At 42.7% G+C, this 139,105-nt stretch overlaps 11 protein-coding genes and 2 non-coding genes across 32 annotated transcripts in view; 4 read left to right on the forward strand and 9 right to left on the reverse strand.

Annotated features, from left to right (window-relative positions):
* Nucleotides 1-4,105: 4,105 nt before the first annotated feature.
* Nucleotides 4,106-13,115, reverse strand: rbm14a (RNA binding motif protein 14a). 5 transcript variants are annotated; one of them, XM_069146081.1, is made up of 8 exons: nt 12,141-13,094; nt 11,223-11,407; nt 10,775-10,957; nt 10,555-10,664; nt 10,061-10,336; nt 9,745-9,968; nt 8,517-8,930; nt 4,106-5,019 (listed from the first exon to the last, which is right to left on the reverse strand). In XM_069146081.1, the coding sequence occupies exons 1-8, from the start codon at nt 12,374-12,376 to the stop codon at nt 5,016-5,018; spliced, it is 1,632 nt and encodes a 543-aa protein (XP_069002182.1). In that variant the 5' UTR covers nt 12,377-13,094; the 3' UTR covers nt 4,106-5,015. The 5 variants fall into 5 exon arrangements, with proteins under 5 accessions (XP_069002182.1, XP_069002179.1, XP_069002180.1 ...); XM_069146078.1 differs by having other exon boundaries at nt 8,396-8,930; XM_069146079.1 differs by lacking the exon at nt 4,106-5,019 and having other exon boundaries at nt 5,254-8,930; nt 12,141-12,320; nt 13,076-13,115.
* A 395-nt stretch (nt 13,116-13,510) lies between these two features.
* LOC138196237 (ras and Rab interactor 3-like) lies at nt 13,511-17,845 on the forward strand. Of its 2 annotated transcripts, none has more exons than XM_069146088.1 (6): nt 13,511-13,855; nt 14,237-14,440; nt 14,540-14,660; nt 15,087-15,159; nt 15,328-15,419; nt 15,882-17,845. In XM_069146088.1, exons 2-6 carry the CDS (start codon nt 14,237-14,239, stop codon nt 17,195-17,197), a joined length of 1,806 nt encoding a protein of 601 aa, XP_069002189.1. In that variant the 5' UTR covers nt 13,511-13,855; the 3' UTR covers nt 17,198-17,845. The 2 variants fall into 2 exon arrangements, with proteins under 2 accessions (XP_069002189.1, XP_069002188.1); XM_069146087.1 differs by having other exon boundaries at nt 13,511-13,711.
* A 35-nt stretch (nt 17,846-17,880) lies between these two features.
* Nucleotides 17,881-29,580, reverse strand: dpp3 (dipeptidyl-peptidase 3). 4 transcript variants are annotated; one of them, XM_069146084.1, is made up of 19 exons: nt 29,440-29,580; nt 28,058-28,189; nt 27,729-27,873; nt 27,536-27,625; nt 27,075-27,212; nt 26,684-26,758; nt 26,340-26,430; nt 26,034-26,164; nt 25,563-25,693; nt 24,919-24,977; nt 22,955-23,149; nt 22,727-22,839; nt 22,524-22,616; nt 22,304-22,366; nt 22,084-22,208; nt 21,501-21,621; nt 21,040-21,219; nt 20,254-20,416; nt 17,881-18,726 (listed from the first exon to the last, which is right to left on the reverse strand). In XM_069146084.1, the coding sequence occupies exons 1-19, from the start codon at nt 29,520-29,522 to the stop codon at nt 18,584-18,586; spliced, it is 2,271 nt and encodes a 756-aa protein (XP_069002185.1). In that variant the 5' UTR covers nt 29,523-29,580; the 3' UTR covers nt 17,881-18,583. The 4 variants fall into 4 exon arrangements, with proteins under 4 accessions (XP_069002185.1, XP_069002183.1, XP_069002186.1 ...); XM_069146082.1 differs by having other exon boundaries at nt 28,058-28,216; XM_069146085.1 differs by lacking the exon at nt 29,440-29,580 and adding an exon at nt 29,114-29,194 and having other exon boundaries at nt 28,058-28,216.
* On the forward strand, nt 29,449-29,530 carry trnas-gcu (transfer RNA serine (anticodon GCU)). Its single transcript has one exon. It is a non-coding gene; the product is annotated as a tRNA-Ser (tRNA).
* A 1,092-nt stretch (nt 29,581-30,672) lies between the features above and the next one.
* LOC138196238 (complement component C1q receptor-like) lies at nt 30,673-35,272 on the reverse strand. Its single transcript, XM_069146089.1, has 2 exons — nt 34,251-35,272; nt 30,673-32,595 (listed from the first exon to the last, which is right to left on the reverse strand). The coding sequence occupies exons 1-2, from the start codon at nt 34,684-34,686 to the stop codon at nt 30,848-30,850; spliced, it is 2,184 nt and encodes a 727-aa protein (XP_069002190.1). The 5' UTR covers nt 34,687-35,272; the 3' UTR covers nt 30,673-30,847.
* Nucleotides 35,273-42,570: 7,298 nt separating this feature from the next.
* On the reverse strand, nt 42,571-45,139 carry LOC138195985 (CAAX prenyl protease 2-like). Its single transcript, XM_069145641.1, has 9 exons — nt 45,003-45,139; nt 44,798-44,900; nt 44,501-44,584; nt 43,863-43,941; nt 43,619-43,786; nt 43,336-43,407; nt 43,142-43,204; nt 42,837-43,049; nt 42,571-42,632 (listed from the first exon to the last, which is right to left on the reverse strand). The coding sequence occupies exons 1-9, from the start codon at nt 45,137-45,139 to the stop codon at nt 42,571-42,573; spliced, it is 981 nt and encodes a 326-aa protein (XP_069001742.1).
* A 425-nt stretch (nt 45,140-45,564) lies between these two features.
* On the reverse strand, nt 45,565-45,636 carry trnae-cuc (transfer RNA glutamic acid (anticodon CUC)). Its single transcript has one exon. It is a non-coding gene; the product is annotated as a tRNA-Glu (tRNA).
* Nucleotides 45,637-46,158: 522 nt separating this feature from the next.
* LOC138196239 (plectin-like) lies at nt 46,159-74,801 on the reverse strand. Of its 10 annotated transcripts, none has more exons than XM_069146091.1 (31): nt 73,781-74,798; nt 70,615-70,672; nt 70,427-70,522; nt 69,968-70,021; nt 68,917-69,095; nt 68,390-68,508; nt 68,138-68,224; nt 66,138-66,902; nt 65,651-65,716; nt 65,407-65,541; nt 64,981-65,226; nt 64,619-64,826; nt 63,122-63,457; nt 61,369-62,979; nt 60,400-60,663; nt 59,742-60,230; nt 59,356-59,460; nt 55,603-58,359; nt 53,412-54,260; nt 52,048-52,255; nt 51,810-51,958; nt 51,613-51,661; nt 50,659-50,983; nt 49,623-49,693; nt 49,378-49,426; nt 49,224-49,276; nt 48,653-48,773; nt 48,414-48,513; nt 48,262-48,335; nt 47,765-47,879; nt 46,159-47,240 (listed from the first exon to the last, which is right to left on the reverse strand). In XM_069146091.1, the coding sequence occupies exons 1-31, from the start codon at nt 73,882-73,884 to the stop codon at nt 47,153-47,155; spliced, it is 9,930 nt and encodes a 3,309-aa protein (XP_069002192.1). In that variant the 5' UTR covers nt 73,885-74,798; the 3' UTR covers nt 46,159-47,152. The 10 variants fall into 10 exon arrangements, with proteins under 10 accessions (XP_069002192.1, XP_069002194.1, XP_069002193.1 ...); XM_069146093.1 differs by having other exon boundaries at nt 64,990-65,226; nt 68,138-68,227; XM_069146092.1 differs by having other exon boundaries at nt 48,653-48,764; nt 68,138-68,227.
* A 3,198-nt stretch (nt 74,802-77,999) lies between these two features.
* znrd2 (zinc ribbon domain containing 2) lies at nt 78,000-80,868 on the reverse strand. The gene is made up of 4 exons (XM_069146101.1): nt 80,814-80,868; nt 80,206-80,357; nt 80,012-80,096; nt 78,000-79,446 (listed from the first exon to the last, which is right to left on the reverse strand). Exons 1-4 carry the CDS (start codon nt 80,827-80,829, stop codon nt 78,980-78,982), a joined length of 720 nt encoding a protein of 239 aa, XP_069002202.1. The 5' UTR covers nt 80,830-80,868; the 3' UTR covers nt 78,000-78,979.
* A 1,133-nt stretch (nt 80,869-82,001) lies between these two features.
* arr3a (arrestin 3a, retinal (X-arrestin)) lies at nt 82,002-88,172 on the reverse strand. The gene is made up of 17 exons (XM_069145559.1): nt 88,158-88,172; nt 86,802-86,832; nt 85,886-85,916; nt 85,720-85,780; nt 85,587-85,631; nt 85,282-85,472; nt 84,742-84,801; nt 84,551-84,627; nt 84,295-84,430; nt 84,092-84,176; nt 83,925-83,997; nt 83,687-83,824; nt 83,407-83,490; nt 83,272-83,295; nt 83,118-83,167; nt 82,942-82,966; nt 82,002-82,120 (listed from the first exon to the last, which is right to left on the reverse strand). Exons 2-16 carry the CDS (start codon nt 86,807-86,809, stop codon nt 82,962-82,964), a joined length of 1,068 nt encoding a protein of 355 aa, XP_069001660.1. The 5' UTR covers nt 86,810-86,832; nt 88,158-88,172; the 3' UTR covers nt 82,002-82,120; nt 82,942-82,961.
* Nucleotides 88,173-91,849: 3,677 nt separating this feature from the next.
* LOC138196242 (proto-oncogene DBL) lies at nt 91,850-108,470 on the forward strand. Of its 2 annotated transcripts, none has more exons than XM_069146102.1 (26): nt 91,850-92,059; nt 94,125-94,259; nt 94,488-94,604; nt 94,900-95,049; nt 95,183-95,307; nt 95,497-95,611; nt 95,722-95,841; nt 96,526-96,717; nt 97,182-97,373; nt 97,454-97,634; nt 98,016-98,104; nt 98,367-98,467; nt 98,679-98,745; nt 98,908-99,023; nt 99,212-99,281; nt 99,368-99,460; nt 99,642-99,734; nt 100,654-100,779; nt 101,026-101,241; nt 101,498-101,590; nt 101,681-101,759; nt 102,054-102,093; nt 104,218-104,390; nt 104,909-105,021; nt 105,434-105,546; nt 105,663-108,470. In XM_069146102.1, exons 1-26 carry the CDS (start codon nt 92,009-92,011, stop codon nt 105,742-105,744), a joined length of 3,042 nt encoding a protein of 1,013 aa, XP_069002203.1. In that variant the 5' UTR covers nt 91,850-92,008; the 3' UTR covers nt 105,745-108,470. The 2 variants fall into 2 exon arrangements, with proteins under 2 accessions (XP_069002203.1, XP_069002204.1); XM_069146103.1 differs by having other exon boundaries at nt 104,293-104,390.
* An 824-nt stretch (nt 108,471-109,294) lies between these two features.
* On the reverse strand, nt 109,295-115,129 carry f9b (coagulation factor IXb). The gene is made up of 8 exons (XM_069146107.1): nt 115,007-115,129; nt 113,876-114,048; nt 113,743-113,767; nt 113,529-113,642; nt 113,204-113,335; nt 111,349-111,788; nt 110,295-110,433; nt 109,295-110,003 (listed from the first exon to the last, which is right to left on the reverse strand). Exons 1-8 carry the CDS (start codon nt 115,092-115,094, stop codon nt 109,444-109,446), a joined length of 1,671 nt encoding a protein of 556 aa, XP_069002208.1. The 5' UTR covers nt 115,095-115,129; the 3' UTR covers nt 109,295-109,443.
* An 8,828-nt stretch (nt 115,130-123,957) lies between these two features.
* Nucleotides 123,958-139,105, forward strand: part of fgf13b (fibroblast growth factor 13b) — an 18,356-nt gene continuing 3,208 nt past the window's right edge. Inside the window, exons 1-4 of one of the 2 annotated variants that reach the window (XM_069146109.1) lie at nt 123,958-124,205; nt 134,391-134,501; nt 136,899-137,002; nt 138,244-138,442. In XM_069146109.1, the coding sequence (XP_069002210.1) occupies nt 124,157-124,205; nt 134,391-134,501; nt 136,899-137,002; nt 138,244-138,442 (463 nt within the window). In that variant the 5' untranslated portion in view covers nt 123,958-124,156. Of the gene's footprint in view, nt 124,206-133,009; nt 133,848-134,390; nt 134,502-136,898; nt 137,003-138,243; nt 138,443-139,105 lie in introns of those variants that run through there. The other variant, XM_069146108.1, reaches the window with a different exon arrangement.

Raw genomic sequence — 139,105 nt, forward strand, 5'->3', positions numbered from 1 at the left:
CTCCATTTGTTCTTGATTGCCAACTTCACATCAAGAATCCGGCGTAAAGCGATGATTTGTGAGCACGCCTGTGTGCTCGTGGACGGACGTAGCTGTGTAGGGTATGCACTGTGTGTGTGTGTGTGTGTGTTTCTCTTCTGGTACCTGATGTCATTACTGTGTTGCCAGGTACCAATGTGTTATTGCACTGGAACTAACTGATGAAAGCACTGAGCCAGACCCAGGCATATCGCATTTGGATGTAAACAAACCTCTCACACTAACTTTGCTACTTGGGGACGTGCTGTACACACCGTGCATCTTCGTTCCCTTTTTTTTGTTTTGTTTGTTTGTTTGTTTTTTTGGTTCCTCCTTTACTGCTGTGCAATATCATGCAACCTCATTACTGTCTTTTTCCATTCATTTGTAGCCCATTTAGAAGCTTTTTCTGCTGTAGTGATGTACTTCTTTGTGTGTCCACACCAGGTTTCTGTACACAACGCTGTTTGTTTTCGTTGGTTTTATATAACCCGTTCTGTTACACCTGCTCTAAAAGGAGTGAAAAATGCACTGAGAGCCAGACAGAGAGGTGGGTGGATATTAGTAAGAAGGCGATTCTCAGTCTAGCCAATTAGAAATGGTCTAACTCCCAACTGTATGATACCCTCTCTCCCTGTCCTGGGCATTTTTGTCCCATCCTAAATTAGTCCCCTGTCGATTCCTTTTCACTTCAGGAAACCTAAATGGGGGCAATTACGGCAGCAGACGTCTCGCCTCCACCCGGAGGATTGGAGACACTGCTAACACGGAATAGTTTGCTAATGTAGTGTTAACATTTACGGACAGGACAGCTAAAGGTCGGTCAGAGGAGTCAAATGAGATCGCCACATCGTCAGAGAGCAACGGAGGGTAATGTCTGTTGATCACGACCCGAATAATGCCTGCAGCAAGGGCGTACTGATTGATTCGGACAGCCAGAGACGGGGAGGCTTTAATGAGACATTAAATGTTAATGTGGATTTTCTAGCAGATCCAAGGTCAAGTTAGACCCACAGTCAGATGATATATATATATAGCACAAACCTTCGAAGAGGGGACAATGCTCTGCTGCACAAAAACCTAAAATCAATGCTGGGATGTACAGTCGAAAGGGGCAATAATCGATTGGGGATGAAGTCGTTTTCTATTGATTGTGTTGTTCTATGTACATGTACTGTATGTGTGTTTGTGTGCACATGCCTTCCCATAGAGATAAACAGGGTCATGTTCCTCGGTTAGAGACGAAAGGTCTCTAGGGAGCCGGTAGCGTGTACTAACTTAGCAGTGAGTGTTCTTGTGACCGTGTCTCAGTCTGTACAACACAACATCAATTTAAGGTGGCTCTAGGACCACTCATCTGCTGAAAAACGCAAAAAAAAAAAAAAAAAACGCAAAAAAAAAAAAGAAGAAAAAAAAAAAGCCCCCGAGTCACCAGATCTGGAATCTCAAAAAAAGTGAGTCCGAGGGCAAACCTCTCCAGACAGCTGGAGCTGCACGGGCTGGTGATTTCTAACAAAAACCCATCAGGGAATCACAACTGTAGGTCGGCGTATTGTTGTGATTCCGGATTGAAGTGTGACCGCTGGCTACCGATCTCCCCCGCAGCTACGACTCGACGACCGGCAGGTCAGAGACCTGTGTTAGAAATCATCACCCAGCAGGCAGACATTCTCTGAGGTTTCACCTTCGGACCTCGAACATCTAAATAAGAGGTCAGCTGAACATTTGGGTATCTCCTTCGTTCCAATCTCCTCCATTATTCCTTGTTCCGGTGGTTTGTCTTTCTCCGTCAGCTGAATTTCATTGTGCACTTCACTCCCACAACACAGCTTGAACCATCCTGGGCCAACCTCTGACTGTTACTGTGTCCTCTGTATATAGGTAATGCCGTTCATGTGTTTTTAGACGTGCTCTCTCTGTAAAGTGATTGAAGCCCCATTGGATGACGTACTGTACGTGGGACAATTTATTGCTGTATCTGTGTTTGAATGGTTGTACTTTGAAGGTGTCATCATCCAGGGATGGGTGGGCGGGTTAGGGTTGATGTTCGTGATGTTTGTGTCCATCTCGAGGAGGAAGGGGCTGGGGACGTGAGGGTGGGGTGGGTCAAGGGTAAACTATCACAACTGGTCTATACCAAGAGTGTCTTCATCAAGGAAGTGGACAGGACAGGGTCTGTCCTCTTCATAACAGGAACATTTTTTTGCACCAAAGTCATCATCAAAGCGCAGCTTCTTCTTATTCAAGGTCACTACGGATGGATGATATCAGAGCTCAAAGGATCTTTTGTTCTTTTTATTTGAAGAGACAAAGAAACTGTCTTTTTTTTTGCATGATTAAGTGTCGTCTTTTTATTGGCTTGTGTGCCCGGTAAAAGCATGACCATTGTGTGAACTCTCACTTACCGGTGTGTTTGGAAAAACGTTAAGGAAATTTCTCCATGAGATTTTTTACTTACCTCTTGACATGAACGTTCATTGACATTCATAATCAACTGTTTTACAATGTAGGGTCCGTAACTGTTTGAAGGCTGCCTCGCATGCAGAAATGCAACTCTTGCAAGTACACCCATCAAACTTCAAACTCAGTTACCACAACTGCATCTCTGTAAAACAACATGGATGTCAATGCCAGTTATCACCTAGCTAGCTAGACATTGCAGTCTTGTAAAATCGCTCTTTATTAAAGCGTTGCTATTTTCAATACGTGTGTTTGAATGCTCGCTCCTTTTTCATACTATGCCAGCAGCATCATGGGAGGTTGTGATTAAAAGTTCTAAGTACTGTAATATGTGTTTGGTCTGGTCCACATTGTGTGGTGTTTTTAATGTGTTTGCGCAGTCTTGTCCCGTCTGTTGCCATCAACTACACTTTATGAGTTTCCCCGTCATCCTCTAAAGCGCAGACTGGTTTCCTGAAACCAGGCTTAAACATACCAGAAGGCTTCAACTCCGGTTTGAGTCCATTTTGGCCAACCAGGCCAGAAAGTGTACAGACCTGGACAAGGGGTGGGTGAGTGAGGGAGGGGGGGTGAAGTCAATGGCACCGTTTCCAACGCCACTGTGTAAGTGCAGATGGGTCAAATTAACCAATTCTTAGCACCCCCATGTTTTTTTTTTAAATTGTTTTTTTGTGGCAATAGTATAATTATCAAGAATATACTCTCCCTTACTTTCCCCTCTACCCTGCTGAGGCGAATTAAGGGACACGGCATAAACCCCATGAAGGGAACCAGAAGTTGGAGTATTTTATCTGGGGGTCGGATTTCCTAAAAGCGCCCCGAAACGAGTTTCTCGTACCGAAAAACGAGTCCGTTGCTTCTCAAGTTAACCAAAAAAAAAAAGAATCTGCAGCGTCAGCATATACAATATATCTACCTGCACCCTTTAACTTTACAAAGGGGACATAAGAGGTGGGACTTACATCAAGGTGTACTTTCAACAGCAGGTTGCTTGTAGTATTTTCCAGAATGGTAGACTTAATTATCTACTGACTGCAGATAACTCCACCGGGATTCTTAAAAAAACAAAACAACAACAACAACAAACCCTTCAATGACTAAACTGGCTGCTGGAAACCAGACTTATGTTAGAGTAGAAACTGCTGCATTTCCATGTCATTATGCCAGCGAATGGCGCATGTGTCTGCAGTTTTATGCTCTGCCCTTTGTCCATTTACGATCATAGGCCTACTCATCATATTACCTCAGTATATTTGTGTCTACTGCATTGACTACACTCATTCAGTACTCTAGTGTCCATCTGTAAACTGTTCATTGTTGTTGAGGGCATGAAACTCAGCAGTGTCCATGAAAACGTCTCATTAGCAGGGAGTGAGGTCCTTCACCTTCGATTTCTTCTCACTTTCTTTTTTTGTATATTAAAGCAACTGACTTATCATCAGGTTTGGATTGTTATCAATTTATTGGTTTTGATTTGAAAAGCATAGATCGATGTTTTTGGAAGAAAATTGAATAAAACGTCATCCGACGCGTTATTTTTGTGAGTCCTCCGTTATGTTTTTAACTTCCACGGTAATTAGAAAGCGCCTACGCGGTGCGTCTTCAAATATTCACACAGAGAAGGAAAAAGTTCAGGTTTTTTTTAATTTTTTTTTTATTGAATTTAAACATTTCAAAGAACATAGGACAAAATGTAATTTAAAACAACATGGTAGTATTTGTGTTCATTGTCATTCATACAAGTTGAATTGTGGCATCAAAAATCATTTTAGGGGGAGAAGGGGAGTCGAGCGTTGAACCAGCAACCGATCCTGAGCCAGGTTATTCAACTCTGAAATGGAGGGCCTACCAGTGTGCTCTTAAGCAAGGCACTTAACCCCCAAGTGGCCGCAGGGGCGCGTTTAAAACTAAAACAACCCACCCTACCTAAAATGTCCCAAATCCGGCTCTGGCTGTGATTGCCTGGTACTCTTCGGTGACAGGCTGTCAGATACAGGCGTACTAACAGCAACATGTCTGCTGCGGAAAGTGTTCAGATTTAGACTAACGGTGGCATATAGATGTCCTCAAAAGATTGCGTGTGAGCGGTCACGTTGGGAGCAGGAATGTATGAGCAGTGTACGTTTGGGGTGGGAAAATTGTAGGGCTAATGAACGGGGGAGGAGGGAAAAAAAAAAAAAAAAAAAATCAAAAGAAGGGAAAAAAAAAAAAAAAAAAAAAGGTGACCTCCCATTGAAAAGGATGGGAGACGCATTTCCAAAAATCTGAAATCCTGACAAAATCAAAATCCCTGACAACAGGTAAGGAATACGAAGTATGGACATGGGAGCATCTGTACTGTAAGTGTGTGTGTTTGTGAGTGTGTACGCGTGTCTCGGGGAGGGGCAGGAGTGTGTGGTCTGAGTGTTTACCTTAGCGGGGGGACACCCCATCGTCCACAGCAGTTTCAGGCCTAAAGCTGCTGTTTTCCCCATCCCACGCTACAGCTGCGTGTGGCGTACGTCCAGGGCAAGGGCTCAGTTTGGCTCCCTCCCACTCTAGCTGCAATAATCAGCAAGAGGAAGAAGGTGGCTGGAGCAGCAGCAACAACAAGGCATGCAACTAACAGTTCACATGGAGAAGGTGGAATAATGTGGAAATGTAGAGAGGCTATGTGTCACTTCAACCTAACACGGACACGGGTCAGTGCCGAATAAGAAATGAGATGAGTAACTAAAGTGTGGTACAATCACTTCAGAGCAACTACTGCAAGTTATGAGATTTATTTAAAAAAAAAAAAAGAAAAAGAAAAAAAAAAAAAAAAAAAAAAAGTGAAATCAGGTGTGTATTAGTATCATTTGCGCATGTGTTCTGCTTTTACATGAGGGAAATGTAATGAACCCAGTTGAAATACATCTGAATGCAAATGTGGAGTTCAACAGTTGTCTACGTGTGATGTGAATGTGGAGAAAGCCAGTAATCCTAGCCATGCGTCCGTAATCAGGCGCGCTTCTGGTGCGATCAGAAGAGAGGAAAGGTCATCGGCCTTTTCTCCCTGCAGCCCGGGGTCAAATCAGCAGCCTTTCAGAAATCCCAAACAACCTCCTTGTCACGCCGACACCGGCGTCTCACATCTCCTCGGTCAATAATCCTAACGCTGCACACATCAGCCACACACCACTGCACCGCGTTTACTTCTAAATTTAAAAAAAAAAGAAAAAAAAAAGCTTGAACTTTCTTTTTCGCACTTTTATATATAAACCGTACTTCAAATCATGTTCCAACGTCTGATTTATAAATGCCTGAAGCCACCGAACGCCGCTCGCAACGCCTCTCCAAGCACGATGGGAACTCATTTCCAGCCAGACAAAATGGTTGCCTCTTCTTCAAGAGTTTTGGTACAACAGCTCAACTGCGCTACTTCATCGGGTGTTCAACTGTTCAGGGGGGAAAAAAAAAATACAATCGCGTCGTATTATTAACAGTCAAAAAAGAAAAAAAAGAAAACTTTCCAAATGTCGGTTAGCATTTCTTTTTCGGTTGCAAATAAGATTTCAAGTATTTACTCGAGTACCAAATTGAAAATGTTCTGCTATGACAACTAGATCAACTTTCCCTCTAAATGCTTACCATGACAACAGCAGCGCACGAGACGCAAACAAACACACATGAAAGATGTCCAAAAAAAACCAACAAAAAAAATATTGGAAATTTATCTATGATGCTCAAATTCTATTAACATCATTGGCCACGCATCGTTTGCCGACATTCGTCCTGGCTCTTATAAATTCACATATGTACAAATCAGAAACATCCTCCTACCAAACAATCGGCTTCAACTGAGTATTGCTGCTTAAATTAAAAGAAAGATGTCGACGCATTCGGCTTTTCGGTCTCTTCTCGTAACAATTCAACGCGAACCTAAAAGAGAAAGAAAGAACTGCGAATGACTAAAAAAAAAAAAAAAAAAAAAAAATCCTAATAAAATTTAAAAAAAATTAAAAAAATGTACAGAAAGATTCCGTTCTGTCGTTTTAGCGGCAAACCGAACTCTTGACAGGATATATTAATCTCCTGAGATGGGACACTTTCTTTTTTTTTTTCTTCTCCATCTTAATCTGTTTGTGTTTACCTCTAAGATAAACAGAAAGCGAGGTCAATCGTGAGAAACCTCTCCGGGGTGGGGTGGAGGGGGGGGAACGGTGGGACGGTGGGACGGGACGGTCCGATCGTGTGCTTCCGTTTTCGTCGACGGAAAACGTCGGCCCCGCGTTTTTGCCGCGCCGTTCATCAAAGCGACGTCGGCGCGTGCTCCATCCCACGCCGGGAACATTCCGTCGCGAAGAACCGAGCGAACCGGAAATCCGACTCCGGGAGAACGACGGGTCGGCTCGAGGAGACGCTTCTTGCCGGCGGGGCCCGGAAGCAAAAAAAAAAAACCCAGCGGTTGCCGCCGAGTTGAGCGGGCTGCGCCGCGGACCCCGCCCCGAGCGGGGACGATCGGGTCGATTTGAGGGACGCGCTCTCGGTCGCCGTCGCGCGGCGGTTCCTCGGCGACGCGCCGTGCTCGAACCGTCTCTTCCCTCCGGCGCTGCTCTCTCTCCTCGTCGAAGCGCCGATGACGACGTGTTGAAATTCGAGCAGTTTAAATGTGTGGATGAACAGGCTGTTACACGCAACAACAACAAAACAAAAAAAAAGAGGGGGAGCGGGTGGGGGAGGTCGCTATGACTGAATTAAAACGTCATGACCGACATTAAATAAAGGCCCACATACTCCACAAAAGGCATTCCTAAGCCTCCGCAAAGCGCGTAACCTTGGATACGCATGCCTACGAGAGGCACCTGGCTAAAGCTGCAACCGCGCATTCAAGTCTTCTTCCTTCGAATTATAAAATGTTCAGTGTTTTGTTGTTGTTGTTGTTGTTTTTGAGCGGCGTCAAATCGAGTTTATGATCTTCCTGGAAGATATTGTTGTTGTTTTTTTTGTTATACTGTGAACCGTTACACGGAGGTTTCGGCTCCTGAGCCTACCCCCGATTCAAATATAAATTAGTGAACAAAATAGAAACATCTGTCAAGGTAATGCGTCGCGGCTCGAGAGTACCACAAACCGCAGCCCCTTAACGCGATCGTTACGTCGACACTTTGTATGGATTTGAAATTGGCCGTCATGAAATCATCAGGAATGTGACCAAAAAAAAAATTACAAAAATAAAAATAAAAAGGCGATCGCGTCATTTGCCAGGATGCCAGTTAATCTGTCCGCTTGCATAAAACGTGTGTATTTGCGGTTTACCGAGCCGTATTTGTCATTTTATGGCTGACCTGAAATGTGCGACGATGCAATTAAAGATTTACCGAGAGCAATATTGGATTGCACGTTTCACCGTGCAGCGGTAGGAAACGGGGCCGCTCGCGTATTTTTATGTGGAGGGTGGGAAGAGGCCTCGAGCCGACAAACAAAAAGCTCCTCTGGAGAGGTCCGGCCCTGCATCTTATTCTAACCTCGTCCCAGCCGACATATTCGGCTTCTTCTGTCGTTCGCTCGGCAACCGGCTGTACCCCCCCCCCGTGACGTCCGACGGGTGACGTGAACGCTCGACTGCGTTCCGGTGTCGGCCGCCTCCCTTATCTCCCGCGTGTCTGAAGAACTCGCCGACTCGTGCGGTCCCCCCCCCCCCCCCCGCTAAATGTCGGCAGCCGTCCGCTGACGGGCACACGAGTTCGAGACCGGCTCGGCCAAAGGTGAAGAAAAGGGAAGATGCTTCGGATTTAAAGCGCACTCGAATCACAACTTTGCTCCCTCACTGATTTTCCTCTTTAAACTGTCCCTTATGTAAATACACATGCGCGCGCGCACACACACACACACACACACACACACACACTCACTCACTCTCACACACACACACACAACACACAACACACACACACACCTGCAGTGTGTAAGGAAGGTGTAAGGGTGGGTGGGACTATCGATAAGGGGGTTCTGGCGTGTGGTAAGGGTAATCATGGCGCTGGGGCATGGGTTGCCCGTGTGCGGGTGTCTGCTCATACGGTGTGGATGCGGAGTAGCTTCCCGCTGCTGCGTAAGCGCCGGATGAATCATATGCTCCTGATGCCCCGTAGCCTCCAGACGTGTCATAGCGCGCCGAGGCGTCGTAGCTCCCCGCCGAGGCGTTGTAGTTCCCGGATGAGGCGCCGTAGCTCCCCGACGAGGCGTCGTAACTTCCCGGGGTGTCGTAGGTCCCCGGGGGTCCGTAGCCCTCCGAGCCGGCGTACGTCGGGGGCGCCGTGTATGTCCCCGGGGGCGGAGGGGCCGTGGTGGAGGCCTGTGCCTGTGCGGCGGCCGGCGGAGGCGGGGGAGGCGGCGGAGGATTGGTGTAGGCGTACTGGAGGTACTGGTACTGTTGTTGGTATTGTTGATACTGTTGGTATTGATGCATTTGCTGGTAGTACTCTGTGTAAGACCTGGAGCGCAGGTTACGGTCGGGAGGGAAGCGGAGGAAAGAGTAGAGACACCAGAATTAGCCTAAGAGGGACACCTCGTGTGAAATAATGGACAAGTGGACATCCACTCGTCCATTATTAATATTATTATTATTGTTTCTGCATCGCACTTTGTAATCACTGATTTCAGTAAGGCTATATAAATCGACTATCACTGGTGTTGTCTTGATTACTATAATTCAAGGATGTGCACAAAGGGAGGGCGAGAGACCTTTTCACGCTTCAGACAAAGCTGACGAGAAGCATCTCTTCCGCTTAATCGCCGCTGTTTGCGCTTTACGCTCGACATCAAACTTACTTTGCCGAGTGACGAAGCTGTACATTTAGTGTTTTATCTGTTGATCAGCCACTCGCGTGGCGCTTCGCTCAAAAATGGCTGCGTGTGCTTGTGGTAGACGGATGACGTATTCGCTTTTTCCCCGGCAGAGTTTATACCGCATCTGACCTCACAGGGGCGCACACGTTTTACCGAACCCTGGTAATAATCTCCGTTTGCTTCCCCTTTTAATGCCCAACGGCTTTTGGCAAACAGCTTTTAGGTGCACTGCCGCCACCTTTTAGAGGTGATAACCTGTTACTAGCAGGCGTCGGTACAAACGAGTGCAAATATCATTGTTGTTGTTTTTTTTTTTACAAAAATTCAGTGACTATTTGAAAAAATAAATTAAAAAAATGAACCATTTCCTCTACAAATATGTGTGTAAACGGCATTAACACCCCCCCCCCCATCCCCTCCCTTTTGGCTCCATCCTATATTACAATGTGATGTGTGTACCTAGCAACAGGATCTGACCCTTCAGGAGTTGCGGTGGCAGGGGCAGGTTCTTCAGGTACTCCAGGTGGTGTTGGCAGCAGGGCGCGTCGTTTGGGTCGTATCTGAGCGAAGGAACCTGGAACAGGGTCGGGGAGGAGCGGGGCTCGATTTCCTCTTATTGGGCTGCGGTCCCGCTCATTGTCTGAAGATGCCGCCTTTTTCCCGGCCTGCTGCTCTGCCAGAACCTTTAATCCAAAACATGTCCGTTAACATACAAAAGTGGCACAGAGGTACGCGGAGAAGTACGTTCTACAGTTTTACTGAAATGCTAGCCGACCTTCTGTCCCTCCTGAAAGAACTTGGCTCTCGCTGCCTCAAAAAGTGTTGTTGGATCTGGTGTTGGCTCGGCCTCTTCAACCGTGGCACTTGATACAGTGTTGTGATTGGCCATGTCGTGGTACACCTGGTCAGCAACGGATCCATAGACTTGGCTGGCAAGAGCCCCGTATATGACCCCATCTGCGCCTTTAGCGCTCGTGATGCCCTTGAGAGCGGCGTAAGTGGGGTCGAAGGATGTGGTGTTGTAGAAAGAGTTATGGACACTTTGTTGAACCTGCAGAAAAAGATGAGAGACGCAAACGCAGTGCATTCAAATCAAAATGATCTAAACGCTGTAAAACAACAATATGAGCTGGAAAGTGTGTAAGGAAGTTCGCAGAGGAACTGATTTGTCTCCCGGCTATTCTGACGTAACCTCGTGATCTGTCAAGTCATATCAACAACTGTCTTGAGTTTTCAAAGGTCGGGAGTAAGCGGCGGACATGAACTTACTTGTATGGGTAGTCCAGCAGCAGCAGCTGCAGCTGCAGCCAGCACAGCTGCCTGACTCTGGTGATGTTCTAGTGACGGAGGAGGTCGGGGGAGGAGGCCCTCTCTGCCGCCTGCGAGCAAAAGGGAGCCGAAAACACGATGAGAACATGGGACACGGGATGTGGTATCTTATTGTTCCCGAAACACAAATGGGAGTCTTCGTCATCTGCTGTTACATCACCTCCGGGGTTATTTGAATTTCCGGCTGAAACAATCTGGTTGATGAGTGGTTGGGCTTTGGACAGCTCTACAGCCAACTGACGCCCCTTGAACATGGTCCCGTTGAGCGCCTCAATAGCTACCAGGGCTTCCTCCTTCCTCTCCATATGCACAAACGCGTAGCCAACATTTGAGCATAACCTGGCTGTGTAGTTCACAAGCAGGGAGATCAGTGTTAGCATGAGACCGACTTCAAAATACAACACGTTTATCCCATAATTCCAATGTTGCTTTTTTGTATTTTTACATTATAATCTGACAATACTATTGTTACAGTGCAATGTTCTTATGCACACATTTCAATTACCAGTTCAGTACAGGTGCAAATTTCTACAAAAGCTAACAAATAACACCCCTGTATATATTTGTTTCGTGCCGATTCTGTTGGCGATAGGTTGTTGTTTTTTTACCTTTGACTTTATCGCAGTCTAAAACTCTTCCAAAGGTTGAGAACAGTCCGTGTAGATCGTCTGCTGAACACGTTGCACTGAGGTTACCCACGAACACTTTAGTGGAGTTGGGGGGGCGTGCGCGTGACTCCTCGACCACCAGGGGCCTGCCTCTGTACTCTTTGCCATCGAGATGTCGTATGGCCCTGTGGTCAAAGACGAAGGATTATCGTTTTAATCATCTGATGTTCAACCGATGACACGAATAACATTAGCTGAGGTTAGAAATAAAAAAAAATAAAAAAATAAAAATTCTGTAAATACCAGTCAAATGCTGCTTTAACTCATGACTTTCATATTTCACAACATCAAACTGTAAACAGACCAAAGAACCAACTCTTTTGAACTGATCAGACACAGCTGTGTTCGTGATAGCTCAGCGGTCCTCTTCCAGCAGCTTCATGCATGTAAAGTTTTTTTTTAAGACACTGCAGCATTAAACCAAGAAGCCCGTCAGATCTATTACGCAAGTTTGGACGTTTACGATCGTCTCTCCTTTTTATTGACGGTCAAACTTTTTCCAACGTCATTTGCCTCTCTCTCGTCGTGCAAGAGACAGCGGCGCTCGCAGCTCGGTTCAGTTTTTGTCTCTCGCAGTGTGCTGTAAAACTAATGCTGCAAACTGATATATATATATATATATACATATATATATATATACACACCCTCCAAAAAATATCAGGGAATCACTGTGTGCAATTCATTCGTGTGAGATTGATCTGACTCTATACGGACCTGGCCAAACGTCACCCGTCTAAACCCGGGACATAAATAGATGTTTGTGTACCCGATCTGGCTTTATCTGCCAGAATATTTCTGAAGCACAGGTCCATTCGTGGCACGTGATCTCCAGTGTAGGTCGGGTGGACTTTAATGTACCTGTCAGCTGCGCCCTCTCCCTTCAGGGTAACGAAGGCGTACTGTCTGAGCAGGGAGCAGGTGTTGATCTCTCCGTACGGAGAAAAGAGCTTCGTCAGTTCGTCATGAGTTGCATCTAAAGGCAGGTTCCCCACAAACAACTTCACGTTGTCACCGCTCATCTCTGTATCAGCCAGGCATCTGGAGAACAAAAACAAAAAGAAGAAAGAAAGAGTGAAGACGATGCAGGAGGACATTTGGTTTAAGTTTGATACTTGGGTGACGCTAGCTGGCTAATAAAAGTGCATCCAGACAGAAACCTCAAGAATTAACTAAAGCGCGTCGTCATTTGATTTCGTCTTTCGATGTTACCAGAAGGACGTACTCGTTTTAAAAAAAAAAAGCGGGGTTATTAAATGGTCATTTAACGATCAGCGTCCTGACGTTAGCAGGGTTTTTTTTTTTTTTTATTGGCTAAGCTAAGCTAAGCTAATAAAAAAAAAAAAAAACCTGCTAACTTTCGCGGCGGAAAAATTGATCCGATGAAGTTTGGAGGCAGTCCGCCAGAACAAAACCCACATAATAATAATAATACAAATAAAGGGACACGCGCTGTTTCCCGGCAAATACACAGTTAGCTATAAACTCCTGACGCTACTGGCCGTCTCGTTGAACCCGTAACGATGTAGCGTTAGCTAGCGTGTGCTAAGCTAACCGAGGCTAACGTAGAGGTTGTTTTTTTTTTTGTTTTTTTTGAAAACGCTTTCCTCCATCTGAAGCTTTCACCGCTACGAACTATTACAAAAGCACGTTACCTAATAAGATCACGGTTTTTTTTTTTTGTTTTTTAAAAAAAAAAAAATGTAGTACGAAAAGCAGCGGGAGCTTTTTTTTTTGTTGTTTGTTTTTTTTTTGTTTTAAATTATTGCCAGCATTTAGCGCACAAGACGCCTTACCCAACGCGGTCCTGGAGCTGTTGCATTTCAAACCTCACATCCGGTTTGGTGGCGGAAGTGAAGGGGGAGGGGGGGGAGAGGAGAGGGGAGGAGGTAGGGGGGGTGGGGGGGGTGGGTGGCGCGCTTTCACCACGTTCACAAAAATCACCCCCACCGCAGGCGGAGTTTATAGCTTGAATGTAACATTTATATTTAAAAAAATAAATAAATAATCCACAATAAACTTGGATTAAATTTGCTTCTGGTTCTCGTTAATGGCTGAACATATTAACAGCAATAATCTGCGGACACGTGATCGAGGCGCTCCGACGTGCGGGAACGATGACGCGTTTCCAGGTGAGATCAGGTGGGAGGGGAGGAGCTAAACTTGTCTCTAGGTTTTTTTTTTTTTTTTTTTTTTTTTTTTTTTTTTTTGGTGGGGGGGGGGCGGGGGGGGGAGCGCGCGTCATGACAGGTCCGAGAGAGGAAGACAAGTTGACTTTTTTATTTTTTTTCGTAGTAAAAAGTTGGTGGAAGAACAAGGAGCGTGCCATCATGAAGTGTATGCGGAGGGAATAATAGAAAGGAAAAAAGGACAAAAAAAAAAAAAAAAAAAAAAGGATCGGGGGCAAAGAGGAAGCCACGAAAACGAATCCGGTAATGTCGAAATGAAAATTGCGCCCGAACATACGATACGATGGGAAAAAGTTAGACCGGCAGGACTTTGTGCAACGTAGTTTGAGGAGGAAGTGTGCACGTTTTACAGGAATGCACGCTGCAGATCCAGACAAACTTTGACATGTAGGTTCAGTCTGTCATAAGTACAGAATAAGAAATGAAATAAAACTGTATCGGTGACATTTGTCTTTACTTTTAAGATTTAAGGTTGTTGTTCTCTCGGTGCGTCTGTCATTTAAAACTTTGTTTCCCAAAGGTTGCTTATTTCATTTAAGCTCCGTCTGAGCTGCTGCACTTTACCAAGTCTAGACTTGCTGTCCCAATCCGGGTAGATTTATTATCCAGGGGTGTGTCCTCTGTGTGTGTGTGTGTGTGTGTGTGTGTGTGTGTGTGTGTGTGTGTGTGTGTGTGTGTGTGTGTGTGCGTGCGCGCGCACGCGTGCGTGCGATACCCTCCAAGTACAGTGCAATTAATATCCATGTGATTATTTGTGTATGTGTTTAGATGGCACAGCAAGAAGAACCTCTGTATGATTTCCCAGAGCCCGTCCAGCCATCAGAGCGCAAATTGTTGGGGCATCAAAGGACCCGGGGATCCCTGAGAAGCATCAGCATATTGGACCGTCTCCTGCTTACGGTCCCTGTCTGGCTTCAGCTGTCAATCAATCCTGCCAACGCGCTGCACATACTGCAGAGGGAACCGCGGGGGGTCCGAGACACAAAAACACAGCACATTCTGCCCGAAACCGCGCGTATAATTTCACACCCTCCCCACTTGCACTCTGTAACCAGGTGTGTCGTCCTACAGACGTTCCTGGTGCGAAAGTCTCGCACATCCCAGAGAAATGTGCTCTGCATCCGGTTGGCGGACGACAGCGTGCCGTCCTTCGTTCAGCAGTTTGGTCTCAGAGAGGAACGTGCCAATAAAAGTAGGACCTGGACACTCATACGTTTTAATATGTGATCAATCTGCCTTTTTTAGTAAGAAATCAAAAGTTGATTGTGCACTGTATGTCTGTTAATCTGCTTAATCTACTAATTAGATGAAGTCATTACTATTAGATGAATCTATTAATCCATATTGGATTAAATTGTACACGGACAGTTCAGCAGCTTTGAAAAGACGTGAAACTTTACTGAAAAACGTATGGATCAAACTACAATAACTCTTGACTACACTGTTACATCTAACTGTCAGCTCGAAAGAAAATTGAACTTTCTTGGTTTAATGTATTATGATTCTCCTACACCCCCATATTCCAATAAATAAGACCTCAGAGGGAGGACAACCCCTCTTGTTGATACCGACTACCTCCCTCTCTTCAAACATCCCTATGAATTTTCTTCATCCCCAGCTCTGTCTCTGGAGACTTCAGCCATCAGCTTTCCAGACCTCCCACGACTGATTTCCTTTTACTGCGTCAGCAGGTAAAAAGTTTGTCGCCCTCATTCTCGCTTTCCTCAGTTTTGTTCCTTTGACTTCTTTCACTTCCTGCAACGTTATCATCAGTCTTTCATCTTTTCAATATTTATTGATCTGCAAGAACTAACGTTGGTGTTGTTATCGTATATTGTGTGTGTGTGTGTGTGTTTTAGAGATGTGTTACCGTTTCCTCTGGAGCTTCCTGAAGCCATTGCAAAGGCAGCGTCACACAAAGAGCTCGAGTCCATCTCGCATATGGGAATAGGTCGGTGAATTGCTCGTTTCCCCACAGCAGATTTGGCAACCTTAACTTCTAATACCTTGGCCTTAAGGGATTTATTTAAACAAGGCACGCACACACTGCACAGTAATTATCCCACGCAGCTGCTAGCTAACAAACATAAACACCGTAGGCATTTTTTTTTCTTCTTTCTTTTATCCACTGATTACTTATTTCGTTTACGTGTGAAATCATCCAAACCAATTACAACAAAATGTATAAAGAAACTCCTTTAAACTGTGGCAGCTGTATCAACAAGCAAAGTTTTTGCTAAGATGATAATTTGCATTTAAGGACAAAAAAAAAAAAAAAAATCAAAGTTTCACAGTGTTGGCAATATGATTCGTTTTGTACATTTTATACAGAATTATGGTGTCCCTAAAGCAACTTTTGATTATAATGAAGGGACAATATTATTATGTTAAGCATCTTTATGTTGTTTCACAGAATTCTGGAGTTCCCACCTGAATGTTCGTGGGCCGCGGGAGGCACCTAAGCCCCGGAAAGATGAGGAGAAGAAGCCGGACGCCGTGACGTCAGCCTCACCCGCTGCAGCTCAGCTGGACTCGGCGGCGCAGCCCGACCCAGACAACCAGCCCAACAAAGCACCCGAATCAGACGCGTCCACCAAACAACCGGGTCCCAACACCGCGTTGTTCCACGAGTTTTGTCCGATCACAACGCGCAGCCCCAGGGAGCTGGATTACGGCTCCGGCCTGGGCGCTCTCTGTTTCATCAACCCGCTTTTCCTGGAGTCTCAGAGCGCCATTTCCAGACGGCGCATGTTCAAACGCAGCCTCAAGGTTCGGATTTCCACCGAGACGTCCACTCTGCTGTCACCTCCGCTGGCTCCTCCGCCTCCGCCACCCATAATGCCAAAAACCAAGGGGAGATGTAAAGCCAAGAAAGAGGGGCAAGGAGCTGTCCAACAGAGTGGAAGTCCATTTCAAGCCACTCGGGTTGACCCGGCTGTTGAAGACACCCAGCCTCAATCTGTCGCACAAAACCCTCCCAGCGAGGCCCAAGTTCAGCCTCCATTAGAAACTCCTCACTTCCAGCCTGGGACGCAGGATCAGAGCCGAACACAGACCGAAGCAGGTCAAAGCAAAGCCGGAGTCAAAGCACTGCTGCCGACAGAAATGGAGCATCTTTCGAATGACACGGATTACATGGATCCATCTCCAGTGGTCCTTTTGCCATCACTCTCTCCTTACATGTCCCCACTTGCACCTCCCCTTTTCCCCAAAGTGTCCCCGTCCCTCTCTCCTCGCGACTCTCCCAGAGGCTCTCCCTCCCTCTCGCCTTATCAATCCCCATCTTTATCTCCCAAGGTTCCCTTTTCTCTCTCTCCACAGGATTGTCTCTGTATCTCCCCCTCTTGCTCTCCTTACCAGTCCCCGTCCCCTTCCCCGAAGGTGCCCTTCTCTCTGTCGCCCTTCATCTCTCCGTCCTTCTCTCCGCTCACAGAACAGACCTATTCGACACCGGCGACTCCTTCAAGGCCGGATCGGCAACAATCGGAGCGGGAGGATGGGGAGGAGGAAGAGGGAGCAGGTGCAGATCAAAATAAGGATGAAGATGGCGAGACAAAAGAAGACCTGCGCAAGAAAAGGGAAGAGGAGGAGAAGGCCTTGGTTTTACAGATGAATGCCGCATCACTAAAGGACACGGAGAGCTGCAGCTCCTGCAGCAGCAGTCTGGAGGAAGCAGCAGAGACTCCACCTCAGTTACCAGACAAACAAGCCAAAGGAACAAGCTTCTAGCGAACAAACGCCTCAGACTGTACCTGCATTACATTGTGTGATGTCAAGAAGCACCGCGTGGAATTACTTGGCGAAATATGTTGACAGCCATAAAAACCTGAATTGTTTTTAGATTTTCTTAAAATTTTGAATTAAATTGGTTTAAAAAAACAAAACAAAACAAAACAAAAAACGTTGAAGTGTATTCAATTTTTTTCGGGAAAGATTTCTTTCCTAACAGCAAGCCAGTGTTTTCTCAAAATGTAGTTGCAGAAACTTTAAACCTTTTTTTGTTAAGTAGTTGATTAGAATTAACCGTAAATTAAGATTATTTTTGGCATCAAAGGTACAAATGTATACAGTTACAAACAGGAATTGTTGCCGAGTTGACTACAAAAGGTTATTACAATCAAAACCTTACTTTTTTTTTTTTTTTGTTAAATCAAGAGCAGCATGGGAAACCACCATAGGTATACACACAATATACTGATATACATATTTTACCAGAGTAGAAGCTGAGGTTTCAGTTTGAATTTAACAAGTCTTATCTGTATGCTGACACACATACTTTGAACTAAACATGTGCCACTTTGATTCAAGATCCAAGGTGACTCATCAGGGTTGTGTAATGTTATCAAAATGGACTGAAAGCCATTATTACATTGAGTGAATTTCCTAAAAATGAAACAAGAGAAAAATAGCACTAAGATGTTATTACACAAACTTTTATTTGTGTAGATTCAACACATTTCATACGTAAAGAGTTTAATAGACCTTCCAGACACAGCAATAGAAGCAACTCCCATGATTTCTTTGTACCAAATCTGACAAAAAAAAAATAGCATAAGGTGTTATTTTGCCTCGCAGTCATTGCAGCTAGTTAACAGTCAAATCATCAACACAAACGCTGTATTTTAAAAGTTGTAAAGATGGACTCATTGTTGCCGTAGGTAACTGTAAAATTGATTCATCGACATCATTTTAAGTAGACAAACATCATTGATCATTTTGTGAAGCAATTTTTTTTTTTGTCGTTTAAACCCAGGAACCATTTCAATTGTCAGGTTGCATTGACAGTTCTCACTACTTCTTAATAGAAAAATACATTTCCTAAAGGCATCTACAAGAGTGTTGTATTCGTGAGCAGCTCATCTATTTGGATCTGAGCCAGTTTACACAAACAGACCCGACGCTGAAACGGTGTCTGTCACCTGTGACAGATCAGTTGTAATCTTATAGCTTCATTTGAAGTATGAAACTTAAATTTAGTCTCATAAGAAGTATTTGTACCACTTTTTGTGTTTATTAAGAATCAATTTGCTTTCACATACAGTCCAAAAAAAATAAAAAATAAAAAAATTCAGGTATCAGTTTGGTATTTTTAAAAGCCAGCAGCTCATCCATCCATCAGCACCAGCAGGGGGCGTCTCTTTTGCTCAGCTCCAGGAGGTCGGCCTCCAGCTGCTCAGCGTCGTCTTGGAAGCGCTCGGTGAAGGAGCGAATCAAGCCTGCCGCGCTGCCTTCATATTCCACCAGCTCTACGCTGTCCCCTGAAAACCACAGTCAGACAGACTTCATAACGAACTTGTACATATACACAGTACAAGATTTTTTTTAACAGTAGAATATTGTTAATGCTATTTCTTCGTCAGCTGACACTACTTTTCGAGTACTGATGAAATACTATGCCTGTGTTCTTTAAGCAACGTTTGTGAGACGTTATTCTTGAAATCTTTCAAGTCAAATGTTTAGAAAAACAGGGGTTATTCAGAGGTGAGCGTTCCTCCTCTTCATTCATGAGATGCTAATGAGACAAGGAATGTTTTGTACAAATAAAATCTGCTGAAGCAGAGTCTTTTAAAAGTCTCGCACCGTTGGCCACCCCCATCAAACAATAAACTAGAATTACTGTATCACGGTTGCATACGTCCACCACCCTGTCAAGTTGCAGGTTACATCCGTGTCTGTCCGGACTCGTAATAAACACAGTGAAGACTTTGAAAGGAATTCGGCCAATAAAGCCGATTCTGATAGAACATAAAGTTGTGAAAGTAGACAATGCTTGAAATGCGGATGTTGCCGCAAAGAAGCAACACATTTTAACGCGAATGCATCACATACATCTTCAACCCGACAGAACAGAAGATCTGTACGATCTCCAGTGTCAAGGCGGACACCAAAGATTAGTGTCATCAACTCAGAATCAGGGCAAATGTAAAATATGGTCTCGCGCTCCCCTCCTGTTCCTGTGTTATGGTGTTGAATAATGGCAAGAACCGTGTTCATGCATGGCGTTGTGACGTCACAGCTTTGACCTTTTGGATATAAAATGCCATCACTTCATCGTTTTATCCCATTAGATGTTTGTGTGAAATCTTGTCACAATTAGTCAATGAATTCTTGAGTTATGGCCACAAATGCGTTTTGTGAGGTCACAGTGACCTTTGACCTCCGAAATCGAATCAGTTCATGCCTCAAGGCTGAAATATTATGGTCGCGACAATCCCTCCGGCCGCTGCAGTCACCGCCACAGGGGCATAGAAATATATATAGATTGTGCAACATGAAACATTTCCTATTAATGTATTCATAATACTCCCATTATTATTATTATTATTATTATTATTCTCCTTACTTCCATTTGAAGGATTACTGCTCCAAGTAGGTAGAATTAACAGTGTGGTGAATTAGCCATCAGCATTTCCTGTCTGAACAGATGTGCACAACCAATTTCCGTGTGCTGAGATTTGACTCGGCACACTTCTTCTTCTTCTCCGAGTCCTAACGGTGTGACGGGACCAAATTGCCTCCGCGAGCTGCGTGTCACACTCACTGCTGTTGCCGCTGACTGTTGCCAAGTCAGCGGCTCCGACTACAGTTTCTCCTCCCGGTGCCTTGAGAACGCTCGGCGCTCTATTTCTGCCCGATATCTCCACTCCCTCACCTCTCCTGCGACTCCGGGTCAATTAGCGGCTGAGCGGCCGGCGGCGTGAACCACGGTTACGTTGGCGGAATAAGCGCTGACGGGACTGGCCGTCGCTGAACACCCCTTGTCGGGTGCAGGTGCAGCTACATACCGTTGACTTTGGTGTTGGCCTGAACAAACATCTTGCGGGCTTCCTTCCTCAGCAGCACCGTCTCCCGCAGACGCAGGAAGTTGTGAGCGCCGCTGCTGGTGACGGTGGAGTAGCCGTCGTAGAGAGCCCGGCCTCCTTCCACATCCGCTGTCGCCTTAAAGACCTACAAATGGGAGGCATCGGGTGAGCAACATGCTGGGTGTAGATGTGGGGCACATCAACAGGGTTTTTACACGAAAGCGAGGATTGACGGTAGCATTCCTGTAACATTAGTCCGAATGTTACTCGATGGCGGCTTCGATGAGTCAGCAGTGGCAGGTTCTGATTAAGTTCTCCAGATTGTTTTCCTCCGGAGTTATTCTTCAACTGTTCTAATGTGTTTATTATTTTTGACGACAGAGCAGTGCAGAAGCATCAAGTAATCATAACTGGAGCGTTTCCACACAAAACAGCAATGGCAGCGAAGACAACACGGCAACCTGGGAAGAAGCTGGGATGCAATTAATAATCATTTTTAGAATTGATCAAGTTGCCGCTGACTTCAGAAAATTGCAAACAATGTTCATCACAATTTACCAAAGCCAGAGTTGACTACTTTTAAATACTGTAAGATTTTAGTTCCAACAAAACAAGATAATGGTCAGGTGTTGAGATTTTTGAGGCTTGAACTGAAGTTTTCCTTAAAATTCACTAAAACGATTAACTGCCAATCAAAATTGTTGCAGATTCCTTTTCTATACATTGATTTATGGCTTAATCAGCTCATCTCCGTGGTGTATCCCGTACCTGCAGTTTACAGAGGAACCTATGGATGGCGTTCTTGCCCACAGTGTGGATCTTGCTTCTGTCCAGCGTGATTCGTGCGTCAGGCTTGCCATCCTGTCCCGTCACCTCCTCCAGGCCCACCAGGCCCTCCCCGGCCTCCAGCAGAACACGCAGGATCACGAAGCGGGCCTGCATGTGAGCCTGAGACCGAGCGGACATACACCAGACAAAACTGTACACATCTCCCGACACTCGTGTAAACACAGACGGACTTACTACAAGCTGCATTACGAAACGACACAGACACGTCGAACCGAGCCCGTCAGGTTGTACGGAACACATGCCTAATGGGCCGTATCTGGACTCGTCTTATAAACACTGTTCGCCCAACACCATGTACGTCTGGGGTGCTATATAAATGAAACGTTTCCAAGTAAAGGAGTGAAAGAGACCACATGGTCCTCAGTGAGCAGACAGATTACCTGTCTCCAGCTCTTGCTCTCAGGTGTGTAGAACTCCAGGCCGAGCAGTCCAGCTCTGACCATGCTCAGCCAGTTGACGTACACCACATCCTCGGCATCCTGTCCCTCGTGGCCAAAAATACTGGGACACGCGCACACGCACACACACACACACACACACACTTACAGTAAGCAGGCTGACATCCTTCGGTCACTGCACACGGACCGGAACAGAAACTGCATTCCATTCATTTTCTTTTTAAAAGAGCCTACATTCCATAGGACAACCTGTTTAACAGCGTAATGAAGAAATAATTGCCCCTTTGACTCCCAAAGAAACTAAATGAAACATGCAATATTTCTTTTGGCTTTTCTTTCCATTTTTTTTTTCTCAATAGTTGACATACTTCAAAAAGGATTTCAGTGCAACAATAACATTTCTGGATTATACCAAATCCTGGAGATGCATCCCCGAGTAAGATTTAGTATTCACATCTTTTCCTTTTCAGCTCCATCTAACTTCCTCCCCAATGACTGATGTTTAGGACGTTAAGTTAAATGCACCCAATGTACATTTAGGTAAAATTTTCAAAGCGTGTCGTACCTGAGCACTTCCTTCTTGAAACACAGATAAAGTCCGACACACTCAGCGCGGCATTCTTCATAAGAGGAGGCAATCGTGGAGAATTTACTGTCCCACGTCTCGCTGCCCCGATACCAACTGGACACCTGGAAGAGGCACTCGCGCCGTTAGTTTTTGTTTCACCACGCAGCTGAACGCAGAGCTAAGACCAGACAACAAGGCCACGACCAATCAAACTCACCGGTTCTCCAGTCTCTGGGTTGATCACTTTACTCTGGTCGAAGTTGAACTTGCCCTTGTCGTCCTATGAATGCAGATGGAGGGCACAAAGTAAATTCAAAAACAAAGCCAAAACAGACTAGATTAAGATTTAACAAGGAGAACTCAACTTGTGCCTTTCTATCATTAACACGCCAAAGGCAGAAAACGAGCTGATATGAGCAGCAGTATGTTTGACTGACCTGAACAAACAGCTTGCCACTTCCATGGCCCAGCAGCTCATGAAGCCCGACCTGCACCTCGAACGATGGGCCCTTCCACTTGATAAACGAATCCTGGAGCAAAGGTAAAAAAAAAAAAAAAAAAAAACACAGCAGAATGTATGAATATCGGAGCTTGAAAGAGGCAAGAGTGTGTAAGAGAATCAGGAAGCTGCATATGTTACCTTGTCCTCCTCCTCCAGGAAAGTAAGTTTTTCTTTTTGTGTAGCATAGGCTACAGCCAGCACGTTGCCTAGCGACACGTTTTTAAAGCCCTCTGACTGTCTGATGTCATCATCTAAGGAGAAAAAGAAAACACAAACAGTGTTTTTAAGGTGTAATGCTGTACACGCACAAAAAAACAACAACATCGAAACTTAAACCAGCTGAAGTGTTTAAACTTGTGGACATACAGTTGGGGATGTTGATGCCGGCTGGTATTCCACTCCCGCCAAAGGTGAGAACGTCCAGTGAGGTGAAGTCGGGTTTAAGGAACGTGTCCTTCTCAAACTCCTCGGGCCACGGCAACTCAGGAAGCAAGACTTCTGCTGAGCCCACCAGCTTGGTGAAACGCTCGCTCATCGCTTTGTTCACAACCGCAACGAAACCTACACAGAACAAAGACGGGAATTAAATTGATTAAATAAGAAAAAAAAACAAAAAAAACCACTCAAGACAATTTCTTACTACCGTAATTTCCGGACTATGAGCCGCTACTTTTTTCCCACGCTTTGAACCTCGCGGCTTAAACAACGACGCGGCTAATTTATGGATTTTTCCCGCTTTCACAAGCTTCGTGCCGCCAAAAAACTGAGCAAAAAAAACACATTCTGTGACGGTGCTCAGTTTTTTTGGCGGCATGAAGCTTTCATTAGACCAATGAAATTGCCGAACGGGTTAAGGTGAAACAATGTAACTTTTTACTTTACTGTTTAGATTAAATCGAGCGCGCTCAAACTTCCCATCATTCTGATTACGGTAGTCATTTTGTCACCCTCATCACGGCAAAGACACGAAGAAATGCATACGATGCAACGTTCAAGTTGAAGGCGATTAGATCTGGCTGTTGGAAAAGGAAATAGAGCCGACTCAACGCAGAGAGAGCAGACGGCCGAGGTGTTTCAACTGTGCGGGTCCGACTGAAAGCAAAAACAAATCGCCACCGCAATGAAGTTTGAGGATTTTAGAGGTGGACCGTCGTGGTGTCTCAGATTTATGAGACGTGAAGGCCTGTCTGTCCATCAGGGTACGGACGAGTCTGTGTCAGCAGCTCCCTCCCGACTACGAGGAAAAAGTTTCAAAATTCCGCAAATTCACTGATGCAAAGATAGCGGGGCATTCCATTGGCCCGCACGACATCCTAAACATGGGTGAGGTTCCTCTGACCTTTGACCTGCCTTCTCACTGTCAACAGGAAAGGCGAATCATCCGTCACGCTGAAATTTGTATGTTTGTTACAAGCCGTGTTTCGTTAAAGTCTGTGTAAAGTTAATTTGTTTCAATGTACCGGTAGGCACCTGCGGCTTATAGACATGTGCGGCTTATTTATGTTCAAAATTTAAAAAAAAAAAATTAAATTCAGTGGGTGCGGCTTATATTCAGGTGCGCTCAATAGTCCGGAAATTACAGTAATCATTAAAACAGTAATAAAAAACCTTCTTGTGACATGAATGCGTAATAAAGTATTGGGTTCAAGTTTAAACTCTAAAACTAAAGTGGGGATGCTTTTTTTTAAATGCCATGTTAAGTTGTAATTTATCAGGTAAATTCATTCAAACGGCAGTAAACGGAAAAGTGGATTCCCCGCATCACATTGCAGTTTACCTCCAAGACTGCCCAGAGTTATACAACATGTGTAGTGAAGTCTGAAGGAATTTAATAAAAGATATTGCATGTATACTTTTAGAGACAAAACGAAGAGACAAACAACCCAAAAACAGAATATACTAAGGACCGATTACTTTTTTGATGGTATTTTACAATGGATAAAAATCGAAACACCTGAAGTGGCAAAAACATTTGCACAACGCTGTATAAACCCATTAACATGAATCCCCTCTTTGGAGGTAAGCAAACTGTTCAAGGAAACGTGTTGACCTTTATTCTGGATTGATGGCCAAGTCCTAACTTAATAAGCGTAAGTGCAGTACGTGTCCCTTTAAGGCCAATATAATCATTGCTAGAATGAAACACTATTCCCAAAATTGTCTAATGGAGTAGAAGGCTGAAAATAGCAAATTAAGTAACCGTTGTAAAGAGCTCGGCCAAGTCTTGAGCTCTGAACTGCAGCTATAAAACTTGAAGAGGCCCGCGGCATCACAGCTTGCGGGCCAATAAACACGTTAGTATCGCTGTTCTTGATGAGCTCGGCAGTTACCTTCAAACTCTCCTCTGGAGCCAAACGGGTCTCTGTAGCTCTCTATGAAACCTATATAACTGAGAGAGAGAGAGGTTTCAGAGGTTAATAAAAGAGAAGAGCGTTCAACACCCTGTGCAAAGGTCAGAATGGATTTCATAAAGGAAGAGAACTGTATCAAAGAATTCAATCACATCTATGAGGAAGTGAAGGTTCCTCAATAATCTGGTCAAAATCCAAAGATAAGATAAAAGATGATTCAATACCTGTATATTTGTTAGTTAGTTATTCGTTTTGTGCAGAAAAACAGCAATAATAAACATTAATAAGCATGTTGGCTAAAAGGAGTCACTGTCTGAGTGATGTTTATGACCATAAATAGTTAGTGTCATTTTGCAAAAATAAAAACAGACATAAATGAATTACAGCTGAGGAGCTGTTGGAAATAATGATTTCGTTCCATTGCACGCACAGCAAAAGACATGTTCTGTGTGTCATAAATATCACATTCAATGAAGGCACAAATTGATACCACATGTAGGGAGATCACGTCAAGTCTTGAGTACAAATATGTTTGTACTTTAGCTGATACTGGATGATAGATCGACCTTCATTGTGGACAGACATCGTGTTCAGTAGATGCTGCTGCGCTGCAGCCGGCTCACCTCTCAACGATTGGTCCCTTGTCTTTGATCCAGAATCGAGAGCCCTCTTTGTGGGCTTCGACTGAGCCGAAGGTGAAGCTGCGTCTGTACTCTTCAAGCATCTTCTTCTGGTTCTCGTTGGCACCGTAGGCCTGTCAAAATGTTTGTCAACAAAACAAGAATTTCAAGAGTAGAACTGTGGCAGGAAAATGACTTGTCGTTGCCAGCCGAGTCATAGATGCAAAGACTCCTCTTAAAGACGGTGGGCTCTGGTTTTGTGTTCCGACCTCTGCATTAATTTCACAATGCAATTTTGACATTGTTTGTCCTTTATCTTGCCGATATTTTCTAAACTCTAAGATTTGCAGTAAAATTGTCACAGTTAAATTGCCGTCAGTTTACTATGTTACTATGATTTTGTTTCCATTTTTCTTCCAAACAACAGAGACTGAGCTCCGACTCTACACCTCTCCGTGTTCTTTGTTGTCTCACCTGTGCTTGTCGAAGGTTATCGCAGACTTTCTCCATGAGAGGACCATAGTCTCCCCTCTTCACAGTGAACTCTTTGTCTTCGAAGCTGAAGCTGCCGCAGCAGGACTCAGTCTCCCCGTCCACTGCACAGTCTGTGAAGAAAAAACAGTGTTTTTTTTGGTTTGTTTTTTTTGTTGCTCAAATCATCGTCAAAATCACTAGTTGCACACGCAAACAAATCCCTCTACGTCCATTTGTCAGTAATGATCACGTCTGCGTGAGTAGTGATGTTTTTTTGTCTGCGTTATCTGCCACTGTAGTTCTGACCTTTCTGCACAGCTGAAGCCAAGCGCACCTCGTAGCAGGCTTTTCCTCCATTGTCCCTCTTGAACAGACGGGTGTTGTAAGCAGACAGTTTCTGGAAACAAACCACAAGAACATGAGCTGATGGCTCACTCTGTCACCAAAACAGAGGGCAGAGGTAAAAGACTAATTCGATAAATGTATTATCCCGATGAAGAGACCAACATGTCCCAAAGAGAGGATGGTAGGTTTATAAAAAAAAAAAAAAAAAAAAAAAAAAAAAAAAAAAAAAGGGGTTAGCGATTACAGGAGAAAAGGACCTGGATAATAGAAATAAGAATATTTATTTTAGGTGTGAGTTTGCTTACTTTGGAGTCGAGGAACTTCTGAGCCATCTCAGCATCCTCCAGACAGCAGTTTCCTGAGAAATAGGTGGTAATTCCCTGAAGAAAACAAAAACACTTCATGAGTCATGCATCCTCCAATAAGGAGAACAGTGCACCAGTTGTGACTTCCTAAAAAAAAAAAAAAAAAAAAAAAAAAAAAAAAAGGATAGAGGAGCGGAGGAACAAATCAGAACGAAACTTGTCTAACAGACAGAATCACATTTCTCAGCCTCAGCCCCGAACCAGTGCTAATGATGCAGAATAAAACATACCAGAGTCCGTAAAACACATTTCCTTAAATATCACTGGAGAAAATAGTTTCATCAAAGCTGTTGGCTTGAACTCTGCATTAAAATGATACAAGATCCCCCACCTTGTCCCCCAGCCCCAACTGTTTCTGTCTGTCTTCCAGCGAGTAGAGGAGACACGAGCAGCTGTCCCACAGAGCCTCCATCTCAGTGGGCTGCTCCTGAAACGCCTGACTGGCCGTCACCAGAGCTTTCAGCTTGTCCTGGGTGAACACAGCACAGATACAGGCAGCTCGGTATACGTCACAGTAGCAGAATAATAGATGATATGCACCGTATAAAACAATATTAAGTTTATGTGGTACACTCGTTCTATTGATATCTAGATGTGCCAAGTTGATAATGTTACATTTTGTTGACAATGTCTCAGAAAAGCATCGATCCAGCTTCATGGTGCTGTTGTATCAGATTCGATTTTTTTTTTTATAGATGATGTCCTCGTCCTTGAAAAACTAACTTAAAAAAAAAAAAAAAAAAAAAAAAGCTGCTTAGCAGGATTCACACCTGAAAACAACTGTCATTTTACCTTAGGAAGGTTTGGGATGAACTTGGTGTCTCCAAACGACTTGTAGTTTCCCATGTTTGCATATAGACCTGCTGCATACACCAAGAAGGCCTAGATATCACACACAAGAGAGATAATGAACACCTTAACATGTGTTTGTGGAAGAAAACTTGTGTCGTCAACAGACACAGCAAAGGACTGCAAGACAGTGTACCTGGTACTCCTCAGAGCTGAGTCCAGCTGCCGTGGCGACCTGTTCCAGCTGTGCAGGCGTCTGCTTCCTGAAGATTTTCTGCAGCAAGACAAAGATGTTTGCAGACTCTGGCGATGTCTGCAGCAGCACTGCCAGGCCACCATACCTGAGACAGATATCGGTGCAAATGTGTTTTTGTTTAGCGGGGCTGCAGCTCTTCGATAAATGGAAGTAAAACAGGTAAAACGTCACATTTTCACAGTGGGGGTCCAATTTAAGAGCTCTACCGATTTCTCGAATTCAATCATGTCGGACTTGCACTCGCTACTTCCTGACGGTTGCAAACGTACCAAGCGGCGCGGGACAGATAGTGGGCATACATCTTCTCCTGAGGCGAGAGCAAACGAAAGGCCTCGCCGCAGTCGAGTGCAGAGATACCGATGTCATTGGGGAGGTAGTACTGGGAGTCCACCATCTTGAGTCTGAGATTTAACACGGGTGAAAAGGTACTGAATGAACAGAGGGGAAGTAAAGTGGGGAGAGATCAAAGAGAAACGTGGGATGAGAGATAGGTGGGAGACAAAGAAACAAAGGGAGAAGGGAGAGATAAAAAAAAAGAAAAAAACAAACATGAGATGAGTACAGTGCAGGACAAAGACATACAAAAAAGGGGAAACTGCAAGTTAGAACAAACATCACTGCACTTTTTTTTTTTTTTTAAACCGTGGGCTCTGGGAAGTATTTGCACACCTGTCTGTCTTCAGCAGGTTAAGCAGAAAGCAACAGCTTGTGCACTGTCCAAACACACAGATGCTCATTTATAGCAGTGATACAGACCCACAAAAGATCCACATCTTTAAATGATAAGACGACAAAGAAGAGGAGCAGATCTTCATCTCGTAAGATCAAAACTGTTGACAATTAAGTTTCTGTCAAACGAGTGACACTAATAAACCTCATAAGACGAATACTGACTCATTCATGGGTGCTGCTTTTTTGTTATATGTCGGATATCATTAAGATACTTGAGAAGCAAAGGGTTAACAGTGTAGTGACATGTTGCAGTACAACGATAGCCATTAAAAGTTCAAGCTGACCCTGAGGCACACACAAAAAAAAAAAAAGCAAGTAAAAGCAAGGTTTAGTCAAGAGTTCAGTGATCCGGTAGTTGATCCTCCCACGACACCAGAAGACTACCAGCAGCAGGGATGCACTCAAACTGCATGTTCAAGTGTCTGAAGGCTAAAGCTAACACTGTTAGCTTGTAGCGTGCACGCTAAGGCGGCTGCCACAACTTCTGGAAGCAAAACATTAAAGTTTGAAGTCCCATTAAGAGCATTATTAGCTAGTCTTTAATCGCCGATCGACAGGCGTAGAGGTGAAATTCAAACTTCACAGCTCGTTACCTTCAATTTCGTTAACAGCTCCGGCGAACGTCAAATTGCAGTCTCACGCTGTACACTTCCTGCATTCATTCAAGCGCAAGACCCGCCCCTTAACCAATCACAGGCCGTGTACTCCTCTTTGGCAGACATTTTAACCAATCACTAAGTAGCTGTAGTGGGGTTTTTTTTTTCGACACACTTCACCTTGTAATTTCTCGACCAGCTTAAGCACGAAGAACACTTCCTGCGGTTCAAACATGACCCCACAGTAGACTGCAAAAAAAAAAAAAAAACACAGGACATATACAGACACGTACATGTATATTTACTAAAATATATGGACATACGGAGCACATGACGAGGTGGCCGAGTGGTTAAGGCGATGGACTGCTAATCCATTGTGCTCTGCACGCGTGGGTTCGAATCCCATCCTCGTCGGTTTCCTTTTCCATTCTCGAATACAGGTTGACAGTAAACGACTTCGAAACATGTCTGAAGTGGGACATGACTTCCGGGTCTAAAAATTTAAGGCAATGCGGAAGTGCTATATACTGCAATAGCACCCAGGGGCCGCTAGGGGTCGGCGCCGAGGCCGAAACAGCTCCGAAAAGGGACCTAGCTCCATATACTCCCATTAAAAAAAAAAAAAAAAAAGCGTCAACTTCTATCGTGAAATACAAATTTAGCATATTTTTTCCACCAAACACCGAGTTTGCTATCCAATTCATGGACTTACTTGAGGACGAGCAGTTTCATAATAAGCAACAGGCTATTCGATATTTGCGCTCACCTCTAAATTAAACGGGTCAAGTTGGCTCCAAAAGCGGATAACTCACCTAAATCACAGGGAATGTACCGGATGTCCACCCTAATATGTTAGAATATAATATTTACACCTCGACCTGTGAAGGCAATATGTACCACTCTCCCAACATTTCATACATACGGTTTTGAATCATGCATATGATAGCTCAGCTTTTATTTGTCTTCGAAATGTTGCATAACTACATAATAACATTACTTCATCCGGTCACTTAGGCCTATTTGACTCGGTTACTTGCAACTCCAAAGTTATTATTAAAAAAAAAAAAAAAAAAAGACGAAGGCTTGTAGGAAAATGTAAAAAAAAAAAAAAAAAATTGGTGCAGTTACCTTATTCCTTCATTTGTCGTCTTGTCATGTGGTGGCGCCGCTTGGCACGAAGGGGGGAGGGGGAAGGCCTTACGAAAAATAGGTGGACCCGGGCCAATCACAATTATGTTACCATGCAGACCGGCAATCATGAAGACGTGAAACTCTTGTAAATGTGGTGGGCCCGTTGTGATCATTACTCTCTCTCTCTCTCTCTCCTGCCCAACCAGCCTCTCCTGTGTCCCCCTACTCATTCCCGTCCTCTTCACTCCACTTCCTGCATGTGAAAATCTGGTTTAGGAAACTCACTAAAGTCTCTAATTTGTTCTTACACAGCACGGAGTCATAAAATCATAACCGCACATTCTTTCCACACTGTCATTTGGTTGGGCATTATTTTCTGTTATAACCAATACAGGCTTACAAACCAACACGCTATTTGATCAGTTTAAAGGTTTTTATTGAATTTAAAAAAAAAAAAAAAAAACATGATGAGCGAGTGAATTATTTACAAAAGGCCGTGCAACAGAAAGTATTACGTTTTTCCTGTCAGTCCACAACAGAAACGTTTAACAGACGTCTGCGCGTTGAACACATCTGTTGTGTGTTTGTTCGTTTTAGGGTTCATGCTTGGGTTTTGCCGTCCCTCCTGTCGGGTGGCGTTGTAGGGAGCATCCAGTGATAGCAGTCCGAAAAGCTGAGGCTCTTGTCCACGGCGCAGCTGGTGCAGTAGACGATCCCCAGAGCCAGCATCACCACGAGGAACACGCACAGAGGCACCAGCAGGGCCACGAGCAGCCAGCTCTTGTCATGCTTCCGTTTACCTGCAGCGCCTGCCTCGGCCGTGTCCGCGCTGGTGTCCTCTGCACTGGGCGTCTCGGGGTCCTCTGCCTCCCCAGTTCCAGCGACTGAGCCTTTTGCCGTCTCGGCTCCTACCCCGCCGCCGGCGTCTCTACCTCCTGCCTTAGCCTCAGCCTCGTTATCGATTTCGTTGTCGGTGCTGTCTTTTTGCGTTGGAGATGGGGCTGTCTGGTATCGCCGAGGTGACAGGGCGTCCCATTGGTTTAGGTGATTATCTGACCCGTGAGCCATGTCAGGGGAAAGTCCTCCATTGGCCTTTGTGTGCCAGTCGACGTCAAAGTTAGTGTCAGCTTCAAAGTTCGGGTCAGGGGTGAAGGAGGTGGACCAGGGGATGTCGTGGTCGAGGTCCAAGTCAGGGACGTAAGCAGAGTCACTGTGGTCTGGGGTTAGAGTGGAATATTCTTCATCATCAGGTGAAGGATGGCAGGAAAGTCCATCTGACTGCAGGTCAAAGCCGTTGTCGCAGTAACACTGGTACCCTCCCATGTAGTTGAGACACTGCTGCTGGCAGGGGGAGTCCCACACACACTCATCTAGATCTTCACACTCTCCTTCACTGCCCAACAAATAGCCAGGGTTGCACTGGCAAGTGAAGGACCCCACCGTGTTCTCACAGGTGCCCTCACAGGTGCCCTCATCGAGGCACTCATTGATATCCGTGCACTCTCCCTCGTCGTCCGGCTGATACCCCTGATTGCAGGAGCAGTGGAAGGTACCTGGGATGTTGACACAGAGTTGTGGACACGGTTGCTGTTGACATTCGTCCACATCGGAACATCTGCGGCCATCCGGGCCCATCTGGTAGCCTGGCGGGCATGTGCAGCGGATGCCGCGAGCGGTTTCCACACAGTTGTACTCGCACCCCATCTTCACACAGACCTCTTTGATGTGGGTCTCGTCATTGGGACTGGCAGAGTCGGAGGCCAGCTCTGGAGGGTCGGTTTGGATCAGGGGGTCAGGCTTGCAGCTGTAGCCGTCCTCATCTATCGTGAAGCCCTCAGAGCAGTAGCAGTAGTAATCTGTGTCTGTGTTCTGGCAGTACTGCTCGCATCCGTGATCCCCGTTACACCAGTCCTGGTTCTGTGGTGCTGCACTGGAGGAACAGAGCGGGGCATCCCTGGACCAGCCCACCGTCTCGTCATCCCTCTCCATGCACAGGACAGTCTGCTCAGCAGGAGCATCTGGCTCTGAGCTGTCCACAGGGCACGGCAGAGCAGCGACAGACCCGTAGGGCACGTGAGTCAGCAGGGTGCTGACAAGGTGAAACGGCGTGGTGTAAACGGCCGGACCTCTACCCTCGTCCTCCAGCGGTGGACACATTCCTTTGTAGCTGTACTGGCAAACATATCCATCCAAAGGCAGCGCACAAGAGCCGTCAACCCACCGGAAATTGTCGCTGCTCTCACGTCCACTCTCAGAAGTGTGGACAGTCATGGCCACACAGCGAGGAGCAGCACAAGTCCCTGGAGTGTCCTCACGGAGCCAGTGGGTGAACTGGCCATCCTGGTCTCCTGTTAGAAAACAAAGACGACGGCAAAGTCAGGAGAAGTACAAATTCCATCTCTTTAGTTTCCTACTTTTATTTGAACTCTCATTTACTTTTGTACTGCCATGTGGACAATCCTTATTTACGTTTATTTTTCTGACGGTGAAAAAGTTTGTAGAAAAGCGCTGTAGTCAGCACATTCATTTGATTTGTGGGTGGTTGGGATTTTACCCGTGTGCGTTGCTGTTTGCCTCAGCGCCTTCTTTTAATATTGCCACTAGGAGTCACCAAAGTGGAAAATCTTAAAATCTGACACAGATGGGCTTTAAAATGCCACATTTATTTTTGTTGCAACAGTGTCCTGATGTCCCCGTGTTGTTTCCATTGGCTGGGTTGGGTCATTTCCCCTAAGAAAATAAGGGGGAGGTTTACCTCAGCAGCTTGTTAAAAAGCAAGCAGCCGCAATATGTTTAAAGGACCAGTGTGATCTTTTTGGAAGAAATTGGAAGATCATTCATTATTACGTTTTCGTAAGTGCATAATCACCTCAAACTAAAAACTCTGTGTTATGTTAGCTTAGAATGAGCCCTTCATATCTACATAGGACGCAGGTCCTCTTCCTTGGAGCTCACCATGTTGCACCACCATGTTTCTACAGTAGCCCAGAACAGACAAAATAAACACTGACTATCGAGAGGGTGTTTAGTGGTTTTACGTTACTTTAAGGCCATTGTAGCTTCTCCTAAATGACAAAACAAACAGATGTTCATTGACATCCACTATACTGCTGTCAAGGCAGAAATGTCAGTGTTACTTGTGAAACCATTGTAAATTAAACCAATTCTATCTGCATGGCTGGTTAGCCCTATGGGTAAAAGAGAAATCTGGTTTTGTTATTTGGTAAACAAATCCTTTAAATCAAGATAACTCTTTAAAATGTAAGGTCTTTTCTAACTGTGGAACAAGGCAGACGCTTTCAGTGATAAAAAAAAAAAAAAAAAAAAACATCTGTTTTTTAGTGGGTGAGGTTTGTGTAACGACTAAATCAGGCTGAGGGGTAGCAATGAGGTCAAAAAGGGACTGAACTTTCCCCGACGCACCAGCTCCGTCTCTGTGAGACAAATGTAGTTAATGTTATAACCATCCAGTCGGCGCAGCGCTCCAGAGTCTGGCCCGGCTACCGAAGTCTGACAGATACATTATGGATGGGGAGCAGAACAATGGTTTCATATATTATCTGGCAGTATACTGTGTGGGGCCTTTATTTTAATTTACTGAATACAAAGAAGTCTACTCTGTCATAGGTCCACATGTAACTAAAATGCACTGGTTAATTTAGTTTGGTATATTTTTGGCTAGAAATCTTACAAGAGTCAATTAATTAGAGTAGATAATTAACTGACTGATTCATTTTTGCACACATGAAGCACCAGTTATGCCGATTCGCAGATTTTCTATTGAAGAAAAGCGGCACTTTTCTCTTTAGCTTTGAATCCACTGAGCTTTAAAACTTTATTGGGAGGTTAATTTCAGTGCTTCATTGTAATTGTACGACTTTATCTGTTTCAGGGCCGTTTTATCTGAGCTCACTCACTAAAATACAATAAAATGGCTGATAAGATGATGGAGGTCAATATTGCTAACAGTGAAAGGTCAAATGTCAAAAAGAGGAGACTTTGCCTGTGACCCAGACGAATCCTCTGAGCGGTCGGGTGGACGAACACTGGCGTGGAGGTCTGTGCAGCCCGATCCAGAGGCGAAGCCTCAACCTGGAGCCTTGTGTCTCAATGGCTGACAGCAGCTCGTGGACCACACCCGCTGCTTCATGGGTGTGCATTGTTGCCAGGGTCCCACCTCGCTCCCGGCAGCTCCGCCCAGCCTCCCTGAAGGTTCTCTTCTGGAGGAAGACAGCGTAGCATCCTTGCTGGTGGCAGAGTGAGTCTTTCTCCGCCAGCTGAGCCCTGCCTGCTGCCTGCTCCCCATCCGTCTCCCTCGGCTTTTGGCCTTGACTTCCAGGAGCCAGGCAAACTGTCAGCAGCCACAGGACGCACAGGAGCCCCATGCTGCTGCAGCTGCTGCTGCTCCTGGTGATCTTTTGCATCCTCCACCAAGACATCAGGTTTAATCTAAGCCAACATTCAAATGAATATCCCAACCTGTCTAAATAAATAACCTAGTTATAGAAAATAACTTTTCTGATGTCTTATCCAAACAAATCTGACCAAAGTGAGTCTCTTTTGTTAGTTTTACAAACAGAAACTTGCCTTTCCAGATTGGTTTGACTTTTAGTGTTTTCAATTAAATAACCTGATCAAACCACCTATTATATAAAGTAATCTGATGCAGAGCTAACATCTGTTTACCTTAATTTACCTTGGACTGCCCAAGCCCTTAGAGAAATAGCCCAACAGTGCAGAGTAGATGCAACTCCATTCAAACTGCCATTACTGCTGCCACAGTAAACCAGATTGCAACAGAGCCTGCAAAATATAGAAATGAATACAAAGGAGTCAAATGGAATAACCCCCAGAAAGTCCAGGTGAGTCCAGCACAGTCCAAAATACAGTCTAGTAAGGTACCAGCAGAGCCCAGACTCAAAACATTTTGCCCTTCAGCTCAGTCAAAAAAAAAAGTTAAGCCGAATCCTGATATGAACTTGATAAATGTCAGAGACAGAAACCCAGTGCTGTATGTGATCCTGCCACGGCTCTCTTGCCTCTGCAAAGTTGGCTTTCTGACTGAACCTCAGAAAGAGAGAAAGATGGGGGAGGAGGGGAGAGGGGGGGAGTCTACGTAGAGGAAAAAAGAATTGTGTGTTTTTGGAAGAGGGGGCTGGTAAAGAGAGTCAGTGTGGGGAAGACTGGAGGGGCTGATGGGTCGTGTGGTGTGTGTGTGTGTGTGTGTGTGTGTGTGTGTGTGGGGAGGGGGGGGGGGGTTGGGGAGGGGGGGGGTTTGTAGGAGAATAGAAAACCCTCAGACACTTATGAAAACCATACGGCACCGTTCTGTCCCCCATCTTGCCCGTGGCTTTAGACCCACGTGCACTCTCACACTCACACACACACACACACACACACACACACACACACACACACACACACACACACACACACACACACAGCCTTAAAGCAATGCATGCTGCACAGCATCCACAGGAGTGGAAAGTGTTTGTCAGCTCTGAGATGCAGAGATGCTCACCCCCTCCCCCCCCCTCTCCCCCTCCCTCCGTCTTCCTTCTTTTTCTCCTCCACTGTCTGTCTCTGAGACTGTCGCTCCTGTTCTCTGTCAGCCTCTCATTGTTTTTCTATCTCTTTATTTCTATCTCTTACTCTCATTCTTTCTTCATCTCTGTCCTCACCTACATTCTTCACACTATCTTCTCTTTTTTTGGGCCACCCTCCTCCCACTCCCTCTTCTATTTTTCTGTCCTTCTACCAAGTCCATACCAGCTGGAAGTTTTTACGGTCCAATGGAAACATTTGAGTATGGAACAGGAATACCTGTTGGGCTGCACATATTGTGGGTGTGTGTGAGTTCACTCTGGTTATTAAATACCTTCACATGGGCACAGATGTCTAAGTGCATGAGTGAGTGTTCTTTATTGTGTGTGTGTGTGTGTGTGTGTGTGTGTGTGTGTGTGTGTGTGTGTGTGTGTGTGTGTGTGTTTGTGTGTGTGTGTGTGTGTGTGGCTACCACTCGGGGGCATATGGAGGAGAGGAAACAGGAAATGCCAGATGTGCATCAGCTTGACCTCTCAGTAGCTGGGGAGCAGGAGTGACTTGGGGTACCTCCACTGCTGTCACATGATCCGTCCACCATGAATGGCACTTCTGGTGCAAAGTCAAAGGCTGAGTTTGGATTTTTCCGAAGAAAAATACGATCTTTTCCTGTCTCCGTGTCTCTATGTATTGGGCAAAGCCAAAGAATATTAAATGAAGCCAACTGCTGTGATTTGAGGACTGAAGTCTTGAAGGCAAAGTTTATAGCTGTCTGCAAACAACTGGCTGAGAGACTGCAATTTAAGGTCTACCAGACGCAAGCAAGCTAAATTGTTGAACAATAGAACTCCATATAAATACTCATTGTGTTCTCTGTGGGAAGTGTGACCTGCCACAACTCAATTTAGGCAGCTTAATGTCATTATATTGTACACTTTTCCACTGGGTCTGATGTGGAACGGCTGTTTAATGAAAATTTTAGAAGGACAGCCAGATTTCAGCCGCTGTAGCCTCTTAACAAAGAATGATGAGATGGAAAAGTCACGCAGCATGAGCAGTTGAATCACTTATTAACCATATTTAAACTGCATCCAAGCCTATGTTCTCTCTGTGTAGATGAGTTGGCTGGCTGTGGCCTGTTGGTTTTGGCAGACAGAATATATACAGTCTTACTATTCAGCAATCTTTTCCAGTTATGTAACAACCATTGAAACTAGAGGGAGAACAAACATAAAACCTCAGGATCCTGGAGAACCTAAAGAGCCTTTTGGTCTTGTTCCCACCTCCTTCTCCTCCTTCTCCACATCCCTCATCCTCCTCCTATCTTCCCCTGCTTTTCTTGGACTACCCCCATCCTCAGCTCTCTCCCTTACTTATTATTCTTTCATCCCCCATGTCCCTCCTCTTTTTTCCTGCATCCTCTTGCTCTCTTCCCTCTCCTTATCTTCTCCTTGCTTTTTCTCTCCCCTGCTTCTCTTTAAGTCTTGTTATTTAGGCCACCAAATCAGCAATCTCTCCCCTAAAACCTCCCACTCTTGGTCTGTTTATTCTATCATTCGGCCTTGGTTGGCCCCTCCTCCTGCCCAGACAGCCCCTGAGACACATTCCAGAAATGTAATTGATAGAACAGACAAAACTTCTCCTTTCCATAGTCCTGTGCTCCCAATTCCCTTCTCTCACATTAATCTACAGTGCACCCAGACTGCTCTATCTTCCAACCCAAAGACCTCTAATGGAACACACAGAACCCTCGATTTTATATCTGACACCTCCTAGGTCACAGCCTACTTTCCACCTCCTTGATTCCTAGCCACTTGCCACATATCATTACTGGCTCTGATACTTTCTCAGCTTTGAGCTTCCAAGCTGCTGAACTGTACCTCTGAAGTCTCTCCATTTTACTTCAGCCACAAATTCTCTTTCTGAAAAACCCCATCGCTGTTCTTTATTTGATGTTCTTTGGTGGCCATGTCTGGATACACTTCTTCACGGAGGAGAATATGACATATATTTTACCAAACTTTTTTTTAGCAGTCCTTTTTCTTGCTACTTTCCATAACAAATTTAGTCTCCTTGCTGTGCCAAAAGCCACATAGGCTAGTAAGAAACAATAAAAGCATCTTCTCAATATCCTCCATTTTTTTTATGTTTGTGTTGAAGATATCATCATGACATTTTAAGTTGGGGTCGCCACAGCACTATCAGTAGTGGAAAACTAAATTCAGACAAGTATAGGCTGGTACCAAAAGTGAGTCAAGTCGAGTCGAGTCTACAGCATGCTAGGAGCTCTTTAAAAAGGTATTCAAAACCAAACTTTTAGTCACTTCGACTTATTGAGGATGTTATTCTGATAAAGGGTAATGTACAACAACCTTTATTTTCAAATGAGTGGGCCTACATGTGCCGAGCCGTACGTTCAGAAAGTTGTTGGTTTGATCACTAAACCAAGAGGATAAATCTGTAAATATGTAAAGTGAAAGAGGAGCACTCAACCCTCTATGACCCTGACCTCAATGCCATTACTGAGGTGCCCTTGACCACTTGGGCTATTAACTCCCAGCTGCTTCACTGGAGTTGCTCAGTGGCCACCAGGTCAACATGTGGCTGTACATATAAACTGTGTGAAAGTGAGCAAGACATTCCTGAAAAACACAGCCCTGCTTTGAATACAAACAAAAGTGTAAAGAAAATGTGAACATATATCAGGTGTAGTTTTAGCATGTTCTCATGGGTGCATATTGTTATTTTAGTGCAGGACATTGTTACTAAATGCAACACTGTACTTTAAATCTCTGTCTAAAATGTTTAAATGTGTTAAATAGATGGAAAATATGTTTTAAAAAGCAAGCACTGACATATCGCTCACTTACAAAATTTACTAACTGAACATACCACAGTTGCTTATATGAATAAATGGATGTAACTCACTGAGGAACTAAGTTGGGAAAGGAATTAATTTACAAACGATATATTTTCGCTGCTTTGATAAACTACAGGCATTTTTTTTCTGGACTGATGAAGTCAGACGGCCTTTTTTCCTGAGGTCATCAAACTTCCCCACTGATGTCAAGGAAACTGCATTTGTATTTCCTTGTGGTCTTGGGTCAGTGGAGTACAGAGATAGTTTAAGCCTATTGAAGCATTTGTGCCATATCAAATACAGAAGGACACGTCAGTTGATCATTTTTTCCCAACTGCTGGTCTCTTATGTCACACACACATACGCACAAATGCCCATGCACATACACACAAACTCAAGCACACACTGAAGCAATTAGCAGCAGCCTTGTGGTTAAGTAATGGGCTGCAGGCATTTCTGGTGATTTCTGTGGAGGAAAAAGACGATACTTTTATCCACTTCTTCTACAAGGTCCATATGTTTATGTTTCATCTTTCATAGCAGACATGAATACCCTCCTTCCACACCCAGACTGTCAACAAATTTTTACCACAAACATCTGAGCAGACTGGGGTCGCTATCCAATTGTTAAATCCAGAGGGGATAAATCCCAGCCAGCTGAACTCTACAGTTACCGAATCCATCAGGTTAAATATGTTCAGACATTTTTAGTGATGGCTGTAAGCTAGCTGGTAACCCTGCATTAAAGCTATGTCTAAGTAGCTGTCTGATTGCAAGATAGTTTTTGTTAACCTTTATTTAACAAGAGAATAGATTACTGAGCGTGCTTTCAGCCTCCTTCCTTCATGCTGAGTTCTGCTCATGTTCACACATGGCAACAGCCCCTTACCAATTATCTACTAAGTAGCTCCAGTGAAATAACTTCAGGTTTTCAAATTCTCTGGGCACAAAGCATGGTTTGGAAAATCTAGAAATCTGAAAAACAAGATAAGGTATTCACTGTAAAGCTCTGTCTCTTCTCAGCTCGGAGAAATAATTTAAAAAAAACACGACTAGCAAAAGGCTCAAGTGGCAATGAAGTATGTATTATTATCTGGACTGCAACGGGAAGCAACTGCACAAAGAATTACACATATATAAACAAACCTCAGACAAACAGAAAGTCAAGGTATAAAACTGCTGAGAGGCGGAAAGGGAGAGAGGACAGAAAACTGGGAGAGTATAATTCTTGACAGATTATTCCTTTACCAGATGACGAGCTCAGCTTTTCCATAGACACAGCCATGCACATACACACACAGACGCGCGCAGACATCTACACTTCTTTGTAGTGTCTTTCACGATACAGTGATATTTCTCCAGAGAGGGAGAATTATGCGTGTGTGTGTGTGTGTGTGTGTGTTTGTAATGGTAAATGCATTAACAGCGAAAAGAAAGGATGACGGTTTCACAAGAAAGGGACGAGACACAATTGATCGACTGAGCAGCAGATAGACAGACCGGCGTCTGATGTGTCGGACCTTTGAGACAAACCACCGTGTGTCGAACTTATTTCTGCACCATTTCCTCCTATTCTCTCTGGTCTTGTTTAACTGAAACTTCACATTTTGTACCACACATCCACATCCCTCATGTGACCTGGACTCAGTTTTCAACATGTGCCTCTCAAAAACTAACTTCTCTGAAAAAGCAACAACACAGAAACCATAAACTGCCTGACTCAGCATAAGCAAAAGAAGGGAAATTACTCCCTCAACGCAACGCTAAAATATCCTGCAGACTTGTTATGTGCAGGGAAGTCCAATAACAACCTCTTCTTTTCTCCTCTATTATTTTGCTGTCTTTGTTTCACACTCCCAACTGTGAGTTAGGAGCCACCTTGTTGTCTTAGAAGGTGGCTGCCAAATCAGGAAGTTGTTGGGATTTTATCCTTCTTGGAGAAAACAGTGGGGAGTTAAATAGGTAATACAGTTACTTCTTACAAAAGCTGCTGTCAAGCTTGATCCAGTACAGTAACGTCCCCGAAACTCTGATCAGCCTGCAGCTGAGGACTTTGTTGTACTGGAAAGATGTATGACTCACTTGAAATGCATGAAAGCAAAAGTAGGGAGGGAGCATGATGAGAAATCAGCAGTCTCTCCTTGAATAAATAAAGATGGCAAAAAAAGTGTCCTTGATCCTTTTAAACCGAAACCTTTCCAACATTTCACATCACTTAACAGGAAATAAATTCTAGTTTGACACCACGAGTTAGTTGGTATTGAAAGTACTCGGGGATTGGTGCAGCTCCAAATTCACTGCTCAGAACAGTCAATACCTCAAGATAAATCAAAGTGGCTACAAACCATATTTTAATAACAATGTGTAAAACAACGACATGACAGCGTGAAAAAGATTGCAAGTATAATCTCCTTTTCAGCTGCAGCAGGGTGAAAAAAAAATGTACTGCCTGCTCAGCACCAAACAACAGACAGAGAACAAGCTGGTGAAAGTTGGATATTTCAATCTGCAGTTGGGAGAGACCAAAAGAGAGCAAAGTTTTAGACTTTTTGGACCCTATCCTAAACCACAGGTCCGCTGAGATGGTTACCTGACATAACCACAACAGGTGCAACATCAAGAAAATGGAGGCGCCAAAGTGAATTTTGGCTTTTCCAATAAAATAAAATGAGAAAGAAGTAGTTCAGGTTAGTGTCTGAAGCCATCAAAAAAAAAAAAGCACAAGAGAGTGGACCAGAATCAATAGCTGGCAGCAGGAGCAACGGAAAATCAACTACCTCGGTGAACTCTTCACCAGAAAGAGAGCAGGGTGCTAATGTTTGTCAAGCTGGAGGAGAGGAGGCAGCTAACAGTTAATTACACCCAAGTGAAACGGGGAGCAGAAGAAGATATAACGAAAAAGGCGAGGCAAGGCAAGGTGAATTTGTTTTTATTACACATTTCATACACAACTACATTTCCAGGTGCTTTAAATAAGTCCTGAAAAGACATTTAACCCTCAGAGACCAGCCAACATTAGGCCTATTTTCTTTCAGAGGCTAGAGCGGCTCAGTTTTAAAGCTAGAGTGAAGGGGCTGGTTGTTAGCCATCAGATCGTCGCCCACTTTGTGAGTAAATGACAATATCAGTGGTCGCTTTTTCATCCTGTTTTGTGCAAATCTGTTGTTCAGCCCCTCTTGTATGTGTATTTTGTGGATGTTTTCTACAAGATTACTATTCCTTTCATAGATGGATATTATGTTTTCATCGAAGTATACAACTTATTTTTAAGGGTCATAATTATGTAAAAGAAAACATGCAAAACCAATGAACATTTTACAGCGTAAATTTTTTTCACATGGGTATTGAGGGTGACACCCTCGCACATATATTGCGTTATCTCCACAGCACCCCCCTCACTGTCTTGAGCTGAGTACATGTACACAACAAGTATGTGAATTATTTTGTCTTCCCTAATTAAGTGAGCAGACACATTTTTTATAAGCAACTCATCAGTCTGTCTCATAAATTGTAACCGTCCGAGACAACCTTTCTCTCCCTGTCATTTCTATGTACCCTGAATGACCTGAAGTTCTGCTAGTCCACATTTTTAATTTCTCCGGGGAGATAATGACCTCCCCCCCCCCCATCCTTCCCTTCATTCTTTCTTTCTTTTTCCTTCTTTTCTCATCTCACCACCTGGCATCGCTGTTGTTGCTTCTGGCGGTAAATTTTTCCCCCACTTCTTTCTGTTCAAGTCAGACAGTCGCAACCTTATTTGTCCTAACAACATGACTTCACATAGTTTCGTCTCTCTGCTTCGGTTGATTTTGTATATTTTTTGGCAGTGTCTGTGTTTCTCTCCATTTCTCTGTCTGTACAAGTGTCTTTCTCTACTGCCTTCCCTTTTCACTCCTTCACTTTCACAGTTCATCTGTTTTTCTCAGCTCTCGCTCTCACACATGCACACCATGTCTTTCTCCCTCTTAGCCAGGGAACGTTGTACTGGTGTTAAGTTTCAATACAGTAGGACATATTTTCAACCATGCAGGAAATGTCTAAACTGCTAGAATCGTTCTATTTCATGCTCATGCACGCACGCGCACACACACACACTGCATTTCATTTCAAATGAATAAGTATTTTTACAGAGTAATAACAGGTTTTTCTTTTAAGATTTGGAAGGGCATGTAATTTGATTTAACATACAGACGCTGGGGGCGGGGGCCAGGCTGCAGACAGGAATGGCACCATAGAAGAAGGGGTCCGTCAGCGGGACAAGCAGCACCAGAAACAGCAGAGCTCCCATCAGATATGTGACAAGCAGAACTGAACGTTGAGGGTGTTGTAGGGCAGAGCTGATGTCTGGCAGGCCCTGACTGTTACAGAACGAATGGCACAAAACTGGACCCACAACATGACCTTCACAAAAACAAATCACAGATTTGACCGAGTGGTGTGTACTGTAGGTTAGTATGTTAGCAACCAAACGTGTAGTGCTTGCCACATCTCACCTGTTCTCATGAACATAAAGGCAGTAAAGGCACCGAACACGGTTGTGTACAAGAACTGCATCCCTGCAACAGAACAGCACAGAGAAAAAGCTATTAAAAGTCAGTATCAACGACAGAAATCATAGGCTTTTACAGAATTTTAACTTTTTTCTTGCATTATCACAATGTGGTGCATGTTTGTAAGGCCAACTGACCTGCCACCAGGAGGATAACATTCATACAATCCTTACAGAGGCGCCTTTGTTCTATGATATGATGGAAATGAGCTAGAATAACAGTAAAATATGAATAGTGTTGAAAACAAATATAATGTAGCTCTTAATAACATAATAAAAATGATTACAACAAGTTTAAAATGTAGTAAGATAGCTGATGTATTTTAGTCTGCTACTAAGTCAATGTAACCCCAATATTTAATGTGCAATACTTAAAATTGTAAATATGAGTTGTTTCAGTCCAAAAATTGTGTCGCTGTACCAACACCAAAGAAGAGCGGAGCTGTGAAGATGGCAGCTGTGGGTCCAGTGCAGGGCACCAGCATGGGCAGCATGGCCGCTCTGAACACCAGCTCCTCTGTCAGTGGTGCCACCACCTGGTTCCTGAGCCACACTACGTCTTCCACACACAGCCTCCATGACTGAACATCTGGGCAAATAAAGCAAAGACTTTATGATGACATGGATCTAAATATAGCATTAATGTATTGTGAAGACACACGCACCCATTGCAGACTTCAGTTCCGCTGTGAAGCCATCAGGGTTGTCCATAGCAGTGTGAACCAGGGGACCAAGATAAAAAACCTGATGTGTAGAGTAAAATCAGCTGTTTAGAACATCTGGAAGAAGTAAATAAATTTCCAAAAACAGACGAGGATCTGGAAACCAAAGTTGTCAGGTTTAAAGACGCCCATGGGATATCACTACAAAATGCAGAAATTTGATGGAAGTTGTAAAGCCAAACTGCATCACAGTTGGAATGGAAATCAAAGCTCTGAAATGTCAAAAGGGCCTTACAGCAGCATAAATAACATGTTGTAAGAGGTAAACATGATGTACAGATCTACAGTTTGAAGCTACTAAAAAAAACTCCATGGCTGTGGTTGGCCTCATTTATGCAAAAAACATTCTTCTTGGTGTAAGAAACAACAGGTAAGACAAAATAGACGGAAAAAAAATGTTTTGCCCACTTTCTTACTTAGAAGACATAAGTGCAACTATGCACTGATCATTTTCTAATTTGTTTTCAATTTTAATACAAAAATCCTTCTCTAAAGGTTATGTTTTTCTAAAAGTGATTTTTTAACAACTTAAAAGCAAAAGCATTATTTTTCTTCAAGCGGTAGAAAGGGTTGGGGCTCACCATGGTTAGTAACAGTGGCAGTATGGCTGCAGGAATGAAACCTTCAACACGAACTCCCATCAACTCCCACACAGACACGTCGACCTGGAAGGGCAGAATACAGGTTTACAAACGTTGTCTCTGTCTCTCCATCCATGTTTTTTTTTTTTTTTTTTTTACTAGAGCTACAGATTCAGGTTCATCCCTAATGTGTGACATCAGATTATTGTTTAAATGATTAATGTTGAAACATGAAGAAATATCAGTAGTTTGTTACAATATTGTAACAGATTGCAGACTTTTGACTCGTGTACTCACTCTGACATCAGCCCAGTGTATCCATGTCTTTACCACTGCAGGTGACAGTGCAGAGACCAGCAGCACACTGGCACAGCGACGCTTTATCACACTGGGATGGTCCCTACACACACACACACACACACACACACACGCACACGCAGCTCCAGGTTAGTGGCCCAGTTTAACAACGCTGTCACCACAGCACTGCAGGTGAGTTGCGTACCTTGGTAAGCTGCTTCTCCAGACGTACAAACTGCCAACGTAGAGACAGGCCAGCAGCAGGCAGCTCAGCACCCCCACCCAGCACCTTGTATGGGTGTGCTCCTCTTGCCTTATAAGGCCATGCTCTGGTTCCAGCATGACAGAACTGAGAGATTGCAATTTGCAATCAGAGCTTCAGGAGATTCCCCAGGTGAGAGATGGCAAACAAAGCAGCAGAGGTTCATCGTACATTGGACTGGCTCGATCCTGTCTGTCAATTCAGATAAGTAGATGTAAATGAATACAACAAAACAGAAAAAGAGTAAATATTGTTGGGAGCTCAAAATTTTTAATCTTGGTCATGATTGTATCAGAGATTTGATGTTTTACCAGTGATGGATGATCAAACAAATGAGTTTCACTTCATGCTACCATTGAATTAAATGTTTCCAAATATTCTTTGAACAGTTAGGAAAGACTTGGACACACTGAAGTAAATCTGTTGCCTAATTAACTACACAACAGGAAACCACTCGAGCCTCCCGTTCGATCACTGAAAGTCAATATCAATGAGAAAATTGTTGTTCCCTAACCGGGAATCGAACCCGGGCCGCGGCGGTGAGAGCGCCGAATCCTAACCACTAGACCACCAGGGAGTGATTAGCACCAATGAGTCGACATTTCAAATCGACCTGATTGATGGTTCAATCCCTTCTGAGTAGTGATGCAAAACATAATTAAAGAAAACGGTCTTAAACTATTAAAAACATAGCTGTATTCATTGCGAAAAAGAATAATTCTGACGGTATTACCTTCATTCCACCTTGTAGGAAATCTCTAGTCTTTTGATTTTCCTCTGTGGCGATTCTTAACTATTTATATACTCATTTTTGTTCAGCATTGACATTGCATTTTTATCACCGATTTGCCCATCAATAGCTCTCACTTATACTTTTATTTAGTAAGCTGGTCTCTGGCTTAATAAAATCATACATATCTATGAATTATACAGTTTAAAAAAACTAAAAAAACTTAAACCCTTAAATGTTATCTAATCGTTTAGAACAAAAATTTTGTTCACAAACGGCAGCCTCCTAATTTATGGAGTTTGATTACATTATGTCATTAAATGTAAAGTGTAGTTATGTAATTAAAACACAGAATTGACTCATGAGAAATGTAAGCAACAAACTAATATTTATTTATTTTTATCATCATTCATCAACATTTAACCTCATAAATATAAACTGCAACATGAGGTACGCAGCACGGATGGGAAGCAGAGTACCACTTTATCTGCACACTTCAAAAAGCATGCATACAGTAGTCAAACAACACAGAAATGAGGAAACACTCACTTCTATGACTAAAGCAGGCATGACCATCACATCCACACAGACTGTGGTGGATTCAAGTCACCGGGTTTAACCTAAATGAAATGCTTGAAGCTGAAAACCCCCGTGAGCATTCATGATCCTGCTTTTAGGCCTTATCACGATCTGATACTGCCGTTCTCTTGAATTTGAAAATGTATATCCTGACCTGCACTGACAACATTAGGGGTTTGAGTCCAGCTCATGACTTACCACACACTATTTTTATATCTGACATGTCTGGGCATGTTAATGGACTATTTTCAAAGGTGGATACAGACATGCAAGATGAACACCCCCAGAAACAGAACAAATTCCTTGACCATGTGCAGATCAGGAGCAACTGTAAACTATTTTCCCATCATAAATGTTGCAAGGCACATTTTGACTTGTCATGATAAAGGGGGACACATCCATTTCATCCCCCAATTAAAAAAAGGAGGATCAGCCAGTGTTAAAATACTGAATAAAGAAAATACACACAAACACACAAAACACCATATGTGCAAAAGATTTACAACAATCTGACATCATTTAAATAAATAAAAACCGGCAAACAAAATCAAAATAATACTAATACATTAAGACAGACTAAAAAATAATGAAACTTTGACATGTTACTTTAAAAAAAGACTCAGACTCAGAGTACTTTTCTGCCAAAATAAAGGCACTTTAAAAACTGGAAAATAAGGAGCCCCAAAATCCTGAAAGTTTTTTTTAATCTAACAAACAAGATAAAAATACAAATAAAAAAATCTCTCAGGATATGGTAAAAGTTGCTTGTGCTTGTCTTGTCCTCTCACTGTAGCACACATTTCTCTTTGTTGCTGTATTTTCTCCTCCTCATCTCAAGACCTCGTTCAAGACGCTCATCTTCCTCCAGTGCACTGTAAACACACAGAAACACATCTTACAATATGAGCCATAAAGTATATTGGTCTAGATATGACAATATGTACGCAGTCCAGTAGTGATTTATTGTTTATAAATAAGGAATAAGAATATATTATATTTTTTAATTCAATTTTAACACGGTCAACAAATCATTTAAAATATGCGGTGCATATGTGCTTTTTATGCACAGCGACAGGAAGCATGGCTGAAATCGACTCCCCGGTCAAGGAGTTAGTTCCAAAAGGGTAGCTCCTTCAGTAGTGTGGCAGCGTTTTGGTTACAAAAGATCAGATGAAAAGCAAACCACAGTGATATGTTAGTTTTTACTGAATATTTGAAGGCAAACTGTGGCATTTATGCTGTCACGCAATTGTTATCAAATGCTTCATGACATTTTTTAAGTATTCTGTCATATCGTCAAGAATATCGTTATCACAGAAATACCCTGAAATATTGTGATACTATTTTTGTGCCATGTCGCTGTGACTACACTGTTCATAACTGCACACCCACTCACCCTCTCTCTTTGGCGTCGATGTCTCTGATAATCTCGTCCCGTTGGTTGACTAAAGACACGAGCTCTTGGAGGAGCAGCTGCTCCCTCTGCTGCTGAGTGGACGACTTCTGCCAGTCTGCAGGACAAACAGCAGAACTTTTATATAATATAATTCATCAGTTCCATTTCTGCTGTGCATTAGTCTCAAACTGGTTTAAAGTTACATTTCTGTTGCATTATTATTAGCTTGTCAGTCACCTGAAAATCAATTTGGTGAATTTTGTCATTTTTAAGCTACATTTATTTGACAGTTAGAGTCAATACTAACTGCGCAAATTAAGAGTTTTCACACAAAACATGGAATCAATGTGATGCGTTTTTTATAGCACTACCCAGCACATCTGAAACAGTTGGCAATAACTCCACCTCAACCAGCTACAACATTAGCATTTTAAATGGTGGTATTTCTACTTTTACTTAAATTATCTGAATGCTTATTCTACCCGTTACATACTGACCTTCTATCGCCATCATGACCCGCAATTCTCTAGTCAGAAGCTCAAATCGTCGCTCCAGATCCTGCTCCTCTTGTCTGTTAGATACAGTCAATAATCAGTGTGACGTATACGTGTCTGTTATGTGTGTAATGTTTATGCATGAGAGTTCTTACAGTAGCTCCAGGTTGTCCTGTCTGCGTATTAGAGCGTTCTTCTTGTTCACCAGAGTGAACCACTCCTGTATCAGCCTCTCCTCTTCGTCACGGTCACTTCCTGTACAAGCAGGAAAAGAAAGAACAGTCTAGCCTTGCTGTCCTAGATGCTAAGCGTCATCAGAACCACAGCCGATGGGCTCAGACATCAAGATCTGTTAAAGTGCATTAACTCGCTCACACATCTGTGTGCGACTCACCTGTTTCCATGAGGCTCCGCAGTCGTCTCTCCACCACTGCAGCTCTGCTGTCGATGTGTTTCTGCTCCGTCTCTAAAGCTGCCAGCTCGCTCAGCACATACTGGCTGGTGTCCTGCAGACACTGACCACAAGCCCCATCACACACACAGACACACACACACACACACACACACACACACACACACACACACACACACACACACACACACACACACACACACACACACACACACACACACACACACAGATGCAAGCACACAACCACACGTGAACATACACAAGACAACAGCAGACAGTGACAAAGAGAGGTAAAGATGGAAAGGAGATTGAAGGCAAGAGAGAGGCATAAAGTAGTGAGGGGAGGGGAAACAAGAAAAGAAGGGTCAAAAGATTAGAAAGAGGCCAAAAGTAGAATATTTAAATTCTTGGAGGTGATTTATTTGAAATGAATTAAGCAGCGTTTGGAGAAGACGATAGGAGATATGATTCGGTCCCACTTGCAGCTTTAAGTCACGTTGTTGTGAGAATCAAAAAGATACAGAGATGAAGTAGAGAAGAACAAGTAACTGACCATTGTTTCCTCTTCTTGTTTGGGAGGCTGGGTCTCAGCTACACTCTGCAAAGCTGCAGACACGGACACATAACAGAAGAAGAGACAAAATCAAGTTGAAAGAAAATCAAAAGATGGTAAGATTCTCTGAGAGTCTTGGGCTTCAGGTACCCACCTGTATTATTAGAGTTTTCTGTTGCAGAGTTAGTCACTGTGTCGTCATCCTGGAGAGGAAAAAACATGACGTTCATGTAGCTATTGCAAAGCTGACACACAAATATTATACTACTGTGTGTGAGTTTATTCTCTCGGTGGAAATATAATTAATGTTTTTTAACATTATTTTGGACAATGACATAAACAGTTACAATAGCTGTAGTTGTTTGTCAGTTGTAATAATGAGGAAAGAAAAAGTCTCACCTGAGCAGCTCCAGATTTGAGTGCCTTGGTACCCGACCGTGGACGTGGGACTGGAGTTATTGACTCATCCACTGAAAACAAATAATAGCAACAATCACATGTTGAATTTCACTTTATTATTGAGCCGTCTTTGCCTCAAATCTCATTTAAAGATACTGAAAACTTGGTTCGAAATATTACTCATTACAGTTTAAGTCTATGAAAACTATTAAAGGCTAATAGCAAGTTAAAGTTTGGGAAAAACATATCCAATCTCTTCTTCAGAACTGTGTGGGTGTAGTTTGAGCAGATTTGATCAACAGTGGTCTGGCAACACCAAAACTGGCATTACATTTTAATTCAAATGTTTTCACATCCTGATTGTGTTAATGTACAAAACTGATTTTTTTTTATACCGTATGAAAATGATATTAATAACTATTAAATATTCATAAATTCAATGTTTATTGATGCACCATTACATTTATTGAAAAACCTTAGATATGCATAATTTTGAACACATTTCCACTGAGTTCAGAAAACTGGAAACATTGGTAACCTTGGTAACCTTGAGAAACCTACCAGAATCTTAACCGAGGTGTTGTAAACTTGATTTAATGATTTGTTTGTTCGTGCTTCTTGTCTCCTCAGGAGCTCAAACTATGCTTCTTCACATTCCTAAATTCCCCAGAGAAACGGTGTCGTTCCCCCTTCCCTCTTTTCATTCCTGCTCTCCTTCATTCTGTTTTGCTCCGGTGTAAAAAAAAAAAAATGTTCCTCTCCTTTTTTCCCATTTACATGAAATCCAGCATCTCTAACACAGGAATGCTGTATACAGTTGAATAGCACAGAGTGCTGTAACTCTGATAAACTGATTGAAAGGTCCATGAAGTGGAAGAAAGATGGGATTAATCAGGTTAAAAATAATCATTACTACAACAGCCTACAAGAGACTGGGAAACACAGATGGATGACCTGGAAACATAGTCCGCCAGCGTGGAGGCATAAATTTAGTAAAAGTAGCTTAAATGTTTACAGAGGGAAATGAGGCTCATACCTTTAACCAGTCGTTTGGTTCTTGGTGGCGGAACAACCAGGGTGCTGCTTCCTCCTTCCTCCAGACTCACTCCTTCGTTCAGCCTGGCCATGCAGAATGCGGCAGCATCGACGTTGGTGGGAGCAGGACCGGAGAGGGTGAGGCCGTAACTGGACTGACTGCTGTTGTGCTCTATTTGCAGCACGCTCAGCTCCTGGTTGGTGAAGTGCGAGCGGATCTGGCTGAGGTAGGTCATGACGATGAGCCGGTCGGGGACGGACAGAAGAACCATGTCGGACGGCTCCAACAGACGAGAGATCCCCAGCGCCTCAAACCCATCAAACGCCTGATGTTGTCAGAAAAGAATGACGTCATCGGCATAAAGCAGAGCGGACAGCCACGATAAAAACAAACCTCAGAGCATATTCTTTTGACCTGGACTGAAACTGGAGGCCTTTTAGAGAGACATGTCTGTTGTTGTCCATTTAAGTTTTTGTTTCAGTTTGATGTCTTCACAAAAAACATCAGAAAATACAGTTCGCTCACAGAAATAAGTTTAATTAGCACAGCTAATACTTTGTAGCCTTTTTTTGACCTGGGTTTTACCTCTCAGGATACACGGAGTTTGCTCTATCTTATTGTTGGAGATCTCCCTCTTCTCTGCACTGTATTATTTAAAAAAAAAAAAAAAATCATTCTATTTAGAGTTAATATTGTCCTAAAAAGATACTGGAATTCAACCAATAGCCTTTATTCTGGCCCAATTAGAAAATAAACATTAGCTGGGTGAAGTTATTCACAGCCCTCATCAAATAATAACAGAAACGGAGGAGCAGCATAGGAGAGGTCATAAAACACAATGATTGAAAGGGATTTCTACTAAATAGTAAACTGTTAACACTATTAAAGTCATGGTGCACTAAACAGCAATGACGAGCTGAACATAAAATTCATTCAAATAAGCCTCGTCCTCACCTTCTTATTGTTGAGCTTGATGTCATGAGGGTTCAACTGGTCAAAATTTCTAATGGGACAAAATCAGAGAACATAAAACATGTTAACTTAAAAGGTTTAGATCGGACATTCTTAATGTGACAATCTTTAAATGCAATGTGGAAAAATGCAACAAAAACATATATTCAGTTCCAGAAGGTAGCAAATAACTGGCGTACACTTTGTCTGGATGGAAGTGGTGCAGGATGGCGCAGAAGGCCAGGCCGTTCCTCCAGGACGTGCTAAAGTTGGTGACCTTTACCCCCTGGTACCCGTTGGTGATGTTCTGACACCACTGAAGCAGTGACTGGCTGGAGTTCACCAGGTCCTGGAAGAGGGAGGAAAAGAAGTTCAAATTTGGTTGTGTGTGTTCAATTTAAAAAGCCGGCAAGAGTTCATGCTAATGTCAGTTTTGACCTCAGCTTTGTCGTCCTTCCCATCGACCTCCTCTCTGACCACTGGAACAGGATTGGGGATCTTAAGGTCAGAGGTTTCTTCTTCTGGTAATGAAGGAAGTCGAGTTGTCTTAATCTCATGATGATGGGGAGAAGCAATGTGCATGTCTGGTTGGGATGGTGGTTTCTTCTCTCCACCATCGGTGAGGCTAGTCGGTGGGTGTTTCCGCCTAAGAGGAGACAAGGTGTAGGACATTGAGATTGGCTGATTGGTCAAATAAAGATCATCCATGCGAGATGGTGTCAGCATTGCCACCAGCAAATCCTTAGATTTAAGCAAGAGACATGCAAGCTTGCCAATGCGAGCAGATCTCAGCACTGACTTGATGTTAAAGAGCATGATAGGAAACATACAGCATTCAAGAGATCTGTACTTGGACTTGCGGCACAGTTTCCTCAACACAGGTCTATGCTGTTTGGCTCTTTATTTTTTGCACGTTTTCCACCAAACAGTTATGTATGTATTTCATTCTTTGAGCACTTAGTTGAAAAAACACAATTTACAGAGCAGCAAAACAACACAACACCTGCCATGCACTCGTGTGGCAACATCTTCACAAAGATAATACCAGAGTTGCTTTTTTTGGAGCAAGTTCAAATCAGGCCTCAAGTCACCCAAGAGAAGTCAAAATTAGAGTCTCACCACATGAAACAGTATTGAACATTGTGCTTTCCAAGGCAAGTCTTAAGCCAATAAACCTTATGATGAAATACTCAAGCTGTCTCATGTGTTTTCTTGTATTCTTCTGAAGTTTACCAGTCAAAATTTTAGACTTGGCTGTTTATGCTTTCCTTTTTTTTAGTCAACTTAAATCTAAATGGAGAAAAGTGTTGAGTAAGTGAAGTCTCATGTTCTCATTTTCCCAACTTCAAGGTTCGGTGCGGAGGATCTAGAAGTAGAAATGGAGTATAATATTCATAATTATGTTTTTATTAGTATATAATCACCTAAAACTAAGAATGATTGTGTATTTGTTACCGAAGAACGAGCCCCTTCATACATACACGTATGAGTGGGCCCAATCCATGGAGCTCGCCATTTTGTCCTGCCATGTTTCTACAGCACCTGCCTGGTAAATGAACGTGTTTCTCAAACTCCACACACCAGGTTTGTAAATCAGGCTTGGGTCATTTCCTAATTCTCGACAGCCACAGAAAACATGATCCATCTGTTAAATGCTGAGTAGTAAAATTGGTAGAATTCCCTTTTAAGGCTGACACAAGTCTCAAGTCTTAAGTCTGCATATCGCACACGCAAACAAATACAAGGCTTCAGTGGCATGTCATTTCAGAGAGCAGCACAGGATTACAGCCTATCTAACTTACACATCCTTCTCTCCCAGTAGCTCTTCTATCCCAGTTAGTGATATTTCCTGCAGGCCATCGAGGCAGGAAGGAACCGAGTGCTGATTGTGATCAGTAAGGTCAGTGGGGATGTTTGATTGGCTTTGAGGCTCCATGGTATCGCAGTCAATATCACCAGGGGCGGGAATGAGTCGCTTCATATCGCGAGGGCCGGAGACAGGGGATGCATCGCCTGACATGAGGTGGATTTTAGCCAATAATAATCTTTCCTCCTCTTGGAGCTGCTGGTCTCTGGACAGACTGTTGTGAAGGTTGTTCATTTCACTCTTTGTGGTGTTTTTATCCTGGTTTAAACTGGAGGTCTTGGAGTGGTTTGTGTCTTTCTCTGCCCTCATTTCATGACTCGTGTGTGAATGTGTGGCTACTTTTGTGCCACCGTGTATCCTACTGATGCTTGTGTCAGTGTGTATCTTAGTGTGTTTTGGGTCAGGGTGCATGTTGGCGATTTTAGTGCTTGGAGGAAGGGGCCAAGGCACAACCGAAGACTGGACAAATTCTCCCTCCTCATTGGCTGCTACCTCCAGGCTGTGACTAGTTTTTGTGACAACATCATCTCTCTGTCCTTTCATTGTCTGTTTTAGTGCCTCTCTATGTTGGGGAGCAGGTTTGTCCCTCATCATCGGACTGATTGCTTCTTCCTGCTGAGACTCTGAGGGAGGGTCAGGATGTGGACTGTCAGTCTGACTGGTTAAGGACTCAGAAGGTTCAGGTTTATTTGGCTGACTGGCAGCAGAGCTCTGGTAAAGCATCTGTTCACTGCAGGGGGGTGAGGAGGGCTTCTGGGTGACAGCAGGGGATAAGTGGCCTTGGCTGAAGACAGAAAGGGAGATTTCAAAGGTGAACGTGCAGGCTGAAGTGCTGTTGATAAAAGAGACCAACCAAAGACCCAACCAGTATACTCGTCATGCCCCATTCTCATCTGCCAACATACCACCATTCATCTCACGCAGCCAGAGCTCCATCTTGAAATGGTCACAAAGGTTGAAGGACAATCAAACACAGAAGTTGCTTTTGAACTGAGGATAGAGTATGGCACTGGCACTCTGCTAATGTCATAGCTGTCTCAAGGCCTTGACATCACAGTTGTTTGGACAAGACTTTCACCAAGACTTCCAGAACGTTTGTGGAACAGAGGTCTGGCTATGTGAGATTATTCTAGACTCTTAAAAAAAAAAAAAATACATGACCTACTCAAGTAAAGCCAAACACCAGTTTTAAGCATGCTCTGGCCTCGACTGAATTGCCACATCCAATGATCAACCAAATCCATTAATCCATGCTACTTGATGTGCTACTTAACTGCATTGACTACTGAACACATGCTTGTTTACACAGAAACACAGTAAGACACATCCACTGCATTCCTTCCCGTTTTCCATGCTTGCAGCACTGCTGCTACACATTTACACAAACAACTAAAGCTGTTTTTTTAGCCTGTATATTTACATTTTGGAAAATTTGGCATCATTAAAAGTAGACTGAAATAAGGTTGAGCAGTTCCTGTTTGCAATATATCTATGGATATACAGACAACTATTACTATATTATCTAGACCCTAAGGAAACCTTAAAAATGTGACAATTTCAGGCAGGTTCTGGAGTTAAAAGAGCATTTATTGATGTTAACTTGGGCATTGGGGATTATATTGAAAATGTGGAAATGAGCTATTGAAGGGTTTAGAGTACCTTGGTTGAAAACTAGATGCTGTGAGTCAGGCAGTGCTGCAGCTTTAAGTTGAATGTGTTGATATGTCGTCAAAATGTGGAGCCAAACTAACAGAACTAACTTCCCCGTCTTCTCTCCTACACTTTAAACGGCTACAGAAAAAGTCACAACCAAGATAAAACATAAAGTGTCCTTCAAAAACAACATGCTGATGATGTTCTTTGAGAGATGGCAGACACGATTCGCATGCCAACACCCAACTCTTTCTTGAGAAAGACTTGCAGGACAAGACCAAACCCCTCAGTAAGCGAAGGACAGTAAGGTTTAGTAAATATTATTTCCCTGTGGACAAAGTGAGAACAACCCACAGACACAGTCCTCCGATCCACAAGAAGCAACAGGCAGATCTCTCTCATATAGCCAACTCTTTCCCGGTTACTCACCTCTCTCCCTGCTGTTATTTATCTCTCCCACATCCTTTACTCACCCTGCTTCCCCTTCCATGTACAGCTCAGCCAGCCAGATGAAGCCAAGATCCTCCTGTCCTCTCTCATACTCTATTTCCTCGTCCTCCTCCTCTCTCAGCCACACTGGGATGGCACCACATTTAAGACTGGATGTGCCCTTTTTAACCGATCTCAGATGGTCCGGGGTTTTCTTAACAGCAGTGACGGAGTCCTCGCGTTTGTTGTTTATTTGTTTGGCTGCAGGGACAGAATCACTTGGTCTGGTTGGAACCAGATCGGCCTCAGCTCTGGGTACAACTATGTTTGATGGTTTGGGATCAGATTTGCATCCAGATTCATCATTACTCTGCAGCCTCTCATCATCTGCAATATCACCCAACTCTACTTCCATCAGTGGCGGCCAGTTGTTTGATTGGCTGTTGTTCACTTTCTGCTTGTTTTGCACAGATGAAATGTCAGGAATAGTTGCACCTTCTCCTTTTCTGTTCTGCTCTTTTTCCGTCTTCCTTCTCCTCTCCTCCTTTTCTCTCTGATATTTTTTCTTTTCTTTCTCCTTAATGTTCTCCATCTGCTGCTTTGTTTTTGTCACTGCCTTTTCCCTCTCCTCCCGTTGCTTGTCCTCCTGCTCTTCTCTCTCCCTTTCCACCCTCTCCTTCTCCTTCTTTTCCATCTCTTCTCTCTCCTTTTCCTTCTCCTTCCTCTCCATCTCTTCTTTCACCTTTTCCAACCTCTCCATCTCCTGTTTTTCCTTCTCTTTCCTCTCCATCTCGTTTCTCACCTTTTCTAACCTCTCCCTCTTTTCCTTTTCCTTCTCCTTCCTCTCCATCTCTTCTCTCACCTTTTCCAACCTCTCCATCTCCTGTTTTTCCCTCTGCCTCCTCTCCATCTCTTTTCTCACTTTTTCCAACCTCTCCCTATCTTCCTTTTCTTTCTCCTTCCTCTCCATCTCTACTCTCATCTTTTCCATCTCTTCTCTCTCCTTTTCCTTCTCCTTCCTCTCCATCTCTTTTCTCATCTTTTCCAACCTCTCCCTCTCTTTCCTCTCCATCTCTTTTCTCACCTTTTCCAACCTCTCCATCTCCTGTTTTTCCTTCTCTTTCCTCTCCATCTCTTTTCTCACCTTTTCCAACCTCTCCATCTCCTGTTTTTCCTTCTCTTTCTTCTCCATCTCTTTTCTCACCTTTTCTAACCTCTCCCTCTCTTCCTTTTCCCTCTCTTTCCTCTCCATCTCTTTTCTCACCTTTTCCAACCTCTCCATCTCCTGTTTTTCCTTCTCTTTCCTCTCCATCTCTTTTCTCACCTTTTCCAACCTCTCCCTCTCTTCCTTTTCCTTCTCCTTCCTCTCTATCTCTTTTCTCACCTTTTCCAACCTCTCCCTGTCTTCCTTTTCTTTCTCCTTCCTCTCCATCTCTTCTCTCATCTTTTCCTTCTCCTTCCTCTCCATCTCTTTTCTCACCTTTTCCAACCTTTCAATCTCTTGTTTTTCCTTCTCTTTCCTCTCCATCTCTTTTCTCACCTTTTCCAACCTCTCCCTCTCTTCCCTTTCCTTCTCCTTCCTCTCCATCTCTTCTCTCACCTTTTCCAACCTCTCTATCTCCTGTTTTTCCTTCTCCTTCTTCTCCATCTCTTTTCTCACCTTTTCTAACCTCTCCCTCTCTTCCTTTTCCCTCTCTTTCCTCTCCATCTCTTTTCTCACCTTTTCCAACCTCTCCCTCTCTTCCTTTTCCTTCTCCTTCCTCTCCATCTCTTCTCCCACCTTTTCCAACCTCTCTATCTCCTGTTTTTCCTTCTCCTTCTTCTCCATCTCTTTTCTCACCTTTTCCAACCTCTCCATCTCCTGTTTTTCCCTCTCCTTCCTCTCTATCTCTTTTCTCACCTTTTCCAACCTCTCCCTGTCTTCCTTTTCTTTCTCCTTCCTCTCCATCTCTTCTCTCATCTTTTCCTTCTCCTTCCTCTCCATCTCTTTTCTCACCTTTTCCAACCTCTCTATCTCCTGTTTTTCCTTCTCCTTCTTCTCCATCTCTTTTCTCACCTTTTCTAACCTCTCCCTCTCTTCCTTTTCCCTCTCTTTCCTCTCCATCTCTTTTCTCACCTTCTCCAACCTCTCCCTCTCTTCCTTTCTCTTCTCCTTCCTCTCCATCTCTTCTCTCACCTTTTCCACCCTCTCTATCTCCTGTTTTTCCTTCTCCTTCCTCTCCATCTCTTTTCTCACCTTTTCCAACCTCTCCATCTCCTGTTTTTCCTTCTCCTTCCTCTCCATCTCTTTTCTCACAATTTCCAACCTCTGCCTCTCCTTTCTCTCCATCTCTTCTCTTTCCCTTTCTAACCTCTTTCTTTCCCCTTCCTTTTCTCTCTCCAAACTTTCTTTCGCTTTCTTCTCCGCCTCCTCTCTCTCCTTCCTGTCACTCTCCTCCCTCTCTGCCCTCTTAATGTTTTCCATCTTTTCTTCCTCCCTTCTCTCCCTCTCCTGCTCGCTGGCTGCTTGTCGCAGACTTGCCACCAGACTCAGCCCGCAGGTGTCATCTGAAGGTAAGCGCTGAGCTACGTCAGTCTTGGAAACCTTTTCCTCAGGAACGGTCTGACTTTCTGCTATATCAAAAAAGGCTGCGGGTGGCAAGATATCCACATCAGTCATCGGGTCATCATCTGACTCTACTTCATGTGAACATGGCTGGTCTTCATTATTTAGAAGTAGGCATAGTTGCTCTGCAGAGGGGTGTGGATGACCTGCATCGGTTGATCCGGGTGTGTGCAGGATGGAGGTCACAGTCTCGTAGCTATGGTGCAGACATGAGGGACAGGAAAACTGTGAGACAGAGCTCACCCTATCATGACCCGCATCATGACACTGTGGCAGAGAGTCAGACAACATGCTTGATTAAACAGTTCCTTCTCAGACTTTGTTTTGGTGCTTGTCCAAAGTGCCTTGCAAAAGCACCTAAAGGAAACACTGATTGTTTGTTATGCTGAGACCCTGTTTTTCTATCCAGAGCACAACATAGTGCTATTTACATCACCTCTGGCATGATTAAGAGCATGTAAAACACTGCCTGGTGCCATGCGGTCCACAGCTCAGCTCAGAGGAAGACACAAAGCTAGCAGAAACAACAATGTCAGCTCACTGAGTGAATTTTAACCAAATAATCCAAAACCATGTGCGATCGAGCCCTGGCACCAACAGGACGGGGCATCTATGATACGGATAAATGAAGGATGGACAGTTTTTATACGCAAAAAGTGAAGCTAATAAACACCAGTTTACAGTTTCCCACAGCAGCTAAAAGCATTACTTCTGTAGAGATAAAGTAATAACTCATCAAAATGTATTAAAATGTCTATCTGAATGTGTTAATGTAATAAAATATCTGACAAATATTTTGAATATTGTGAAAACCTATGAGAAAATTGCCTGATCATCATTATTGTTTTGAAAAACATTTGAATAATTTCTAATATAACAGTTTTTCCATAATGATAAGTTCAAAACTATAATATTTTTTACCCAGTATTTGTTTGTATGTATATGTATACCATGTTATCATTTATTAAATTCATCTTTGGAAGTATTAAAGCCTTGTTTTGTTGTATTAACTGCACTTGTTTTATGCAATATTTACAGAGATATTGGATCTCATTTGACTTAATTATTAAATTATTCCACAGTGATCTATTGGCTACAACTACTACTGCGTCTGAGCGTAGTTAACAGAAACTTTTTTGCATTCTGCATCACACCTTAGCAAATAACCACACAGGCAGGCAGAGAGACTCACCCTCTATACAACACCCCAACTACTGCTGACATGAAGCCAGCAGACGCCTCCTTCTGCTGCTCTGCAACACACACATCTGCCTCTGTGTGTGCACATATCTGCGCACTACCACACACAAACACACACACACACACACACAGACACACATACACATTTTACTATTTACTCTCATCAAATCACTTCTATTTAAATAGCCAGTGTAACAGCGTAGACAGAGGTTGAGATAAAGAGAATAGCTTCAGATGAGGTTAATTGCGACTACTGAGTAAGCACTGGTTAGGCTGCAGCACCACAGAAGATCGTTAGACAGCACGTGAGCAGGTTTGTTTTTTGTCGGTGGACTCACGCCATGCTGCAAAGACTGCAAGGAACCATCACTGACTCACCCCCCTATTACACCCTCCTCCTCCCGCTGCTTCTCCTCCTCTTCTGGGCTCTGGCTATTTTCCATCCCTCTTTCCACTCCCGTCTCCGCTGAGGTCTCCTCCACAGCTGCCCAGAGCTGCTTTTCTGCCTCGCACACTGGCTCCTCATTGTCGACAAAACTCTCCTGACCACCCGCCACGACATCCTTTGGTTTCTCCTCATTTGCGCCCTCCTGTTGTGGTTTGCCTGACGGCTGGGTATCTTGTTCCGGCCGCAGTCCTGGTTCTGCTTTTGAGGGCAGCAGTGGCTCCAGCGCCAGAGTGGCACGCTCGCCAGCTGGTTTGGGGGGAACTGTGAGTGAGGTTGCTGGCTCCACGCCGGGTTCTTCTGGCTCCTCGGGCTCCTCTTTAACTGGTGATATGCCGGGCTGAGCAGTGGGCAGGACTATGTGGCGTGGTTCTGAATCTTTGGCTATTGCTACAGGGGTGTCCACCTCAGCTGCATCTTCTCTGTGTGAGCAGTAAAACAGGGAAAAACCATTACACATTTACATTTCCTACTTACATTAACATTAAGATTAAGAAACCAGACTATCAGCGAGGCGGACAAACAAAAAACACAGACAGGAGGATAAAGCAGAGAAGCAGACAAAAAAAATGTCCCCTCATCCATTCTTACCCTCTGCACAAAGGTTTTGTACCCTCCTCGGCAGAGATTTTTTCAGTTGTATCTTCCCCACTTCTCCCTTCTAGCGTTTTCCACAGAGGAATCTCTGCTTCAGACAGTCTCTGTGGAGGTAGCACCAGCGGCATGACCTCTAATGTGACTGGTTTATTCTCAGCAGATGGCTGAACAGGTGGAGTGCATGCTGCAGATAGTTTATTTTCTGGGACAACAATGTTTGACACTGAACCTTCCTTTATGGGAGAGGGTTGGCTGAGACTGGAACGAGGAGGGAGAGAGAGGAAAAGTAAAAAAAGAAAGAGAGACAGCTGGAAAAACATCAAGGAACTCAGCTTAAATAGAAAAGAGGAAGAGGAGGACAGCCATAGTGAAACAACAAAAGAAAAAAGTAGCAGGGGTGATCAGCACCAGAGAATTTGATACCAGGGCCATGATCATTGATAGTGATACAACTATCAATATGTCAAGTCAAGACTTGTGAATACATTTAAATTGGCACTGAATAATAAGCACTGACTATTCTCTGTTAATCACATGCAGGTGTAGCACTAAGTGTCCATGAGGCATTAATGGATCCATTTTCTTTGGTACCAGATTTATATCAGTAGCATCAATACATTAGGGATCAATCTGCTCACCGCTACCACAGAGACAATCAGTCTTATTGCCTTACTGAGCAGGGAATCACATAATAATCACTCCAGAAGAACAGAGAAATAATCACAATAGAAAAGATGAGTGATTCAGCCCAGCTTCATATCAATTAAATGACAAAATACAGACAAGAACTTGCATTTGAATCAACAGAAGAAGTGATTTTTCAAGGCTGTTTCATTTTTTTTTTTTTTTTTTTTTGCTGATTAAAAAAGCAGCCATTTCTGGTGTAAAAACAAACAGGCCTCACTGAGAGTAATCACCACTCACAGTGACATCATTATTTTCTACTTCAGTGCTGTAACTCACCGCTCATCGGAGTTTATGGAGGCAGCGGTTGGTTTAGCGACTGATGGAAGGGCCACCTCCCTGAAAACCCGAGAGGGCAGCTCCTCGGCTGTAATGCTGGTTTTGGCCGGGGGAGGGAGGTGAGGAGCAGGAAGTCGAGTCTGCATCACACCTTTAAGAGCCGCGTGGGAGGGTTTGAAACCGGGAGGAGGCGTGTGCGTGTTTAGCTGAGAGACCGACACAGAAGACGCCGTTCTCATGTTCTGCTTGTCCTCATCTGATCTGTTGGCCTCGACACTGCAGACTGGAGCTGCTGCATCCTCCTCCCTCCTCCTGTCTTTCCCCTCTCTGGCTCTCCTTTCCCCCTCCTCCTCCTGCATCTTCCTTTTTTCTACCTCGTCCCTCTTCTTTTTTTGTTCTTCATTCTTTTCCCGCTCTTTGTCCTCCTTCAATCTCCTCTCTGCTTTCTCTTTCTTCTCGCTCTGCCTCTTCTCCTCCTCTTCCCCCCTTTTTGTTTCCTCCTCCTTTTTCTTCTCTGCCTCCTGCCTTTTCAGCTCCTCTTGTAGTCGTCTCTTCTTTTCTTCTTCTTCCCTCTTCTTCCTCTCTTTCTCCTCCTTTTCTATCCTTTCCTTTTCTTTCTGCTCATTCAAGAGCCTCTCTTCCCTCCTCTCTTCGTCCTCACGTCTTTTCTCTTCCTCTCTTTTCTGCTTCTCCTCCTCTTCTTTTTTCCTCCTCTCCATCCTTTCTTTTTCTTCTTTCAGGATTCTCTCCTTCTCTTTCTCCTCTTTGAGTTGTCTCTCCTTTTCGTCCCTTTTTTTTCTTTCTTCTGCTTCATTAACTCTTTTCTCCTCCTCCACCTCCCTCTTCTTCCTCTCCTCATCTGCTCTCCTCTTTCTCTCTTCTTCTTTTCTCCTCTCCTCCTCCTCTCTCCTCTTTTTCTCTGCCTCATTTCTCTTTCTTTCCTCCACTTCTCTCTTGCTTCTCTCTTCCATCTGTTTGATTTTCTGGTGCTCCTTCTCTTTTGCCTCTTTCAGGTGTTTCTCCTCCATCTTCCTTCTCTCTTCCTCCTCTAGGAGCCTGTTTTTATCTTCCTCCCTGTTCTTCCTTTGCTCCTCAAACACTCTCCTGTCATTCAACCTTTTCTCCTCCTCCTCTTTCATCTTCCTCATGAATCTCTCTCTCTCAAGTCTTCTCTCCTCCTCTCTCCTGAGTTTTTCCTTCTCCTTCTCCAATTCAAGGATTCCCCTCTCCTGTTCTTGTCTTTTTCTCCTCTTCTCCTCATCCCACTTCCCCTTCACCTCTTCCTCCCTCAGTTTCTCCTGTTTCTCTCTCTTCTCCTTCAGGAGTCTCTCCTCTTCACTTTTCCTCCTTTCCTTCTCCCTCTTGACCTCCTCCTCCTCCTGTAAGAGTCTCATTTTCTCCTCTTCTAACAGTCTCTTCTTCTCCTCCTCATGTTTTCTCCTCTCTTCATGCTCCTTCTTCAGGAGCATCGCTTTTTGCTCTTCCTCTTCCTGCCTCTTTTCCTTATCTTGTATCTTTTGAATTTCAGTCTCCTTCTGTTTCTCCTTCGACATTGCTGCTCCGTCTAATTGCTCTGTCAGCGATGGCTTTTCATTGGTTTTCTGTTCAAGACTGCAGAACAGATAAACAATAGTCCTTAATCCTAGATATCTGTGTGTGCTTCATCATTATCACAACAACCAGCTCACATTCTGTAACCTCATTACTGGTATTTTTTGGGATCTTGATTTTATCTGTTAAAATAAATACTCACCCTGGGGGACACCTTTTGATAGTATCGCACTTAGAGTCATCCACTTCCAGAAACAAGCTCCCTGATTCTTGTCTCTGGTTAAGTGACTCATTGATGACGTCATCAAAGTCAGACTCAGGCTTTGCCAGGGGCACCTTCCCGGTCTTAAGTGGGCTAATAATACCCTTATTGGTTGGCCTTTTTAAGTCAATGTGCCCGTGAACATTTGGCTGTTTAGGAGTGATAAATGCTGCCACGACACTGGTGGAGGGCTGCTCAGGGGTGGAGAGCTCACAGCAGGCGAAAGGCCAGGGAGGGGGCGGGGCTATGATCAGCTCTGAGCGGGACTGGGTGGGACTAGGGGACAGAAATATTGGAGGTCAAGCTCGAGAGATGAGCGGGAAGGGATCTCACAAGGTTGAGCGTGCGGGCGGCCACAGAGCAAGCTACAGGCCTGATGGGGGTCAGTGCAACAGGAGGCAGGGCACAAAACACTCTGCAACTGTTAGCGCATGTTAGCACAGAGGAAGCACAAACACCGGGCAGAACACAGAGCACCTTGAGAAACGGTAGATTGACAAGTCTCACAATCTTTGATCCACAAACATGAATAAACTGCTACGCAACAACACACGAGTCAGCAAGCTGGGCACTGGGTTAGCTTCGCAATTAAACCTCCTGTTTTCTCTCAAATCGGTGATGCAATCAGAAGCAGGTTCAAAGATACAGTGACTTCAAGGAATACTTTTGGGAAATATGCTTACCTGCTGTTTTGTCAGGAATTAGACAAGAACAGTAATACCATTCTCAGATCTCAATATAAAGCAGATGGTTAACTTAGTTTACTAAAAAAAAGACCAGTCACAGTCTCGACTGGCTCTTTCAACAGGTAACTAAATTCATCGAACAGGAATCTCTAAAGTTCCCTAAATAACAGGTTATGTCTTATCTGTGCTACTATTTTGTATGTGCAGTGAGGTCCTGGACTTTTTAATGGATTGAACAAACAAAAAGAACCTCTGAGTTGCAGAGGTGCAGTAGGATGATTTTGTTTTATTTGGGCAGAGCCAGGAAATCTGTTTCCTGTTTCCAGTCTTTTATGTTCAGCTAAAATAACTTCACTAGCATAGTTTCATATTTAATTTAAGGACATGGCAGCTAACTCTGCAAAATAAAGATTGTGAGCATATTTCCACAAATGTCAAACTATTCCTTTAAACAATCATGCAAAATCAAGCACACAGCTGATCTCAGACTGTACAAAAGGAAGCTTAAAAAGAACACGAAGAAGAATCTGAGCTTTCTGATTTTTTAAAAGCCTGTTTTCTTTTCTGGCCAATCTTCCAATTTAAACTCATCCTTGCTGTTGTTCTCAAGCTCTGTTAGGCCGACTATCAGTCCTCTAGATGCCTAGCTTTGTAGTCTGTTGAAAGATTTAATCTTCACACAGCAGTTTGAGACCAAAGATACCTCTGATCTAAATTTACACACTCATGGGATATCATACCATGACCTCACCTGATCCTTCCGGGTCCAGCTTTGTTTTCTGCAATGGCCGCCTTTGACTCCTGAGCTGCCCTGATTGGCTGTTTGGAAACTTTGCTGTTTGCTGGTGGCTGGCTATCTGCAGGAGAATCTTTGGCTTGGCTCGGAGGACCAGTTGGAGTTGTTTCCTTCACTTCAGACGTTGTTTCTTCATCCACCTGCGTGAGGGAGAATGTCAAGCCTATAGAGAGTGAAATAAAGACAGAAAACAGATTAGAAAAAGTGAGTCTGCTCTGCAAGGAAGAAGGGAAGGAGTGGTCATTTGCTTTAAGAAGAGGTATTTTTACATGTAAAATAAACAGACAGGAGGCTGTTTGATAAGTTGGTTGGTGTACCTGACTGACCGGAGCTGATCTGAGCAGGTGGAGCAGAAGGACGAGTGACAGTGAGAGCAGAGGAGAGAAAGGTGGTGGTGGAAAGAGAAGAGGAGTGAGGGGGTGAGGAGCAGGGAAGGGTAGCAGGACGGGTTGGAGCCTCTGGGTCACAGAGAGCATCAAGATCAGGACTGGTCAAAAGAGGGACAGGGGTGATGTCCCCACCACTTGAGGCAGAGTTGGGTGTCAACCACACCCCTTGAGCAGCTGAGGAAAACAGAGAGGAAGGACAGGAAATGTGAGCGGGAAAAGGAGGTGAAGCAGATTTACAGAAAAGCTGACAACAAAGGAAAAAATAAAAGCGGAGAAACAAAAAGTTCAGAGACAAGACGAAAGGATAAATGTAGGGACAGGAATAAGAGTTACCAAACTTTTAACATCAGTTACCTGACTCTGATCTAGAGGGGTGAGATTTGGGGAGAGGTGGTGCTGACATAAGAGGGCCATCAGCAGAAAAAGGAGAGGGAGAGGTGGGACGAGCGACTGACTTGACAATGTGAGGTCTGAAAATGTGCGAACGGCCTGACAGAGAATGAAAGATAACGGAGGAGAGAAAGTGTTAGGGCTTTTGCATAAAAGTGGTGAATTAGCATCACTTTGGCGTAGAGAGTCGAAAAAAGTAGAAACAGACCAGAGACTGCAGCAGAATCATCTGCAGTTTGAGCCTCTGGGGGGCGCCGCTGGTATGAAACAGGAGCTGAGGAGAGGAGAGGAGAGGAGCCGCAGGAAGAAGAGGAGTGAAGAGAAGTCAATATACAGTCAGAAAGAGTGAATTAAGAAGTAATTTCATAGCATGCATTTTCTTTAATCTTTCTGGGTTATGGATTACACTGGTTTAATTCACAAGAAAGTTAAGATCAAGCCAAAGTAAGATAATCCAAGAAGACAGAATGACCTCCGAACTTGAACTGATGTCAAATGCAAAGAGCCAAGATATAGATGGCAAAATGGATATCATGCACAGTTTTTTCAAATAACACACCATACTGTACATATGCAGCACAGTACATTTTCTGTTTGGCTTTGGAAAGTACCATGGGCATGGAGCTAATCACACATCAGAAATCGGTTAGTGCAAAGCATGCAGTGTGCGTCTCTGCCAGCCAGCCTCTAGATACCTTTTGTTGAGCCTGACTGGAAGATTCTGGGCAGAGAGGGAGGCTGAGAGATGGTCCTGGTGAGCGGAGGGTGAGCAGATGGAGGCTCAGAGGACTGCATGGGGGGTTTTTGAAGGGAGGAAGGTTTGGGAGGAAGAAGGTGGGAGGCAGTGGAGTTGGGCTTGTGGGTCAGAGTAGTGAATACAGTGAGAGAAGACTTCTGGGGAGCCCCAGAAGATGATGTGACAACAGTCTCAGATGACGACAATGAAGGGGAGGGAAGTTTAGGAGTTAAAGAAGGGATGCCTGTTGCAGGTGCACTGAACTTAGAGGACAGGGAAAAAGGTGGATTTAAATTCACAGGACCTTCATGGTGATCAGATGAGCACGATTTTGAGGGAACTGAGCGCACTGCTGAAGAAGACTCCACTGAGGCAGAAGCTGAAGTAGACAGAGATTCAGAGCTTTTAGGAGTCGGAGGAAAGAGAGGAGGGACAGAGGAGGGACTCTGGACGGAACGAGTATCTGCTGCGACCTGGGAGCTTGGAGGATCAGGTAGAGAGTCAGACCCAGCAGAGGTTTCAGGAAGAACAAGGTTGGTTGATTTTTGATGCTTGGACCTGGGTGAGGGCTGAGGGGAGGGGCCAGGGGAAGGTTGGATCTCTGGTTGGACCGGAGCGGCCGAGAAGGGATGTCGTGAGCGGCGGGGCGAGGGGCGGGGAGCAATCGGTAGAGGAGGGCGGGAGTGGAGAGCAGGACTAGGGGGACCGCTATCACGTCCACAGGCTGGATTAATGGATGGAAGGATAGATGGATCAGTGAAAGTAGATTTTTGCAGAAAGAGAAACGATGAAAAACACAGAAGGAAAAGTTCATGAAATGAGAATGACAATGAAATGAAAACTGATAATTAGATTACTGTTGGGATCACGTCAGTTAATCCTCCTACTGTCATGAGGATACTTTGTTAATCACATGACACGTTTGTTTGATTGAAACCACAAAAAATATGGAACTATGATGAACTTCTTCTGAACATTTCCCCTCCACATGCAAACATTTTCAGCTAACGGCTCTGTTGCCACATTGCAATAATGAAAAGTGGAAGTAACACAAGTCAAAATGGTTTAGACCTGAAAGAAAGCACATCAGTGGTGAAGAGTAACTTCACTTAAGTATTTACATTTTCTACTGATTTGTACTATTACTTTAGTGAATTTATCTGACAGCAATTCTGTGGATATTTGCAGATTGTTTTTCATACAGAAAATTTGCATCTTTTCCAACAAAAATCTAGCCCAGTATTACCAGACCCAAATTCAAAATATGAATAAAATAGCGTCTGGCCTCGCTCCATTGAGGATTGTTTCCAGTCATTGCATCGTAATGGGAATAGACCTCGGGTTGATTTTTAAAAATACTGGAGCAGCCTTTAATCAGTCGGCACTGACCATGTGACGTATATTGTGTGCTAAAACTCACTAAACTCTGAACAGAGTGCAACATCGTATTGTTAAATGACTCTTGTAAAGAAATACATTTTTCTTTAAGTACGTTTGACTATTAATATTTGTATAGTAATATTTTGAATGCAGGATTTACATGTAGGAAAGTATTAGTATTACATTGCTCAACTGTTACTTCAGCTTAATAATGACCTGCAAACATCTTCCCCCACTTGTGCACACATTTTGCTATATTGTCAAACACGTTGTTTTTAGCACTTATATCTTCTCTTGTAAATTTAAATTGTCAACATTTTAGTTCAGGACTACAGGGATCATTAACAAACAATATCATTCAGTCCTAAAAAAGAAACATCAGGCGCAAGCGGTTTTATGTCGGAGTTATGGTCGTTTGAGCTGCTTTTCCACTTGATTTTTCTCCTTTTTTTTTTAATGTATCTGTGCACACAAAAACCTCTGTGTGTCATGTTGCAGCTTGAGTTTTTCAAGCCTCCAGACAAACTAGAGAAAAAAAAGCAGCAGGAGCAAGTGATAGAAAGGGTGAGAGAGAACTACCTGAGGTTGAAAAACTGGATACAGTGGCGTTTCGCTTGTCAGGTGGAGGGGGAGCGGGGCGATTTGGGCGAGTTAGAGTGTGAGGAACTACTGCAGCAGCCAGGAAAAAAAGAGTAGAGAAGAAGAAGTGACAGGAATAAGAGTGGAAGAAGAAAAATAGATGAGGAAGAAATTGAAAAGTTGTAATGAGTGGAAATAGAAATACCAGTGAAGATGTGAGAGAAAAAACAGAGCTGGTGTAAGTCTGCCTACCTGTAGCAGTCACAGACTTCTTGTCCTCCTCTTCATCGCTCTCATTGAAGTCGTCCAGGTTGCCGATGTCTGCGGGTTTAACGCTCATCAGGCTGGCAAGGCTCTGCATGTCTTCATCACTGAGGAACAAGGACAAACATTTATCGCACCATAAGTGATACTCATGTCAATGACATCTCCACAGATACGAATGATTACTATGATAAATAATATGGTCAGAATATCAAATGTGGTTGGAAAGGTTTTCAAATAGTTCAAACATTTTAAATCGTTAAGTTAACTTCCACGTGGACCCTCATTTTCACAATAACTATCCAGTACTAGAGAGGAAACACTTGAATTCAAGCATTCAATGTCCACCTGAAGTACTGCATTATAGAAGCACTACTGTCTGGGATAAACATCATGATATTGGTGTCATGTCATCTTTTATATGATGTCAATTAGCACAGAGAGACATCAAAAACCATAAAAAAAAAAGTGTCATCAAGCACACTTTTTAAAGAAAACTAACTTAAACTACTCACGTGGCTTTTCCCTCCCGAACAAAGACACATGACAGCGACAGCTTGAGCGTGGCCTCCACCACTTTGACGGACAGCGGCTTCAGCTTCAGCGTCAGGTCGGTCTGGGTCGGCGTGGGAGTGGCGAAGCGCTTCAGGTTGATGTCAGCTGATGCCAGCACCTTACGGTGACCCTTGTTCTCCTGAACATGGCAGACAAGAACAACCATGATAAGTAACGCATTTTTTTTTATGCATTTTACTTCTACATGGTGATTAAAGTGAATCTGATTCTTAAAATGGGAGGCAAGATTTGCATTAAGAGGTGCGATCAAACATTTCTGAGATTGTTCCTGTTGCACACAAATGTTGCACAGAAATGTGCAAGGAGTAGAGGGAAGCAATAACTTTAAAGAGTAAGTGAACTCAGCGAGGTGTTTTGAGTTGCATTTACGTTTTAAGAGGGGCAGAACGTTACTGTCCATGACCAAAGAAGGCGTGTCATCCCACAGGATCAGACTGTCAACACCGAGTTCAGCTGTCTTGTTCTGACGTGGCTGAGGGAAAACATTTGCTACACACCTCTTGAACTGTGGCGTGACGGTAATTGGGTTCTCCAACAAGACAACGCGCCCACTTGCAGTGCATTAAAAAAGCACCGTTTTTTTTTTTGCCTGCAACAACACAATGCTCGCTCCCAACCATCCCCACTCGCCAGATTTGGCTTCCTGCAATTTCTTTCTGTTCCCAAATTTGAAGTTTGGGCTGAAGGGTCGCTTTTTCAATACTTTGGCTGAGATTGAGCATGAATTGCAGATGGTGCTTGATGAGCTCACAGAACGGGACTTCCAGGGAGCGTTCCAAGTGTGGCGGGAGCACTGGAGCCTTTAAGGCCGCACAAGGAGGCTACTTTAAAGGGGTTGGCAGCCAGATTTAAATCAGGTACGGCTTTTGGTTGTTTTAGACGCAGTCTCCGGATTTTTTGATCGCACCCGTAGTTTGGCCATTTTATTGACAAAACAATTTGGGTTAATTCACTACATGGAAAAGCTGGTTTAGAAGTAGAGATACTTACACCCTCAATGACAAAGGTCCAGTCCTTGTCTTCAAACTCATCTGCATTGGCATCCTGAAGGATGATAATAAAAATACACTTTTTTTAATGGAATATTATCTTTAAATGTTATCAACATATCCATACAACTACCTGTGCATTTTCTCCAATGATAGTTTAGCCCCTGCATAATTTTAGACAGTTAAATAGATACAACTGTTGTAATGCTGCAATTTGCTTATAGGATTAATGAAGTAGTCTCACAGAGGAAAAAAAAAAATCCCTCTTCTGAAAGATGAAATATTGGATGTTGGCGGAGGAGCGCTCCGAACTCTGAGTGATATTGAAAGCCACGGCCCACAAGTCACATAATGATCATATTGATCAAAACATGCATTTGTTATATTTCCCCACTCATTTATTTGGGGTTTCTCCTTGACTTTGAGTCTACATTGTAAGCAGTACGTTCTGGTTTGGTACCTTGAAGAGAGTAACAGAGATGTTGATGTTTTCTGGGACCGGCCACACCACCATGCCCCTGTAGGGGTTCTTGATCCCCGGCTGCCAACTGTGGAGCTACACAGCAAACAGCACATTAACGGGTCTGCATGTGTGCGTTGGTCAAAGTGTGTTAGTCTGAGTGTGCGTGTGTGTTTCAGTGGTTTCACCTTGGAACACATGCGTCTGTTCCTCCTGGTCCACACAACCCTCAGCTTGTCTGGTTGCCTGTAGAAACACACAAACACATAAAAACAGAAATGACACTTCGTCTGATGCCGTTACATGACAGTTATAGTTATGACACACTCAGCTCACTTTCAGAGAGGACAAGATGACAAAAGGGGACACTTTGAACTTTATAAAATAATGCCTCCAAACAAAATGGGACATTCATTGATAATACAAGGTCTAACACAAGGTTGTATGACTTGTACTGCTGCATAATAATACCTCTGAGTCAAAGTGATCTATGTGCATGGTTTTGAGGACATGGTAATATATTACATTTGTTAATCTATATGGATCTATAAAGATGTCACACTGTGTGTGCAGGCTTCTGTTTATCTGTAATTAGCCGACACAATGTACATATAACAAGTGTGTGCCTGTCTTTTTGTGAACTTGTAACACACAAGTTAACACGCGTTTACATGCTTCGATTGTATTTTCTCAGTCCTCTGTGGCACAGGAAGTGAAACAGGAAGCTGTACGGTCATGTGACCTACCTCTTGACAGGAAGAAGGAACCCCCTTAGCTCAAAAACACACACACACACACACACACCACACATGCACAGACACAGAGCCATAATATAATACCAGCATGATAATAACAAAAAAAGAACCATATTTCATGATACTCTTAAAACTTCACTGCTAACTTTGAATTTATTATCTTTAAAATGATTTCAACACGTTCAACAGTATAATAAGAGCAATAGTTTATAGATGCTTAATATTGTCTCAAGTTTCTGTGCATCAGTGTTCAAGCATAGCTAAGAGGGTTTTGCGTCCACATGTGTTGAGGTGGTATGTGTGTTAGGGGGTCGGCAGTGCCTTCAGAAATAGTCTGGCAGGGCTCAGAGAGCGGGGGTTGATGGTGGGGAGAGACGAGGGAGGGGGGGGGGGGGGAAGCAGCAAGATAACAGGAAAATATAATCTGATATATAAAGGTGGAAAACATAGTGAGCTTGAAAAGAATAAACTCTGCTCCGTGTTGAAATGTTCACACCACTAGGTATTTTGTGATATGTAGCTACACTAATAACATTTACAGACACACTCTGTATGCAGCTGTTTCCTCAGCAGAACTACTAACTTACCCGCTAACCTCTCTCATGGTTTTGTCACATGAAGCATTCCTAGTGTTGCATAAAAATAGTCTTGTTGCTAAGTCTTTAATTATGTCTGTGCTACTTTACTGTCTCTGTATACATCAACTTTGTTATTTTCTGCTTGCCTTCTTATCTTTGGCCCTGTCTGTAATATATCCACAAAACCTTTCTTGACCTATAAAACATACGTGTTTTAGAGGCATGGGAAGACAACACTGCATTCTTTTAGGTTAATATGACAACAACCACCAGTACCAGACTAATACTATCATTCATTTGGAGTTGTGTTTTAGGAAACCTGGCAAAAATATAGACAATATTCTCTCATTTTTAGCTCTGTTTTTGGTCTCTAACAACCAAATAGCAGGAGCAGTGAAGTGGCAGCAAATCATCTTAAACAAAGTCTAAAATGCATCTCAGTAGTCTGTGTGGGCGATGTTTCTCAAAGAAAAGCAATGGTTTTAACAATTGTGCTAAATTAGAACAACCCCCAAAGACACAGTCACATGCACACAAATACTACTCGTACGCAGATGTGTGACATTTCCAACCCCCATCTCCAGCCACCTAGCCAAAGGGTTCATTTCCTGCCTCTGATGTTTGATGATGAAGAGTCAGTCACTTCTGACACCAGATACGGAGTTTAATCATAAGAGCAACAACACGTGCCTCAACATGACTGAAACTTTAGATGAATCTCTGATGTTTCCTCACTTCCTCCAACCCTCTGTGGTTCCTCACTTTTGCTTCCAGGTCTCAACAGCACAATGGTAGAGACTTATGAACTTTGATTTAATCTGGATGTGGGAGTTGTCACTCACCTGTCCTTTCTCTACCATGTGTGCAGACAGCACAAGCTTCTTGCTGCTGATCAGACTCTGAAACTTCATTGACAACAGCAATCAGTCACTGCTGGACAAAAAACTGATTTGTGTTTCTTATCGTGCGGCCGACAAGCCGCTTACACAATTATTCTATCCTTTAATGTAATCTGAACTGATAAGACGGTGAGACGTGGGCCGAACTGACATCAGGGCAAAAGTTTAAAGATACTGGAGAAACTTTCCTGGAGGAAACTGTACTTTATCCAAAATGTCAGAGATTTTTCAAATTCCCAGCAGTTCATATCAAAAAGAAAGTCGCCAAAAAATAGAATAAAAAAAAAGGATAAAAATCCTGATAAAAACAACAACAACTGCTTAGTGATGGTTATAAACTTGACCGTAGACCCCTGAGGTCAAAACTTTAGATTTATTTTGCGTTCAATTTTGTGTCAGTTTATGTAAGTGCTAAATAATGGTACATGGTCCAGGTGCCAAATGTTTTTTTTAGGTATGACAGGAAATTAAGTCTGAGGGGAGAGCCCTACAGACATTGAACAGTGATGAAATGGTTTGGTTACAAGTTTGAAATAAAATACCAACAGGATAAGTGTCTGTTTATATTTCATAGGCTAATAATAGGTTTGTCAGTAGTGAGTAAATTGTAAACTGTAAATCTTGCTGAAGAATGTACACAAACACTTGGATCTGATTGCTTAAATGTTTACGTATTTTCAAATTAAATAGGGAATGATCAGAAAACGCCACTGTCACAGCGTTGACTGTCATAATGTTTAAATGTCTGTCATTATTACGGTTTGCATTGGTAAATGTGACCATGCCACTCACTTTTTTCGACTTACTGTGGTGGTAAATTACTTAATTTGGCTTCTGTGCTTTCATTTGAGTCGTTAAGAAATGATTTTGATGGTGGACTGTTGACTGTCAAACCTCAACGAGAGGAGGGGAATCGAACCCGCACCCACTCTCACGTTCAGGTCAACACGAGGGACGCCCTCATCTTCCTTAATGTCGCGGAAAAACCCACAACATGAGAATGGACATGGCAGTAATGACGTTTTATTATGGTTAATAATATACAAAACACGGCGTCTTGAGGTTATTTACATTTCAAACAGCAACAGACTTTTAAATGGCACAGATAAACTTAAAACTCACCATTTCTTGGTGCACTCCAAAACAAGTTCTTGGTAAGAAGCGACAAACTGGAACTTTGAAGCCTTTTTACCAACTCGCTGCAGTCTCTTCCACACCGAAGTCATAACTTCCTCTAAAACGTATCAAAACAGGGGGGGGGGGGGGGGGGGAAGAAAGAAATCCCCGGAAACCTCAATAATCCAACTTTGTCTGGTTCTGCTCCTTAAAAGGTTTCCTTCGTCTTCCTCCTCTGCTGCTGCAACTGATGATGATGACGATGATGATGAACCTCACACAAGCCGCGACTTGCGCTCATTTGCAATAAGTTGAATCACGCACACAGAAAAAGAGAAATGTCGCCATGTACCGAAATGAATATAGGTTGCTGTAAGAGCTGTAAACACAAGAGACACAAAACACCAGCAAAGAGGAACCGATTATTCCGCCCTGCTCGCTGTCATTCAAGCAAAAAAAACAAAAACAAACAAATAAACAAACAAAAACCACCAGCTATGAGGCTTAAGTTCCAACCAAACAACCGCAGGAGCTCTCATTGGCAAGTTGGCTCTTTCTCTCTTTCTCTGGCAGTAATTCACAAGGAGACAGCAGTGCTTGCTCAAGCCCGGGGTTATTGTAATATAGGTCTGCTTCCTCTACCTCACCCTCCCCTCTTTCCCTCACTGACAGCAGCCGGTAATAAGAGAGACAGGCAGAGAGTGAGACAGGATATGCAAAGAGTGTCGACTGGTGATGCGGCAGTATGCAAAGTCCTTTAATCTGGCTGCCTGTGGGAAGTGCGTGAAGGCACCGAGGTAACAGTCCGCAGTCATACCTGTAGACTTTGATCCTGGCTTTCTATGTCACTTGAACAACCTTATCTGACCGACTGTTTCACTTTAATCTGCTCCGTAAACGCGCAACTCCTGCGAGAATCGCGCAAGCATTCACTATGTTTTTCAATAAAAAAAAAAATTCCCTCTTTTTTTTTTTTTTTTTCGTTACTGAGATCATAACTTAAGTCACTTCCTGAGTTGCAGCTGCGTCATCCAGCTTTCCCCAGAGTGTTTCATACCAGTTAACTAGAGGAATAGTTTCCACTGCAGAGAGTCTCTCGTCAACGTGTGTGTGTGTGTGTGTGTGTGTGTGTGTGTGTGTGTGTGTGCGTGCGTGCGTGTGTGTGTACGTGTGTCAAGGCACAGGGATTTTCCTCAGTGAGAGCAGGAGTGTATTTTTAGGTGGGGGGGAGCGGGGATGGATGGATGGACAGAGGCAGCTGGGGTGGAGGAGTGCGGGGCAGCAGCAGCAGCAGGGATGGGGTGGGGGGGTGGGGGGTGGGGTGGGGAGACAACTCTCTCATGACTCAGATGGGGTCTAATATTACACCGTGGGTCCAGTGATCAGCGCTTCACTATTGCCACGGTCCACTCCCTGAACAAACACGCGCGCGCGCGCACACACACACACACACACACACACACACCTCTCATGAGATATATTCGCTCCTTTACTGATCTATTAACTGAGACTATCTATAGCTTCTTTTACCGCAACATATGTCTTTGTAAATGAACTTGAAACACGACTACTTTAAACCACATTTTATGCTTTTAATCTGACACATACCGTCCTACTGCAACAGAAACACGCCCCCCCCCCTCCCCCCGCCTCCCCAATTTCTTCTGCTGGCTCAATTGTGTTCCCACATTTGTTTCTTTTCTCAACTTTTGGGGGGTATTTCCAAGCTTTAAGAGCTGATCTCACCCGTCATTGTGCTGCAGCTCCCCCGCTATAATAGCTTATTGTCTTGCCAGCTGTACGCCAGTATACTTGACATCCACTGGACTTACCTCCCGTCTGATGTCTTGTCTATTTTACCCATCACTCACTAACTAACAGCATCTATAGGGTGTGATAAGATCAGCAATGATCATGTTATCTACTCTATAGAGGCAGAGACAGTGAGAAGAAATATAACCACAAAAACATGAACTGTTAAACCGTCACTCAGAAGGACGGAGAAACATTTCTAACAATATCCACAACATATGTTGATTATAAATAGACAACAGTGTGAGACTTTCTTCTCAAACGCCCATCCACAGCAAATGTTCCCCTCCCAATGCTGCTTCTTTCAGCGTGACTTCAGAGGAGGAGGAGGCCTGCAGGAGTGGAAGAGCTCTCCTACGTGACCGGAGACAGTGCGTCCCCTGTTGGTCATAGCTGGTAACACCATCCCCCATGATTCCCTTCAATTCAGGAATACTGTACGTTTATAGTTTTATTTTAAACATTTAGAGGCTTTTCCAAATAACACCTGTCCAGAAGACTGTGATACATTTTGTTTAATAATCAAATACTATTTTCCTGGACAAATAGTGGGACTACACTTGTTACAGCACATAGTTTGATGGTCCAATACCTTGTATAGTTTCTAAATGTTTGGCACAGTAACACAGTAACATTAGATATGTCCGAAAATTACTAAACTGATTATAATAGTAGTGAATAATAGCAAATTTAAGAGTTAAAGACTGTGAATTGTGACAGTTTAATCATCTGCATTCAAGACCCCCGATCAGAATACCATTAGGATTCACCCTTGACCCCAAGAAGAAGGGATCCTTTATAATCTGCCAACTTTTCTTGGTTTTGTTATGAGAGAATTCTTAAAAGGAAGCAAAGTGTATTTCAAAGTTCATGCTTAATTAATTGTGCTTAATTAACATTTAATCCACATTTCCAAAATGGCTGCAGAGAACTTTACTTATTTATAAACTAATGCTTAGAGCTTGTACACACTGTTAGTCATTGTCAAGCAGCAGGATGCATCTGGGACTGATGGTGATTGGTGCCACTGTGACGAATGGGAATCCAAACGAGTGCCTAAAACTTTTGCAAAGTAGGACGCATCAATGGGAAATATCTGATTAGGAATATTTGTTTGTGTCTGGTTTTAAAAAACAACAACAACAAGTGTAATATCGCTTTAAAATAAATTCCTATATTTAGTTCAGAATAATGAGTGTAACTGTGTCAAATGCTCTGAGAATGAAATAGAATTTTAAAAAAAAGGCTAGTTGTAAACTTTCTGTTCATCAGTCAAGACACTAAATGACAAGAGAATTTTGTAAGAAAGGAATTATTACTAACTTAAAAACCACAGGGAGTCTGACATTTTTCCTCATACCTGCATTCACAACCAATGTCGCAATAATTCCAAGAAATATGCCTCCAGCTCATTTTCAATACCAAGCAAGCAGCATATTATATCATGTAGATGATTTGGCAGAGATATATTTGATAATATATATATATTAATGTATTTATTCTTACTTGTCTCTCTTTTGATTTATTCTTTTTTTTTTGTCCTCTTTCTGTTGAGTTCTAGTTCTAGTGTTGTTTTATGTCATAGCAGCCAATCATCAGACATTTGATTTGCACACAGCCAGGTAAATACAAAAAAATAATAAATAATACTAAATGTTATCATCTAAACATACACCATCACCATTTTTCTTTCAAAGAAACATTTTGTTGATGTTTAACTATGGACGTTATCTTCCGATCCTGATATGTAGTTTGCGTGTTTTCTCATCGCAGAACCGACCGGCGTCATGTAAATACGCTCTTCCAAAGCAAAAGTAGACTAGATGACTTCCGGGTTTTTTGTTTTTTTAAAAACATTTTTTTTTACCCTGCTCTTTCTGTGGGTGCGTTCGCTGACAGACCCCTGCTCCGCCCGGAGGTGCCAGCGCCGCCGTCTATGTTTGGGGTAAAAAAAAAACAACAACAAACAAACAAAGAACTGACATCCTATGCATTGGCCATAATTAGGCAATTAATTTACACATCACATTAAAGACACACGGGTACGAGCCATTTAAAACATCATTAACTTCTAGAGAAGGTTAAAGAGGGTGAGACCAAAGAAAACTGTAATGCTTATTTGTGGGAATCAGACAGCTTTCCAGAAACGTTAAGAGATCTTTAAAATCCCACTTAAGCGAGAAGTTGATCCCTCTAATTTCGGGATATCACGCTAAAGACACAATGAAGACACGCATCTTACCAAAGCAATTAAATCCCAGACAAGACAATACTCATGCAACAGGGGAAACTTCTGTTGAGACAGGAACACAAGTTGTACTTGCTTCATGCAGCATTTTCTAATTAAACTTTATGGACCTGCTCTTTGCATTTGGCGCCCTCTTGTGGAAAGAAACAAGCGCATGACTCCCTGGACAGGAAATGTTTTATTCTGGTACATTAGAAAACTCTTCATTATCTTGATCAACACTGAAGCTGCTTTTCTAATATGAAGTGCCATATATTGACGAAAGATGCAAAGTTGATTCACTCTAAATGCTTTTAATGAAGTACGAGTTTGACTCCCGAATGTCGCCTTGTCTGATCCGATCGTCACGTGAAGATCCCCGTCATGCATTAAATACATGTCCAAGCAAAACCTCACAACTGCCAGCACATAATAACCATCTTTACATCTGCAGAGACAATAACAATGTCAGACTGAGCGGCAAACAGATGTATTCGTGGGAAAAAGGCAGGGTCACGAAAGAGGACTGGCGCATTTACAACATTTCGACATGCATACATTTCTGTGATAAATGATGTCTTAGAATCCGACATTATGTTGCCTCTCAGCAAAGAGACTCCTCTTGTACAGACACAAAATACAGGCACGTGTGCACTGGAAGTTTAACTTTTGTTTTGCGACTTACAAAGAAATACCAAATCAAAAAGAAGAAGAAAAAAAAAAAAAAAGAAAAGAAAAGAAAAAAAGTCATTCATTCTGGATTAACCAGAGCCAACCAACTGTGGACAAATGTTTGCATTATTTTCCTGTGGTAAATAGATCAAGCCTTATTTAAGTGTTAATAGCCAGGGGCTTCAAAATGAATACGGACAATTAATGTGCTCAAGCAAAAGGTTAAATGTTTGTAATTATAATATATTATAACTCAAAAATGGACAAAACAGTAATATGAACACAACATGAATTTCCTGCCAGCTGCAAAAACTACATGAACCCAACAGTAACCTTTGCACTTTTGACATTTAAATCCTATTTCAAGTGCATTTTCTGACCAATTTCATCTCTAAGCAAGGATTCAGCCAAAGAGAGAGACGCTGAACCAGAGTCAGTTCTCCAAGACAGAGGCAGGTAGAAACAGCGTTCCTATTACTCCGCGGTGTCCGTGTCTACTGGCTGAGCTGCTTGAGGCTGCGCAGCGAGTTGGCACAGCTGGTGATGAGGCTGCACAGCTGGATACTCGCCTCCAGGGAGGGTGAACTCTCTAACTGGGTGGTGGCCCAACGAAGTTTGGCGAGAACGGCTTCCTCCGCTTCTTGCAACGCGGGTCGGATGGCGGCGATCTGCGGGCAAACCGAGGGACGAGCGGGCGCCGGGGCCGCGACGGGGGCGGGAGTCGGAGGAGGAGGGACAGCAGGCGGAGGCAGAGGGGCTCTTCCCCCCGCGGCAGCCCCCTCGCAGTGCTCCGGTCTGGGCTGAGGGACCGACACGATTGCCTGACTGTTGCAGGGAACTCCAATGAGTTCAGGGGACAGGGACGGGGACAGGGACGAGGACGGGGACGGGGACGGTGCAAGCGACTGCGCTGCAAGCTGCCTTTCTCTCACCTGGGACAACGCAGCCTGTGCATTCAGAGCTGAGAGGAGTGGAGAGGAAGGAAAGAAAGAAGGAAGGAAGGAAGGGAGGGAGGGAGGGAAGACGTCAGTAACAACAGCAGGTACCTCTACAAAAGGCACAAACAGGAGCAGCGATGGAAGAAAAGACTCCGAAGAGCTGACCGACAGAAACTTAACCGCCATCTGTTTTCATAAATCGGTTAATCATGTTGAGCCATTTTTTTTTTGATGAAAGAAAGCACACAGATTTCAGCTTTTTAAATGCTCACATTTCTGGTACCATTAGCCATCCATTATAAATTAACAGAATATTATTTTGTGCGCGTCCGCTGTTGGACGGGACCAAAAAAAAAAAAAAAAAAAAGACAAAATAGGCTGCGGGTTGGGCTTTGGGAAAACCGTTTTCATTTTAAAACCCAATAAATAATTGATTAACCTAGAAAAATATTCAACAGATTAACCAACGCTCAACACAAATCATTATTTACAACCTCAAAAAAAACAAAAAAACACAACAAAACAGCTTGTGTATTTATGCCTCCCGTGTTTTAGAGGAGTGTGCGAGTTGCATATATATATATATACCAGGGTTGTCCTTGTCCACATCAGAGTCCAGCTCCTGACACGAGACGCAGTAGTGTTTTTGCTGTCTGTCCTGAAGAAGAATTGTCTGGAAGTAGACAGCAACACGTATTTACGACGTGATTTGGCCACCACCACCACCACTGCTGCTGCTCTCTAAAAAAAAAAAAAACCCCAACAGGATCCACTTCACTCACCCCGCACACGTCACAGCAGTCTCCCAGCATCTTGTAGCCTTTCAGCAGGTAACCACCCATCAGCTTGCTGATTTTGTCTTGTCGCTCCCTGCGAGCCTGGATAACCTTCATCTCGGCCTCTGACGGAGGCTCCCACTCAAAGTCATCTTCGCCTGCGGGTCAGTAAAACAAACAAACAAACAAACAAACAAACAAACAACAACAAAACAAACATTTTTTTTTTATCTAAATGTGTTTTGGTGTTTCTGAACGGTGCTCGGCAACGCTGTGAACATGCGGTTGGACGTAGTCCGTCTCCGCTGCGGTTTCGTTAGAATTAGACTCTTAAATCTTCTTTTTAAAAAAAAAATATTTCTTCAATATCATGTTGTTGAAAAGTGACTATCACAGCCGCGCTGGGGGAATAGTGACAAGCTAGCTAGCAAATCCACCGGGCTGACGTCTTCGCTGAGGAAACGTTCACAGTAGCGACGACTAAACTCGGCAAGAATAAAGCAAACACGTGAGAATCGCTGCCTACGCGGGTGCCAAATTTGTTCTTTAGCGACGACGCGAGTAAAATACGAGAAATGTCCCCCCCAAGTTAGCTCGTACAGAAGTTCACAAACCTCCATTCAAAGCCATGTTGCTTCAGTGCTGCGCGTTGTTGCGTAATGACGTCAGAACCGTCCAGCGTCTTCTTCGTTTATAAAAGGGACCAAATTGAGCTGCTGCCCTCTGCTGATGGAAAACACCTCCTCCTTCCCGCTCATGAATATGCATTTGTTTTTAATTGGATTGGAAGTACACGCCTTCGTAGCCCCCTTTTTTTTTTTCTCTCAATGATCCAATCATTCCCTTTCCATAAAGAGAAAGCTCGGTGGTGTTTTTTTTTTTTTTTTTCCAGATCAGTTCTCTGTTTGTTTATGGTAACAGTTTTGAACAGATTGTAGATTGTATGACGGTTTATCTATTTTGGAAGAAAATACTTCAGAGATGTTACACAGTCCAACTATTAATAGCCATGGGTGTTAAAAAAAAATCAAATAAAAACTAGTAGCTAACTCATGGACATCCACAATAATAATACTGTTATACAGTCAACTTTAAAAGGCCTTGGTATAAAACCGCAGTCTAAAATTAATACAGAGCGTTGAACAGGGTCGGTATTCATTTTCAACACTGTTATATGCAGAGAAACACGTAGAGTAGAGTTAGAAAGTTTCAGCACCACAGAGAGAGACATCAGAATGAGCCCGGGGTCTTGTCCCAAAGTGGTGCTACACCCACTAACATGTAATCACTCTACACGAACTCATATAGAAAAATCAACTACCAGAATACAAAGTGCTGTGAGCTGACTGACAGAAAGAAAGAAAGAAAGAAAGAAAGAAAGAAAGAAAGAAAGAAAGAAAGAAAGAAAGAAAGAAAGAAAGAAAGAAACCAAGAAAGTTCCTTTTATTAAATTATTTTATTTATTATTTTGTGATATTTGACATGTTCAGTCAAAATCATACTCTTGTACATTTCACAGAAAAAAAAAACCACAATTAAAAATAATAGATCACAGCAGTCAAAGAGACATGGCTTTTATGGGTTCCAAACTGATCTCCTATTTTCTTCCACTCCTAATATGGGCAAATAATAATTAGTGTGTACATTCATGTGTGTTTTCCTACAGAAGTCCTTGGTGTCTAAAACCCCTATAGCTAAATGATAGTAATTCAACAACAAAAACAACAACAACAACAACAACAACAACATCTGTGAGGAGACTGATGTTATCTCTTGGAGTGTTAAAAAGGTCGTTCTCTTGAGTTACTTTGTTCTTTGGTTTCATTACAACGGTCACATTCTTCTTTGTCCTGTGTCACCTCCCTTTGTTGTCTTCCATCTTTCTGTGGGTGTCGTCTCAACCTCCATGGTAACATCCTCTCTGCATGGGCGGAAGTAAACACAAGGAGAAGTTACATCACTGCATTTATACAGAATACATCCATGAAAATGAAACGTTACACATTAAGTTTATATATGGGTGATCACCAAACTTTATTTACAGGAACGTATCAAAGGAAAAAGAGCAATAATCACATTCATTTATATATGGGTGATCACCAAACTTTATTTACAGGAACGTATCAAAGGAAAAAGAGCAATAATCTTCAAATAATATATAATAATACTCAATTATTATTATTTTATTCACAGGATCATGTCAAGGGTTGAAAATGTGCTGGGATCTTTTACTCATGTAAAAGTAATTGTATTGCCAACTATTGGTGCATCAAGTGTACATCACTTTAATGTTGCATTCCCCTTGGGGGTTAAAAAGTGTTGTCGTAACCTAAAATAATAGTAATTATAATACTTAACAATTTTGTATTATTAACTTGACTCTGCAAAGCAACAGGTAACTAAAGTTATTAACCCAATGCACTGTAGCTTCTGAAATAGAGGTATAAAGTGATATAAAATACATATCCACTTAAAACATCCGAACAAATTCCAAACATGCAAACAGGGAAACAGCCAGGAGATCAAAATACAATAGTCTTTAAGCTCAACTTGAATATGGGGGGAGCTTTTGTTCAAGACACTGTAAGAGAGGAACTTCAACATAAATAAACAAATAATAAAAAAGGCTGATATTATCATCAAATAACAGCATTCATAAAAGAAATGTCAAAAAATATCACCTCTCAGTTGAATTTATGCTCAGCACTAATATAAAAGAACAATGTATTATAGATTACTTACACTGGTGTGTGTGATGGTCCTTACTCTGCTCAGTTGGGAAGGGAGGTTAATAAAAAAAAGAAAAAAAAAGAAGAAGAATATAATCAGATGAGAGGGTTCATCATGAGTATATATATAACAGAGTATAAACAGGTGACAGTAACAACAGACAAACGCTGTGTTGTTAGAAAACGTACCTTCAGGCTTGGGGTTCATGAGCATAAACGGCAATTCCACTGTGACATCACTGCAGAGAAAAATGAGCCAGACAATCAGAACAGACGGACAGTTGTCAATCACTGCCAATTGGCTGTATGGGCTGTGATAAAATCCCTAATGGATGCTACTCACCTGGAAGTGAGGCCACCAAGCAGGCTATATGAGGACAACAGGGACATCAAGAGTTAGTTTTAGCCTAGTTCATTCTGTTTAATTTTTAATAGACTTCACTTGCGCACAAAAATGCTCAAACAGAAACAGACTCACCCTCCTCCAGCCACCATCAGGTTTACTTTAATCTTGTAGGAAACAAGGATCCCCAACACCTCTTTTTCTACACCCTGTCGCAGCCTTTGAAGGAGGAATTACAGGGATTTGAAGGATTAGAAGGTTTATTAAGTTACGTGTCCTCCTATAAGACATTGTGGATGCTCAGTGGCATGCAAGCAAAGTTACTATGTAAGACTACAAAGTGGCAAATGCCCTGTGCGCAAGGGTGCAGTGTAAATTCTGCTTTAGTGCTTTAGTGCTGTGTCAGTGCACTTACATAGTGGTGGAGGCCAAGTTGGTGTCCTCGTCCTTCAGTCGTCCGTCCAGTGCCAAACCTCTTTTCTCCTTGTTATCAGCCAGCAGGGGAGTGATGGTCAGGGTGTTTTCGTAGGTGCCATTGGACTCCACTGTCTCTCTGTAGAGGAATAAATATATATACAGAAACATACCAAAATATGTAATAGCATTTTGTCTCTGTGATATTTGTTGTACTCTTCAATTTCCTGTCCACCTACCCAAACTCCTGGTTAAGAACAGTCTTGGTGTATTTATCTGCTGAGTAGAGGACGATGTCTGTGGTTTGTTCCACTGTGAGAGGAGGGAAATGAAGATACATGTTTTTTTTGTAACAGTCACAGAATGAAATTTGTTTAAAAGCATTTGTATTATCAGAGGTACCCACCAGAGATTTTGATTTTCTTCACTGTTTTGTTGCTCTCGTTATTGACTTTGATTTTGATTGGGATGGGTTCACCATGATAGTAGAGCTGTGGAAAACCCAAATTTATACAGTCAGTATTACTACAGATATTTTACGGTCAGTCTGTTGATGTTGCCTACAGAATGAGGTGAAAAAAAGACTTAATAATAAAATTGTGACTTTACGTCTTTCTCCATTGAAGCTTCTAGATGAACGGGCTTTTCGGACATCATGAAGCTTTTGCAGATTTCAGCCTTGGGCCCGGCTCCCATCTGAGAGGGTGCGTACTGGATCTTACGAATGATAAGGCGAGCGGTGTCCCTGTCGGGCGGAAGAAGAGATGGGTGAAGAAGAAAAAAAAACAGGATCTTGGCAGATTAGTGGGGAAAACCGCTGAAAGATGAAAGATGAGGGAGAACAGGTGCAGAAATTTGCACTTACTTCTTCTCAATTTTCTCATCAGGGCTACACTTTTCTTTAGCAAGATAAGCTTTGACCTCAAAGTCGACACCACAGGCCTGCAAAGGAAAATGAAAACAGTCAGCAGCTGTAATATTTAACCATTCCATACTAAATTCATGGGATGCGGTTTAATTAATTTAAAGGGTTGGCAGATTAACAAGATGGTTTACCTTCCCATTGTCTTCCGGTCCGGGCTGCAGAGACACTGAGCATGGCAGGTTGCTGGGAATCTAAACAGACAAAGAGGAACATTTGTGACTAAACAGAAGATTTTATCTTTTCAGTCACAAAATAAAATATAGCTTTGAGACTGCATTTAAATGGATGAACAGGATTTTAAAACGAGTATCTGTGTTTAGGCCCCCAACTTCTTATGAATAAGGTTGTTTTTTTCAAGTTGTGAAGAGAATTTGAGAATGTCTTACTTTATTTTATTTTGTAGTTCATTTCAAACATGTTTAGTTCCTTTTAAGATTATTCATGTATTGAATAAGCATTTTAAGAAATCTGTCTTGTCACTGTTTTTATATTAAGCTCAACATGGGGTCAATGAGGCCAACTGGAGCGATGTAAAAATGTAATTTTTACTATGAAATACTCAATATAATATTATATTAAAACAATGTGTCCATGAATAGTTTATAAAACAAACTTTTCAATTTCAGTCTAAACACCAAAGGTTAAACTTGTCACACTTGATAATCGCATACTTCAAAAGAGAACGGGTATGCGTTGTCTCCGGCCTTCTTCATCAGGGTCTCATGCATCGGGCTCAGAGTGGGCCTTATGACCTCAGGGTAGAGCTGGGTCTGCTGGATCCAGATGTCCTTTCTGAAGCACAGGCCCATCACGTCCAGGTCATCACTACCATAACGGAAGGCACATGCCAGCTGCATCCACACTGTTAGCACCCAAGAGTAAATTCATTATTTTGTTATGATCACTTGCTTCTTCAAAAGTACTCCCAACAAAGTTTAGTATTTTAAAAAAAATTGAACTTTTGTCATGATGTTACCTTTTCTGTCTCCAAAGTCTGACGTGTCCAGCTTTACAACTCCATCTGAAAAGGTGTCGGTACACACACTGTTATGTTTAACATCCTGACCATTCAGATGCACACACACATAGACACTGAAGGAGGAACGTACCAACTATGTCCACCTTGGGCAAGTGGTCCACATAGTCTCTCTTGCCCAGGTAGAGGGTCAGCTGTCAGACAGAAGGAAGGAGAGCCATTTAGTATTTCAGGCGCTGGCTTTTTTTTACTCATTTGGCATCGATGAAAAATGTTAAAAACAAGACAATTAGACTTACCCCTCCATTTCCACTGGTCTTCTTGAAAACCCTGTGAAAAAAGGAAGATAAACACCAATTTAGGACCCTTTCTCATTCCCTCAGAAACTAATCCATGAAATTAGCTTGAAGGCTGATATCAAAACATGTATTTATTTTCACTCCACTGATTTGCTTCTTAAATTCATCTCATTTTCCATCATTATTTCCTCCATCCTTTGCTGCTTTCTTCTTTAGTCACAACAACCAGAGGTGAAACAGCCTGCTATGTACGAAAAGCTCAGTAATGTTGCAGAACTTCCTGCGCGTGCTCTTAAAGCAGACTAAATCCACTGACAGAGTTACTGTCAGGATTAACCAGATAAAATAATGATTAATTTTAGATTCTGAAGGTAAAGAAGGTTTATTGGCATGCAGCAGAAGGGCCAGTAATCCCTTTTCCCTCTTTATCCAGTTAGGAATAGCTAAGTGTGGAGCAGCTTTACCTTGTGCTGCCCAGATTGAGAGACTGGCTCAGGGGAGGGGGATACACGGAGTGAAAGAAGTCCCAAATAGCTGATTACAAGTGTGATCAGAAAAAGCTCATTACCCGTGTTGCTGTCTGAAACTACATTTCAAACGACGTATCAACTGACTAAGCCTTTGCAAACCTTAAATAAATACTTTAAAACTACTTTTAGGTGCTGGCCGGCCACAAGCTCTGAGGCTTACAGTTTTAAAAGCGATTACAGTTTTTATTGCCAACTTTCCACCTTCTTTCAGTTCTTTTTAGAAAAAGGCCTCAGTGTTTCCAGTTAGACGTTTGTATTTGGGATGTTGAGGCATGAGGAGTGAGAGGTTGAAGCACAGAAGGAGTTCATGACCTCTTCTCAGGTTAAAGTAAAGTAAATTACGTTTGAGGGGATAGAGAAAATAACAAAATGAAAACAACACTTACTTTGCCATCTCTGAAGATGTTTCGAAGAGTTCTGTTGGAAGAAAAGAAAGAAAAACACATGTAACTTTAGATCATCAAGAGGTCACACCATCTGTCAAAAATGATGAATGACACATTGATCCCTCACCAACTGTCCACTCTCTAGCAGCTGGGGTGATATTTTGTTTTGCGGGTAGAGAAGGTTAATCCTCATGCGATAAGATTAAGCCATTGGTTTTAGGGCTCCTGAGCCAAATCTGTTATTCCCTGCAAACTGGAGTCCATCCAGAAGGCACAGGCATCACAACAAACACTAAAGATTTATATCAGACCCACGATTATGTCACATTGTGTTTCCCTTTCAGCGTAACAGGAGTGACCAAGTTGCTGGACTATTCAAGGGCAGTTAAATGGATAAAACGCATTCAGTATTTTGGGCTAGTATTCCTGGACTTAAGGGACACTATGTCCCGACAGTTGCCCTCTATGGCTTTAAAATACGGATTATTACTGAAAGGTTAGGGGAGCTACATTACTGATTATTACATTACATTACTACAGTACTGAGGATGACTTCTTGAAACAGTCAGTGGCTTTTCTTCAAAGTGGGAAGGAATACAAGAGTGAATACAGTTTCCTTCATCTAACCCCCTTGCATTTCCCATTTTAAGCTTGAAAAAGTTCCAGGATTATGTACGGAGGTTGCTGTGTTGTCTACATGCAGATGGCCGAGGAGAGTGATAACTTGTGTGGTTCAGTTGGAACCTCCAGTCTAAAGCCATGTCCCTGTGTGTATTCAGGAACACAAACTACCTACACACTTCAGCACCTTGGAGAGGTACAGCACCACCGCACGCCTCACCTCTGATTGTCTGATAGCTGTGAAATATATCCACAGCATTTTACATATAGTATGGCATGACAAAGCAGCTAATCTGAACAATAATGAAACAAGTCATCATTATGTGTCTTTCAACCAATTTCTTCAAACATAACAAACCGTAATATTTAACATTTAATGCTCATTTCTTTGTTTTTTTCATTGACCTGTTATATTTTACAATAATGTAGAATTGTTATTACTGCTCAGTTCAGCACAATTAACGGTGGTTTTAGCTGCAAAGAATCTAGTACACATGTAAAAAAAATCACTTTGTTATTTAAACTAATATCTGTCTGCATTTGTCGTCTTGCATTACAGTTGCAATTAAGTACCGTCAAACAAAAAGTATTTCAAGAAAGAGTCTTTTTTTTTTTTTTCCCCCTCTTCAATGTACTCAATTTAGAAAGGTAAAATGCATCTTCAACTGTGTTTCATCATTATAATTACAACGATATCCCTTAGCCCATCCATCTATGAAATTGAAGGAGTCTTACCTCTTCTCAGTTGTCTGGGACCTTGGCGGAGTGTGTCAGGGTAAGTTGAGAGTGCGGTCTACAACAGTTGAGCTTCCTTTTTATATTTGCAGCCTCCCAATGTGCATCATTCAGGCTTAACTGGTTCATTATTGCTTTCATTGCCTGCTTCGTAATCCAGTAAGGCAATCAGAGACTATCTTTTTTGGACTACAAAGGGTTTAAAAATACCAGCCAGCTAATTGACAGGGACAGGAATACAACAACACAGTCGCCACATAGCGGTGGTAGTAGTAGGCTGATAATTCCTCTCTGCACCTCCACAAAACAAGAAATCAAGTCCTTTCTAATTCAGAGAAGAGACTAAATCAGGGTTATAAAGCTAAAGGCCTTTTGAAACCGAGGTTCATTTCTCTGAAGAGAGTCATTTTGACTTTTTTATCAGGAAGTCTGGTGTGAAGTTTGCCTCAAAATAATATGTTTAATAATAGCATTTATCCTGCTATTATTAGCCTTATCTGTGTGCTGTACCTTTAAACAAAAGCTCATGCTGAGTTGTTGATTGAGATCAAGCAGCTGGGGAATTTCCCTGTATTGTCTGTTGAGTTAATTTGTTTTCTACACAACAAGGAAACGTTCCTTACTGTAATCAGAGGATTTGGTCTAAAAGAGGACAGTAAACAAAGGTTTACCTTTTTTGTTCTGTTTAGGGAATAAACACATTTAAAAAACATTTGAAAAGTGTGTAACGAAGGTAAAAATAAAGTCTGTGTAATATTTTAACCTTTCAAGCCCTAGAAGCCCCCAATTGGGGGCCAGGTAGAAGACTCAGCAAAACTATTATTAAAATATGGACATATATACTGATATTTGCACATCTGAACGAATATCACAAGTGTTCCCTTTATTATTACACCAACATTATTCAAATAGACCTTGTGGTTGTGGAGATATACTCTTTTGATTATGGGTATGCAATTTTCGAGCAAAGGCCTAAAACATAGGTGTGTTTTTAAAAGGTTAAGCTTCTAAGGAGCAGTGTGCAGATTCTCAGTATTCCAGTCTGTCTGATCTCACCAGATTAACAGTTGCCAGTCCCATTATACGCAATATGGTAGCATCAAGGAAGATTACTTATTTGACAGCGTCTCAAACGTGCCAGAGATTAGACAGAATTACACAAATTCCCTTTGACCTTTGAAACCCAAAGAATCCTCCAACAGGTCCGTTATAACAAGCTCATGTTGAAAGATTTGAGAGGAAACAGGATAATGTCACAGCTTGCAAGCCTGATGGACATATTTAAACAACAAAAAAAAAGTATTATATTATTGTCATTATTAAAGTGAAGAAAAATATGGAGAATGGGAGGATGACATGACAAAAGAGTTAAAGTTCACCCAAGGTCAGCAGAGCTAGCACAAATCAAAATATAGAGACTGTGCAGGTGAAGTGTTATATGAGCGCTTTATCAGCTTTACCGTTGCTTAGGCTACTTTAATGTAGCCTATCTGATGCAATGGGAAAATAAAGCTTCAATTGGAAGAAGTTAATCAATGAAGCAGACAAAACATTTCCGTGGTTGTATGAATGGTCTTGCTTTCACAACATTGTGCTTCCCCTACAGGACCTACACCTATTTGGGTGAACTGGACAAGATACAATGGAGCCTAAATAACAGGCTCAGGTTTTTATAGAACTAGTCACGTTGCGTTCATACTGAGCACTTTTTTTGTCTGCTTCCGGTAAGCTGTGTTTGGTTCACATCAACCTAAACACAACGTGACAATGGGATTCCGTCGGAGGAGCATGTCCCTTTTAAACCAATGAGTGCCTGTCTAACCCATTCCCCCCTCATTTGTATACAAATAAAAAGAGATGGAGGCAGAATGGTTGGACTTTGGATTCTCTGATATAACATACTGTATGTTAAGCATCAACTATATCTTAAAATATTAATGTGTTATTTAGATCTTCTTCAAAGTATTTGGTGCAAATTTACAAAATGTAATCAAAATTGTGTTGATAGATGTGTGAAACAAACTTGCTTTGGCATCACTAAGTGGGTTGACTGAAACTGATATTGAAGGAGAAAAAGTGACAGACAAAGACGTGGGTTGTAAATGTATAATGACTAAAAGAAAGACGAAACTGAATCTAAGCACCTTATTACAGGTAAAAGAAATGAATGCACTCAGATACACAGATTCTCTGCCCATAATCCACTTCATCTGTAAAATCTTAATCTTAATCAAAGAGAGACCTTTGTGGCTCATCCAAAACAAAGGTCAGAAGATGTGACTTTTGTCCTTAAAGCAATCACTGGAAACACCCTGAATCAGTTTAGTATGTGAAGTGGATTATACCAAAACAGGCTCTTTGCACCTGAAGGGACATTTCAATAAAATATAATGACTTTTGAAACATTTTGTGCCTGTACAAGTACCAAAAATCTGACTTATAAAAAACAAAAAGATCCAACCATACTTTTTAAAACATTCACCTGGATTGACAAGAATAAACACCAGACGACTTTCTGACCTGGAAAAGAGAAAACATGTATGTAGAGTGAAACCGAGCTTGGTTTAGTAGCTGATCACTAAAGTCCAAGTTGGCACGGTTCTTGTGTACAAAGAGATTTTTATTTAAGCTCAGCTGAGGAAAAGCACTGACGAAGGCTGAGCCTCTTTAACACTTGAGACCAAACGCATCATTAATGAGGCGGAGTCCCCGGTTGAGGATTGTCAGGCAAAGGTCAAAAACAGCTCAACCCATTATTCATGTAGGCTACTACAGGACAGAATGAAATGAGGTGAGACGATGCACAACAACAACAAAACGAGGCTCATGACATGATGTTTGTTGAGTTTATCCATCAACCCACCATATGTACTGGACTGTGTCCTGTATAGGGTCGTGGGGGCAATCATCAGTCCATAACAGGCCAACAAAGAGAGACAGACAACCGTCCACTGATTAACCTAGCACCCGTACAACTGCCATGAGGATCAGGAGTCACAGGGACTCCAAAAGCCCAGGTTTAATGCTGTTATTTTGATCATTTATTGATAATTCACTGGAAGTATAAAACAAATACTCTGCTAAATATCTAAAGTAATATATAAGATGGGTTCTGCACTGTGGAATAACCTGGTGAAGTAAAGTCTAAAAGTTTTAAGGCCTTAATTATTTCAGTTTGTGCTCATATTTCAAAAGTTGTGTTTATGTCCAAGAATAACTATCAACCTTTTTATAGTCTATTGTAGGCTGCGTGTATTTGCATTTGCAAGACCCAACAATACTTTACCCCAAGGCCTCTTAACACGTTACGATCATGTGAAAAGATGAACCAGAGGTAAATTACAATCTTCTGAGTTTCAAGCGCCACCTACCGGATCCAGTTTGAACACAACTCTCTTGTTCCCTTTTTATCTCATACCATAATTTTTTTGGTCTTGTGATTAAAAAAAAAAAGAGGCAAAATAAAAAAAAAAATCTTAAAAGTTAAGAGACTTAAAAAAAAAAATAAAAAAAATCGTATTTCATAAATTAGAGTGTGGGCAGTTTAATAGTTGGAATTTATTGCTTTTTAACTAAAAGCTTGGCGATGAAATAATCGTTTAGTCAGTTAATAGCAGTGATGATAACTTAGTTTGGCTCTGACGTCAGGTTAGGTGAAACACACCCCACCATCCTGGTCCAGAGCAGAAGTGCGCCTGTTGAGGTGCGCACTTAGCGCGCCGCTCGGCCCACCCGGACACTGCAGTGGAGGTTACCGTGCCATCTCTGCGGCTGCTCGCTCCCGACACGTCCCGCTGCAGACTTCCCGGGCCCGGGGAGAACAGGGCAGAGCAGGCGAGTGCGAAAAAGCCATGGCCGAGTCCAACCCGTTCCGGGGGTTCCCCCGTCTACGCCGGGCCGCGGTAAGCTCCGCCGGGAGGTGGGGAGGTGGGAGGCTTCAAACGAGGATACTGCAGCAGTGAGGAGGAGGGAGATAGACGAGCTTTCTTAAAACTGTTCGGTACTGCGACACGGAGGCTGGGATGTGCTCTCGGTGCAGAGCAAACTGCATTACATATTTGACATTGCCTCTCGGTAAAGACACCGGTCAGATTCAGATAGCAGCTCACTGTTAGGAGTCTGTGTGGGGAGTGTGACCAGGACACGCCAATGACAAACGTGTTTGTTTGGGCTGCAACTGCAGGTGCAGAACAGGCTGTATCAGCTTTGGCACTGCAGTCTGTAAATGTGGAGTGTGTTCAAGTTATGCAGCTTTATGACTGAAATAGGCTTCTTGATGCACAGAAATCTAAGCGTAGTTGTGAAACACAGATGTGCTGACAAGTCTGCAGTTATTCGGTTACATCCATAGCTGCTATATGTTTAAATATTAAGGTTCATTGTAATGAGTTGGATGAATGTTTACAATATTTTTGCACAAAGGCCTGTTGTAGAGTGAGCAGAAGAGGAGCTGTAGCTGTATTTGGTCGGCAGTGTCTGGTGTAGAGGTGATGAGTACAACACCTACCACCTACTGTAGAAACTTTCTGCTCTGTCAGCAAAAGGCCCCATAGATGCTTCTGTGGGAGTATTCATTTACTAGCCTTACTATGAGTAAAAAAAATCCCCAACAACAATTTGACATTGTTGAGCTTTTGTTTGTTTTGTCAGATGCAGTGTACCAAAAGCCACATTTGCAGCATATTTTCTCCGCCAGGTTTATCAGTCAATATGGTGCAGAAGAGACAAGAAATTGTGTAAAGTTTGCTGCATGGTTAATAATTGCTTGGGCAATATGATCTGGGAAAACACTGTAAGGACTGAGCAAAAGAGAGAAAGATGGCGAGCAGAGGAAGAATAGAGTGACCACAATTGATACTGTTCAGCAGTCATCAGTCCTGTTGTAGTCACCTCCCCAAGCTGGAAGTAATAAGACAGTTCTTGTACCACTTGTACCACAGATTTGAAACTGCACTAATAAATAACAACGTCACAAAGACAACAAAGAAAACAAAGAATTACAAATTAAAAGACAGGCATGCTGGAAGAGAAAAAAAAAAAAGCAGATGAAACATGAGAAAATAATAATCACAGTCAGAAATGAATTATGGCCATCCCTTGTACTGACCCTGTTATATCACCATACAGTTTAGGACACAAGAAAGAAAAAGCGAGTGCATGCAGGGGGGGAAGACGGCCGATAATGAATGAGAGAAGAGTGAAAAAAAGAGCAGAGTGAGTCAGAAGAGCTGACTGTCAGACCTGCTGAAGTGCTGGAGAGGCCAAAATACTTCCCTGATTGACACTGATGCCGTGTTGAGCTTTACTTTACTGCACGACTAACAACATTCAGCTGTCAATGTTTCTGACTGACTCACTGTCCGACTCCTCCACCTGTAAACTTGTCACATAATCCTGGAATGTGGTGGAGGATAAGACTAGGTTCATTGTTCGACTGACATTAATAATGTCCCCAAAATAAAATAGAAGTCAGAACTGTGTTGTAAAGATTGATTTACACCTTAGGTTAGAGCAATTATAAACCACGCGGTGGTGGTCAATAGCATTGGCCCAAAGTAATTAACTGCCAGCATTTAACTACATGTAAATGAGGAACATTAGAAAGGCTCTTTTCACCTATGAAACTTTGACATGTCACAGTAGGAAAAGCGCTGATGTGTTGGAAAGTGGAACTGGTATTGTAAATGTAGGTCCACTGTGACTGTCATGGTTTACAGGGACACTTGAATACAACTGAGCCATCATTCACGTTACCAGCAACACTTGATATGCTAACATGAAAAAGGTTTGGTTAAGTCATTGAAAATCGACCTGCACATTATGTGCGTTTGTTTGACGCTGATGATGCTCGCCCCAGAAAGATTTGTTGATCAAGATTACAGCTGTCCAAGTTCATGATGTACTTTTATTCTTTACTTTACTCAAGTTAAGTAAAGAAATAAGATAATCTATGTTCCCCCCTTTCAGACCTCATTTCCGGGGAATCTTCATTTGGTCTTGGTGCTCCACCCCTCTGCTTTGTTAAGCTCCACCCCCAGTCCATCATCAAGCACTGACCTGGGCTTTCGCTTCAGCCAGAATGACTTCCTGTTAAAGATGCCGGTGAGAAAGGGTTCAAGACTGAGTACTGTGGGATGCTGGGAGATTTTTATTCCTTTTATTACTGATTTACAAAGTATTTTACTCATCTGATGAAGCACAATCCTATCAAACAACCACGCATCACTGCTGAAATGCTGCATGTTTTGTTCATTTTGTCAGTTGTTGAAATATTAGATATAGTGCAATACCGTCCCAGTGGCTGCCAGATTGCGGCTCTTTGTTTTCCAGGTGGTGATGCTGCGTTCGGTTGGTGACCTGCTGCGCTACATCGATGAAAACCACCTAACATCAGACTTCACTGCAAAAGTGGAGTATTGTCAAAGTGACTGGATCGTCCTCCGCACGGTACGCACTTCAGATGCAAGTTAATCCACACAGCATGGCAGGTTGCTGTTCAGTGGAACCAAAAATGACATCGAACTAATAACTGAACAACTCAGTTCTGCTTAGGTCCAGATAATGTCTAGATAAGGTCTAAATTAGGTCCAGATAAAGTCTAGATTAGGTCTGGATAAGGTCCAGATAAGAAAATAATTTATAAAATTATAATCATTCATAATTTTGCTAAAACGACAACATTTTAAAGCAGAAATGTTAATATGTTGTTGTTTTTTGTTTGGGTGAAAATGTGTGCGTGCAGGCCATCGAAACGTTTGCAGTTACAGTGAAGGAAATCGCCCAGCTGCTGCAGGGCTTTGGATCAGAGCTGTCTGAGACCGAACTTCCAGATGAAGCAAATGCCATCGAATTCTTGCTTCACTCACACACACACCGATACCGACAGATGAAGGTTGACGCTCGCTCCCTATCTTTCCTACTTTCTACCCCAGCGTCTGGCAGTTTCCGTGCCTAATCTCCCTGAGTTTTGTTTTGCATTTGCACTGGATTTGTGTGGTTTCATTGGCCTGTTGTCGTTTTGACAGGATGATATCCGGAGTGTGCTGAAAGAAGGACGACTGCTGCTGTCCAATCTGGAAACAGTCAAGGCCTCTAAGCGAGATGTGGAGGAGGAGAGGGAAATAGAAGCAGACATGGACACTGTTCAGAGGTGCAATATCAGTGATTAAGTGTTTAGACATTTTTAAAGCCTCTGTAGAGAAAGGATGATTTTACATGACACGTTTTTCAGAGGACTTAAAAGACATATTCTAAGTTTAAGATTTATTAATCTTACCAAACCTTTCTTTCAGCAGACAGCTTTGTTTGGAAGTGTTATGTGGGCGTCTGTGTGTTTTAGGCTCCTGGCTCAGCTCAGAGACATGGAGGAGGCGTTTGATGGCTTCTTTGAGAAACACCACCTGAAGCTGCAGCAGTACCTCCAGCTGCTGCACTACGAAATTAGTTTCCAGCAGGTGAGGTGATCGGTGTCTGCCTGCATCTTTCCGTAAGTCGTATTAGTCCTCACTCTGAGCTACACTGTTAAACTGAGTAACTGTGTTTGTGTGCGTGTGTGTGTGTGTAGATGGAGGAGGTGCTCGAGCGGCTCTCTGCCCAGGAGAAGGACATCGCCTCTTTGGGAACCACGGTGATTCAGACGGAGCAGCTACTTAAAGACCTGGAGACGCTGGACAAACATGCTCAGGTCACAAACACACGCAACAAACACACACACACACACGATTGAAGGTGAGATGTGGTTTGAAGGAAGTCACCAAGCAGACCAAAATGTATTAAGAAAATGCTGTTTTGTGTTTATTAGTTATTTTAATATCAATGAACGAGAAGGTATATAGCAGTTGTACTACTAGTTGTGACACCAGTATAGAATATAACATTTATTAACGGCCTCACTCTTGGCTGGTTGCTGTCTCTTAAAGCCAAAACCAGTTCCTGTGAAGCTTGTCGCTTCTTAGCTTTTTTTTTTTTTTTTTATTGTCCCTTCTCTTTCACCTTTTGCTCCCTGACAGACATTTAATTTACTTTTTAATGATGAGAAAAAGTATGTTGTTATAGGTTTTTTTTAACTGCTAGTAACTTTAAAAACTGCACATCTCTTTGCCCTCAAGAATAGCTTCCCATCCAGATTGCATATTATAGCAATTCAAATCTTTTCATTTGAAGTCCGGTTGCAAGTATTTGCAACATTACGAGGCTCAGTATGTACGAACAAAGAAAATGTCTTTGTTCTGTAAATTACAAGTATCTAACGAAACAAATGCAGATCATTTATAATCACCTTCGTCAACATTAATATAAGATACAATTAAAAAAAAGTGTAGCATAATGTTGTCACACTAATAAACCTTCATCTGTTCGTATGAATCAGGAGGAGATGACTCGTGCCCAGGTGGTCATCCTGCACGGTCACCAGCTGGCTGCTAACCACCACTACGCCCTGGCACTCATCATCCAGCGCTGCAACGAGCTGCGACATCTCTGTGATGTCATCACGACTGCCATACGCACCAAGCGGGCCTCGCTCAGCCGGACACGAGACCTGCTGCTCCGCCTTGAAGAGGTAACAAAGCTGACCGGACGCACTAGCACGTGCGGAAACGCATACTCGGAGACGTACACGTGTAATGTTGTAGTTTTGTTTCCCTGCCAAACTGTCTGCTTTATTCTGATGCCACTATTTTCCCCACAGGTTTCTGACGTGAGGCCAATTTAATTTATACAGCCCAATATCATATCTTAATAATGCCTCAAGGGGCTTTACAATATGTACAGCATGCAACACGCTCTCTTCTTAGATGCTTGATTCAGATAAGAAGAAACTGGCAGGTATGCAGAGCCATTAAACTGTATCTGTCAGTTCTCACACTGTGCTCCTCAGAGATGTAGAGATTTGTTATATGTGTGTCAAACCAGTTGTTGAATGTAGCAAATCTTTTCTTTGTTTATTATTATATAATGAAATATTTCTTCTGTTCCTTAGAATATATTATAGTATTGTTGTGTCTTTTGTTTTTGTGTGAACAGGCCCTCCGCTGGTGTGACGAGGGGGCCTATCTGCTGGCGAGTCAGATGGTGGATAAGTTCCAAACCAGAGAAGGAGCTCAGGAGGCATTGCAGTACCTCAGCTTTCACCAGGAGATGGCGCCGACTGCACTGAAAAACTGCCAGGACATCCTGAGCCTGGAGTTTGAAGCCTTACTCACCCCACAGCTGCAGGTAAAACCCGCTGCTGCGGTCGCAAGCGCACAGATGAATCTTCCAATCTCACCTTCATTTTACGCTTAGCTTCTTTCCAGTCCCAGATTTCCATAGTAACAGGGAAGCTGAGATCAGTGCAGGCCATGATCAGAAACAGAGAGCAGTGTCTGAGGAAGTTGGCGGATGTACAGGTGCGACCCATACAGCTGGTGGCGCCGCGGCCTGAACCGGACCAGACCCCACAGCGCTGCAAGTCACCCCTGTTCTCCCCCAAACATGGTACATCCTCCTCTTCACACACTGTTCCTCAGCTTCATAAAAGAATTTGATTTTTAGAACTTTCCACTAGACACGATAAGCTGGATCAAACATGGGATGTATGTTTTAGTAAAAACAAAACCATAACTGTTGACTGCATCTATTTCTAAAAATAATTTTAGTCACGCAGATTTCATTGTAAGGATACGGTTATCTGTCACATGTACTCTCTCCTCATGGCATTTGACACTTGAGCTTTGTACCCTCTTGTATATATCTTGCACTGTATGGTCTTTTGCCAGCATTTCCTCTTTGCCCTGTCATCACCAGTTGTGTGTGTGTGTGTGTGTGTGTGTGTGTGTGTGTGTGTGTGTGTGTGTGTTTGTGTGATACCCTCCGCAGGTGTTGACTTTAACGTCTTGAACTCCAAGTTCTCCTTTGACCTGCTTCCTGGCAAGAGAGCTGCAAGGAAGAACAACAGCCAGCGCAAGGTGTGTGTATGCACGTGTATGTGGTTTTTTTTTTTGGTCTGTGCTCCAAGAACTTTAGGTCCACTGTGTTTTGTTTAGAGTACTTTATAAATATATTACCTTCCATAAATGTGGCATAGCATTTTGTTCTTGTCCTTTCACTTGACAATGAGATTTCAGGCCACATTAAGACAATGTATTTAATCGCCAAATCCATGACACACAATGTGTGCTCACAGAACGCGTCCAAGCTGACAGACTTGATTCATGTGTGTTTGGTCAGATCGAAGTGATGCATGATTACCAAGGCAATCGCAGCTGTCTGTACGGCCCCAACCCTGAAACCGATTCTGAGGCAGAGGACAACCCAGAGCAGGTCACACGGTATGGTATCTTTCACCGTTCAGACCCGATCCCTGACCTAAAACTTGACCTGTGACTCTAATCGTGCTCTGTTTGTGTGCAGTGTGCAGCTGCATGTGTGTTACAAATTTCTGGAGGAAGACAAGTGCACAGTGTACACAGTGGTGTCACGTTCGTCTTTTGCTTTCCTTATAGATTTAGTCTATCTATGTCTAATTTTCACTATTTCCAGACATATTATGAAGGAACTGATAGCTACAGAGAGGATCTATGTGGATGAACTGCTCTCTGTCCTTCTGGTGAGTTTATTTGAGATCATTTATGGTAATTTGTGCTTTTTGTTATTTTGATTGATGGTTTACAAAGCAGGAATATATTTCAAGAAAGGGAAGCCACACTGTATAAACCTTTGTAATTTTGTATTTCTATAATTTTCCTTTCCCTGCCTCTACACTTATCAGGGCTACAGGGCAGAAATGGAGGACCCTTCCATGTCCAATCTTCTTCCCTCGGCTCTACGCTGCCAGAAGGACGTTTTGTTCGGCAACATGCCAGAGATTTACCAATTCCACAGCAGGCGAGCCACACACACACACACACACACACACACACACACACACACACACACACACACACACACACACACACACACACACACACACACACACACATAGCTCACAAGCTGTCACTGAGTTGTCCTTGTCTCATTGTCTATTCTCATCAGTCCTATTTTCCTTTCATTTTCCTCTTGGATTCTCCATTTAGGATCTTCCTCCAAGATTTGCAGGGCTGCTTGGAGACACCGGAAAGGGTGGGGGCGTGCTTCTTACAACGGGTGAGGAAACACGACGAGTAACGTGAGAAGTGTATGTGAAGTGACGCGACATATTTAAATGTACGGGTGTGTGTGTGTTTGTTCAGAAAGAGAAGTTCCAGGTGTATGAACGTTACTGCCAAAACAAACCTCGCTCTGAGTTGCTATGGAGACAGTGCTCTGATTCACCCTTCTTTCAGGTAGTTACTAATATCTAACATGATGCACTCACTATCTCGTACTGTATATGATGTATTTACAGAATCATATGATTTTCCAATTATTCTTTGAGCTTTTCAGGCAGCAAAATCTGTCACAAATGGATTTTGATCTCTCTGACTCTCATTCTCTCTCTCTCTCTCTCTCTCTCTCTCTCTGCAGGAGTGCCAGAAGAAGCTGGACCATAAATTGGGTCTGGACTCTTACCTCCTGAAACCCGTCCAACGCCTCACCAAGTACCAGCTGCTACTCAAGGTTTTGTACAATTGAACCAGTCAGTGAAGGAGAGTCCTGCTGAAATGCAGGTCACGCAATAAAAATGTGGTTTATCATCACCGTCATAAAGGTGGTCGCGAGATTACATGTTCATCATTTGTCTAAGGATCGGCAGCAAATCAAAAAGACCAAAACAGGAAACATTGATCTGTACGATTTTACCGCCTTAATGCAAAAGTGTATGAGCCATTGGCCAAATTTTGGAAAGCATGGTGAGAGAAAAAGTAATTGAGAATCTTTGCCACAAAATTAATTCACATGTAAGATGATTGTATATAGTGCAAATTATATCAATTTAGTAGCAGAATTAAAAGTGGTAGCTAAATTAATTGTCTATAGCGGTATGTAACACGTTCACTGAACTCCTCTAGACTAAAGGAGCTTTCATTTTATGACTGAAAATGTTTGTGGGCTGAAATTTGGACTGAAGGTGCTGCGAGAGGTATATAGAGGTATATATAGTTGTATAATCCTGACTATTTCCTGGCTTGACCTCTGTCACTGGCTCTGTTTTTCTATGAGCACTAATTCTTCTTTTTAAAGTGCTTTTTAATAGTAGAAATACATCATGTGGACAGGTTGTTCTTGACAGTAATTGGTTTTGTTTGCAACTAGATTGATGACGATCAGATCAGGACAGTTATTCCAACGGAAAGGCAGACATGCTGAGATACAGACAAATAAGAAGACGTATCTGGACACAGACAATTTTAAACGGGCACAGAGACAAATTGACGACAGCAGGTAGATTCCATTTATTCAATCTGCAGAGTTGCAGACTGGCCGGCAGTGATTTCGATTTACGCACAGACATTCATGAGGACAGACGTCAGGGCAGACTAGATTAGATAAAGTAAGAACCTCTGACATGTCATCCTGTGTGTCTGTCCTCATCCAGGAGCTTTTCAAGCACTGCACGGAAGCGCAATACCGCTGTGAACTCCAGGAGGCTCTGGACTCCATGCTGGAGCTGCTGAAGTCTGTTAACGACTCCATGCATCAGATAGCCATCACGGGTTATCAGGTACCAGCAAGTCAAATCAAAGAATAAGACCGAGTGGACAATCACACCAGATTCATGGCAAAACATGACACTTGTGTCATCATAGTGAATTATGAGGTGTTCACTATGAAAAAAAAAAAAAATCTATAAATATAGTCCATGTAATGTGTATGTATGCAGCTACTTTGAGTATCTTAATTATACATTCCAATAAAGTGATGCATTTTTCCTTTCTTTTGTGTCCACCTGTCTGCCTCTTTGACTCAGGGTGATCTCAGCCAGCTAGGCCGTGTGGTGATGCAGGGCGGCTTCAGCGTGTGGATCAGCCACAAAAGAGCGGCGGTGCGAATGAAGGAGCTGGCCAGATTCAAACCCATGCAGAGACACCTCTTCCTCTACGAGCACGCCCTGCTCTTCTGCAAGCGCAGAGACGAGGACAACCACGACAGGACACCTTTCTACAGCTTCAAATCCTGCCTCAGAGTAACAAGACATAATGCACCCACATTATCAGGCACCTTCAGTTGCATCCTATTCATCAGCTATACAATAACTTCCCCCTCTATGAAGCTTATATTATGGTCATTTTGGCAGCTGCAGTTGTGAGTACCACTGAATTATTCTGCCTATTGCCAGTGGACATAACCTTTGCTTTCAATTTATAATGAAAATAGCTGTGCAGAATTAGTCATCATGGAAGGTTTTAGTGAAATATAATGACTTTTCGCTCCGCCTGTAGATGAGTGCAGTGGGGATCACAGAAAATGTGAAAGGAGAAGTGAAGAAGTTTGAAATCTGGTACAGTGGAAGAGAAGTGGTTTACATAGTTCAGGTATTATACCTTATGTTTTCTATTTTATGTCTAATTGCACACACTTTCAGTAGGTGTATAGTCTGTGTTTATGTGTGTTTGTCTTTCTAGGCTCCAACATTAGAGATCAAAGTTGCCTGGCTGACGGAGATCCGAAAAATTCTCACCAACCAGCAGAAACTATGTCAAGGTTTTTATCACTACTTTGGTTCAGTTCTGACCTCTGTGTTTGTTTTTGTTTTTTCTTTTAATGCCTGATTTCATTTAGTTTAACTTGGGTGCAACTCTGATCTGTCTATGTAAAGAGGTAATATAGAACTGTGGATCTGTTACTTTACCACTGTCATTGTCAGTTCATCATGTTTTCTAGCAGAGTGGCCTTTCGTGATGTTCTTTTAGTCACTGAGTAGAATCCAGTCTTTTGTTTGTCTACTTCCATTCCCTTAAATTGAACCCCTGTCTCTGTGTCATCTTCTTTTCTCAGATGAGGCTCCTCTTCTTTCAGACAACGCTCTCTCTGACAGGTGATTGTCTCTGCATGACTTTTGAAAATTGATTCACATAAGAATTGTGATTGTTATCTCTTACAATTTTAAATTAATCCACAAATGACAAGCTTGATCAGAGAGGCTAATTATAACATCCCAATGTGTGGTGAGAGCAGGTCAACTCACTTTTAATGTCTCAATTCAGATATTTATTTAAAGCCTGATAAATTAAAGAAAAATTATGAAAGAAAGAAAGAAAGAAAGAAAGAAAGAAAGAAAGAAAGAAAGAAAGAAAGATGATGAAAATGTAATTTGATGATCAAATAACATCTCCATTTAACCTCCACCAGTATATATATATATATATATATTTTTTTTTTTTTTGTAACAAAGCATCATAATTACTGGATCTCTTCACAGGATATTGAAGTTACTGACTCTGTGTATGGTTGCAGTGTGTGTCTGTGTGTATGGATTAGCATCTTCGTCATTACCCTTGAGAACTGGCATTAATGACTGAATTGCAGTCCTGCAGATGGGACAACACTGTCCTTGGCAATGACATTTTAAGCTGCATAATTTCAGCACCATGGAGAATACGTCGAATTTAGAGTCCTGCAACAGTTTTTCAGTTTTCACAAGTGAAGCTGTTTTTAATTTCACTAGATAGTTACATGCATTCGCGTTTCCCCCATCTTATAGGCCTCACAGGTATTTGACAGTTACGTTGCTCATCTTGTAGTGAGCGTAAAAGTGAGTTTACTGCACATGTTAGATATTTCCAAAAAGAAAACTGCAAGTCATTTCACATCTAACATACTACAGCTGTTTCTTGTCAGTCACTGAACATACTGGTTCTCCAGGATTGTGTCAATATTGGAGCTTTACAGGGTGATGGTGTTTTTGGGTGTGTTTTTGTGGAGTTATCAGAGGAGAAGATAGTGTTTGGTTTACTGATGGCATGCAAGCATGTTATGAATCTAATGAATGACTGAGTCTTGTGAGCATCACAATACTATATATAAGTTAACATGTACATAATTTTTTTTTTTAACATGCTTTTCTTTTTGTCAGCAGATTCCATGAAAAGATCAAAACCACAATGAATAGATTTTATGCCTAACAAGTATTGTCTCTGTATGCCAATCCCTGATATTGTTTATTCCTCTGTGACATGAAGTTGTACAAAAGCTATTGCAAACACATCAGTGAGACACGCTGTTGCAATTCTCTTTCATTACCATGATCGTAGACACTGGGCATCTAGTTGTTTGCCAAACAACTAGAGGAACAAACTATTGGGAAATCATTGGGCCTATTGGGAAATCATTGGGCCTTTTTGATAAATTAAACTGTACATCTGTGAATCTTTTTCAAAGCTCTTCAGTGGGGATCAATGAGCTTCGGATTAGGGAAGTTAGAAAGTATTGAGAGATGGACTAACAGTGTTGCTTTTGGTCTTATCATGGGATTTGTTGAGAATATGAAATAATACCAGCCTTATCCTTTAAATATATATATTCATACAGACTCACAGTCTAGTTTTTAAAGTATCTGATCATGGAATAACCATGATCATACGCCGTCTCGTGGGACTCTTTAATTTTACTAACAGATGAATGATGACATACTGTGATGATTATCAGTTTTTGAATGATTTGTGCACACAATTGTGGTGTAGGTCACATTGTATTTGAAAGTAACGGAAGTGTTTATGCTTTATTTAGCAGATGGGTAGACTTTAATTCATTCAGACAAAGTAATTTTTAATTATTCTCACATAATTTTCCTTATTTTTACTGTTCTAAATGGGACAAACTCCACCTATCTACTACATAAAGCAGGTTAAATCACGCTGTGAATTATTTGCAAATGCTGTTTAATCACGGCCTGATATGTGTGTGCAGAATATTGTCGAGACTAAATAATATTTCCATATATTGCAGCGATCTCTGATATCAATATTTGTCTCACAACCTCAAACATCGTTTGAAATCAGACGCTGGAATATATGTGGTTGTGAACTAAATGGAATGCGGTATTCATTTACAGAATGTGGATGAGGTATGAGCTCGTTTTGTGACACCGTGGATGTTGTTGTTGTTGTTGTTCGTTTTGTTTGTTGTGGTCGTGTCTTGTTCCCATGGTAATGCGGTTTAGTGCATCAGAGATGTGTGTGTCGTGGGGCGGCGTGTCGGTGGGAGGCTGCTCAGCGTGTCTCCCTGTTCCTCACAGTTCCTCGACAACAAGCCACTCCCACAGGTTCCAGGGGGAGGAGTCGATACATACTAGCCCCGCCCACTCAGACCCAGTGGTTCATTCACCTCGACCCAGTGAGTTGCCGAGACAAATTCAAAGTAGAACAGGCATACACATGCAAATATATAAATCAGTTGCTCTTCTCAACAGTCACTTTATAGCAATTTAGTAATTTTTTGCCAATTTATTTGGATTTACTGTGGAACAAATTGATTAAAAGCCTTTACTTTTACTCTTTTAAACATTGATTTCTGATTGGACTGGAGATCTCAAGTAACATCCTTTGACTTTTCATTTTATGATTTCAATCAGAGCATCCTCAATATGTCTTGCAGCTGAAAAATAGAACAAGCCCAGTTAAATTTACAATTCTTAAAACGATGATAATGAATGAAAACATATGTAAACACATGCTAAAACTTTGAATGACCCTACCTTTCTTAATCGTCTCAATGGGTGTGAGGGGCCTGACTTCAATTTCAACACACAGCTTTTTATTTGCTGTAACACAAACAGATTGATCCTCGAAGATTAGTGAGTGAAAAGTGTGCCGCGATAGTTTTCAGGTGTCTCAGCTGTCTGTCTCCTGCAGGTTGGCCTGTCCCTGCTCACACAGTGGCGGTCTGTGAGGGCCTGGAGGACTGGGGTGCTACAGACCTCTCCAACTTATCAGACTCAGATGAAGAGGATCAGCCTGCCCCACTGGTGAGATTTTTTTTTTACAGGACACATAGCACTGGACAAGTTATTGTTTTTTTTTTATGTGAAGGGGACTTTATGAAGATTAAACAGACCAAAAAGAAGGGCAGTCAGTTGCTCACAGCTAGTAGACACCCCCTCACATCCCTCAAATAGGTGGTGTTTTCTTGTGTCACAACTTGAACACTAACAGCTCTATGTAACTATGTAACTATGTAACTCTATGTAACTGTGACATAACAGTCTTACTTTGCACTATATAACTGTGCTGACTCAAAACTTAAAAGGGTTTTACTAAATTGGTAAAAACAAAACGCCAGTTGAAAAAAATAACTTGTGTGTATCTGTCAATCATTTATGACTGTTTTGTTTTAGAAAACTTTTCTTCTGAATTTTAATTGTCTTTCTTTTTTCCCAGGTGGCGGGCAGGTACAGAGTCATGGTAGAGAGCAGCATGGCCAGCACTGATGATATCATCTTTAACTGCGGCGACGTCATCCAGCTGCTACATGAGGATTCGTCGGGAATGTGGTAACACAGAGTTTATTATTCAGAGTAATTAAATCACAGATTATTTAAATGTCGGATAATTATAAACCTGGAGATGAAAAGAGTAAGATGATGTTCGTGTTGTGTGTAATTAACAGGAGGGTGAGGAATGTAAGTCGTGGTGAGGAAGGTCGTGTTCTGCCTGAGGACCTTCACAGGATTCTGGGAGAGACTTGCTGAGAGCCAGTCAGAGGACAGATGACAGTGTTGACGATGTGTGCCCAGTTTTTGTCACTAATTTGGCTCACTGTTTGCCTGAAGACCCCTCCACACACACGGACTCGCATGTTCCATCAACTTCCTGACCAAAAGTGGGTATCTGACTCTGTCGAGACGTTCATCGATAAGACGGAAGCACAACATCGGACACATGCTTTACTCTTCAAACTACTGTGATAGTTTCACCTTAGAAGGCTGTAAACTACAGAATGGACCTCAGAAGACTGCAACAGTGGAAAGCACATACAAGCCATCTTCAACACAGGACACTGTTTGGACTAAAGATGTTGAACAGGGACTTTTATTCATACATACAGAGTGAACTTTTGTTTAAGACTTCAAGCTATATTATTTCTATTTTCATATGAAATATATCAGAAACCATAGATATGCCTACCAACATAACATTACTGTTCATGTGCCAAACAGCTAAGCTAATCATTGCAGCTTCTCTTTGTGTAAAGCTGACAGTTATGGACAATAGTTTTATTGTGCAGTGCCATTGTTTTGAATAACCTAAAGCTTTTTGTTACATTGCCAGCTACATTGCCAGAAGATAGGCACTGGATGTAGGCAGAAATTGCCATAGTTACTTCAGGCCTTAGTGGCAAAAGTGAACAGTCATTGTTCACCAGTTGCACTTACTTGACTGAAAGAAGGCAAAAAGAAGGAAATGGAAACGAATCGGAAATAAATTTTGCAGGTGATGCAGCTCTTCCCATTCACAGTAAAGGTAGTGAGATGGTTTCTCCACTCAACGGGGACAGCGTCAGTGGTGGCATTTAGACATGTTATAGCAGGAAAGGCAGAGCCCAAATAACATTATTAAAGGTGGAGGTTTTGACTTCTCGTAGCACTATGGAGCAGTTTTTCTGAGTGTGTCCCCTTTTAGTTTTCTCTTGCTTATGTGCAATGCCACATCCAGGTGCAATACACAGCCCTACCAATGGTTTTACACTCTTCTACAGGCCTACAAGTGGATATGACCAATGTGCCAACAACGTCAGGCAGATGATTTTTTTTGTCTTTGGATTTGCAAATGTTCTATGCGAAGGAAATTAATTCAACCGATCAATGCATTTTGGTGAGTAATGCTGAATGTAAACATAACTTTTGTTTACCAGAAACCCCTCGGGGCACTTTTGTTGACCAAACTTAAGTCAGTTCTGCCTAAATTCAAATCCCTGGTACTTTGCACTGTGACACTTCAGTAAAACAGAACCAACTTTGGTGTTATGAGTTGTTTCTCCTTCTGTGAAAAGTTCAAATGTTTTCTGTTAAGAAAAAAAAGGGTGCTCCTGCTGTTGGTGAATCCTGGAGAAGAACTGTCTGAATCTGGGAAAACCTACACTGGCCATCTTAGTAGCTACAGTTGTTGTAATTCAGTTATTATGTCATTTCAAAGTGAGTTAATTTCCATATCTTTCTTTACAATTGCTGCTATTTCTGGTGATAATGTGCCATTATTTTTGTTGAGTTTTGATTTATAATAATTCTCAAACTTGTCCCTCAAACAACCCTTGTCCTCCTCTGCTACAGCTGTATTTACCACTGACATGATGCAATGTTTATGTTTGTTTGTTTGCTGTTCTGCATGGACAAACCACTCTCTGCACACGCCTGTTGCTTTATTATTGCCTGCACTGCTTTTTTACACCAACTGGGAAACTGTGCTCAGTGTTGGGTAGAGACTGTAAATAGAGTAATGTAGAGTTGTAATTGCCAACTGATCAGTTACAGTTACAGTTAGGATTACATCATGAATTGTTTATATGAAATTTTGGGGAGCTGAATTGATGAGAAATTTTAATTCAAAACTGCCTCGCTTTAAAACTGCCCAGTCTGACTTTCTCCAGATTCCAGAAGGAGCCGGTCAAGTGACAGTTAAGAAGCTTTCAAACTACGAGTGAAGAGTAGTCATGAAAACACTGCCACTTCACCGCCTAATGAGCTCAGGGTTTATCTCTGAAAGGCAGACACAGACAGTGTAATTACTTTATTTTCTCTCAAGGAAACCCACAGTAATCTGTGAATATGTAAATGGTAAAACTCCAAATAGTAGATGTCAAACACAGTTTTAGTCAGTAGTCGTCTAAATGGTAACATTTGTCTGGACAGTCAAACGTTGGTTCTCAGCTTAAAGTGACAAAATTAATTAGATTCCTTCAGTATTTGTTGTATCTCTGGACTATTTAAATCTAATCCTGCTGGTAACTCTACATCACACTGAATAAAGATTCATTCTCACAGTATTTAACAGCCACAGTGGACCATCATAGTCACTTGATAGTGCTATATAAATGAAGTGTGTCCATTGATGCTTAACAATAGCCTAAGTACAATTCATCACGTTAAATTAATTTGAAATCCACCCAACACTGGCTATGCTCTTCAATCAGGCATCAATGTCTTCTCCACAGTACCTTAAACTGGTGTTCGCTGCTTTTGCTCATTTTGCACTTTTTTGTATTTTGAATCATAGTGAAAGCTTGTATTATACTGCATTATGTATATGATTATTTTCCAAAATATAAGCACAGGACTATTTAATTCAACCTGACGAATGTGTATTTTCTTTTCCTTATTGAAGGTCCTAGCAGGTTCCAGAGCCTCATTAAGTCTCCACCTACAGAGCTGTTTCCACTTTTTACCCTGATTAAACCCCTTCTCAGGACTTTGTTGACATACACAGACTTTGCTTGATTGACTGGCTGCACATATTTAAGCAGGACAGTTTACACCTTTGTCAAATCAAAGTTTGCAACTAATTTATTTCAGTGAAAAGAGGTAATTGGTATTGGTAAATCTAATAAAGGCCTATTTTACACCAAAGATTTTGGCACAACACAAAATTAAAACTAATCTGCCTGCACTCTGCAACAAATCTGGCTCAAGACCTGCAACAAGAAAGAGAGTACACACTAATGAGGGGGAAATGAACAAAACCAAATTAATCGACAGTGAAGGTCATGTGGGCTATGCTCAGGCTGCTCAGCAAAAGAGGAGTAAGAAGTGCAAGGACATGGGCAGCCCTTTTAAATCCTTAGGCCAGTCCCTCCTCAGGTGCAGTCATCTAATGGAGAAACAGAGAAGCTGGACGAGCATCACAAACATATTTAGTTGTACTACTTTGAGGATCCTGCTACTCTTCCTTGATTTGTTTTAATTAGAGCTGTAATATTCTTGCTATGACAAATCAAAATGTATTCTGTGAGAAAAGATATATTAAACTTATAGCTGTGTGCTCATGGAACAAACCAAAGTCCAGCAAATTTGACTATATTAATTATTTACTGTATTCTTGTTTATACAACTGAATGATCAAATTATACAAGGAGAAAAACAGGAGGGATTATGTTCGGCTGCAGTTACTGTGTAGAGAAAATACAAACAAAGGCATTTAAGATTACAGGAGAGGTTTCTCCCTGTGTAGCATTTCAATTAAATGTTGGATGAAGAGCAGCAAAGTGTAATTTTGCAATATTCCATCAGAGAGATGCAAATACTCCAATATTTTGAATGTATTTTATTTGAGAATCAAACTGAACATGAACGATTTCTCACTTGATTCAGTAGAAGAAGAACTTTCACTTCCTCAGTGGCTAAACTCCACATACGTAACAGTATGTTTTGTTGAGAGCTTTGTCATGACTCCATTTGTCAGTTGTTGATTCGGATCCCTGTTTTCTGACTGATCCATGGGTAGTACCGCGAGACTCTGGTGTAGATGCCATACTTCCCCTCCTTGGCACACTCCTCCCCCCAGCTGACGATGCCTGTCAAAAACCAAGTGTTTTTGGAATTGGTGGCATGCGGCCCGCCACTGTCCCCCTGGCAGGAATCCTTCTGTCCATTGGGGAAGCCAGCGCAGAACATGGAGCGTGTGATTTGGTCTTGGCTGCTCTGTTTACACTTGGTTCGATCCACGTGGGGGACCTCCACCTTCTGAAGAGTGGTGGACTCGAGTCCCAGGAATTTGAGCCGCCCCCAGCCGCTCACCAGCGAGGTGGAGGAATCCCTCAGGAGGTTCTCTATAAAGTCTTTGGGGCCCAGGCAGATGGGACGCCGCTCGTTGGACAGTTCCACTGGATTGGCAAGCTTCAGTAGTGCAATGTCATGGTTGTACTTTGACCTGTTATAGTCATACAAGTGGTGGAGATGCTGCTCTAGTATCACGTAGTCTCGCTCTGGACCGTCAACCTGGTTTATATCATGTTCACCTGGAAGCATAGATTAAATTATATATATTAATACAGTATAATAAAGTGTGTGAAATGTGTGTGATGGATCTAGTGGTGTCTGAAATTATATTTTACTTGCTCAAAATTTGAGCAAACAACATGAAACTTCAAACACATCCAACCAAACAGTTTATCATTCATGAAGCTGAAAAGAAAAATGTCCATTACCTTAATCTCAACAACATTTTACTTTCAATTGGGATGATTACAAGCTGGTTATGTACTTTAGAGACATTTAGTAAGTTCGCAGGTAGCTTGAGTTTCTCTTACCCACTCTGACAAAGAAAACTTTTTTTCTGGCGTCGATCAGACAATGGGCAGCAGTGATGACCCATAATTCACTGAGCAGAGATCCTCCACAGAAGGGCTGCGCTCTTTGAAGCGTGACTGAGTGAGACATCAGGCTCACCTGCAAACACACACACTTCAATAAGCACAAAAAATGGCAGTGTTGCAACCTCAAGTAATGTGCAACAACCCTGTAACTTATATCTGAATATTCACATTTTCTCACTTCTCCACCGCTCCTCACCACTGCAGTCTATGTGGTCATCTCTTTACTGCTTAGGTATCTTTTTTTTTTTTTGCTGTGATATTTTTGCCTTTCATAGGTAACTTCCAGCAATTTTTTACTGCTCTGCACTACTATAAAGTTTAGGGATTTAGAAGAGACATTTAAAAACCAATGGTCAAAATTGAGCATCGGCAGCAATTCAAAATCCACTCAAATGTGGAATACAATCACATTTGCCCTTCTGCTCTTGAGTTATGGTATTGAATAATGAGCAAAAAAGTATTTCTGCACAAAAACATTTTCATATGAAATGACATCACTTCATCATTTTATCCTATTAGGTAATTAATTAACGTATGAATTCTTGAATTATGGCCACAAACATACTCTTTGAGGTCAGTGACCTTTGACATCCAAACTCCAATCATTTCATCCTTGAGTTCACGTGAACATTTGTGCCAAATTTGAAGATCCTTCCCAAAGGCCTTCCTGAGATATCACATTCACGAGAATGGTAAGGACATGTGGAGGGTCATGGCTATCATCTGACATTTTTCTGAACATTTGGAGGTTACTCCTCAGTCATTCCACTTTGTAGTCCACCTCCCTTGCTAGTTTCCTGCCCCACTGGCCAGGAAATGTTATAGAGAGATATTGGCAAGTTCATGCTCATTATGTACCTGTCCTGCAAAAATATTTATGAAAAAAACCCAAGCTCCTTTTTTTGAGGGTGGGAAATCAAAATGAGAATATCCATCTGTCAATATAATGGATTTGTTTCCACCCATCTCTCCATTCTGGATCTCATACCTGCCAAGGTATCTCTCCACGAATGGCCTCATTGCCTCCCACAATCCTCTGGTCAACATTGTCTTTAGCTTTGATAGAGGGGAGAGTGGGGGAAGCCCAGTAGAACTGCTGCTTCTCTTCTGTGGGTGTTTCAGTGACACTCCTCGCATCTGCAAGGCTGTCAACAACGTCAGCTGCATTTAGAATGAGGCTTGAATCTGTCTTCATTGAACGTATGTCTACCGTAGAGACAAGAGAGATGTTGACCTGGTCTGAATCATTCATGGGGAGGTCGTAGTAATCATAGAACCCTAAGTCTTCATCAGGGTAGTCTTCCTGCAGTGCATCACTGGAATTGCTCTTCGTTTCAGGGGAGGATACTGTATTTGATGACTGCAGGGGTGTCATGGATCTGCCGGCAAGGCCAGAGGGCAAGATCACTTTACCACAGCTGAACGTAACTGAAGGAACATAAAGGCAAAACAAAAAGGGAGATGTTTAACTTTTGTCTCTCATAAGCTATTATATATAAATATCAATCACTCTTTTTTTTTTTTATAGTACACACTGTACTTCCTTCAGATCTTTTGTCACATGCTGAGGTTTCAAAGCAGCAAACAACTAGTTTTACATTCTAACACATTTACTTGATGGCATAAAATTAGTGTTTTTGGTTTTTTTAAACTCTGAATGTTAAGTAAATGTGGCACTATTATGTGCATATGCCAAGATGTATGGTTTTTATTTTGGAGTACATGTGAAAACCAATATTTCCAAATTTTGGAAAACTCATTTCTGGCACACCAGCCTCAAAAAGCACATCGGTCAGTGTGAACCACTCCAAACTGTTGGCAGGTCGAAACCATTTTAACCAATAGGGCACGCTGGACCACCCCCTGTCTTTTAATGGGCTCTCTCAGCTCTATTTATTTTCCATTTCAAATCATATATAAACTAAACAATGACTACTTTTAACAAGACAATATGTGAACATTAAACATGTCATATTAATTTTGCCCTGTTCTAGCGACAAGACACCGGAACCCCCATCGGACACGAACATGGACTCTCCCATAGGACCAGGAAGCGCTCACAGAAACACTCGCTCCATGCGAGACGCCAGCGTCTTATGTACAGTTTATAGTCAACTCAGTAGACTGCTTGAGACCTCGTATAGTCACGATGACGACAGCCCATAAAGCATATGCAAAGGCACCGACCAATCCTCTGTCCCTCTCCAACTAAAAGAGGTGCCCAGTCTCCACTCCTAAAACAGACCAACGTGATTCTTCCAGGCCGCCCGGCCGCTCAATGCCCTCTTTTATTCCAGCAGGATCCTCCACAGTCCACACCCTCTGACACAGGTGAAAGTAATCAGTCATTAATGCTCTCAGGTGCGCGGGAAATCTCCTCCCCAGGTGTTCACAGGGAGATTGAAACCCTCCCACACAACTCCTGCTTTACTATCTCTAAGCATTTCTGTCACTTGTTTTTATTGTTTAAAAACACTGAATGCTGGTTGATTACCTTACTGTTCCAGTTTGCATGCGTACCTCGTACCGTAGTTTTAAATATACCTGTCTTGAGCTGGCGTGCTGTCTCCATAGACTGTATATGAAAGCTGGCTTTGGATACCGTACAAGTTAGCTCTTCAGTAGCAACCATCGCCATAGTCTCATTACTTGCTGTGTTGTTTGCTCGATATCATGGTGTTTGTCTGTTTAAGTGTTTGTGAAGTGTTTTATTTATTCCAGTGTGCGGATGAGCCGCAGACTGTGGTATTTGTCCTTAGAAATACAACAGGATGGACAAAAGACCTGAACAACTTCTCTCCTGAATGCCGTGGATGGTTTATCGTTTTATGGTTTTATTTCACCTGTTGGATTGCAGCTCTTCTTGTCAGGCCCAAGACTGTAACCAGCTGCACACTGACACACTAGTTCGGTTCCCTGCATCACACAGAAATGGGAACATCCACCGTTGTTGACCGAACACTGCTTGGTCAATTCTGGAAAAGTCAGGAAAACAAGAATTATTCACTTTTACGTGTTAGTCTTAATCACCCTTTGCACCTGTGTGTGTGTGTGTGTGTGTGTGTGTGTGTGTGTGTGTGTGTGTGTGTGTGTTTTAGCTAAAAGAAAGTAAATACCCTTTCTTAGAGGGTTTTTTTTTTTTTTTTTTACATCGGGTGTGTCACTTACTGATCTCACAGCTTTTGCCGCTGAAGTTTGGGTTGCACCAACAAACATAAGTGTTGAGTCCATCTTCACACGTAGCTCCATTCTGGCAGGGGGATGGGTTACACTGGTCCCCGTCTACACACAAGCATAAAACATGCACACACAACATGTTTAAAGGTGATTATAGGCTTTTTACGTTCTTAGTAACAATGAGAACTTTGTTCATTTGTCTGACCAATATATCCCGCCCAGAATTCCATCTGAAAGAGAAACACTGACATTAATGACAAACCTCAGAGTTTTGGCATTATGCACACTTTATTAGAGTAAGATATTGAACTGTGTGTGTGTATGTGTGTGCAACCTACAGTTTTCTCATCATTCTCAAACACCTCCCTGGCCTCCTCCATCGAGCAGGCTTCCTCCCGACATTCCCGCTCCAGGTTGCTTTTCTGAAGAATCTCTTCAAGATGGCCGCTGTTGTACCTGCGCAGGCGACGCAGCACCGTGTGCGCCGTCTGCTGGGACACAAACAAGGCGCCTAAAATGATAAAAAAAACAAAAAAAAACAAACAGAAAGACAAAAATGTTGACAGTATTCTTCAGTGTTCCTTAAAACTAATTTAAGGCGATATCAGGATTTAATACAGTATGTTATTTTAACGGCACGCTGAGTGAAATGTCCCCCAGTAGTCCTATTAAAAGATGTGTTGTTGTGTCATCATAAATCTACATAACTCCGACAGATGACACCCTTCTCCAGCACCGACCTAATTTACATTTAATCTGCTTTAAAATGCTGCTCCTACCGAAGCAAAGAGCTCCCATTTTGCAGCTTTATATATCCACGTTGTATCTGCTCCGGCTGACCCACGCTGTCTCATCTCATCAGCCATCATCCATACCCGTCTAACTCCATTAGTCTCACAAAGAACCACCACTTGTACATGGAACTTTTCCATTCTGTCGTCTGACCAAATGTGTCTTTAAAAAGCATCAACGTGTTGTCGGCTTTCACAATAAATTGTCTAAAAATACATTTTACATTGTTTATCAGAGACAAAACATATCAACATGACATGCAAAAATTTCACTTTATGTCTTTCCCTGAATCTCTAAAAGCTCACAAGTACAACTCGCCTTATTTCAAAGAAACAAACATTTCTTCTGTAACGCCTCGAGCATGTGGATGGACAGTGGAGGGTGGTGCTGGACCAGTTTTCATAATTTAATGAACATTTTGATACTTTGTTTTTGCTATGAAAACATCAGAATCTCTTGCAACATGCCTCCACTTTTCTTTACGGCAACTCCAGATTTTTAAACCTACAATTGATGAGCGGTTAATAATAAGTACAATATTACTTTAAGAGTTGAGGTCAGTGACTGGGCCTCTAGAAACAGTCCGATGGTTAACTGCTTGGCCCTCTTAACTTAAGCTCTGAACTTTTACTGCCTCCTGACTCTCCAATCAATACCTGCTGTCCGCTGTTGTTTACCTCTGTTTTCCTCTGCGATTTCAGCAGCCAGGCCATTTATCTCCAGCAGTAAACCAGCGGTGAAAATCATGAAACACACTCTGGCCATCTTGTCGTTTGTCAGCTCTCTGTCTGGTTTTGACACGAGAGCCAAAGCAGTGCTGGAAAGGCTAATCCAGCACTCCAAAGTACAGCAACACACTGTTTACTCACCTGTGTGGCCGTGGAGTATGCTGTTTGTTTGTGTGTGTGTGTGTGTGTGTGTGTGTGTGTGTGTGTGTGTGTGTGTTGACATTAGCATCTGTTAATCATGTTGTTTACCATGATGAGTCTTGTCCGATAAGCAGCTTTTGGAGCGTAGCTTACGTGAGGGTTTGTACTTCTGTATTTGTGTGGAACCTCACATAACATAAATCTAACTTTCACCTGAACTTTCAGTGAAACTGTTGAACTAAGAAGAAAGAACCTATTTTTTTCTTTGACAAACAAAAAGGTGAATGTATTAGCGTCACACAGAATTGAGGTGCGGTCAAAGGGTTCTGAGACGGTTCTGTTATGAGGTGTGAAGATAAACGGACCCAAATGCAGACACACAGCAAAGTCTCTTTGGAACCAGGTATTTATTTCTCCCAGGCAGTGAGCGCAAACAGGAAAACACACCAAAAGTCTGAGTCCCAATCTGAGCCGGAAGTTGGCTCCTCCGCGAACGCGGCTGGCAGGCTGATGGACGGACGGACAGGCAGGCAGAACGCAGCGGGGTGTGGCTTCGCTGGGGAATCTCGATGCTTCTCCACAGCAAGCGGCAGGCTGATGTGGCTTGGTGGGAATCCCGCGGTTCTCCACCAGCGCAGCTGATTGGCAGGATCGACTGTGTGACGTCCGCCTACACAGGATGGCCAAACCTTCGACAGCTGATCTCCGAGGAACAAACTGGAAGGTTTCTTCATACAGGTGATACCCGTGGCTCGACACTGGACGGAAAGGCAGGGTCGACTGTGTGACGCTCGAAGCTCGACACAGGATTGCCAAGATTGCAGCAGATGATCTCAGAGGAACGATCTGTAACCTTCTTCGTTCTGGTGAACGGCAGGTAGGCAGGAAACAAAACGGGAGTCAGAACCGGAAACTCTCAATGAGCCGGAGGGTTTAACGAACTGGTGACTATGGGTTTCAGGAGAGAGACATGGAAGACAGGGTGGATTCTCATGGAGGTAGGTAACTGTAACTTGACTGTGACGGGGTTGATGATTGCGGTGATAGGGAAGGAGCCAATGAATCTAGGGGACAGCTTCTTCGACTCTGTGCGAAGGGGGATGTCCCTTGTTGAGAGCCAAACTTGTTGTCCGGGCCGGTACACAGGAGCGGGAACCCGGCGTCAATCTGTCACCCTTTTATTTTGCTCCGCTGTGCGGAGTAGGGCGGCACGAGTCTCTCTCCACACCCGCCTACAATGGCGGGCATGGATCTGGACCGAAGGAACTGCCACTTCAACCTCCTGGCTAGGGAACAGGGGAGGTTGATAGCCCAGGGAGATCTCGAAGGGGGATAGTCCAGTGGCAGCGGAGGTGTGCGAGTTGTAGGCGTACTCCACCCACGGGCGGTGACGGCTCCAGGATGCGGGGTTGGTGGTGGTCACACAACGAAGGATGGCCTCCAGCTCTTGGTTCAGCCTCTCTGTTTGTCCATTTGTCTGGGGGTGGAACCCTGAGGAGAGGCTGGCTGTGGCTCCGATGGTCCGACAAAAAGCCTTCCAGACCTGGGAGGTGAATTGCGGACCTCTGTTCGAGACAATGTCCGTGGGGATGCCGTGGAGCCACATGACGTGCTGGGTCAGCAGGTCAGCAGTCTCCCGGGCTGATGGGAGCTTAGTGAGAGGGATAAAGTGTGCTGCCTTGGAAAAACGGTCAACAATAGTTAAAATGACCGTGTTGTTGTCAGACGGGGTAAAACCAGTGACGAAGTCCAGGGCGATATGGGACCATGGGCGTTGGGGAATGGGCAGAGGTCGTAGTAACCCCACAGGGGGTCGGTGCGAGGCCTTGTTTCGGGCGCACATGGTGCAGGCCCATACATAAGCCCAGGAGTCCTCCTCGAGGGACGGCTACCAGGAGGTCCGACGAAGCCAGTTGATGGTCTGGCAGATCCCCGGGTGGCTGGAGAGCCAGGACTCGTGGGCCCATCGCAGAACCCTGGAACGAACAGAGGGTCTGGGGGACCCCCTCCGGGGTCAGGTTGGGTGCGCTGGGCCTCACGCACTGCAGTCTCGATCTCCCAGGTAAGGGAACCAAGCACGCAGGAGGGGGGTAGGATGGTGTCAGGTTTAAGACTTCCATCGTCCGGGGCAAACTGACAGGAGAGTGCATCAGGCTTAGTGTTCTTGTGCCCCGGACGATAGGTGATCGTGAAATTAAAACGGGCGAAAAACTGCCCATCGAGCCTGACGAGAGTTGAGGCGTCTGGCGGTGTGTATATATTCCAGGTTCTTATGATCCGTGAGGACCACAAAAGGATGCACTGATCCTTCCAGCCAGTGCCTCCACTCCTCCAATGCTAACTTCATGGCTAGCAGTTTGCAGTCTCCCACGGCGTAGTTCTGCTGGGCTGGGGAGAGTCTTCGGGAGAAGAAGGCACAGGGAGGGAGCTTTGAGTCGGGGCCCAAACGCTGGGACAGCACTGCCCCGACTCCAGTGTCCGAGGTATCCACCTCGACAACAAACTGAAGACTCTCGTCGGGATGTACCAGGATGGGTGCCGAGGCGAATCGCTCCTTAAGGGCCAGAAAAGCCCGATTGGCCTCGGGAGTCCAAGTAAAGTCCACCTTGGTGGAGGTGAGACGAGTCAAAGGAAGAGCCGTCTGACTGTAGTCCTGGATGAACCGCCTGTAGAAATTGGCGAACCCCAGGAACTCCTGAAGCTTCTTATGGGAGGAGGGCACAGGCCATTCGGTCACTGCTCTGACCTTCTCTGGGTCCTTTCTGACCTGGCCCTCCTCGATGAAAAACCCCAGAAACTGGACAGATGGGACGTGGAAGTCGCATTTCTCCGCTTTGACAAACAGCCGATTCTCTAGAAGCCGCTGGAGGACTTGGCTAACGTGGTGACAGTGCTCCTGGGGGGTGGTAGAGTATATGAGTATGTCGTCCAAGTAGACAAACACTAACCGGTTTAGGAAGTCTCTGAGGACGTCATTGACTAGGGCCTGGAAGACGGCAGGGGCATTGGTCAGGCCGAAGGGCATGGTGATCGGGGGGGTAAAACAGAGGAAAACATACTAGGATCAGACAGGAATCCTAACAGGTTCTTGTTTCGCTTCAACAAAGCACATCACAGTTACGTGCACAGAGCAGGGGGGAAGTTTTCCAAGTTTTGAGTTAAAAATGTTTTTGTGACCACTGATACAAGTACATTTGTGATTTTCCATGGACCTGAAACGTACGCAGACTGCACACACCCGAGTTTGTCTCGAATGTTTGGGGAACAGAAAGAAGTCACAGGGAGCTGAATGTAAGGAGTAAGGGTGGTAGCGAGCGATGATTGTGTTGCTGCAGGCGAAATTCTTGTTGTTTGTTGGAGAACCAAAGTGCCATCACGCCACAGTTCAGGTCTTTTGCGCTGAATGTGTTCTCTCAAGACGCTTTCAGAACATTACAGTCGAGCTCGGTGTCGACAGTCTGACCAGAGGGGACAAATTCACGGTGCGCAACCTGGTGATTGTCGAAGAAAATCCACCTGCTCTCGCTCTTGACCTGACATGACCTGTCTTGGACAGTGACGTTGTGACTTTGTTGAAACGCAAATGCCACTCAAAACACCTCACGCTGCTCATTTTGTCATAGCCGTCGATTTTCTGATGCATTTCAAGGGTCTCATTTGCCAAAATACAGAGTTTGAAACCAAATTTGATGTGCGCCCTCTGGTAATGTCCTTGTTCAAATTGCAAATGTGTACATGTGGTCACAAAAATGTGCGTAACTTGGGTGTTGATGTGGGTCAAGTGCCGAAACTTGGAATACTTACTCATGAAAGTTAAAGCCCCCCCCCCCCCCCCCCCCTGCTCCATGCACATCATCATGCTGCGCTCCGTTCATGCACAACAGGAACAGTCTCAGAATAGTTTGATTGCACCTTGAATTCTTGTTTAACTGACGTTACCTTGCCAGCTTTCTGTATTTCTGACTGATTTCTATTTGTGCTCTTGTTACATTTTGCTTTAGTTCATGATGCCATGACTTTCACTTGTGCTGACTGTGGGTGCTGTTCACAAAAAATTCAAAAGCTCACTTTAACTCTGAAATCAAGTCTTAATCCTCTGTGATGATCAAATGTCCTCACTTTACAAAAATGCACACTGAAACTACTCACAAAATAGATATACAAAAACACACACACATACACTCACAAACACACACATATGACTAATGCATCCAGATTTTAAACTGTACCATCATTTGAGTGGATAAATGTTACTGATCTAAGCAGGAAAATCAGCTTAAATCCATTTAGATACAGCAGAAGAGAACCAAATGGTAATACAAAATGCTCGGATAGTGTGGCAATTCACACACTGAAGTAAAGAACACACCATCTCCAAGCTTCGTGTTGAATATTGGAAGCTGTTTGATTCCAGTGCGAGTTACACAGGGTGTGGCGAAGGACAAATCACTTTGATTGACAGCTAAGTCAGCTGGCCTTGAGCCAACACTTCCATTGGTCTTGTGCTGATTTATTGGCTGAGGGTGATTTAAATGGGGTAAGGAGGGGGTTGTTGCTTCCCTCTTTTTACTGCAACTTATGTCGGCCTTAAAATTCATCCTGCTTGCAAACTAGATTTTACAGCCGGAAGAAACTGAGGGACGATAACAATTAGCACGTTCACTGTCCCTTTGGTAACAATTATGATTAGATCACGACCTGCTAATTAGTGTCCTGGGACCAGATCTCAGTGCTGTGAACAGTAGCTAGGCAGTGGAGGAGGGGGCCACCGACGTCAAAAGTGTCAGATGTAAATGCACAGAAAGAGGCAGGAACAAGTGGGTTAAACCCTGGATGGTGGAAAAGCTTGCCATCCGTGTTCATAATCTCACATGACATGTCCATCTCATTATATAACCTGAAATCTTCATTGTGAGCAGAGTAAACTGCAAATTGGGAAGTAAAAATAGGCATAAAAATGTATTTTCTACAAAGAGAACAAAAATCATGAAGGTGGGGGAAACAGTTATGGCAAGTTTGGATGAGCACTATTATTTTTTTCAGTAGTTGTGTATCTTTTTTGGTGTCATTTCTGCTGGCAACATTTAAAATTAATATTTCTTGTGTTTTGTTTGTGTTTTGTTGTGTTTACAAGCATGTATACGTTCTGCCATGATGAGCTATGTTCAGTATTATCTCAGGGGGTTTCGGTTTTCTCCTCAGTGAGATGTATTAAGATGATTGGCCAGTGTAAACTGGAAAGACTTTCAGTGCTGCTTTTGGTCATCCATCTAATTGTTAAGCTGGGTGTTATAAAATATGATGTAGACGATAAAGACTGCAGGCTCTAGATGCAGGCCGAGTAAATCCATAGCCTCTTTTTTTTTTCTCACGTTGCCCTTTCATCAGTGAATACAAAAGTGTCCTCGTACTCCCCTGTATAATCATACAGCTGTTTTACAGTGGGTGTTTGACTCATGAGGTTAACGTGTCTTTAATTCCCGTTCCCTCAACAACACAGATTGGTGTACAGCTGACCTCAGACTAGCTCACTGTGCAGAATAATCAGTATGACTGACAAGTGCAGAGAAGAATCTGACTCACATACCTGAGGATTTTGATGGATTTTTCTGAATTGGCTCCAGGCACAATGTTTCCACTGCGTCAAACAAGGAGACGTTTGTCACATACGAAAACACGCTGGAGGATATTTAGCTGAAGACGTGAACATTTTTCAGAGGTGGTTTGATTTAATACATTTAACACTTCTATGCTCGACATTTCGTCTGTTATTATCTGACTTGGTGTGATCTGAATAACCCTCCAAATCTGTTCCTCCAAAGAGGATTTCAAAAAAAGCTATTTGACAGTTACAAGTGATTGGAGAAAAAAAAAAAAAAAAAAAAAAATCGCAATTATTTGTATGACAATTAATAATCAACTTGAATTTTATGATTTTAACTACTTAACTACTACTACTAAAATAGTCATGTTGCTTCTACTGTACCTACATTTGAGTGCTAATAGGAGCCAGCCAGGATTTCATTGATACCTTTATATATTGCTACAAAATAACACTGTCAATCAAACGCTGTATTATAAAGTGTTGAGCTTTATTATTTAATGCTGTAACTGCATCTAAATGTATTGATGTTACTTATCTATTTGCATGTATTTTACATTTCTCTGAGCATTTTATCAGGGTGGGTTCTACTGATGGGAACAGGAACAGACTTATGTGGCACTTTTTGTTGGAATAGAGCAGCTGGTCCCAGATCAGTAATCCTCCAGGGGTGGCTCTGGCACACGGCCAGCTGTTCTTTGGTCTGCTGGCTCATTTAGTCAAAAAGCCACTATGACTTGATGTCACAGACCTGTTATGCAAGAGTCAGGCAAACTCGTCATGAGACCATGTAAAAGATGCCGTGAGACTTGCTGACAGGATGAACATGCTGCGGTAAAGAGTCATTCAGGGAACATAAATCTTTAACAAAACACAGTGACATCATTTCTCCCATTGCAGGACATTTCATTGAAGCAAATAATTCTATTCATGATCATCAGTGCATGGGAATGCAATGAGGGGGGAGATAACTTTGAGAGGAAGCAGCTTTAAAGAGGCTTTCTAAATATACTTGAAGAGGCCTGAGGTGTTCGATTCTTTTATTATTATTTTTTTACCAGAACTGGAATATTTTACAAATATTTATTATTTTAACTATTTGAAATTCATTTCATTAAAATATTTAATTTATAAATTTACAATTTTATTTTATTTTATTTCAATTTGGGGCTCAGAGTAAGTATTTATCTTTAACTTAATACATTTCATTTTTATGTATTTTTAACCGATTTATTTATATTGCTAATAAAAACAATATATATTTTCAATATTCCTCAGTCAGTGTAATGCCACAGTGTTCTTATAATCTGCTCCGCGTGTTTCATTTTTATAGTCCCTGATTTGTTAGTAATCAGCACATGATGCTGCCTATCAGTTGAGAAGAGATTGGACTGTGACAATAAATGACTGAGCCTGCATACTGATGAAGGCAAAATGCCTAAAAGGCCAAAATGTTTGTACTTCCCCCTCTGCATTAAGAAAGAACAAAATAATGCACATTTAAAAAATTATATGTTGTCCCCTTCGTGTGAACCAGTTTACCTTCAGCTGAAGTTCATGGACCTTCTTGGTTGCTTGCTGGGTGCACCTTTAGAAATAATGGAAAAACATATAGCATTGGTAATACAACTTTTGAAGCAAAAGCCATGTATAGGCTTCTTGTAGTCAAAGTTTTTGTCTTCATCACATGAGCAACATCACTTTATTTTTAGAATAGGACATGGACAGGAACTTAATGGAATTAATTAAGGAATTACAGAGACAATCTATTTACAGCCAGATATTAAATATCAGGACACACAGAGCCTCCCTGTGGCTCTTTATGCTTACTTTCTGTTACCCACTGTATTAGATCATTTACAGTAAATAACGAGGGTCCGAGTGACGTACATTTCATCATCAGAAAGTGTACGTGGGGGGCTCTGTGCAGACATCTGTCACTGACAGATCCGTATCCTAATGTTTTACACTTCTTTTTTCAGATGTTGAAGGCATGACCCGCTTTACTCTGCCTCTGATTGGCTACGGTGGCATTGTTACCTTAAGTCATCATCCTCATGCCAAACACTAACAAATCAGATTTATTGTATGGATCACTCATTGAAATGTACCTCTAATTTGTTTGGGACTGCGCAGCCACTACACTACAGGGGGCACCAACTGCACATGTGCTGGAAAACCAAAATGAATTTGGTTCAAGAGAGGCTCTGTGAAAAGGTCCGTCGCCACCAGCATCTATTCGTCTTTACAGCAATATCAAGAAAATCAAATGCGCAATGATACACGGAGAATAGTTTGGGAATAGGTATTCTTGTGCACGCCATTCTTCCTTGCATGTCTGAAATTTGTCCTCCAAGCTGACTCCAGAAAGTAGGATAGACAGAACTACTAAGTGTCTGCACCTGTCCGTCCACGTTTCCGCCAAGGAGTATATTCAGGCACTTGTGCTCTCTACGGCAGAAGAAATAAACAAAAACAAAAGAGTAAACAGGGTTAAAAACTCAATGAAATAAAAAGGCAAACTGACCTTGAACGGGTGATGCTCATCAAGTTTCAAGTATTTAAATTGAAATGTATGAAATAAAAAAGGTAGATTTACGCACACACGGGGAGGTCACATTGACCACTTTCTTATTAGTCATCAAGTCTGATGTTTTAAATGTTAATAAGTCATGAATAAAGGCTTGTGAGGTTTTTAGTCACTATTTTCTAATAAGACATCAGCTCAGAAAGTCAATTTAAATCATGAATCAGGAGTCACAAGTGTCTCACTTAACAAGAAGACATCCAATTCCACTTACAAACGTTAGCAGTAATAACCTGGGCAGAGAGCACTTTCTAATAGCAGTCAGCAGTAGTCACCTGCTGTGATAACAGAACTTAAATAATTGGTCTGTGAATGTTAACAATGCTGGTAATACAATTATTGGATCTAGTGATTACTGCTTATCTCCAGTACACAGGTTGTCTAATTGATAGTGGGAGGCTACTTTTTTTTAATTTTTTTTTTAATTGCTATTCGTATGATTTCCATTTGTAAACACATCCTTGCTTCGCGCGCGCACGTTTCCTCACTTGTGACATCCTCCTTTGTCTCTGAATGTGCGAGTGCAGCGTTGGCGCGTGCGTGTCTGGGAGCAGCTCCTGCTGGCGAATGGGTGACATGAAGCGCAACGGGCTCTCAAATAGGAGTCGGACTGCGCGGAGAGGGAAGGAAAGGGCGAGGACTTGGTCTGCTACAGCGCCGTGCGTGGAGGGAAAAACGCATCTGACGAGGATGAAAAAGTGAAACCTGCATTCCTGCATCTCTCACCTGAAGTTTGATTCAACAACCAGCAGAAGCGCGGCGCAGCTCCATGAGCGGAAAAACGAGAGGAAAAGAGGATAAAGACCATGCCGCCAAAGGTGAGTAACGAGTTTGGCACGAGGAGGGATGCTTTTTGTGCGTTTTTAAAAAAAAAAAAAAAAAAAAAAAAAAAAAAAAAAAAAAAATTCTTTTTCTTTATTACGATTGTGATTGTGATAATGCCGAGATCAGCATGCTGGCCACTTTATTCCCATTGTCCCCCGAATACTGGGCAGAGCGCACAGTCTTCAAAATACAGGAAACCTTCCAGGAGTTTGTGTGCATTTATGATTCCAATGTAAACACATGATTTCTAATTTCTTACATGTTATACGACCTGGCGGCTTTCGATTATTTCACCGGGAGACCACCCATAAACCTTGTATGGTATTTATTAAATTGTGCTCAAGATTAAATAGGCCATAGCCAATACGTGTTCGTCTTCCAAGAATCCCTAAAATGTATTAACGTCCCCCACAGAAGGTTTTCTGGCTCTGGGATCCAATTGCAGTGGCCAACACTCAAATTCATTCATTCTTCGCCCTGGATAGCAATAAAATCGACGCGGGGCACACCGCAATGGAAACTGGGAAACTATTATTGCCATGGAGACAAAAAAAAAGGGAGTTGCCAGCTCTATCATGCATAATGATCTGTGCATGAACCGCTCATTCATTGAACAACAGATTTTTTTTTAAATTTTTTTTTTTATCCAAGTCCAGTGACACTGAGCTTACCCAGTTAGTAGAAAATCAACTCTCCAGAAGGCATGGTGCACATACTATATTATGATATATAGACGAGATATTAAATTCAAATAGTAATTTGGAATTATTTGAGTACATTTTTCGTTTGGAGTTTAATGCGTTGTTGTAGTTTATCCAGAGTTCAAAGTCAGGTTTTTTTGTAAGGTTGCTTTTGAGATTTTTAATTGTGAAACTGTGAGAAAAGCACTTATTCTGAAAATGATAAGATTCCAAAAACAAAGGTTTTGTAAGATTTAGTTTGCACAGTCAGGAAACTGGATTAACAACAGCTGTCTTAAATTGTTCCTCATTCCAGAAAGTGTAAAGATGTAGAAAACACACACACAGTGTAAAAATGAATACATTCACATCAACAGTGAACAGCAACATATAGTTAAGTGTTGTCAGAATGGTCTTCATCACCAAAAAAAAAAAATCACTGAAAAATACAGTTTAACAACACTTGAAAAACAACGAATTGCACGCGTGACACACGCGGTTTCCAGCATAAATAAGGAGGGGGGGGGGGGGCAAAAGATCTGTAATCGCATGTGTACTTCATTACTCTAGCAGAGACCCAGTGTAAGCTCTACTGACTGTGTCCCATTTGTTGCACCTCACTGCCAGCGTGTCTGCCGCGGCGCCCCCATTTTCCACGTTGAGTTTCTGCCCATCAGTAATCGACTGTTTGAGGCACAACAAGTGAAGGAAGACCAAAAAGTAGAAGGAAGAGAAAGAGAGAAAATGGGAAAGCACGCCAGAAAACGACTGCCACGAATACGCGGTGCGGGCAGTATGTCCCAGGCCTTAGGGAGAACCAACCTGGGCGTGTGAGAGTTTCTTCCAATGGCCACAAGGGGCAGCAGCGAGCCCACTGCACGCTGCAGAGCAAACCTCGAAAAATGTCTGAGATGATTGAGACTGGGTTTGATTGGTTATGTGGCACGCGCCTCTCGGGGATGTTGCTGGGGACGATATGCTTCATATAAAATGTAACAGATTACATGTCATCAATTATCAGCTAGCAGTAATTTAAAAAAAAAAAAAAAAAAAAAGAATCCCGCCAATAAATAATAATAATAATAATAATAATAATAAGGATATTTGTGGAAAAGATAAACACTATATGTCCACAGATTAGACTGAGGCTAGACTACATGTCCGATGGGTTAACTTAAGCTTCTACTGTGCCAGTAAGGGTTACTATAGCAACAGACTGTTTGACTGCTGTCGACAGCGTAGTAATAAACCTTATTTATTTACTCATAAAGAACATATAGCAGGCAGAAAGCAAGCACATCAATCCACAGAAAAAAGCAATGCAACAAAGCCAATAACCGAGAAGGGGCAATTTATACGACAGATCCACTTAAAGACCAGAACATAACAACCCTTGTACGTCATGGAATCTCATTTCAGCAGTCCTGTAATGGGGCTTTTCTTTTTCTTTTTTTTTTTTTTACAGTTAGTCAGCCCTGTTGATTAAGTTATAACTTATAATTTGCAATGCATGTGTTACCACCAGTAGTGCTGGGCGGTATGGACAAAATCAAGTATTATGATTGATATTGTAGGGACAACTATGGGTGCTTTCACAAAATAATTCCACTATATTTTTGATAAATAATTATTAGTAATGCGGATATAATGACGAGAGGATAAAGGAAGTAATAGAACAGCTAGAATAGTCGGGTAAGTTCCGAAAATGACATCACTTTACTGTAACGCAGCCTTTAAAAGCACGAAAAGACAACAATTATGCCATATTATGATTTTATGATATCCAAAATCTAAGACAATATGCAGTTTTATTTCACGATATGATAAAATGGCAATATATCACCTAGACCTAACTACCACATGAGTGAAGTAGACTAATTATTAGACCTTTCAGTATAAAGCAGCACAGTACAACTTCACAAAGTATCTCCTCAAACATATCATCTATAGTAGCTTCAATAAAAACAGATAATTCAATCAAGGCAGTATTTACTGAAACACTGATGTACTGTTCTTCTTAATATATTGTGAGCTTTAGCTAAACAGTGATGAAAGCAACAACAATATATTCATGGTAAAAATTAAGAAATGTAGTTGTCCATTCAAGAGACTTACTCAGCAATTATTGAGTCCACAATCAGTAATGGAATTGATTGGTTGAGTCATAAACGCGGTCTTCAACACAACACAAAGCAACAGAGACACAACCAGCAGCGTTTACTCTCACAATCACTGAAATTTATAAAGTCTGTTGTACTTTGTGACTAAACATCTCCTGTAATGACGCTCCCTCTTTCGGATGGACGGACACGCAGGGTTAAATGTCACCTTGTTCTGCTCTATGTCTTATAATACGATTAAGGATTAAGTGTGGATAGAACAAGAACTCATTAACATCTTGTTCTTTAAGAGGTTAGACTTATAAATTGGATGGATGGACATTAGGTGTTGGTACAGACATCCATGGTCCCCTGAAGTGGTTCCCTGAAGATTGTGTTCCAGGATCCAACATTAACCTGTTATGGACACACACTCCCCATTCCTTCAACTGAACCTTCACTTCCCTTTTACTGCATGAGATTCTCTGATAATATGGTGCCATCTAGTGGCTGAACATTCAAAAACTGTTTTTTATTTTTTTTAAATTTTAAATACAGTGATTGAATCCTGGAGAGCGGCCCAGGCTGCTGGCTTTGCCAAAAACCTACCTGCTGGCATCTTTGCAGTTTGCTATTTCATACCAAGGTTATAAAGCTACTTTGGGAGGAATTGTTCAACGCTAAAACTGCATTTCAGTTCAATTAAGACAAAGAGATAAAGAGAAAAGCAAAGAAAGGAAGAAATCTGAACGTAACTGCCCCAGTCTATCTATCCGTTTAATCCAATAGAGTTTATTTCATCAGCGGAAAGCTATAGTGCAGTGATACAATTAGGTGGGCAAAGACAACAATGAAACGGTTTCTCTGGAAATATTGCTCGCTAAGACTTGAAAGTACAGTCAGTACAAGGAGGACAGTCATTTCAAAGATGTTTTCTCAGATAACGTCTTACATTTCTTCCAGCTTTACTTTTGAAGATGCTTGAGTTTGCATAATAACATCCTGCTTCGCTGCCTTCAACGACTTATATGTTCTCCCGTACCGCAGTGGACGCGGCAGCAGACACGGTGCAATCTGCACTACTTTCTGTAGGATCTCGGTAATATAGATGCAGTTGGGCCGCTTCACAGAAAGCACTGCAGCAGGACAACAGTGTGGCTGATAACATAGAGCTATGGGTGGTTGTTCGGAGTACGTACGTAATCTTGGACTGGCAGCACTGCTCTGAGTGACGTTCCTATTTAATGTGCCATGATGGGCTGAGGATAGCCCACAGACTCGCTAGGAGATACAGCGCGAAGCCATTAGTTGTGTGTGCGTTTCTGTGTATTTGTGTGCACACTGTGTGATATTGTCTTTTTGTCGAAACGGCTTTAGCGTTTCACTGGTTTCACTTGTTTATCTAACATGCAGTTATGTACGCTTTGTGTCCCTCTTATTATCATAAAAGCTTCGATACTGTCAGTATAATACATTTTACCATCACCTTGTTCCATATTCAAACTAGAGACTTGGTATTTTTTAATGGGTGAAATTATCAAGAGGTCATCATTTTGTATACGGTCTTATAAAATTCAGCCAGACATATTGAGTAACTTTGGAAAGTTTGGAATCTCTCCTAGAACTGAAAACGGATTTGTGCGTTTGCCAGTGTTTTGGCTTGCTTGCTTGCTTGAAGTGGATTCGTCACAGATTAAACCACTACGGTTAGTGGTTTAATCTGTGACAAATATTTAACAACTGCAGTACATTTTAAAGTCGTTTCCTCCTTTGATGAGCGAGCAGCCGGATCTATTTCACTCAGTGGGCCTGAGGATGGACTCATTCCTCTTTGTTCACAGTTTCCCTGTTTGTCATTCAGTGTGTCATTTTGACGTTGTCTGTGGTGCATCTTCAGTTTAGGCAGCGAGTTTCATCTCCATTCTGATATTTCGCTGCTTTTGGAGTGTTGTTTTGGAAAAACTTGAGTTTGATGAAATGGCCATGGTTTCGGGTTTAGGAAACTGACAGGGTTTTTATATTATCATCGGCAATTAATCGAGAAGATAACTGGCAAGTTAATGATCCTACACTGCTAAACTGAGTTTTTAAAAAGGCAACAGAAGTCCTTTTTAGCCTTTTTTTTTATTTTTAGACTACTGTGACACTGACATTGACTGACACTGACAAGAATAGTCCCAAGGAGGCCTTGTAATTTGTTTGGCAAGGAGAAATGCTGCTTTTGGTTTGGATGGTGTTTAGCTTTATAAATTCAGGGGTTACTGAGGTCAATAGAGAGTCCTTACATGTATAATAATATAGATTTAGGTGGAGGCCTCTGTGTGCCCCGCTCTGATCTGACACACACAAATACTATAACAAAAACCCACCATTTACTCGCGATCCTTGGATTTGGGAACGGCCTGCTGGCTCCCTCCCTCACGTATTGTGCCAGATCAGCGGGACCTCGAGATGAATCATTAATGACCGGTTCCAACGGCTTAATGGCCTCTAATGTTCTGTAATGATCTCCCGTCAACGCCATGTGCACGGCCTTAATGGATCCAATGCCGTGGAGAATTCTCTGGTTTGGACTTCGGTAATTCGTCCTCTTTTCGTCGAGCAGCGCACAACAGGAAGTGCGAGAAGCCAGGAGCACAAAGCTCCGGAGCTCCACGGGCACAGCATGACTTTCCCTCTCCGTCGATCGGCCTCAGGTAAGACCAGGAGGCACAAACCCAACGATACTAAACGCGGCCTCTAATTCGGTCATAAAACTTTGAAATGAAGGTGTGCGATTATCGGCACAACCCGGCAATTTCATGCTTTCGAAATAAGTTGTTAAAGTGCTGAAGGATAAACAGGTTAAGTTAACACAAGGCAACAGACCCGCTGGACGTCTCCAAAGGGACTTCTGAAACACTTCCCTGGTGTTATGGATAGGTGGAAGTTAGTGATGGATCTTGCAGTGTTTTTTGGATGATAAACTTTCCATTTTACAAAGTTGTGTTTAAAATAATTTGATGCTTTTGGTATAAATTTGAGTAAAACGTGCGTTTTTAACTCTGTCCGTGGTGCTGGAAACGCAGCCGGACACGCCCTTCTGCTGGAGAGGAAAGCTGGACTCTGAACACATTCATAATAAATGGCCTCGTACTATAGGCAGCGAATGTTATTCGTCATTTTCAGCGTTCAGAATAAAAATGTATCGTTCATCCATTTCCTGAATTGAGACCCTGAACTTTGTGTCTGGACCCTCCGAGCTCACAGGATAGATTTCACAACCCCAACTTCAAATGAAATATGATAGAACTTAACAGAAAACAACATCCTGGTCTGATTTTGTACGCACTAAATGGAAAGCTTTATCGGCTTCAATCCATGTCGGCCTGCAGGGTGCTTTCTTACATCTTCTACTTTACCAAAAATGATGTTGACCAAATTAACTTTGCACCTTCGATTTCACCTTAATGTTCCAAAACATGGGTCAAGTAAAGCTACAATTACATCTGTGGCTTTTTAATGTTTACACATATTTAAGGTCTAGCCAAATCAATCACACTTCAATAACATGTTGCACTGTTGTCCGTTTGTTTTGTTTAATTTGTTGCACTGTTGTTTAGTTTAGTTAAATGAAATATAATTATATTTTTATTTGTATACAAGTTGTGTATAATGTGCATTTTACATTTTATATTTCCCCTTGCGGGATTAGTAAAGTACAGATCTATCTATCTATCTATCTATCTATCTATCTATCTATCTATCTATCTATCTATCTATCTATCTATCTATCTATCTATCTATCTACTGCTGCTTCTGAAGGCCTCTGGTCAGCTGTGTTTCACTGTTCACTGCTGCTGGGTTTCTGTTGGCTGATTATACTCTTGACTGGCATTCATTGTTAGACACACATCTCTATCTGGGTATTTGTTATACTATAGCTTCCTCTTGTCTAACTTCTGCCATCACGTTATTAAACTTCCTCTGGGGGGCACTACGGAGCTCCGACCAAAACTTTCGCAACTTTACCTGCTTATTAATTGGATGCAGCTACTAAAATGTTTTGTTCGTTTTTTTTAGGCTATTTACATTTGTTCTCATTGATGCATCAATTTGTCACATTAGACTTTTCCCTTTATATAGATTAAAAAAAAAAATCAAATGATTTATTTAAATAGGATATGTTTTAATCCTGGTAACAAATCCATTCCTTATTGCGCCCTCTGTGCTGCTGGGCTGCTCATTTGTTTGATTGCTTTTCCATTGATTACCTTATTGATTAGCTCGTAACATTTACATTTGTTATATGATGACTGCAATCAGAAGCGTTAATGTTCCTCAGACTCTCCTCGTATCCGATTTGTTCACGCTGCTCTTGTTTTGTGTGGCGGTTGCTTTTATGGGCACGTGATGGAAGTTTAATGCAGCATAAAAGAAAGAGGAAGGACTATTTACAGTCATTTCATATTTTGATGTTTCAGGTGACATTACAGGTTGGTTATGAAATCTTTTTTGTGTTGTATCAGTAAGTGTGGGTTGAGCTGTACAGTCGAAAAAACAACAAAAAAAACACCCTATATTTATCTGCACATACAAGCGTCTTACCTAACCAGAAGGCCACAGGCGTATAACTTCAACTTCCACATGTTAAAGGCTCCTCCTCAGTGGCCAGGTGCTGACCTCAGTTCCTGTCCACAGTCCAGCACTTTCTCCACACACTGGCTTCCTCACAGCGGGTTACAGCTTACTGACTGCACCTCCTCTTCGGTCATGTACTTCACCGCTCACCACATCCTGTTGCTCTCAAGCCATCGATTTTCTATCTTTTCCACTGGAGAACAGCATGCACTGCCTCTGCCTGCTGCTCGGCGCCAGGTGCCACATGCAGCTCGACCTCCGCTGTGAGTCTGTTGGCTGTTTATCCGCCGCCGCCTCCTCCTCCGCCTCCTCCTCCTCCTCCTCCTCTCCTCCTTCTTCTATACCATTTGGAATTTTGCAGTTGCCATGTGCCACTGCAGCTGTACCTGCCTCTGACAGCTGTGCATCCCGCTCTCCTGCGGGTGGCTGGCCGTGGCCAGCCGACATGCATGAAGTGTCTGATTGCTGCTGTCGGCTATATGTGCGCCCCTGCTCCGGTGCTAATGCAAAGGGAACATCTGGAAAAGGACACGGCTCACCCAGGCTGAAGTGCTCTCTCTGTTATTCACCTCCTTCTCGCACGCTGCAGCCTTTCAGCAGTGGTGAACCTCTGCACCAAAATAAAAGGAGAGCCCCTCCTTTCTCCCTCCCTCTCTCTCTCTTCTCCCACACTTCGCCAGCTCCTTCTCTCTTCCGTTATTGTCTCCCTCACTTCATTTCCCTTTTTTTTTTTTTTTTTTTAAATATTTTTTTCATGTATTTGGCATTATTTTTTCTCCACCACCTATGCAATGCTTCCTCTCTCTCCTCATCCTCCAGCCCTCTCTCTCTCCCTCCCTCCCACTGACACACTCAGTGCTGTATCTCTCCAGCTCTTCCTTTTCCCCTTCACTTTCATTCATCATTCTCTTTTCCAATCCATTTGAAGGTTATTTTCTACAGGCTTCTCTCTCACACACAGGCACACTCAATATCTCATTTTTTCCTTCCCGCCCCTCCCTCCCTCCCTCCCCCTGCTTCTCTTCCATTATTCCACCTCTCATTCATTCACCTGTCTGCCTCCTCTCAGCCTCTCATTTCGCCGTTTAGTTTTCCTCCTCCTGTATATACCACACCACCCTCCCCCTGCCCCTCTCGTCCCCCCTGCCTATCACACATCAGTATTCAGTGTAACATGTAAATATCATGCCACGTGGGGTACAGGGCTACAGGTGCCCTATGAGAAAGAGATGCCCGAACCCCCCCCCCCCCCCCCACCGCCCAACCTCATCCGACCCCCCTTCCCACGCGGACACACAACACGTACATACGTACATACATGCATACATACACTCCCCCCCCCCCCCCCCCCCCCCCCCCTCCACACCCCTCTTCCTCGGGGCGGGCAGGGCTGCAGCAGTTTAATGAACGGCACGGCTGCATCATGATCCCTTTCCCACCGAGCCAGCCCCGAGCTCTTTCATTGACAAACACTCCGGTTGCTGCATTTCTGTCACGGACAGCGTCGAAGAGCGGAGCATCGCTGGGGGAGCGGTGCAGAGCAGCAGCAGAACAAGAAGAAGAGGAAGCAGCAGCAGCTGCAGTGATCCTCGGCAACAAACCCCAGTGTCGTTCACACCGGTTTATAAGCTGTTGATTCGCCGCTTGAACCCGGACTGGATCCTCACGCACCGCTGATCTCCATCCGCGCTCTCTCGGGACACTCAGAAGAACCGCCCGAGGGGGGAATCAAACAGCTTTTGCCACTCGGTCCCCTCGGGGGATTTGAGGCGGCGTCCTTAACGCTCAATCACTGGCACAGATATTGGATTTGGTTTAACGACTTCCATGAAGCGCCCGGACGCACCGATGGAGGATTCTGGACGCATTTTGAAATCACGGATTTCTGCGAGACTGCAGCGGCCGGTGTGTGATGCGAACTAAGCCGTGGGTGGCGTAGACCCCCTCCCCGCACCTCACACACCCCCACCGCCTTGTCCGCGAACACCCTCTCTAACCGGGACGCACAGCCTTGTTTCACTCTACAGGGGGAACATGTCCCGGGCAGCGGCTATCGCGAGCTCCCTGATCCGCCAGAAGCGGCAGGCGAGGGAGCGGGAGAAGGCGAACGCTTGCCGCGGCAGCGGCAGCCCGAGCAACAGCAAAGGCGCAAACGAGAAGCCGAGCAAGCTGAACGTTTTCTCGCGTGTCAAACTGTTTGGATCGAGGAAGAAACGCAAGAGAAGGCGACCACCAGGTCTGAGGGTGGGGGACAGAGCAGTCGGAAAGCCATGGGCAGAACCACCACCTCAACCATCTTCATCATCACCATCATCCAACACCATTTTTTTCCCTCATCTCTCAGCCAGGCTCCTCATCACTTCATCATTTGTCTGGATAGCCTAGTATCCTCCTGGCAATGGGTTTGGAAATATTCCTGTTGCATGACTCCACAAACATCTCATGTAAATAACTTTATGTTGTCCCACAGCAAAGTGTTGTGGCGGCTTCTATCCGTGATAACTGATATCAAAAAGCAGGATCCTCTGTAAGCAGAGCTCGGACTAGTCTATCATGGTACATCTGTCAATTATTATCTGATTTTTTACGAGTGCCACCATGTTCAGGGGTCGAGGATCGATACTGGGCCTCAGGCCCAAGTGATTGAAAGTATAAACAGCTTCTCGCCTCTGACACTTCCGGCTTCCTGGAGACTGCTGGATTTGATACATGTGATCACAGTAATAAGGAACGAATGCAGTTAATTCCTCTCCTCTCCTCTCCTCTCCTTTCTTCTCAGAGCCCCAGTTAAAGGGCATTGTGACCAGGCTTTCCAGTAGCCAGGGCTTCCAGCTGCAGATGCAGCCTGATGGCACCATTGATGGGACCAAGGATGAAGACAGCACCTACGGTAAGTCTAACTCTTTGGAGAGACATAAAAAGCTACTGTCCATCTGAATTTTTTAATTTTTCTTTCAAAAACCAATTTGCTGCTGCAATTGAAGATTATTTTCATTATTGAATAATCTGCCAGTTGCTTTCTGGACTTACTGATGAATTATTTTGGCCATAAAGTATCAGGAAATAGTGAAAAATGCAGAATGAAGATTTCCAAGAGGCCAAAGCGAAGTTTTGAAAATGCAGTTTGTTTTGTCTGGCCAACAGTCCTAAGCCTGAGGATATTTAGAGAAAAGTATGAAATCATTCCATTTGAGCAACTGGAACTATGTTTGATATCCACAGTTGGAAAAATGAAATATATAATCAATTATATAAAAAAATATTTTCTGTCAATCAACCAATCTTTTCAGCACTAAAATCACCTTTGACTGACAGTAGTTACAGAAAAGACATCTCTGCAGCATTTTAACAGGGTGAATCCTTTGTACTCTCAATAGCACCTTCAAGGCTTATGAAGTAAAGGAACATAAAACTCGTTACTGTACAGTAGAGACGGAAACCATTCTTACTCATCGTGTAGGTGTTACTTCATGCTGCAACAGATGGAAAGTCGAGGAATGATTTAATTTGATTCCTATATCCTCAGCATCCAAACCCAGTTAAATCCAATTTAATGATAAACCTCGCCCTGTGGTAATCCTTTTGATGTGGGCATTTTAATTCAGCCAGTCACTCAACAACATGTCAAGTCCTCATTTAATTAGGGAGATGGCGCATGCCCTTCCTCCAAATGTCAGACGGCAACACTGCAATCTATCCGTGTTGAATGCTTCCCGGTATCCACAGAACATACAGTGTCGTGTTCAAATCCCTGAAATGACCAGTGATTCTAGTTCACCTGCACTTTCTCATACACACACACACACACACACACACACACACACACACACACACGTGTGATTGATACGGCTAATTCAATCCTGTTGTTGTGGTGGTTCAGACAGCAATCACTCTCCTTCTCGTGCGTAGTTGGTGTTGCCAGCATCTCACATTAATCTTCTGAGGGCACCAACTGTTGTGTGCACAGAGGACGAGGCGGCTACAGAGTGTGCTCTTTTATTGGATGATTACACGCTGTATACATCCTGTTAACGCCTACCCACGTTAAAAAAAAACGGTCAGTCGTGACTCGGTTCGGACGCATAATCCATGAAATCCACATCTCCATATAACTACAGTAATTATAAAGAACACGGCTGGTTAAATGATCATGATTAGACAAGGGCCTGACTCATTATACTGCTGGGAAAAATTATATCCTTCCTACAGCTACTTATACTGTAAATACCTTTTTTTTTTGCTTGTACCTATGAAAGCACAACAACAGAAAAAAAAAAAAATATCGGGTTTAAATTAAATCCAGTGTAATAAAACAGACTTTAGTCTGTACTTATTTTGCTGCCACAGAGATCCTTTGTTCAACCATCATGCTCATATCTTTAAATGAAATCTGACTGCCTGATTTAATGTTATATTTATTCACTGTTGCGTATTGAAAAGCGTGGGCCAAACAGCTTAACGTTGGTTGGTTATCGCATGTTTATGAATGTTGTTTTTTTTTAGCATTTTGAATCTTGCGTTGTAAAAATGTCTTCTTAACTCTACTCGTTCAAAAAGAAACGACTTCAGCCTTTAAAACATTAGTCGAGTGATAACTTAGTTGCTTAGTAATTATTTCACAAGATGATTCAACGGCAGCTTCGAGCGTCTACTTTTCAAGTAAACTGTCAAACGTTCTCTGATTGCGGTTTCGTAACTGGGAGATTTGCTGCTTGTCTCTGATTCATTGGTTTTGGACTTTTAATTAAGCAAAAAGAAAAAAAAAGAAAAGAAAGACAATTCAAAGGCATCATTTTCTGAGTGGGAAACGGGCACTTTTCACCACCTTTTGAAAAGCTAGCTGACACTTCAGCTGGTAGTGAAATTGACCTTTATTTGTAGCTCTCGAAGGAAGGTTTTCATCTGTATGACGGTGCTGAAACGTGTCCTCGCACTAAACCAAATGTTTACCGAGCCTCGGTGTGCTGCCACAGAGATAACTCTCATCCAAGCTTAACACAGAGAGCTAAATTGTTAGTAATCCAGTCGCCTCAATGCCTGACTGACCTTCTAAAATAGCTTCTCTTCGGCAAAATGGAGGCGTCATCATGTTAGTGATATTGATGAGGACTTCTGTCCGTTTCCCCTCTGTGTTTGCTGTGAGGATGCTTATTTGTTCGCTGTGTGTGTGTGTGTGTGTGTATGTGTGTGTGTGTGTGTGTGTGTGTGTGTGTGTGTGTGTGTGTGTGTGTGTGTGTGTGTGTGTGTGTGTTGTGTATGTGTGTAAACTATTTGTGTGCATGTGTAGCTGTGTTCAACCTGATCCCGGTGGGGCTTCGTGTGGTGGCCATCCAGGGTGTCCAGACCAAACTCTACCTGGCGATGAACAACGAAGGCTTTCTCTACACCTCCGTAGGTCAACCACAGATACACACCACCACCACCATCATCATCACTGCAGACTAAAGTGTCTTCTTTGGGTTAGGTTGAGCAGTGAAGCAGAAGGTTTCAATGTGAGCTGTCTCATTATCATCCTATCCTTATGTCAATACTTTAACTGCAGTGCCGCCTTGTGAGCCGGCTGCCACAGGGTGTTATAATCCGCTGTGTGAGCCTCCCTTATCTGTCTCCTCATATTGTGGCTTCTCAGGATTGATTTCAGATCATCCCTCAGCCTCCTTTTGTTTATCCCCCTCCCGCCCGCCCCCCCGGTCGCCCTTTGAATTGAAGACGACTCGTGTCCACAGCTCCCAAAATTGGTTTTCATGTCTTATCCCACTCAACATACACACATACACATGAGACCATCCACTCTGTGCATATATTTCCTCAGGCAGGTCAGAAGGTGGCGTCGGCTGCGGTGCACCGCATTTACTGCCTCACTTTCGCTCGTGAGCATTGATTGTGGGCGGTGTAGAAGCAATAACAAAAAGAATCAACAAAAATAACACGCGCTTGCAGCCATCTAAACAAAGCTGTGAAACCGAAAGATGAAAACTAACAAAGAGGAAATAGAAAAGTGGCACACACCTCGATGTAATAACAGCCATGCTGCTACGCCTCCCCTCGCACGTATGCCACCCCAGTATCTGCTCCATCGTGTCCGGTCCTGGATGCTCCATGTTGTTTATTCTGAGGCTTCAGTCATAACATTGGTATCACTTTGTCTCATCTTCTCACCTGATATTAAATGCAGAATACAAACACATATTTAGAAGTACAGACACAAACCACATTCATCTCTGTTTTTGTACTAAATGTTTTTGATGATCGTGCGTTGGCAAACTTAATCAAAATTCATACAAAGATTAATGGATGACGGAAAGGACATTCTTTCTGTAGCTTTCCGTTTCCCCCGGCAACCTGGGCACCCTCTTTCTCTCAGTGGGCTGGTTGGTATTCAAGGGAGTAGCCGGTTGCTATGGAGACGCAAGAATAAGGAAATGCAAATGTCAGCTGTCCTAAGTCGGTGCGTTTTGTTCTCGGAGACTACAGCCTGGCCGAGATAATGATTCAAAGAGCAGAGCCACTGATGGATGAATGCACTGATGGCGATATGGAGGAATGATTGAACACGTTTTTAATGGAGTTCCAGCTACAAACTCAGATCTGCTCAGATATTTATTCCAATCTGTGTCACACTTTCCACTCAGGAACATTTTACCCCGGAGTGTAAATTCAAGGAGTCGGTGTTTGAGAACTACTACGTCACCTACTCGTCCATGCTGTACCGGCAGCAGGCCTCAGGCCGGGCCTGGTACCTGGGACTCAACAAGGAGGGTGGAATCATGAAGGGGAACCACGTCAAGAAGAACAAGGCCGCCGCACACTTCATACCGAAACCGCTCAAAGGTAAGACAATGAGGAGGAGTAAAACATCTCACATGAAGGAACAGACTGAAGTTTAAATTAAACTCGAGTCTTTATTCTGTAAAAAATATAAATGTTCCTCCACTTTAAACACTTGTTTAAATCTCCCTAAAACTTCAAAGGATTCAATAATATGTTTTGTTTACTGTTGCTTTACTTGGATGTTTGAGCTTCACTGTACAAAATGATATCTGCTGTGTTCAGAAGGCTGTTTTCATATTCATCTGCTGAAATTCTCTGAGCTCATCTTAAATCTCAGTTTAAATAACATGGAAAGCAGGATTGTGGGACATCAAAGCATTTGGAAGCCACTTTCAATACACACATACAGAGAACAGACATTTCACTGACGTGGAAGAATTCCTTGATCTAATAGTTTCACCTTTAAGATGAGACACATTTGCCTTTTTCTGGATTTGTGCATTTCTAAGAAGCTTAATGAACTTTTTTTGTTGAAAAAACAATATCAGAGGAGTGTGTCTTTATCTGTCTTAAAACTTGTCTGGTTAGAATCTTTAAATATTCATTTTAAATATGCAACAATCCAAGTTAACAAGATGAAAAACATATACTCTCTCTTAATAACCACAAATCTAACTCGGTATGTTCTTCCAGAATCACACTGCTTAAATGAAATATACGGGT

This window comes from Embiotoca jacksoni, unplaced genomic scaffold (genome assembly GCF_022577435.1).
Source record: "Embiotoca jacksoni isolate LCO1_2020_lvr unplaced genomic scaffold, fEmbJac1.0.p SCAF_13, whole genome shotgun sequence".
NCBI lineage: Eukaryota > Metazoa > Chordata > Actinopteri > Embiotocidae > Embiotoca > Embiotoca jacksoni.

Bases quoted from the DNA above. Each gene is read 5' to 3' on its own strand.
- rbm14a (XM_069146078.1), bottom strand. From the start codon at position 12,376: ATGTCCTCCTGCATCGTCTTCACTCTTTCTTTCTTCTTTTTGTTTTTG. The intron at 10,337-10,554 runs GTAAGTTCATGT...CTTTTTCTGCAG, and splicing joins CTGCTGGACTACCCATACAA to GTTCAACAAAGTGTCCATAA. The intron at 9,969-10,060 runs GTCGGCTAGCAT...TTTGGATTAAAG, and splicing joins TCTTTCAGGAGGGACAGAAG to GTTCTGGCAGAGCAGCAGGC.
- LOC138196237 (XM_069146088.1), top strand. From the start codon at position 14,237: ATGGCACAGCAAGAAGAACCTCTGTATGATTTCCCAGAGCCCGTCCAG. The intron at 14,661-15,086 runs GTAGGACCTGGA...CTTCATCCCCAG, and splicing joins AGAGGAACGTGCCAATAAAA to CTCTGTCTCTGGAGACTTCA. The intron at 15,420-15,881 runs GTCGGTGAATTG...GTTGTTTCACAG, and splicing joins CATCTCGCATATGGGAATAG to AATTCTGGAGTTCCCACCTG.
- dpp3 (XM_069146082.1), bottom strand. From the start codon at position 29,522: ATGGGATTCGAACCCACGCGTGCAGAGCACAATGGATTAGCAGTCCAT. The intron at 26,759-27,074 runs GTGGGGGATCTT...TGTTTTCTTCAG, and splicing joins AGTTGGGGCTGGGGGACAAG to GGAATTACCACCTATTTCTC. The intron at 22,617-22,726 runs GTAACATATGCA...CCTTTGCTCCAG, and splicing joins TCCTGGAGGAGGAGGACAAG to GATTCGTTTATCAAGTGGAA.
- LOC138196238 (XM_069146089.1), bottom strand. From the start codon at position 34,686: ATGTCTTGGTGGAGGATGCAAAAGATCACCAGGAGCAGCAGCAGCTGC. The intron at 32,596-34,250 runs GCAAAGTCTCCT...GTTTTCTAACAG, and splicing joins AGGATTCGTCTGGGTCACAG to GAGACCAGGATGGCCAGTTC.
- LOC138195985 (XM_069145641.1), bottom strand. From the start codon at position 45,139: ATGCTGGAACCAGAGCATGGCCTTATAAGGCAAGAGGAGCACACCCAT. The intron at 43,408-43,618 runs GTACAGCGACAC...CTGTTATTCTAG, and splicing joins TCCGCTCTTCTTTGGTGTTG to CTCATTTCCATCATATCATA. The intron at 42,633-42,836 runs GTATGTTAAATC...ACTTAACACCAG, and splicing joins GGCCCCCGCCCCCAGCGTCT to TACAACGTTCCCTGGCTAAG.
- LOC138196239 (XM_069146090.1), bottom strand. From the start codon at position 73,884: ATGACTTCGGTGTGGAAGAGACTGCAGCGAGTTGGTAAAAAGGCTTCA. The intron at 48,774-49,223 runs GTCAGTTACTTG...GCTTGTGGTCAG, and splicing joins AACAAGAAGAGGAAACAATG to TGTCTGCAGGACACCAGCCA. The intron at 47,880-48,261 runs GTCAGTATGTAA...TTTGTCCTGCAG, and splicing joins GGTCATGATGGCGATAGAAG to ACTGGCAGAAGTCGTCCACT.
- znrd2 (XM_069146101.1), bottom strand. The intron at 80,097-80,205 runs GTGAGTGAAGTG...GTCTACTTCCAG, and splicing joins ACTGCTGTGACGTGTGCGGG to ACAATTCTTCTTCAGGACAG. The intron at 79,447-80,011 runs GTATATATATAT...CACTCCTCTCAG, and splicing joins TGTGGACAAGGACAACCCTG to CTCTGAATGCACAGGCTGCG.
- arr3a (XM_069145559.1), bottom strand. The intron at 83,825-83,924 runs GTAGGTGGACAG...ATTCCTCTACAG, and splicing joins GTTCTTAACCAGGAGTTTGG to AGAGACAGTGGAGTCCAATG. The intron at 83,296-83,406 runs GTGAGTCTGTTT...GTCCTCATATAG, and splicing joins CTGATGGTGGCTGGAGGAGG to CCTGCTTGGTGGCCTCACTT.
- LOC138196242 (XM_069146102.1), top strand. From the start codon at position 92,009: ATGGCCGAGTCCAACCCGTTCCGGGGGTTCCCCCGTCTACGCCGGGCC. The intron at 95,612-95,721 runs GTGAGGTGATCG...GTGTGTGTGTAG, and splicing joins ACGAAATTAGTTTCCAGCAG to ATGGAGGAGGTGCTCGAGCG. The intron at 99,024-99,211 runs GCGAGCCACACA...TTCTCCATTTAG, and splicing joins ATTTACCAATTCCACAGCAG to GATCTTCCTCCAAGATTTGC.
- f9b (XM_069146107.1), bottom strand. From the start codon at position 115,094: ATGGCCAGAGTGTGTTTCATGATTTTCACCGCTGGTTTACTGCTGGAG. The intron at 114,049-115,006 runs GTAAACAACAGC...TTATCATTTTAG, and splicing joins AATCGCAGAGGAAAACAGAG to GCGCCTTGTTTGTGTCCCAG. The intron at 110,434-111,348 runs GTATGAGATCCA...GTGTGTTTGCAG, and splicing joins GTGGAGAGATACCTTGGCAG to GTGAGCCTGATGTCTCACTC.